The sequence below is a fragment of the Sinohyriopsis cumingii genome, chromosome 7, assembly GCF_028554795.1.
Source record: "Sinohyriopsis cumingii isolate HCF-2022 chromosome 7, ASM2855479v2, whole genome shotgun sequence".
NCBI lineage: Eukaryota > Metazoa > Mollusca > Bivalvia > Unionida > Unionidae > Sinohyriopsis > Sinohyriopsis cumingii.
In genome coordinates this window covers 62460138-62604316 of record NC_142967.1, presented here as the reverse complement: position 1 = coordinate 62604316, position 144179 = coordinate 62460138, and the positions used below count along the sequence as shown (strand labels likewise).

At 35.3% G+C, this 144179-nt stretch overlaps 2 protein-coding genes across 5 annotated transcripts in view; one reads left to right on the top strand and one right to left on the bottom strand.

Annotated features, from left to right (window-relative positions):
- Positions 1-47888, top strand: part of LOC149795382 (uncharacterized) — a 60622-nt gene extending 12734 nt beyond the window's left edge. Inside the window, exons 6-9 of the mRNA XM_089963787.1 lie at positions 1663-1699; positions 33376-33635; positions 36791-37028; positions 46759-47888. Of these exons, the coding sequence (XP_089819913.1) occupies positions 1663-1699; positions 33376-33635; positions 36791-37028; positions 46759-46958 (735 nt within the window). The 3' untranslated portion in view covers positions 46959-47888. The remainder of the gene's footprint in view (positions 1-1662; positions 1700-33375; positions 33636-36790; positions 37029-46758) is intronic.
- Positions 47889-50560: 2672 nt separating this feature from the next.
- On the bottom strand, positions 50561-134745 carry LOC149795381 (putative tRNA(His) guanylyltransferase). 4 transcript variants are annotated; one of them, XM_089965163.1, is made up of 8 exons: positions 134586-134745; positions 104050-104200; positions 101517-101807; positions 96816-96992; positions 59299-59468; positions 57614-57702; positions 53385-53492; positions 50561-52950 (listed from the first exon to the last, which is right to left on the bottom strand). In XM_089965163.1, exons 3-8 carry the CDS (start codon positions 101618-101620, stop codon positions 52771-52773), a joined length of 828 nt encoding a protein of 275 aa, XP_089821289.1. In that variant the 5' UTR covers positions 101621-101807; positions 104050-104200; positions 134586-134745; the 3' UTR covers positions 50561-52770. The 4 variants fall into 4 exon arrangements, with proteins under 4 accessions (XP_089821289.1, XP_089821290.1, XP_089821292.1 ...); XM_089965164.1 differs by having other exon boundaries at positions 104050-104195; XM_089965166.1 differs by lacking the exon at positions 96816-96992.
- Between the last annotated feature and the right edge of the window lie 9434 nt (positions 134746-144179).

The window sequence follows — 144179 nt, the reverse complement described above, 5'->3', positions numbered from 1 at the left end:
GTACTTTGTCACCGAAGAAATCAGCAAACATGTCCGGAAGGTCGACTGGAGAGAAGGTAGTTGGAAGTGGTGTAGATTTGTTCCTTGACATTAGCTTGTTAGTAATCTCAAAGAGCTCTTTGCAGCTGGAACTTTCCATGATCTTAGTGGTGTAGTGGGCTGATTTCGCTGAATGGACTATATTTGTGACATTTTTCTTAGCGGCTTCATAAATTTTCTTATGAATAATGAGTCTGATAGAAAGCCAAAGCCTCTCAGCTTTACGGCGGTCTCATTTAGCAGTTCGAAGCTGGTCCCTAACACTGCTATACCATGGAGAACATTTTTAAATTGATACTCTGCACTTGGTAGCTGGGGCATGTTTGTCAAGCAATGAACGCAGGCAATTATCGAGTTGTTCTGCGGTAGGAGGTAAGCAAGTTGTTAAGATAGCTTGGATGTCCTGCATTAGTTTGGTTCTGTTTATCATACGGAGGTTTCTCTTAGTGGCAGATAAAGGTGGAGGGTTAGGGACTGATACGTCAAGATGGCATATAATGCAGAGGTGATCTGATGCAAGGTCATGGGATACCAGGGAGGACCGTAGAATGTTATCATCAGGTCTATGAAGAATCCAGTCTAAAATGTGACCATGTTTATGGATGGGTTGGTTAACTGACTGTTTCAGGTTAAAAACGTTAATGGAATATATGAACATGACAAGATTATTACTGCACTGACAAGCCATTTTCTAGCAACATCAAAGTTTGGAGTGAAGTTTAAAATGTATCAGCGTCCATGTATTAAATGTTAGCTCTATAATCTGGCTTGTATATTTGATTCTTAAGCAACTTAATCTCCCATGGGCGTCCGCACATAGGGGAAAGGGATGGGACACCTGTCCCCTCCACCCCCATCTCACATCTAAAGATGGCTTGGCCTACATCCGTAAAACTTAATAGCTGACCAGTACATGTTTGGCACCACACCCCCCAAAAGTAAATGTTGTAACCTCCTTTTTGTTATTTGATGTCCGTTGTCTAAAACATGTGCATACAAAAAAAAAAAAAAAAAAAAATAACCAGAAAAGTTCGTTCATCTCTGGTTAAGTGAAACGTCATATTCCCACACATTATTTTAGAGATACAATAACGTAATTTGTATTCACTTGTAAGGTTTGTCATCACTTATTCAAGGATAAAGACGATAATTATATTGCGAGTTTACAATATCATTAAAAACCTACCAGGCTTCATCAATGTTATGGAAGAGAAATAAAATTAGTAGGTATCCCGACATCATGTAGCTTATACAACACTATTGATATGTCTAGAAAACAATTTTTAGAATTGGCAAAAAAACGTATTTTTCCAACTTATTTAATAAAAATGTTACTGTTAAGAATATTTAGTTATTTTTAACCATTGCCTCTTCTTTCTGTTTCTTTCTCGTATCTAATGATGACGTTATTTTTTTAGGTAGGCTCATTTCAATCTTTCTTTGGTTTTATTATCTTTTAATTATATATATATATATATATATATATATATATATATATATATATATATATATATATATATATATATATATGAGAATATAGTTTCCAGAGTGTTTAGGCTGATGAGTAACCTAAAGTGATCTTTGAAGAAGTCGCATAAACAGTCTTATTTCTACTTATGTCAGGTGGAAACAAAGCCAGAACCACCAGAGTCACAAAAAGGTAAATGATGAACATTTTACTTTTGAATAATTACTCTCCGATTTGTAATGAAACGCTTTTCTATGGTTATAATTGACTTGTCGGTGGCATCAAGTTAATTACGTATTCCTTAGTCCCGATTAAATAACCAGTGACTTAATCTCGATTTAAAAACAAAACAAAACAACATATAAATGAAACTTTGCCACTTTTCATGCATTCATAGCTAGGGTTCAACATGGAACCCAAGAATAAGTTGAAACGAGATTCACTCATCCGAATTTGGAGAAACTTAAAGCCAGTAAATATAGGATCAGTTCTATCAACACTTTGGACTGTGAGAGCCCGTGCTCGTTGAAATCTTGCAGCTTCGGATATGCTCCAGCAACACAAATTCGTTCTTGAAATCGTAGTAAAACTTCGCTTGTTCCTTTTTTTTATTTTTCTTTTTCTTCTTTTTTTTTTGTTGAAAACCGATCACTTCTATTTAGGTATTATCGGTTTGCAAACTACAAGCAAGATTTAAATTCCCTCCAAAATGAGGAGCTTTGCAACGTGCAAAATAAAATAAAAAAATAAAAAATTAAAAAATTAAAAAAATAAAAAATAAAAAAAAGAATTACGCTTCTCCGAAAATGAAGATTTGACATGAGGTGCTCCAATAAACATCGGCAATTTTACGCTTTGCAAAACACATATTAACTTTTTTTTAAAGAATTGTGCTTAGTTTAAACTTACCTCCAAGATTAGTATTAGACTAACTTCAGTAAAAATAAAAAAGTAATGGTACTACGTGTTTGGAACTAATTTGTTGCTTTTAACATACAGACATGCATGACCTCAGAGTTGATCGGCGTAGGGATATTATCCAAAATCGGATGGTAAATCGCCAGGTAGAAGAGTCGCTTATTTAGCGACTATGGCGCAGAGTGAAATCGGTGTTTGAACAGAGGGTAGCTATTGCAAGCCAATAGGGAGATTATTCGCCCACATGTGGTCTTGACAATCACACTATTAAAGTATTGGGATTTTGATCCTGTTTAAGACTGGTATATTTTGGGTTCCCTATAAGAAGTATGGGCGAAATTCGTCGAATGGAATCAGCAAAAAAAGGAGGGACATTATGAGTTGGTTACCTATAGCATGCAGAGAGGTCTCCAATGACATGAACAAATTGGACTATGAGATTCCCTTCTGAATATCATATAGCCAGTGACTTTCGCAATATTAAAAAGAAAGGTTGGTCTAGTGGGTTCCAAGAAATATATAAGCTAATCGGAGAATAATTATATAAATCTTATGGACAAACACATAGTATTTCCACATATGAACTATCCGATCCCTTAAATATTGTTTATTTTGACCCTTTGTTTGGGATTTTGGTAGTTTAGTATCTGCTTTGAACCAGAGAATACCGGCTTTCGTAGAGCTGAATACTGAATTCGTTATCAGTATAATAAAAGGACAGAAATGTGGCGTCGATCCACATAACGATAGGGACGATCTTTTATAACTGTGGGGACAGTCTATTATATAAACATTCAGGCTTATTAAAGCCCATGCTGTACCTATTTATGTGTGAACCATTTTCTGGGCATCCGTTGTTTAGGGTCGACAGAGATCTTAAAAATAAGCTGGTAGAAATTCTTTGAGCTGATTTGGAGAAACAGGGGTTCCCTTATGGGCACTGGTATTTAAAGCCGGTACAGAGATATTACCTATGAAGTCCGCATACGGACTGTAAAGTCTTCTTTAAAATTTAATTTTATGTGGACCTCTGTTCTGAATTGATATCTAGGAATTTATTTGAACCAGAAGAAAGTAGATACTTTGTAGTATTACTTACAAAAATTCTCAAAGCATCATTTCGATGAAAATTTAATAAGTTGGTATATGTCAATGTGCTAAAAAAAGAAAGAGATATAAAATATTGAAGGCGTTAAAGTTAATAATTAAAAATGTTTACAGAAGAAAGAGTCGACGATTTTACATACTTTATTGTCGATTAATACATTAAAATTTCATTGGTTATTCTACATTTGAATAATAACTTGAAAATTATAAGGTATTTACATCATTTAGCAGCCACTTTATTTAGTTCAAAGCATGTTTTTTTTTTTATAAAAGCATTCATCTGTGCGTTTAGCGTTTGTTTTATTTATAAGTATACATTTGTGCTTTTGGAAACGTGCATTCTCGTCATCAAAATGAAATATTTATATTACATGTAGCAGGTTATAAGTTGAAACAAGTTAAGAATTTTTCGCCTTAAGAGAAGGTTTAGTCTATGTTTAAGATTCCTGAAGTGTCTTCAGATCTATTTATTATATAGGTTTTTAAAAAAATCTTACACAAAGGAGACTTGCTTTGTTCTAACTCATCACTTACACAAAGGAGGCTCGATGTGTCATAACTCATTAGTTACACAAAGGAGGCATGCTGTTTTATAACTCGTTGCTTACACAATGGATGTTTGCTTTTTTAGAACTGATTACTGATACATAAGCAAAGTCTTAATCATCAGATTATAACAGTTATCAATTGATTGTATTGCATTACTAACACACAATTATAGTAACCGTTTAATTGTACTACATTACTAATATATAAGCAATTATAGTTATCAATTGATTCTATTGCATTACTAATACATAAGCAATTATAGTTATCAATTGATTCTATTGCATTACTAATATATAAGTAATTATAGTAATCAATAAATTGTACTACATTACTAATACATAAGCAGTTATAGTTATCAATTGATTGTACTACATTACTAATACATAAGCAATTATAGTAATCAATTGATGGTACTACATTACTAATATATAAGCAATTATAGTTATCAATTGATTCTATTGCATTACTAATATATAAGTAATTATAGTAATCAATAAATTGTACTACATTACTAATACATAAGCAATTATAGTTATCAATTGATTGTACTACATTACTAATACATAAGCAATTATAGTATCAATTGATTGTACTACATTACTAATACATAAGCAATTATAGTAATCAATTGATTGTACTACATTACTAATACATAAGCAATTATAGTAATCAATTGATGGTACTACATTACTAATACATAAGCAATTATAGTAATCAATTGATTGTACTACATTACTAATACATAAGCAATTATAGTAATCAATTGATTGTACTACATTACTAATACATAAGCAATTATAGTAATCAATTGATGGTACTACATTACTAATACATAAGCAATTATAGTTATCAATTGATTCTATTGCATTACTAATATATAAGTAATTATAGTAATCAATAAATTGTACTACATTACTAATACATAAGCAATTATAGTTATCAATTGATTGTACTACATTACTAATACATAAGCAATTATAGTAATCAATTGATGGTACTACATTACTAATACATAAGCAATTATAGTAATCAATTGATTGTACTACATTACTAATACATAAGCAATTATAGTAATCAATTGATGGTACTACATTACTAATACATAAGCAATTATAGTAATCAATTGATTGTACTACATTACTAATACATAAGCAATTATAGTAATCAATTGATTGTACTACATTACTAATACATAAGCAATTATAGTAATCAATTGATGGTACTACATTACTAATACATAAGCAATTATAGTTATCAATTGATTCTATTGCATTACTAATATATAAGTAATTATAGTAATCAATAAATTGTACTACATTACTAATACATAAGCAATTATAGTTATCAATTGATTGTACTACATTACTAATACATAAGCAATTATAGTAATCAATTTATGGCACTACATTACTAATACATAAGCAATTATAGTTATCAATTGATTCTATTGCATTACTAATATATAAGTAATTATAGTAATCAATAAATTGTACTACATTACTAATACATAAGCAATTATAGTTATCAATTGATTGTACTACATTACTAATACATAAGCAATTATAGTAATCAATTTATGGCACTACATTACTAATACATAAGCAATTATAGTAATCAATAAATTGTACTACATTAATAATACATAAGCAGTTATAGTTATCAATTGATTATATTGCATTACTAATACATAGGTAGTTATAGTAATTAATTAATTTTACTACATTACTAATACATAAGCAATTATAGTAATCAATAAATTGTACTACATTAATAATACATAAGCAGTTATAGTTATCAATTGATTATATTGCATTACTAATACATAGGTAGTTATAGTAATTAATTAATTTTACTACATTACTAATACATAAGCAATTATAGTAATCAATAAATTGTACTACATTAATAATACATAAGCAGTTATAGTTATCAATTGATTATATTGCATTACTAATACATAGGTAGTTATAGTAATTAATTAATTTTACTACATTACTAATACATAAGCAATTATAGTAATCAATTGATTGTACTACATTACTAATACATAAGCAATTATAGTAATCAATTTATGGCACTACATTACTAATACATAAGCAATTATAGTAATCAATGGATTTTACTGCATTACTAATACATAAGCAATTATAGTAATTAATTAATTTTACTACATTACTAATACATAAGCAATTATAGTAATCAATAAATTGTACTACATTAATAATACATAAGCAGTTATAGTTATCAATTGATTATATTGCATTACTAATACATAGGTAGTTATAGTAATTAATTAATTTTACTACATTACTAATACATAAGCAATTATAGTAATCAATAAATTGTACTACATTACTAATACATAAGCAATTATAGTAATCAATTGATGGTACTACATTACTAATACATAAGCAATCATAGTAATCAATTTATTGTATTGCATTACTAATACATAAGCAATTATAGTAGTCAACTGATTGTACTACATTACTAATACATAAGCAATTATAGTAATCAATTGATGGTACTACATTACTAATACATAAGCAATTATAGTAATCAATTGATTGTACTACATTACTAATACATAAGCAATTATAGTAATCAATTGATGGTACTACATTACTAATACATAAGCAATTATAGTAATCAATTGATTGTACTACATTACTAATACATAAGCAATTATAGTAATCAATTGATGGTACTACATTACTAATACATAAGCAATTATAGTAATCAATTGATTGTACTACATTACTAATACATAAGCAATTATAGTAATCAATTGATTGTACTACATTACTAATACATAAGCAATTATAGTAATCAATTGATGGTACTACATTACTAATACATAAGCAATTATAGTTATCAATTGATTGTACTACATTACTAATACATAAGCAATTATAGTAATCAATTGATTGTACTACATTACTAATACATAAGCAATTATAGTAATCAATTGATGGTACTACATTACTAATACATAAGCAATTATAGTTATCAATTGATTGTACTGCGTTACTAATACATAAGCAATTATAGTAATCAATTGATTGTACTACATTACTAATACATAAGCAATTATAGTAATCAATTGATGGTACTACATTACTAATACATAAGCAATTATAGTTATCAATTGATTGTACTGCGTTACTAATACATAAGCAATTATAGTAATCAATTGATTGTACTACATTACTAATACATAAGCAATTATAGTAATCAATTGATTGTATTGCATTACTAATACATAAGTAATTATAGTAATCAATTAATTGTACTACATTGCTAATACATAAGCATTGATAGTAATCAATTGATTGTACTACATTGCTAATACATAAGCAAACCAGTCATCAGGTTGTTGTAGTTATCACTTAATGTATTACTTATACATAAGCAAAGCCAAAGTCACGAGATTATTGCAGTTATCACTTGATTACTTATTCATAAGCAAAGCTTAAGACAAGAGACCATAGTAATCGATTGTAATGCAACCGGACAAAATGGGAGTGGAGAAACCCGACCAAGTAAAATCCGACCCGACAGGGTTCCAAACAAAATAGCAGCATGTGCTGGAAAATCTAATAAATGTAGAATTACATACCTTGGCATAATTTGTTTTAAAATACGACAATTCTCTAAAAGGTATTGAAGACAATTCGTATCACTTTCCCTCTGAACAAATAATAGTTGATTGTGATTATGTAAGTAACAGTAGCCTTTAAAAGTGGTAAAGAAACATAAAAAAAACAGCCGAAACAATAAATATCTGATTTTTAAAAAAATAATCATCCAGATCATTCTTATTAATTGTGTCTCCGACAGTTGAATGGAATGACGGAACCATTAAACTATGTAAATATTTTTAGCATATGTTTTAAAGTTCTAAAAGTGATAGTTGATAATGATAGTATAATAAATGTTTAGTAAATACAATTATATGAATCACTCTGGGAGCTGCAAGGACGAACTCCGGTACTCCGGTAGACCGATAAATCAGCCCCTCACCCGTGATGATGTTGACTTTCGGGTTAGGGATTGATATCACCTATTCACTGAAAGCTGCAATTATTCGCAGCCACTTTTGTCTGCACACATCGGTGTACATTTTATACACTTACCGGTATTTCTCGTGGCTGTGGAGCTACTGTCGGCTGAAGGGTTCTTTTGGTGACATGTACACTATATTTTCGGAGTAAATTCTTTGTTTGGTGACTTGTAAATCCATGTGGAATAGCAAAACCATCTGTCCTGTGACCATTTTAAATTTTGCGCTAGATATGGCTGTTACCAATTACCAGTGTGTGTCTAAAGTGTATGCATGATTGTTCCGGAATGATTTGCATCCAGCGAAATTGCGTATTTTAATGAACAGGTGATATCATACCCACATATCGTCCATCATAAATCAGTACAGATTTTGAGGGATGATTTATCGGACTAGTACTCCGGTACTCAACATGTCCAGAGAGAACCAATACACAGTCACGGATCTCAAAAGATATTATTTAATGTAACAAGAAAGCGAGGAATCTGCTACATTAAGCTTTGCTGTACTTACTAAGTACACACATACACACACACACACACAATATAAATAAAAATTAAAAGTAATAAAAAAAACTAACATTTGATAATTGTTCATAAAAATATGTGAATAACTGACGAAATCAATGTAGATTGTTAATTTGCTCCAGACTTGGCAAATTTGAACAAGGTCATTCCAAGCTGGAAAGAATTATTATCTGTAATACCAGTACAAAAGATGCAGTTATGTGATTTTAAATCTATTAAAAAAGTTAGTAAAATAGAAGATTTCATCAGTTCATTATTTAAAGGAAAGTGGAATCAAATATACTGTCATTTATTGCAACAACCTTGTATGATTTTGGAAAGTCGTGAGAGACCACGCAAATATGTTAAACATTGGCGTTCCTAGTAAGTTTGTTAGACACATACTTGAAACTGATTTTTAGAATTAAAATGTGATGATTTAGTATGGTAACATCTCGGTATTCTTTTTTGGGTATTTACACTATGACTGAGTTACCAGTTAAACCTGGATTCATTACAGTTATTAAATTGTACATTTAACAATAATAATTTGAATTTGAAGTGCATGATTGATCTAAACGTCAATTACCTTATTTTGTGTGTATCAGTGCCCTCATAACAGATACACTAAGGTGACCAGATACAGTGTACAGCGTGCTCGTGTCCTTCCGCCTGTAGACGGAGTAGTTTCCGCAATTACGTTTTAGTCGTCTTCAGCAGACGCAGAAATAAACATTGATTTTAGCGCTGCTTGACCCATGGTCAAGATCATTTGAGGTGACACTGCAAAGTAATTAATAACAAAAGTTTTGCACCATTATCACAAAAACAAAAACTAAAGATTAAATTAAGTGAGGCTTAAATATTATATTTCAATGGCAGTAACAATCTCGACTTTCACGAAGTTTTTAATGACGTCAAACTAAATTTGAAGAAGGGAGAACATCATTAGGAAATTTTTTACCTGACGATCATTCTTTTAAAAGAACCTAATAAAGAAAGTCCGCTGCCCTTATGCGTCTAAGGATTCGTGTTACTAACAGTGATTGTAGTGAAAATAAGTGTTATTTCACGCGCCTCATTCATAACTGCGATATTCATGCGCACATCGGTTGATCAATAAGTAATTCGGTTCATGATTTATGTAGTTCACATCACAAAGGTTGGAATCTTAAGCAATTTATTTTGTTTTGCAGTTAAATATAGTGAATGTGGACTTTTAATTATCTGAAAGTATATAGTTATATTTATTTAAAAAAATATTGTCATAATAATTCCATCCTGATTGCTAGTTTGCGATTTGTTGGCACCATCAGAAATTCCGGATCATGACTCAACGTTGCGTGTCTCGTAATGATCCGGATATTCTGATGCTGACAACACGTGATTTAGCAATCGGGATCGCACTACAATCATAATAATATATCTTTATCTAACTGCTATAATCAGGTCATTATCATACCAGACAAGAAATTATCATTTAGGTTTCAATTTGGTACACATTCAGTTATAACCGAATTTAAGTTTTGAAGAAAAGAAAATCTTCATTTACAGTCAAACGACTTCAAAGACCAGTTTACACCACGCGAAATGTTCTTTATTTCTTCTAGTGACTTGTTATAGCTAAAAGCCTTTCTTCTGATACTCTTTGTTTTTATCGGGTAAAAAATACCAGTTGAGTGCTGCTTGGTTATAATTAATGTCTAATTCAGTCAGATTTAACTGTGCTTGGTCTAGTGAACTTACAATCAATCCACCATCATCTTACATAAAACCTTTTAGCCTAATTTAGATAGAAAAATTGAAACACATTGGTATGTTGATCATATTTGATTTCTTCTTTGATAGAAGGTATCAGCGCCATGACGTTTTGTCTTCTTCAGAACTGGTATTATTACAAATAAATAAGTATCGCACAAATGTATTGGCAAAATCTATATTACAGTCTAGACAACTCGATAGATATAATGCAAGTCAAGTCCTACTAAAAAAACTTCAAGAATGATCATGTAGTCAAAATAGTTCTATGCGACATCATGGTATATCACGTTGGAGCAGATCCCTAGAAAGAAACTTTCAAAGAGAAGGTCAGAAACAAACATATAAAGCAAATGCTCTCGTCGTTCAAGATATGATCGAATCTGTCTTCTTTGTGCCCGCTTTATGCAGCCGGTAACTGGTAGCCATAAGGATTCGCCCATATCTCTTATTCCGTTTTTTGTTGTTGTATCTAACTACAATCTGAGTCGAACACTAGCTACGAATACCCGTAAAATGGTTCGAATAAAAATAGGCACATTGAGGGTCCTGATAAGCCTAATTGTTTGCATTCTATCCATACAGGCTAGATGGATCAACTTCCATAGTATTTGTGTTGGTCCTGTATTATGTTGACTCTATAGGAACTAAGCAGAACCCAAACTAAAGGCCAAAGATGGGGGTCTGTGTCAAAATATCCAAGTAGCGGGTTTCATCATTCATATGTGAAAAGGTCATGTAGCTGCCCATAGGCCCTATTGAATTGATCCATATTTTTTTTAGGGAACCCGTTGGTTGACTTAAGTGTAAATCTTGCTAATGTCTTAGTAGATCCATGACTATGATATAGCCAAAAGGGGTTTAAATCAAAATCCGAGCAGGGATCCCATAGTCATATCACCGGTAATCTCTATGCAGGCTAACGTAACCAACCCATAAAGACCCTCATATTTCTCCGATTCGGCTCATACAATTTCCAGAACACTTCTAGGATTCAACATGGATATATACATACAAATACCCAGATGGGGCTCAAAATCAAATTATATTAAGAACGGGACACTAGGGTCCATACATGGACGAAAAAGATAATCTCCATTTGAGCTGTCTATAACTACCATCATTCAACTCCCTTCTCGAAACCCGTTAAATGAATTTGATTTAATGTTTTCTTTTGTTGAAGCACAGCAGAACGTTCCACTACAAATTCTCAAGGAGAGTTAAAATCCAGTTACTTTAAGTAGTGTTTTTACAGTTGCTACGCATAAGTGTACCCTTATTTCTTCCATTACGCTAGTAGAAGCTGGTCTTATTTAAGTTGTCACGTTCGGTCCATGTCTAATAATGACTAAAAACGGGTATGAAATGAAACAATACAAGATGACCTTTAGTGGAAAATGTAATGTTGAAAACATCTATAGGTTTAACATTATGGAACTCTCTGGGGACAAGGCGTGACATGTAATGCTAACAGGTTTAACAGACTCTTTGATTTACCAACACCGATTTATCTATTATAGTAACCAACATGCAATCTGGCGTGATCGTCATCAAATCATGTGCTATTCATTACATAACATATACGATCCAACACCACATATTTACTATCCAACACATTTTGTGGCGTGACCAACACTCGTTAAAGCACTATTCAGCATCCACACTATACTATCAACATATTGTTTATCTACTATCCAGTACCTCGTAAACTACTATCTAATATTCCACAGTTACTATCCAACACGTCATTTGGAGTGCCCAATACCCAGTTACACGTAGCTATTATCAAATACCCATCTATTTTCTATCCAGTAATCCACATTTACTATTCAGAGCTCCATATTTACCATTCCACAGGCCATTTGGAGTGACTTACACAATCTTAACTACTGACCGCATAGGGTAGGATGTAAAAGGAGTATAAAAAAGATATAAATCCCTTATGAACAAAAATAACTTACCTTTCAACCCCTCACAACTTACCTTGTACCCCTTATAAATAAAAGTAAAACCCCTTATCCCCCTATAACTTATCATCCCCTTATATTCGAAACTAACACCACTATCACCTTTTAATCCCTATCATCCGTTAGTGAAGTGCAAGTAGAGGAAAAAGTGTAGAAATATACAAACTGTACATGCATAGAAATATACTTATAACTATAACTGTCATACAGTGTAAAAGGGTAGGAATACTTGCGTATATATATATATAGCAGCAGGGAAGTTATACAGACCAGGCCGCCAGACCAAAATAAACCTTCCTACGAGAACTTTCTCCGTAGAAGCCTCAGAAAGCAAAAATAAGCCTTCCTACGAGAAATAATTTGCGTAAATTTGACCCAGAGTGCAATTTTTTGTGTGCAAATTCATTGATTTTGGACAAAGATTTGGGGGGGGGGGGTCGGCGAAGTTTGCGAAGATTGTGGCTGCAAGTCTCATGAATAAATTTGATCTAGACCGATTCGATATCTACTACGCGGATCATGAAGATTAATCGTAATAAAACCGTGCGGTATTGCCTGAGCGCGGCTGAAGAAATGTTTGAATTTATTTATGTCCATGTCACCGTTGCACCAAGTTTGATGAATATTTCTCAGCGTGTGAGTATCGACGCCATTGAACACCGATAAGATATTGCAATTGTCCCTAATTACCTTTGGAATTTGCGTATATCGCTGCGTCACGTAAATCACATCGGTGTTCTTGTGTCTGCCACGCGAGAATATCCTAGCCGGATTGGTCTGCTTATCCAGCATAACATCATCGAAAACAACAAGATTATTAACATCACCATCTAAATTTTCCACGGATGGAGCTTCATTGATATCCGTGATAAATTCTATCGTGCCTTCGTCGGTATTGTCGCTGAATTCCTTTAGTACCTGATAACAACGCTGATCATCAACTGACGGTGCAACCAAATACAACTTGTCCCATTTTAGCCATCGCATTATCAAATTTAGCAACAACTGCGTCTTTCCAGAACCAGACGGGGCAATAATTATCATTCTTATAGAATTTGGTAACACCGCGTTGTGTTTCATCTGCTCGCGTTTCTTCGTGGCCGAAAAATCAATTACATTCATGTTACTAAAATACATGGATCTATATTGTGTTAAGTGTCGCACGCGCACAGCTACGATAAATCCAATCGAAATCGTCACACGCAATAACAGGAACGCAATTGCAGGAGAATGCGAAGTTTGTAAGACACGCAAGTTTAAATTTGTAAAAAAAAAAATAGAAGAACCGGAGGAGACATTACCGCCTCCATGAAAAATCTACCTGGGTTGCCCTGGGCGAAATATCCCGGAGAAAAGCATCTGCCAGGGTACAATTACTGCGGACCCGGCACGAGGCTTGATATAAGACTCAATGATAATAATCAACCAAATCCCGGCGAAGATCCAGTAAACGCCATCGATAACGCGTGCTACTATCACGATCTTGCGTATCGTAGCGGGGATTTACAACAAAGGCATCTCGCTGATATTAGGCTAATTCATGCAATAGACGCGATTCCTGACAAAAGTTTCAAAGAAAAATTGGCAACTTGGCTGATAAAAGGCGCGATGAAAGGTAAATTAGTACTCGGCGCTGGTAAATAATAATGGAGCAAATATATTATTCTCCGCGAGGTTTTTGGCGAGGAAAATCAGCAATTGCCAAACTTGCCAAGGCAGCAAAAGTAAAACAATCCACGGCTGAATCGTGGCTATCGAAGCAGGCGGTCTGGCAAATTTATCTTCCTCCGCCTAAAAAAATACCGTATGCAAGTTTCTCCGTCAGCGTACCTAATGAGGTTCATCAGGCTGATCTTATGTTTCTTCCTTACGATACCGTTGACGGAGTCACATACAAATATGTCTTGACGGTTGTTGATATCGCTAGCAGATACAAGGAAGCGGAACCGTTATCGAATAAAACAGCAACGGAGATCGCTAAGGCGTTTAGCGAAATTTATTCACGATCTCCATTAACATGGCCGAAGCTTCTCCAGGTTGATCCAGGTCGAGAATTTCTTGGCGCGGTTACTTCACTGATGAAAAAGAATAATGTTAAAATCCGTCGCGGTATTGTAGGTGTTCATCACAATCAGGCTATCGTTGAAAGATTCAACAAAACACTAGCGGAAAGATTATTCGGATATCAGTACGCGCGCGAATTCATTCAGGATAATCGATCTCACGATTGGGTAATAAGATTGCCTCATGTGATTAACGCGCTAAATAACGAGACGACTCGAATAATATCGATGAAACCCGCAATTGCAATTACAAAACCAAATATACCACTAAAGCGAGATTCCACGATTCCGCCTGTATTAGGTAGCGTCACGGTCCGATATTTATATAAAGAAGGCGAGGCTGAAGGAGGAAGAAAAAGAGCAACCGATCCAAATTGGAGCGTTACGACACATAAAATATCAGCCGTAATAAGATCATCAGGAAGACCGGCAATTTATTTCTTAGATTCACTAGCGCCACAACGCGGATTTACCAAGGAGGAATTACAAATAATACCGAAAGATACTCAACTACCGCCAGCGTCATTAATGTGAAACTGAATTCTACCTAACTGAGATAATTTTCTTACTCTTGACACGGCTAAATAAACTAAATTTGACCAGGAAATTCTATCATCGACGATCCAAACTTGACCATCGACGGTTAATCCCTGCGATGAATGTATCGTTGTTGCGTATCCTAGTTTCCATGGCGATCTTTCTGCGTTTATCGCGTCATTAACAAGATTAATATCAACAAGAATAATATCGTTCAGTACCAAGATCTTTTCCTCTCCGCATGGCAAAGTAACACTGATATTTTGTTTCCTGGTATCAGCGGGTCTATAGCATAACGGTACCTGCAATGTTGGAAATTTCTCACAATGCAGCTTGAATAATATTTCCTGAATAGCATCGCGAACAATTTTTCTGCTAGCAACGATCAAATGATCGGGACGCCACAAATTTAGAAAAATATCCATCGGAGTCTCGTCGATCATTTTTCTCATCACATCGCATTGAAACTTATTCGGTTGTAATCGAATTAATTTCTTAAATTCAGTCAGTAAAATATCATCGGATCTATAATCAGCGTCGATTTCCTCATAATAGTCAACGAAATTCCTGAGCCATTCATGAGGAGATTCGCCATCAATCGGATCAGGCTGGCCATGATCTCCGCACATTATCACAGCGGTATTTTTCTCCTCCAGCCATGCCAGGAATGATTTTAATACAACTAAATTTACTGTGCAAATTTCATCAAATATTATAATTCTGTTGATATATTTATTTCCCATACGAGCCGAATCCCATAATCCACCGCTGTATTTGAAATAACTGTGATAAGTACCAGAATCAACGCCGCGTTGCCTTATTTCTCGCGCTAATCTGTGAGTTGGAGTCAACACTATCATATCAGATTTCGCAAATAAATTTATCGCTCGTGTTGTTTTACCGCTACCACCAGGACCATTTAGGTAAACGAATTTGTTACGTGAAATTGGGTCGAATGCGGATGCAGCCGTCGATATTTTCTCACATTTATCCCGATGAAATTTATCGCAATCTTCGACATCGGCGTCCTCACAGTAATCTAGGATATCCTCGTTTTTTATCCTCCAAGTTCCCCAAGAACCATCGGCGATTAAATTTTCTAGCCTGTATTGATATTTCTTATCGATATAAAACGAGTCCGTTGCGACCCTTACCGCGATATCAGAAAATTTATTTATCATCGACAGTAAATTTATACTCACATAAGCGAGCATCGATGATCTCAAATGCGTATACTGCGCTGATTCTCCGTCGAGATAAGTGATTACGGTACCCAACTTTACTCCGTCAATGATAATATTCTCTCTGTTGCAGAATATTCCTCGCGATACCGTATCGGCAATAATAAAGTCCATCTCGGCATCGTTGATAAATAACCTAGCGTGTCGGTGTTTATGATCAACGGATCCTCCTTGAGTAAATTTGCCAATTATTTTTCTTCCGATATCTTTCGCATTATCGCAATCTGTCGGCAACCACACTTCAGTTTGTTTCCTGTATGATATAATCGCCTCGCTCACCGTCAACGATATTAACATTGACGAATCCAGCATATACCTCAACAACACTATAGGGACCCAACGACGCTGAGAGAAATGCTTGCCAAACCAAATGTAGCAAATTTTATGTAAATTTTCAGCAAACTCGAATGAAGTAACGCAAGCGAATCCGGTCATGACAAAATCAGGTAACGGTCCGTTAATTGCTACCCTTGTCATTTCGTTGGTGGGATGGCCAAATTTAGCAAAATAATCCGCACAATCACCGTATCCAAGGAAACTTCCAGGATAGCACGCGCTCATATCAACGGATATCATATCTTCGAAATAAAATTTGGTATTCCATAATCCGCCATGGCCGTATTCGATACAACTAAGTTGAATATCAGCGAGAAATTCGTTTCTCGTAGGTTTCCACGAATTTCTTTCTCTGGCAGCGTGAGCAGCAACAGACGGAACAGTAAAACAATTTGTCAGTAACTGATCAGGATTTGACGAATATTTCACCGCGATATTTTTCATAGATTCATGTAATTTTTCATCACGGTAAATATCTCCTCGCGGCAATATAAACTGATCATACTTTTCTTCGCTCGAGAATAACCAAACCGATATCGGATCAGATGCGGCTAATATTTTGATATATCTGAACATAGCATCGGAATTGTCCTTTGCACCATCAACGGGATAAAATTTAACAACACGATCTCGCGGGAATATCATTACCGACTGCGACCACGCATGTGAATTATGATCAACAATTTCGATTGGAACTCCTCGAGATCTGTACGGCGACGAATATAATATTTCTCCTGATAGCGTTTTCACGGTAATAGGAAATTTAAGTTTCTTGCTCAACACAGCAACATCGTCAATCGATGCGCCATCAACAACTGTCTTCGCCCATGAGTTAATTTTATCCAACCTCAACTGGGTCAGACCAGATCCACGACGAGCGTTTTTCATGTGCTCGATAACACGCTCAGCCACGCAATTTATCATCGGTGATTCTTTCATCGCAGGTAGATTTTTCATGTCGGGATTATTATTCAGCCGATAAATTCCATAAACAACAGCACTAGATGGATATGCCCTGGCATAATAAGGACCGTCAATTCCCAATAATAATCCTGGCTTCGAATTTTTATCAAGAACGACGTTTTTCTTACCGCCACGCACGGGATCTCGTTTATCGCGAATAATCCAAGTGTCGTCAGGCATTTGTGCAATAAATTTTATCCCAAAGATAAATCGCTCTTCCTTGTGTTCGTTTTTTATATGCTCGATTATCTTCTTGGCCCGCTCCAGATTCATCGTAGCATCAACAGCGTTAGTTTTCCACGTCGACCAAGTGTGAACCGCTCCATCATCGAAAAATTCCTTCTTGGCACGATCAACCTCAGGAATGATATATTCTGCCTCATCAAGATCAAATGCATCCATTATTATATTTTAGACAAATGTTTAAATTATATAATGCAATGCAAATGGATACCAATCGGATCAACAAAATCATGCGACAAATCCTGCAGAGGTGATTATTGTGGTGCTCATATATATGCAATTCGACGAGGCAGCAAGGGGCCACAACGGTGTTTAGTTTGCCAAGTTGGCACTCGAGGAAAAACTCGATTGTGTCTGGCTTGTGGAGGGAAAAATTATCGGGAATTGCGGCGATATTATGAAAAAAGATCCTCGTCGATAATAACATGCGAAGAAGATTATATTAATCGATTCAAGGCAAATTACGATTTAAACAAACAGAATATTGTATATGAAACTAAAATCGACGATTCCTGTAATGAAAATCACACACGAGTTTAGATCGCATCCAACCATCGAGGGTTACGAGGCATCATCTGATGGTGTTGTCAGACATATCAGAACGAAGAAAAATGTTGGTAGGGTTTGCAATTCGGGTTATCTATTGCATAACTTTAGTGGAGTAAGTTATTTATGCCACAGATTTGTTTTCGAGTGTTATCACGGACCTATTAGAGATGGGCTTGTTATCGACCACATTGACGGAAATAAACTTAATAATAAAATATCCAATCTTCGCGCGGTAACTCCAAGTGAAAATTCAAGATTTGGTAATACCGGTGGCGTACGGCGACCAGCTAAAGCGGTTAAATCGATAAATCGAGAAACAGGTGAGGAGATGATATTCGAATCGATGAGCGCAGCTGCAAGATATTTTAGTATTAATAAAGCATCGGTGCAACGTGCGGCAGAAAAAATAATCAATGCAACATTTTCATATAATCTCGGCACTTGGATCGAATTTTCCTATATCCCAATAATATTCGACGAAGAATAATTGAATATTACAAAATTAATATAACATGGATGAACAAACCATAAATAACATCATCGAAGCCATCGATGATCTGAGAAAGAAAAAAATAAATCTTCCATCGGATCTAGACACGAATAAAATTCGATCCGAATTCGAGACGATTGTTCAGGGAAAACTCGAATACAAATACACACTGCCGTCAGAGTACAAATTAATAAAAAAGATCCAAATTGCCATGTATCAATCACTTGCGACTGTCAGCGATGATCAAATCGAGGATTTTGTTAAATTATCTACGCTAGTGGAAAAAGCTAGGTTGATTTTATCGGATGCATATGAATCAAAAAAATTACAAGCTCGCGTGTCAGACAACTGAAAAAACTTGTCGATGAGAGCAAGGCCAAGGAAATTTCTGATCCTTGAATTTTCCTGAAGATTTCCGCAAACAAAAAAAAACAAAAATTAAAAAAATATATTAATTTTGAAAATTTCCCTGGATTTTATTTATTTTTTTGGCCTGTTTTTCCCCCGTGGACAGATTCGAAGATTCAAGAGTCAGAGACTCTCACGATCTTACCAGTAGATTGATACTTATCGTTTCCCCGCGTATATCAAGCAAATTTCCTTTCTGATCCGTTAGTTTGAAATTTATCCTTGACAACAACCGATTATGACATCGCAGGTAAAACGGATTTACTGGCTCCTTTATTATCAAATATCCCGGAGAGGCGCTAGGTGAAAACGAATACAAAATAAATCCCTGCTGCGCCTGATTTGACTCTGATGAATCAACATTGTAGCTGCCCTCGACAACATCCGCGTGAAGATAAATCGCGATAACTTCCGTTATATTAACGATACCTGGCGAGATATGCCGCCCCTGCCCGGCGGGATCATTATTGTGTTTGAGAATCAATTCCGATTGTATTTTTTTAGTCCACGCGGCATGTAATTTCGGAAATAAATCATCGATGGTATCAGTGACGGATTTTCTCATTTTATCAACATCATAATCGGGAAATTTGAAATTTGGTAGCGTTTCCTCGGTTAAACCAAATACTCTCATGAATTTTTGTTTTTCTCCTGAATTTTTGATCAACTCGAATTTGCTAATAGGAAGAACATAATCGGCAATTGATATATCGTCGACTATCGCCTGAATAAACATACCATGATAATATTCAACATCATTCGCGAGTTGATTTAAAATCTTCACGCGTTTGATAATTTCGTTACATGAGCCTGATTTATTTAAGATGCATTCATGAAAGGATTCCCGCAATAAATTTAATTGTAATTTATGTTCTTGATTAAATTCGTCGAGGGTTCTTCTTACCAAGATACCGTCTGTGGGGGCTATTATCTTAATGTGGGTAGCGTCGAAGATTTTCACACCGGGGGGAATTTTAGGAAGAGGCAACCACGAGATAATTCTTTCGTTAATAAAAGTAAAAGCGAATATTACCAGGTTAAATTTGTGGTTATTCATGAGGTTGATGGCGCTATCGATCAGAGGTTTGTGTTTGATATCTCCATACCATCCTTCGTCGGTGGTAAAATCTTCTTTTTTTGGCTCCGGTTGCTCTGGAGGAGCTTCTTCGTGAAAACCTGGAATAAAAACATCTGGTTTTTCTGGTTTTGCCAGAGGTGCGATTTCAGGCCAACCTAATATGGTCCTAATCGATGATTGGTAAATATCTACCATGTATGGTGATTTCACTTCTATCATCGATGATAGTGTTGGATCGTGCGCAGATATCTTTATTCCCGGAGTAGCATCACCGGTTATATTTGATATCCTATTGGTAAATTCCTTATCTATTTGATCAATTTCGTAACTACCTGTTGGTATACCAACGACGATCCAATCGGGTGTTCCATCGGGTTTGTTTTTATTGGCAAAAACAAGCGAATTGTTTGATAATAATCTGCCGAATGATTTCGATCTAACATTGGGCCAGCTATTGTAGACACGCAATTGTGTTAACGCAATTTCTTTGATGCTGATTGGTGTTGGAAAATTGATGCTAAATTCTGGATTGGTTGAGCTTAACGATATTAGTGTTGTTGTCGGCGGTGTCGTGTTTGTCACGATCTGGGCTAGTTCTGACATTATTAATATTCATTTGTTCAATCTCCGAGTAAATACTGATCATTGCCGAAAATTCTGGATCGGAGATAACGCCATCGTTGAGACTCTCAGAAAGAAGCGATGATAATTTCGAATACGCGTCATTGATCTTAGTTAGTTTATTTTTGTACGATGATAATTTCTCACTCGTGCACGAGGATATCTTTTTCGCTACGATATTGAGAACACCAGCGATTGTTGTTGTTGACGAGATTATTATCGTTGCTACGATCGGCGCGATTGTTGTTACCGCGGATAAAATTACCCCAGCACCGGCGACTACCGCAGATACCGCGTACACGGCGACGTCAATGATAACTAATCTACGCTGGTATTTCCTTATTTTTATCTGATACTCGTCGAGGAGTTTTTTTAGCGCATCCTGCCATGATCGCGCCTGATTGTAACGGTAATCCGATGCGGTCATTTATTAGTTAATTTACCTGACTAATTGGATTCAATGTGATAAATATTCGAATATTGCACGATAACGCGTTGGTTCTGTCGTGGTTCTATCTGGTGGTTCCATTGTAAATATTTCCCTGGCATTTTTCTCCATGGAAATAATAAAAAATCCAGGATAATATTCATGAATTTCATGAAATCTGGCTGTTACCTTGAATTTTATCTTGGAAATATATTGTACTCGATATACGCCATCAAACGGCGCGACAAAAATACTAAGATTTGAAAAGGGCGTCCATTTGGCTCCCTTTGCTTCTATCACAAGTGGCATTAAATAACTAGCATCTTCTGTCATTAATTCCATTGGTGTGTAAATACGCGCAAATCTTTCAATATTCGCCGACGATATTTTTGTGTTAATATCGTTAATTTTTGTAGTTGCGTCGAGAATTTTCGCGTTTAAATCTCGAATTTCCCCGCCGTACACTGATGTATCGAATTTTTGTCGCGCTAATTCACGCACCACGTTAATTTCATCGTTGATTTTAGTAACATCTTCGCTGATTTTTTTTGTTTTCTCGTGGAGGTCATCGTGTGATGTTTTATCAACTTTTTCGGTTACGATTTGGCGTACCGCGTTAATATCATCGTTGATGGATTTTGTTTTCTCGTCGTGTGATGTTTTATCAACTTTTTGACTTACTAATTCTCGTACCACGTTAATTTCATCGTTAATTTTAGTAATATCCTCGTCGATTTTTCTTGTTTTCTCGCTGAGGTCGTTATGTGCTGTTCTATCGGTTTTTTGAAATATTAATACGCGTACCGATTCAATATCTTTGTTGATTTGGGCGATATCGTCGTTGAGTTTTTTTATTTTCTCGGTGAAATCGCCGTTGGTACCTTGATTCGCCCCACTAACCGATTCAATATCTTTGTTGATTTTGGCGATATCATCGTTGATGGATTTTATTTTCTCGCTGAGATCGTCATGTGATGTTCTATCGGCTTTTTGAAATATTAATGCACGTGCCGATTCAATATCTTTGTTGATTTGGGCGATATCTTCGTTTATTTTCTTTGTTTTTTCGCTGAGATCGTTATGTGATGTTCTATCAGCTTTTTGAAATATTAATGCACGTGCCGATTCAATCTCTCTGTTGATTTGGGCGATATCTTCGTTTATTTTTTTCGTTTTCTCGCTGAGATCGTTATGTGATGTTCTATCAGCTTTTTGACCCATCGCGGTATTTATTTTGGTAATTTCCTCGTTGATGGATTTTACTTTATCGATGAGATCGTTATGTGATGTTCTATCAGCTTTTTGAAATATTAATGCGCGTACCGATTCAATATCTACACTGATTTGGGCGATATCATCGTTTATTTTCTTTGTTTTCTCGTTGAGATCGTTATGTGTAGTTGAGGAGGTATCGATGAATTTTTTTATATCTTCCTCGAGTTTTTTATTGAGATTTTTTGATGCATCGTCGAGTTTTTTAAGATCGTTAGTTAGCTTGCTAAATCTTTTTGTTACTCTGTCCTGAAGATCGTCGTAGGTTGCCTTATCGACTTTTAGGAGCAACGCCGCTGATAGTTCTTTGTCGGATTTTTCCACATCTGTGATATTAGCCTTCGATGGTAACTCCGTGATGATATCGGTAATATCAGCTATAGATTTTAATACCATCTCCGATTGGCGAGTAAATTGACTAATATGATCGTTATATTCTTCTCGCTTGATTATATCAGTTATTTTCACGTTGCTGGTGTGTAATCGCCCTTCGGTATTTTGAAAAACAGCAACCTCGCCAGGGTCCACCTCTGACAGCGATAGGAGATTGTTAATATCACTCTTGGTTGCGAACTTTGATGTATCGATGTCGCTTATTTCTGCCTTTTCCTTCCTGAAGAGGGATCTACCATAAATGTCAACCATGATATTTATCTACGGCGTATTCAAATACAATTTTGTGATACGGACCGGATGATTTTGAAATTGCATCGAGGACGTTAATTGATTCTGGGCCGCATATCGGTGGATCCGCTAATGTTTGTGTTGGAAGCGTCGAATACCAAACCGGAAGTCTCAGCGAAGACACGTATTTGATAAATTCGTTTGGTGGTGCTAATCCATATGAGTCAAAATAAACGACTTCGCGAGGATTAATCGGGTAGGCAACCCAATGCGTGCCAGGGCCGGTATTTTTATCGAGATTAATTATTCCTGTCTCGGTAGGGTTTGGTTTTTCTGGTAGTTGATCTCGCATAAATACGCCTCTGAAAAATTTTATTTTTTTTTTCTTTGCTTCGTTGATCAGATCTAAATTTGAGGCGGGCGTGCTAATCTTAGACCGGATCCGTATGGGGGGCGTCTTAGATAAAGGCCGGATCCTTTTTGTTGTTTTTGCATCATTTTCGTGATTAAGGGATGGAAGAGGGGAAGTAATCCTCCCTTTTTTTGCGGTATCCACTTCCCGTAATTTTTCTTGTTATTGTGGAACCTATTTGGGAACCTATCCCTCCGAGCGCACCTAATCCTACTGCTTTTCCAACTGTCGGAAGAATCCCAGCTAGCAGTCCCGGAAGAGCAGCTAACAGAGGAAAAACGCCGCCTGTTTTGACCATGTCTCTGATGGCGCCTATGGAAAGGCTCACATGAACGCCGGAATTCGCTGATTTGGCCTTGGAGAAACGTTCACGTTGACCTCTAGTTAGCGATAGTTTGTTAGGTCCACCGTGAATTTGATCGTTTTTCAGGGTTAATTTCATACCGCATCGCTTTGATATCGCTGCTTGGAGTTTTTTTATCTCACCCGGGGTCAGAGTTACGCTGACGTGTTCGTATGGCATATTAATAATCGCTTAGTCTAAATTTGGAATTTATCACATATTCTCGACAGGAGCATCGATGACTCGCATTCTACCACTGATGCCTTCCAGGATCATTGTTCTATCGCTGAGGATTACCGCGATGGCTCTTGCTGCTCCGGCTGTGTTAATTCTGGCCTTGAAATGAATATCGACAACTGATTGTTTTACCAAATCGAGATGTTCCAAGGAAAAGTAATAGATATGATAGCGAGTATTAAAATCCAACTGTGATATTTGTAATCCTGTATCGATATTTTGATCGCGTCCCATGAAACTTAGCAAGCGATGATATGCACGGGCCGTCGAATAGTTGGCAAAATCAATCGATATTTCCTCCGATGGTTCTTGTTGGCCGTTTATTCTCAGTGATACGTTTGTTGCCTCGAATTGATCGAATATCATGTGACTGTGAAGTTGATCGTATCTGTTTGCGTTTTGAAGAGCAACAAAGATGTGCCTAGGTGCCGAAGCGCCCTGTTGTGACGCAATTCGCCAGGTAAATATTCCGTTGATATTAACATCGCAGGAGTCGGTCATTGTTGTCAACCAGGACATGACGGATTTTCCGCCTTGATTCATGAATGATAATAATTTTTCTTCCTCGAGCATCGATGGAACTATCGCTGGCATCCACAAGGTAAATTTGTTTAGAATTACCCTGCCTGCATCACCTGCACCCGCGCCTGCTTCTCGCCAGATGGCTTTGTCATCACCAGTGGCGTCTCGAATGAAAGTTATTGTGTGTTTTGCTCCGTAAATAACTTTTCTGAAATGCCTGCAAAATCCAAAAATGTGAGATAGCGGAATTGCACAGGAAAATCTTTGTTCATTGCCAGTCAACATGACTTTCCGCGTGGCAAATCCAAGGTTGTAATTGGGATTGGTGTTAATTATCATGCCCTCGACGTCAGCGTCAGCGGTATTAGCGAAATTTCTCGGTCTCCTAACGATATACTGGACATGATCAGCGTGATCAGAATTATCCTTGGCGAACATCATACTAGGACCGGCTGACCTGGTAAAATCATCCGAGTATCTCGCTAGGCCTATAATCGTCGTTGCTATATCAACGTTGTCCGTGATTGACTCTATTTCTCTTCCATCGATCATATAAGTGACACTCTTGAATAAAGCCATAATGCCGTTGTTAACGAATCCTACTTTAAAATCTGCTCCATAGGCGATATTATTTGTCCTAACAATTCTCCCAACAACCTCGATATATGCCTCAGATGGAAGAAAATATCTTGTTGTATCGTGAACTTGAATTTCCAAGCGATTAGGTGTATTTGGTTCAACTGCATCGTACGAGAAATACTGGAAATCTCGCACGGATGTGTCTCTGCCTACAGGCTCGTCCATGTCGAACACTTCATTTGACACTTGTGCGAACATTTATTATTAAGAATATCATCTAAAACGAAGACCACTACCTGAAATGAAACTTGTATTAGCAACTTCATTTGCGAGATTTGCGTTAGCAACTTCCTTTGCGAGATCATTTATTTTTTTATTTGCTGCATCGTTTATGGCTTTACTAACTTCGGGTGGCATTTCACTGGTGATAGGTAATTTGACGGGTTGTTTTTTGCGCACTAAATTTAATATTTTACTTTTGACAACATTGAAACCCTTGCTGGCCAAATTACCGATACCAGAAACAGCGGTCTCGCCGATTTTTCCTATTGCTTTTGACGCGAATTGTTTGATCGCGGGTCCAATTTTAGGTATTACTCGCGTAACGAGACTTCCAATGATATCGCCGAATCCATTGCCGTGGATATATTTGTATACGGGCAATCGAGAGTTTACTACGCGGACCTGTTTGGGTCTGCGCTGATGTTTGTGAACAATCATGTTATTTCAATTGTGTTGTTTTAATCGATGAGCTCATCAACAAGTTCCTTGTAAATGTGAGAATTAATGATGCCACCACGGAATAATCGCTGACAAATATCTGAGGCTTCGTTGATTACTTCACGAGAGTTATTTCCGGCTCGTTTTCCTCCGATTAATACCTCAAGGCGAGACACATCGTTGACAACACTGTCAGGGCAAATGGTATATCCGCTTCCTGTCTTTGGTTTTGGAAATTGCGATGGCGATAACGTTTCCTCGAATACTTCTCCTGACGATGTCCCTGATGACGAAGTTAGTGGCGAATATGTTTCTGGTGGAGTTGTGCGTTCACCAAGTGGCCAAGCCTCATCTTTCGGAATATTCCGTTTTCCTGGGGGTGAAAGTTCTTGTGGTTTCCAATTTGTCGATGTTGGGTCTGGAGGTGCGGGGCGGAACCAGGGACGCATTTCAGGCCCCCCCCCCCCCCTTGGATATAATGAAGGAGAAAGGGGTGGGTGGCGAAGATCAAAGGGGGAGGAAGATGTAGGACTATCACTCTTAAATGATGGTTCTGAAGGGAGGTGGAAGGAAGGGGAGGGAAACTGGGGGATTAATGTACCACTCGCCATTGTAGATGATGGACTTTTTTCCGCCGCTTTTGTTAATCTGTATTTATCAACATCCGATATAAATTTTATAAAATTTTCATCAGAATATTTTATTGGTTTTCCTAAAGTACCAAAATAAATTATAGCCAGCCAATCAATATTTTCGACTTTATCAGCAATATCTTTTTTCAATAAAAATCTTTTATTTTCCAGAGAATTATCCGCAGCTATCTGAATTTTTGAATCATAGTTACTGAGTAAATGCAACAAATTCTTGTTCAAATAATTATCAGCGGATATTTTAGGATCAAATACAAACGAATCAATGCCCGCAGATGGTTTGAATTCGGGTACAACTATCGGTTCCAGGTCACTCTGATCTTTTTTCTTTCTTGATTTTCTCTCTTTTTTCTGAGGTGGAGTTCTTTCTTTTGGTCTAGCTCCTAATTCCTCTGGTTGAATTATTGGTTCCTGTGGTTGAATATCTTCCTGTGGTATTACTTTTCTTCTTCGTGTTTTAGCTTTTTCTTCCTTCTCCTGTTGTTTTCTTTCTTTCGCTTGCTGTTTTATATCTTCCGCTAGTTGCTTATTATAATTATATCTATCGTCTGCTGCTTCTAAAAATCTTCTAAAAAATGGATCCCTTTCGCTCGCCTGTGTTTTTTCCGAATAAACTTTATATAGCATACCATACCAATTATTACGGGCTTTATATTTTCCCTTTCCTATTTCAGTCAAATATTCATTTCGAACACTAAACATATCTTCCGCAAATTGACCAATTTGATCTATGGAATACAGTGTCGAGAGCGGTCGTGATATTATTTCCCATCCCTCATCGGTGAAATTCTCTCTTAAATTCTCGATATTAAACCTCCCTTTTTTTACTCTCGGTTTTCCTACTACGGTTTTTCCCTTACTACCTGTTTTATAAGCAATTGCAGGTTGTCGCCCTTGTGCTGCTGCTGCTATTGCTAATCGCTCGGGTAATGTTCGTGATTGTTCCTCAATACCTTTCAACATAGGAAAAATTCCCCTTTTCTTCGTATCCGGATCTTTTTCGTCGCCAAATACAACCTGCTCGATTGTTCCGGTCACTGGCTTCAACCATTTCGATGATGCCTCGGCAATTCCATGTTGCACATCTTCGTAACCACGAACATTTCTCTTAAATAATTGTTTTGTCGGGATAAGCTTCTTTAATGCCGCTAATTGCTCTCGCGCTAATCTGGCAGAATGAGGCTCTCCAACTGTACTAGCTTTCGGACTCATATTATTTTCAACTATATTGTTTTAATGCGAGGTAAAATTAGGATCAGCAGCCACAATCTTCGCAAACTTCGCCGACCCCCCCCCCCCTAAAATCTTTGTCCAAAATCAATGAATTTGCACACAAAAAATTGCACTCTGGGTCAAATTTACGCAAATTATTTCTCGTAGGAAGGCTTATTTTTGCTTTCTGAGGCTTCTACGGAGAAAGTTCTCGTAGGAAGGTTTATTTTGGTCTGGCGGCCTGGTCTGTATAACTTCCCTGCTGCTTATATATATATATATATATATATATATATATATATATATATATATATATATATATATATATATATATATAGTTTTCTATAGACATTAAACAAGATAGAGAGAAGAATAAACACTTAAGGACAGGTATACGCCTACTTTGGCAATTCAAGAAGTGTGTTAAAACATATCTAACACTACCATTAATCCTACATGGCGCCAGGTGGGGGTTAAAATTTTTAATACTGTTTTCGTTTTTTGTGGTCCTAGGTTTAATTCTCTGACTAAATGGTTAACTTTATAAATACTAGCAAAAACTATTGCAATGTCAGTGCTTTATTGGACAGATTTAGTTCCTCTGTTTGTTACAAATTTGTTTTGCCTTCTTAAAACACTGACTGACCTTATCAGTCCATTTGACTACTGTTTTTTTTATATTATTTTAAATTGCACGCTGAGTGAAATGTGACTTATATGAAGAGAGACAAGAGTTAAATTTGTTCAATTGTCAAACTGAATCAGAATTTGGTATAAGCTAAGGGCTTACTGGAGTGCTCACAAATATACACGCACACTTAAAGACTATCATACATGGGTTAAATGAAGGAAAACTAGTAGGAGCACTTACACACATATACAAACATAGCGTTCTATATACGTTAAACATGATAATGGGAGAGGGAAGAACTAACACGCTATTAGCTAACTTTTAAAATTTAAGAAGTGTGTTAAGCCTTAGGGATCGTCAAATGCTGTATGGATCCAAGTGAAGTTTAGAGTTCGTGAGTTGATTTTTATTTTGTAATCAGATTTAAAGCTGTCACTTTTTAAAGTACTGCTTATTGATGCTAAATAAACATCAGCAGAAAGTGGGTTGCAATGTTAAGGAGGTCCTTCAGTTTTTGCACAGTCTGCAACCCAGGATTTACTACACTCGCTGACCTTTCCCTACATAAGATAATTCATTTCATTGTAAATGTTTTTCTTCGACTTTAAATCGCAGGCTGAATGGAAGAAGCAAGAGTTAAATTTGTCAGTCATTCAAAATCAGATCTGGGCAAGAAGATAAATGTTTGTTACAAGGTTGTGACATTGTTTTGTTAAGTGTGCAAAGAAAGAAAAAGAGTTGAATATACACACACACACGCGCGCGCGTGCGCATAGACAAAGATATTTACACACTATCATATATGGAATGAAAAAAAAGAGAAAGGATTAGAAAGAGATGCACACTACAGCATAACAGAGAAAAAGAAAAAGGAATAAGATTATACACACAAACATTCTTATACACTCTGACACATCGAGTGAAAGAATAGTGCTTACATACAAATAAACTTTGCCATATATACTCACTTAGAAGTCGAGTAAAACTGCAAACAACGAAGATCCTGATCTGCTGTAGCACAATGCGCCTGCAGATTAGGGTCTATACTGTTTTTCTACTCCTAACAAACTGCATAGACCCAGATCTGCAGGCGCATTATGCGACGGCAGTTATGGATCTGTGCAACTTGCAGTTGGAATCGTCTTATAAGCGAGCATGTACGGTATACACTATCACACACACACACACACACACACACATATATATATATATATATATATATATATATATATATATATATATATATATATATATATATATATATATATATATATATTATCATGCGTGGAGTGAAAGAAGAGAAAAGAACAGAAGTGCTATGACGCATACACAAACATTGCTATTTGGAGTGACCAACACTCAGTCATATGCTATCTACCCCCACATTTACTTTCCAACACACCATTTGGAGTGACCAACATCCAGTTATCTACTATCCAAACATCCAGTTATCTACTATCCAACACCACACATATACTATCCATTACCCTGCTATCTACTAGTCAGTTATCTGTAAAAATGTGAGGGTAGGAGTGCTTACACACACTTGTTACGTTTTTAGGCGCTTACAAAACGTAACAAAAAAAAAAAGAGTGAAGACAACACACTTTGTAAAATTTAACAAATAATTTATTTCCCTAGAAATACAAGGTAAAATGAGAAAAAGAACTTACTGTTTTGATTCAAATCCCAAAAATATTCCAAGAATAATCCAAGAATTAAAAAGTCCTAACAAAACTGAGCTTGAATCCCAATGAAATCCAAAATGGAAGGCGATGACATGTGCTGTGGTCAGCGTCCTACTAATGTGTCAACAGTTCTTTGTTGAATCACAGAAAATAATATTTCAGTGTCTGAATTCCATGTAAATTTTGATAACTGTCCTTGTCCAATAATTAATTTGGAGCACTAGTATTTCTATGGAAAACAAACCTGAAATCCAAATAATTTGAAGAAAACAAAATAATTAGTCCAAAAATTGGTCACAACATAAAACACATGGACTTCTCCAGTATTATGACAAGAATGATTATTATTTTTCAAAACATCAGCAAAAAATCTAGCTACAATGCAAAACAGATGCCTGAACATGGGTCAGACCTCTTGAAAATCAAGAGTTTTTAACAATTGCTACATGTTATTTGTCACATACTCCAAGTATGGCCTCGATTTCACTTTATGAATCTTACTCTGAGAAAGAATAAAAAAGTTGTTTACTTAAACTCTTACTGGTTCTAAATCAAGGTGAGGAACTTGGTCAGCATAATTATGCTTACACATACTATGCCCACAACATACTTATACATACACACAATATACCCACAACCTATTTATACTTACACACACTATACCCACAACATAATTATACTTATGCACACTATACCCACAACATATGTATACTTACACATACTATACCCACAACCTATTTATACTTACACACACTATACCCACAACATAATTATACTTATGCACACTATACCCACAACATATGTATACTTACACATACTATACCCACAACATATTTATACAAACACACTATACCCACAACCTATTTATACTTACACACACTATACCCAAAATGTACTTATACTTACATACACTACACCCACAACATACTTATAACACACACTATACCTACAACATACTTATACTTTCACAGACTATACCCACAACATACTTATACTTATACACACTATACCCACAACACTTATACTTAGAACATACTATACCCACAACATATGTATACTTACACATACTATACCAGCAACATACTTATACTTACACACACCACACACTGTGGGTATGTGAGAAAGCTTGCCAGTAGCTTCTCGTGGGTCGGTGGTTCTTTCCAGGGTTTTCCTGGGTTCTTCCTCCACCATTAATACTGGCTGCCATGCATAGCCTATCATGTGCTGAAAAATGGTGTTAAACCCTACAACACCAACTACAACACACACTATACCCACAACATACTTATACTTACACACACTATACCCACAACATACTTATACTTACACACACTATACCCACAACATACTTATACTTACACACACTATACCCACAACATACTTATACATACACACACTATACCCACAACATACTTATACTTACACACACTATACCCACAACATACTTATACTTACACACACTATACCCACAACATACTTATACATACACACACTATACCCACAACATACTTATACTTACACACACTATACCCACAACATACTTATACATACACACACTATACCCACAACATCCTTATACTTGCACACACTATACCCACAACATACTTATACTTACACACACTATACCCACAACATACTTATACATACACACACTATACCCACAACATACTTATACTTACACACACTATACCCACAACATACTTATACATACACACACTATACCCACAACATACATACACACACTATACCCACAACATACTTATACATACACACACTATACCCACAACATACTTATACATACACACACTATACCCACAACATACTTATACTTACACACTATACCCACAACATACTTATACTTACACACAATATATCCACAACATACTTATACTTACACACACTATACCCACAACATACTTATTCTTACACACACTATACCAACAAACATACTTATACTTAATCACACTATACTAACAAACATGTTTATACTTAGACTATAACAACAAACATACTTATACTGCCACACAAAATGGTGAAGAGGTTTAAGTTTTAGTTTTGTGGCAGACATAGACATACACAAACATAAAGCACACAAACTGGCAATGATTGAATACTATCCCCATTTTCTTAGAGAATTCGGTGACCCCATAAAGGACCACTGGGTTTTGAAAAAGTCACGATTGGATAACATAAATTGTAACTGCCTCACACTTTTTCCATATCTTAATCCTACTCCTGCTGTGGTATTGGTTACCACTGTTCATGAAGTCTTGCTGGTGGAGGGTTTAGGTGTAAGTGAAGGTCTCTTAAGTTTCTCCAAAAAAGTTTGATACATTCCTCTCAAGAGTTTTAATCTGCCAAAACTTAACAAAGTTTTTTTTTGCTTTCTTCCTTTTCTTCACAGTAAAACTTAGACATGCAAACATGTAGACTTTGAAAATTATTCTTCTACTGTGAAGGCCATATTGGAATTATGAAAATGATGCAAACTGATGCATGTCGGTAAATAATGTACATGGGATGTACATAAGCTCAAAACACGCTAAGTTTGAGTTTTAGTCATGTTTGACAAAGTGCTTTTTATTCAAGACTCTTAGTACATAGGCATTGCTAAAATAATTAGTATACATCAATAAAAAATTATGCAAAAAAGAACAAAAGATGTTCAATTCATAACTTCTTGATAAACCTTCTGACCCCACCCCCCAGTATTATGCTTGCAAATATGGAACCCAGCAAAATAAACATTGAGGATCCTTCAATTAAACACAGGGTATTTTTTAAAATTCCTTTATCTTATTAAAATCCATTAATTCCTATGACCAATGAAACACATTCAGAAAATAAACAAATAATTTCTTTTGCATTATTTGAACTTTTAAAAATGTATATGTCCTCTATTTACTGTATTAATTCTTCTTTAATAAATTCAGGTTTGTGATACAGACCATCACAGTGCAAAAGCAGATCAAGAATGTTTTTTTAAACCAAATTTGTCCATGTAACTTTGTCAAAGATAAGAGATGCAAGTTAATGATTTTATCTGTGTTTTGATGTAAACAATTATTTTGTCTTGATTAATAATTATGTCTCATTGTGAAGCTGTGGACAATGTTTGTACAGAAAGTAATGTTTTATTGTCAATGTTTGCTAGGCAAGAAAACCCCCAAAGAAGAGTCAGAATACATCAGCACAGCCATGGCGGACTTTCGGCGACATGAAAATGTTGAAAGAAGAAAGCCTTGCTACCCGGTCATCAATGACCACTTCTTCCATGACAAGTTTGACTCCCAAACCTCTTACGCTGTTACCTACAGGCCCCACAACATCACCATTCCTGAGAAGCCTCTATGGGGCCGGAAACCTGTATACAAACATCCCCAAGGAGGAATGATTCTGGAGAGTCGATACATGGTGAGAGAGAGAATTAATTCATCATAAACATTGGCATGGGAGCTTCAAATTCCACCTGAAGGTCAAAATTCATAGACGGGAGTATGGCTTTGTGGAATTAAGAACACAAATTCTGACATGGGTGAGGTGGTGGGAGTATGGCTTTGCAGAAGTAAGAACACAAAATTCTGACATGGGTGAGGTGGTGGGAGTATGGCTTTGCAGAATTAAGAACACAAAATTCTGACATGGGTGAGGTGGTGGGAGTATGGCTTTGCAGAATTAAGAACACAAAATTCTGACATGGGTGAGGTGGTGGGAGTATGGCTTTGCAGAATTAAGAACACAAATTCTGACATGGGTGAGGTGGTGGGAGTATGGCTTTGCAGAATTAAGAACACAAAATTCTGACATTGGTGAGGTGGTGGGAGTATGGCTTTGCAGAATTAAGAACACAAAATTCTGACATAGGTGAGGTGGTGGGAGTATGGCTTTGCAGAATTAAGAACACAAATTCTGACATGGGTGAGGTTGTGGGATTTTGCTACCTCTTGCCAATGTGCTTGATGATTTTTATTCTCATATCCTCTATAAGTATTACATAGATTTTTTTAACAGATCCTTTCATTACTTTTCCATGTAAACTTACACAATTGATTTAGCACTTGATTTGGACATTCAGTCAATATTTTTATATTGCAGACGCAGAGTGGAATTATTTTGGTGCTTTCACTGACATTTGATATTCTTAGTTGCACTAAATTGATCTTTTATAAATTCCAATCTGCTTCGGGTCAAACTATATCTTGAAAAATCTTGGGAAGCATACAACAGAGGGTATGTAATAAATACAAAACAAAATTTGTGTTTTGTTTTGAGTTGGGGGAGGGGAGTATACATTCATTTAAAAAAAGGACTGTATTCTTGTGCCAGATCCAACTACATGTAGGTGTTCCTGTTCATCTGGAATAAAACATGTACCAGTATGTAGTTTATATATATCCTATCCCACATGAAGCACTTTATTCTAGCTCACAGATAATCATGACTGATGCAAAGCTATTCTGATTTCTCTTAAGTCACTACATACATGTAAATTTCATCACATCATCTGTTGGTTTGCTTTGGGACTGATTTCAGAATATTTCAGTTATCCTTCTGTGTTTCAAACCCTTTTCTGATTTTACATGAATTTCAAAAGATAAAATAATGTTAATGGAAACACTGTTCTTCTTAATATTTTGCCTGTATCAATTGAGTGCTATTTTTGTTTTTGTTTGAAGACCAAATTTTTGTTTTACCTTGGAATTGAACAAAATAATCACCCATATGCAACTGCAGTAGCCTGGTGCCCTGGGTGGTCAATCACCCATATGCAATTGCAGTATCCAGGGCTTTGGGTGGTAAAGTGGTCTAAGGTGCTCGCCTTTGCAAATTACTGCCATCTCACTTCTTTCTCAGTGGGTTCGGGTCATAGGCTTGGCCTGTGCGGGTATATGAAAAAGCTTGCCAGTAGCTTCCCATGGATCTGTGGTTCTTCCTGGGTTCTTCTTCCACTGGATATACTGGCCACCATGTATAGCCTATCATGTGCTGAAAAATGGCATTGGACCCAGAACAACAGCATTGATGTGGGATAGGACCAACCTGCTCTTCAGATCGTAGTTTGTGGATAGAAACGTGGCAAATCCTTGATCCAGTCCACAAATTACATCCCTCTGGTGGGATTTTCCCGTCCCCACATCAAGACACAAGTTAGATTGTGATCTCTTTCATGTACTATGTAAAATGGTCACATGACTTTATCATTTGGAATCAAACCTGGGTGGTATGATAACACAGACTCAAGGTCAATAAGAGATAATAATGAACAAATACATCCAAAGCAATGAAATTTTCTTATTCTCTAATGATCTGAAATAATGCCAACATGGTTTTATTTCACAACATGATATAGACATTTTTAAATATGCTCAGTTTCTTAATTATTTCACACAGTTCATTGCTATGTTTCATTTTCCATCTCTGCTAAATCCACTGCTATAGTACTCACATGTGACATCAATTTGTCAACTCATGAAAGCCCTAAATAATCCCACACTGGTCAAACTGCATCTTACATTCATAGGAATGAGAGAATTGTATACCAGTCCAAATTATGATGTAGCCCAAGGATAGATCACATTCTGAAAGTGATAAAAATCTTGACTGGTCTGCTTAGTCTTCTTTAATATTTTTGATGCATTTTCCTGATGGAATTTGAACCTGACTAAACAGAATCTCCACATTATCTACTTCAGGCAGAAATGTTTTACGTAAGGTAGAAGTAAGAGTAATTCTGTTAACAATGAAAGTATTACTGTGTGTGCAAGAGGGTGATATGCCAGAAAAAATGGGGGGGGGGGGGCAAAAAGTAATACATTATCATCAATCATTTGATAAAAGTATAGACACATTTGCCAAATACACGTCAGATCCATATGCCTTCATTCAAATTGTGTTATACTAGAAATACATCAACATCCCTTGTCCTTTTGGCTGCAATTGATTGCATGTATATCCATTTGTGTATTGATCTGTTATTTGTCTAGTGCATACCCATCTGCCCACCAGGTCAGGGCAATGTTTAAACAAAAACCTCTTAGTACTATGCAACCAATTTGCTGTGTGGGTGACTTCTGGGCTGATCTTGTCATCAGTCGTAACTGTGATGCATGTGGTGTTCACTTCATATATCTTTGCTGATAAACTGTGAAGAGGTCAATATCTATTGATCAGCATTAGCACAACACTTGCTTTATGGATGCATCTTGAAATAAACTTTAGATAAAGATCACTACAACCTATTTTTCTGCATTCAAGAGATATATATATCTTTTGTGGCCTTTATTCTCAAAATCCATTCACCTGTATCTATCAAACTTCCCATATCAGTGCATTTTGGGGTGAACAGGGATTTTGGAATGGGCTATTATTATCAATTGTTTCATTTGTATAGGGCCTGAATACCATTGCCTATCATATATAACAGCTATTTTTTGAATACTTTTTGCACTTATAGCCAGCAACTTACAGTGTGGGTACATCTTGTGGTGGTCTTGTATCAAAGTTTTTCATTCAACTCCTTTTAGTGTACTGTCTTTCATGATGCCTCACTAATAACAATCTGCTTTCAGAGGGACTACACTGATCCTAAAGTTATCCATCCAGTTACTCCAATCAAACCACTGGATGGTATGAAAAACATTTCAGGGGATGGCGACATCCAAATGCAACCCTACACTACTTACTCTTTAAACTATCAGGAGTGGAAGAATGCACGACCTGCCACCCCCTGCCCTCAAGACTTTAAACTGTATGAACCTCCTACAGAGAAAATGATATGTGAATCCACTCAAAAAGAACACTTCAAAGGTTAGTCTTCTGACCCTTTTACACATGATGCTGGATTGGACATAACACCAATCACATTTGACAATATATATATATATATATATATATATATATATATATATATATATACACACACACATACATACATATACAGAGGTAAGAATTATAACGTGTAAAATACTGAGGATCATACACAAGTCTGAAAGTAATAGCACCCACAGCCTTGTCTGGACCAACCAATCCCCATACCCAATCGAATAAGCACATATCCCCAATAATGGATGGAACCTCATTGTGAATAATGCATAGCAGACGCAATTATGTAGGACTTAAAATAAATCATTTGAATCTCAAAGAAATTCCAAAACAGAAATGAAAAAATAAAGTATAAAAGAAACTTTCTGTGCTAATTGCAGCAATTTGTGTGTTGTTTGTGCCACAATATGCCTAATTGAATGGGCAAAGAATTTTGGTCCTATACAGGTTTTCCACCATATTGCTAAATTTGGTCAAAAACTATCTGATAGCAGCGTCAACTGAGGCAGGTAACTAAATAACACTGGAAACAGAAACAACCCAAGATAAAAGAAACGTGTACCTATAGGGTGAGGAGTACATTTTCACATGTGGATGATTACCTGTCAGGTATGACATAATGCTCAAAGGTAATCTCCATGCTTTTACTCCTTTCAAGTAGAGATACATTGTACATTACGTGTAATATGAGATTTTCTTTACAAACACTGTAATAACTTTAACATGAGTATCATAAACTTTAACATGAGCATCATAAACATTCTACAACAGTAATAATCGCATTGAAAATAACACAAGCCAGAAATCCATCCTCCTGCATTCTGAATTAATTTTGAAACAAATATGTTACACTTTACACTTTTAACTCATCAAAGTTAGGAGTTTATTTTTGTTTTGACTTAAGCTAGGTGTAGAAGAGAAGTTTTCTTGTTATTTCCAACTGAATCCAAGCACGCCTGATTCAGATAGTCTTTCATACTGACACTTACTTGGATATAAACAAATGTGTGAGCAAATGGGTAACATTATTTGGCCAGTGGTTGGGGTTCACTTATTGGACCCTAAGATTTTCAAAGCTCTTTCCGTCCATGTGATGTTTGGTCAGTTAGGTCTAGTCCTGAAATTAGTGACATTTTTAGCAAATTAAATCTGGTCTCAGAAACTGTGATTTTTCATATGTATATTTTGAACTGTTGCGAATGTGTAGATTCCTTGGAATCAGTGTAAAGCAACATCCTTGCTCTCTTCTCTAACACCACCTGCTTGGGTCTATCATACACTGTGATTAAGTCCAGAACATACTGTACTATTTAAATGAGGGAAATCAATATTATTAAAATGTTCTTGGCCATACTAAATAGCACATGCCAGTTATATCCTTCTGCTTTCCAAAAACCTTTTATTATTGGTCAAATATTAACCTATGAGAGCCTTCTTCAGACTTCTCTTCATGGCCGTCTAAATTTTGTGATAGTTTGGAATGAGAAACATTTTTAAAATAAAGAAAATGTTTTAGAAACCAAACTACTGGCAGCACAGAAAGGAAACAAAGTTGGAAAACATTAAAATGTTATCAATTTAAGGTTTATATACCTGTTTTTGTTTTTGGTTACTTCTGCATGCGGCCTATATGATCTGAAATGAGCAATCACAGCAGGAAGTATACATTGCAATTAATTCTTACTGACTGGATTACCTGTATTACATTAATTATAATTACAACTAGGTAACAATATTTAATAAACTGCCCTAGAAGAAGCAATTTTATTTTTTTGTAATTTTTAAAACTTCACAAAAAATGACAGTGTTGTGTGATTTAGTTAAAGTAGTTTTGACATTTTTTAAAAGTTTGCTCTTCATCAATTCAATCACTTTTAAACCACTTTATTATTTCTGTATGGGTGATACAATAATTACACTAGTATTATTAAACTTGACACATACTGAAAAATGTCCTGCTATTTTCTTTCTTGAAAAATTATGCACATTATAAAATTAATTCAAACTGAAGATTTTAATTCAGAATGGGAGTAACAGAAGTTTGGGTCAAAACAACATAGAATCTGATCTGCTGGTGCATTATGTGATGGCAGATCAAGGTCTGTGTTGTTTGTACTTGGACCAAACTTATAAGTGTGTATATATGGTACTAAATACAGGCTAAAAACCATGATGGTAATTTAATAGGTGTACTCCAAAAAGCATTTGATCTGGTACATCAAAAGGCTGTTCCCACTAAGTTAGAGATTTACAGGTTTGGCCCATTAACAGTAAATTAGTTTGGATCTTATCTTATAAACACATGTCAACAACTTGATATATGACATGCTCAATCAGGCACAGAACATGTAACTACTGGTGTGTCTCAAGGATATATTTTATGGCCACTTGTATTTCTACTATTTCTATGGCCTTCCTTTGTACACACCTAATGCTCAACCACTTCTGCAGCTGGCATAACTATTAGTACATCTGGTCCCTGCATGAACCTGATCCAATTAAAATTGAATAATGATTGTGCCAAAGTCTTGATCTGGTGTGAAAACAACAAAATGTCTATTAATAAAAATAAAACCAAATGTATGATAATAGGTACAGAACAAAAAGCTTTGAAACTTAATAATTGGGACCATGACCAAACTGTTCAATGTACCAAAATAAACAATGCTGAATATGAAAAATATATGTACTGTATTGTGTAGATGCAGGTCCTTAAATTAAAAATGTCAATGCAAAGTCACATAAAGATGTAACTGCACCACGACAACAAAGTCTTGATTTTCAACTGCTGCAGGGGTCTCAGATAGTCCAGTGATCGAAAGTGATTGCCTTTATAAATTATTTAGTTTTACACCCACTTGATGAAATATCTGTTATTCACCTGTTTCTAGCAAATATTCTCACTGTACTCTGATTTGTATGAACCGAATTTGCTCCACATTTTTTCCAGTAACACATACAATGTTAATTTCCTTCACATTTTCTCCAACATCTCCAGCAACAAAACACTTTTGTAATGAGGATAAATAAAATGAACTTTATCCCATATATTTCATCATTTACAAGCATAACAGTTTGAAATTTTGCATCTCCAGCCAGTATTTATGGAAGCTACTCATTAAAATAGCTCCCTAATAGGGCAAGTAAGGCAAGTCCTTAATTCTTCTGAACACTATGCCTCATCTAATGAAATTGCATTAATTCTGCCAAACACTATACCTCACCTAAAGATACAGCAATAATTCAGCCAAACACTATACCTCACGAACAGTTACAGCAATAACAGTGCTGAACACTATAACTCACCTTCAGACACAGCAATAACTCTGCCAAACACTATACCTCACCTAAAGACATAGCAATAACTCTGCTGAACACTACACCTCACCTAAAGACACAGCAATAACTCTGCTGAACACTACACCTCAACTAAAGACAAGGCAATAAATTTGCTGAACACTATACCTTACCTAAAGATAGGACTAGTTCTGTTAAACATTATGCCTCACCTAAAGACATGCCATTCATTCTATTAAACACTATTCCTCTCTCATGAACACTGTGCCTCTTATAAAGAAATGACATTCACTCTGCTGAACACTTACTCTCCTCAAAACAAGACATTCATTCTGCTGAACACTATGACTTGCCAGAACACAATGTTAATTCTGCTGAATATTATGCCTCACCTAAGACACAATGTTAATTCTGCTGAACATTATGCCTCACCTAAGACACAATGTTAATTCTGCTGAACAGTATGCCTCACCTAAAACACTAAGTTAATTCTGCTGAACAGTATGCCTCACCTACAACACTAAGTTAATTCTGCTGAACACTATGCCTCATCTAAGACACAATATTAATTCTGCTGAACATTATGCCTTACCTAAAACACAATGTTAATTCTACTGAACACCATGCCTCACCTAAAACACAATGTTAATTCTGCTGAACACTATGCCTCACCCAAGACACAATGTTAATTCTACTGAACACTATGCCTCACCTAAAACACTACGTTAATTCTACTGAACACTATGCCTCACCTAAGACACAATATTAATTCTGCTGAACACTATGCCTCACCTAAGACACAATGTTAATTCTACTGAACATTATGCCTCACCTAAAACACAATGTTAATTCTGCTGAACACTATGCCTCACCTAAAACACAATGTTAATTCTACTGAACACTATGCCTCACCTAAGACACAATGCTAATTCTGCTGAACACTATGCCTCACCCAAGACACAATGTTAATTCTGCTGAACACTATGCCTCACCTAAGACACGATGTTAATTCTACTGAACACTATGCCTCACCTAAAACACGTTAATTCTGCTGAACACTATGCCTCACCTAAAACACAATGTTAATTCTGCTGAACACTATACCTCACCCAAGACACAATGTTAATTCTGCTGAACACTATACCTCACCCAAGACACAATGTTAATTCTACTGAACACTATGCCTCACCTAAAACACAACGTTAATTCGGCTGAATACTATGCCTCACCTAAGACATGATGTCAATTCTACTGAACATTATGCCTCACCTAAAACACAATGTTAATTCTGCTGAACACTATGCCTCACCTAAAACACAATGTTAATTTTGGCTGAACACTATGCCTAACCTAAAACACAATGTTAATTCTGCTGAACACTATGCCTCACCTAAGACATGTTAATTCTACTGAACATTATGCCTCACCTAAGACACAATGTTAATTCTACTGAACACTATGCCTCACCTAAGACACAATGTTAATTCTGCTGAGTATGCCTCATCTAAAACACAGTGTTAATTCTACTGAACACTATGTCTCACCTAAGACACAATGTTAATTTTACTGAACACTATGCCTCATGTTTGACACAATTTAATTTTTGCTGAAAACTATGCCTCACTTAAGATACAATGTTAAATCTGCTGAACACTATGCCTCACCTAAGACACAATGTTAGTTCTACTGAACACTATGCCTCATGTATGACACAATGTTAATTTTTGCTCAAAATTATGCCTCACCTAAGACACAATGTTAATTCTACTGAATACTATGCCTCACCGAAGACACAATGTTAATTCTGCTGGACACTATGCCTCACCTAAAACACAATGTTAATTCTGCTGAACATTATGCCTCACCTAAGACATGATGTTAATTCTACTGAACATTATGCCTCACCTAAAACACAATGTTAATTCTACTGAACACTATGCCTCATGTATGACACAATGTTAATTTTTGCTGAAAATTATGCCTCACCTAAGACACAATGTTAATTCTACTGAACACTATGCCTCACCGAAGACACAATGTTAATTCTGCTGGACACTATGCCTCACCTAAAACACAATGTTAATTCTGCTGAACACTATGCCTCACCTAAAACACAGTTAATTCTACTGAACATTATGCCTCACCTAAGACACAGTTAATTCTACTGAACATTATGTCTCACCTAAGACACAATGTTAATTCTGCTGGACACTATGCCTCACCTAAAACACAATGTTAATTCTGCTGAACATTATGCCTCACCTAAGACATGATGTTAATTCTACTGAACATTATGCCTCACCTAAGACACAATGTTAATTCTGATGAACACTATGCCTCACCTAAGACACAATGTTAATGTTTGCTGAACACTATTCCTCACCTAAGACACAATGTCATTTTTTGCTGAACACTATGTCTCACCTAAAACACAATGTTAATTCTGCTAAATACTATGCCTTGCCTAAAAAACAATGTTAATTCTACTGAACACTATACCTCACCTAAGACACAATGTTAATTCTACTGAACACTATGCCTCATGTATGACACAATGTTAATTTTGCTGAACACTATGCCTCACTTAAGACACAATGTTAATTCTACTGAACACTATGCCTCACCTAAGACACAATGTTAATTCTACTGAACACTATGCCTCACCTAAGACACAATGTTAATTCTACTGAACACTATGCCACACCTAAAACACAATGTTAATTCTCTTGGACACTATGCCTCACTTAAGACACAATGTTAATTCTACTGAACACTATGCCTCACTTAAGACACAATGTTAATTCTACTGAACATTATGCCTCACCTAAGACACAATGTTAATTTTTGCTGAACACTATGCCTCACCTAAAACACAATGTTAATTCTGCTGAACACCATGCCTCACCTAAGACACAATGTTATTTCTGCTGAACACTAAGATTTACCTAAGACACAATGTTAATTCTACTGAACACTATGCCTCACCTAAGACACAATGTTAATTCTGCTAAACACTATGCCTCATGTATGACACAATGTTAATTTTTCCTGAAAACTATGCCTCACTTAAGACACAATGTTAATTCTACTGAAAACTATGCCTCACCTAAGACACAATGTTAAGTTTGCTGGACACTATGCCTCACCTAAAACACAATGTTAATTCTGCTGAACACTATGCCTCACCTAAGACACAATTTTAATTCTGCTGAACACTATGCCTCACCTAAAACACAATGTTAATTCTGCTGAACACTATGCCTCACCTAAAACACTAAGTTAATTCTACTGAACACTATGCCTCACCTAAAACACAATGTTAATTTTGCTGGACACTATGCCTCACCTAAGACACAATGTTAATTCTGCTGAACACTATGCCTCACCTAAGACACAATGTTAATTCTACTGAACACTACGCCTCGCCTAAGACACAATGTTAATTCTACTGAAAACTATGCCTCACCTAAAACACAATGTTAATTCTGCTCGACACTATGCCTCACTTAAGACACAATGTTAATTCTACTGAACACTATGCCTCACTTAAGACACAATATTAATTCTACTGAACATTATGCCTCACCTAAGACACAATGTTAATTTTTGCTGAACACTATGCCTCACCTAAGACACAATGTTCATTCTGCTGAACACTAAGATTTACCTATGACACAATGTTAATTCTACTGAACACTATGCCTCAACTAAGACACAATGTTAATTCTGCTGAACACTATGCCTCATGTATGACACAATGTTAATTTTTCCTGAAAACTATGCCTCACTTAAGAAACAATGTTAATTCTACTGAAAACTATGCCTCACCTAAGACACAATGTTAATTCTGCTGAATACTATGCTTCACAAAAAACACAATGTTAATTCTGCTGAACTATGCCTCACGTAAAAAACAATGTTAATTCTGCTGAAAACTATGCCTCACCTAAGACACAATGTTAATTCTGCTGAACATTATGCCTCACCTAAGACACAATGTTAATTCTACTGAACACTATGCCTCACTTAAGACACAATGTTAATTCTGCTGAACATTATGCCTCACCTAAAACACAAAGTTAATTCTACTGAACACTATGCCTCATCTAAGACACAATGTTAATTCTGCTGAACATTATGCCTCACCTAAAACACTAAGTTAATTCTGCTGAACATTATGCCTCACCTAAGACACAATGTTAATTCTACTGAAAACTATACCTCACCTAAGACATGATGTTAATTCTGCTGAACACTATGCCTCACCTAAAACACAATGTTAATTCTGCTGAACTATGCCTCACGTAAAAAACAATGTTAATTCTGCTGAAAACTATGCCTCACCTAAGACACAATGTTAATTCTACTGAACACTATGCCTCACCTAAGACACAATGTTAATTCTACTGAAAACTATGCCTCACCTAAGACACAATGTTAAGTTTGCTGAACACTATGCCTCACCTAAGACACAATTTTAATTCTGCTGAACACTATGCCTCACCTAAAACACAATGTTAATTCTGCTGAACACTATGCCTCACCTAAAACACTAAGTTAATTCTACTGAACACTATGCCTCACCTAAAACACAATGTTAATTTTGCTGGACACTATGCCTCACCTAAGACACAATGTTAATTCTGCTGAACACTATGCCTCACCTAAGACACAATGTTAATTCTACTGAACACTATGCCTTGCCTAAGACACAATGTTAATTCTACTGAACACTATGCCTCACCTAAAACACAATGTTAATTCTGCTTGACACTATGCCTCACTTAAGACACAATGTTAATTCTACTGAACACTATGCCTCACTTAAGACACAATGTTAATTCTACTGAACATTATGCCTCACCTAAGACACAATGTTAATTTTTGCTGAACACTATGCCTCACCTAAAACACAATGTTAATTTTGCTGAACACTATGTCTCACCTAAGACACAATGTTCATTCTGCTGAACACTAAGATTTACCTATGACACAATGTTAATTCTACTGAACACTATGCCTCACCTAAGACACAATGTTAATTCTGCTGAACACTATGCCTCATGTATGACACAATGTTAATTTTTCCTGAAAACTATGCCTCACTTAAGACACAATGTTAATTCTACTGAAAACTATGCCTCACCTAAGACACAATGTTAATTCTGCTGAATACTATGCCTCACAAAAAACACAATGTCAATTCTGCTGAACTATGCCTCACGTAAAAAACAATGTTAATTCTGCTGAAAACTATGCCTCACCTAAGACACAATGTTAATTCTGCTGAACATTATGCCTCACCTAAGACACAATGTTAATTCTACTGAACACTATGCCTCACTTAAGACACAATATTAATTCTGCTGAACATTATGCCTCACCTAAAACACTAAGTTAATTCTACTGAACACTATGCCTCACTTAAGACACAATGTTAATTCTGCTGAACATTATGCCTCACCTAAAACACTAAGTTAATTCTACTGAACACTATGCCTCACCTAAGACACAATGTTAATTCTGCTGAACATTATGCCTCACCTAAAACACTAAGTTAATTCTACTGAGCACTATGCCTCATCTAAGACACAATGTTAATTCTGCTGAACATTATGCCTCACCTAAAACACTAAGTTAATTCTGCTGAACATTATGCCTCACCTAAGACACAATGTTAATTCTACTGAAAACTATGCCTCACCTAAGACATGATGTTAATTCTGCTGAACACTATGCCTCACCTAAAACACAATGTTAATTCTGCTGAAAACTATGCCTCACCTAAGACACAATGTTAATTCTGCTGAACATTATGCCTCACCTAAAACACTGAGTTAATTCTACTGAACACTATGCCTCACCTAAAACACAATGTTAATTTTGCTGGACACTATGCCTCACCTAAGACACAATGTTAATTCTACTGAACACTATGCCTCACCTAAAACACTAAGTTAATTCTACTGAACACTATGCCTCACCTAAGACACAATGTTAATTCTACTGAACACTATGCCTCACCTAAGACACAATGTTAATTCTACTGAACACTATGCCTCACCTAAAACACAATGTTAATTTTGCTGGACACTATGCTTCACCTAAGACACAATGTTAATTCTACTGAACACTATGCCTCACCTAAGACACAATGAAGACACAATGTTAATTCTACTGAACACTATGCCTCACCTAAAACACTAAGTTAATTCTACTGAACACTATGCCTCACCTAAAACACAATGTTAATTTTGCTGGACACTATGCCTCACCTAAGACACAATGTTAATTCTACTGAACACTATGCCTCACCAAAAACACAATGTTAATTCTGCTGACCACTATGCCTTACCTAAGACACAGCTTTAATAATGCACATTGTGCCTCACCTATTCAAGTGTGAACATTATTTCAGGAGAATATATGATCCCTAGAAAACCATGCCGCCATATTTCTGAGCATCGTCTGGATGACCAAGTTAAACGTCCCATGTACTTCAATACCTCATACCAAGAAAACTTCAAAGTCCCTGAACGACCCAAGAGCGGGCCCACAGCTGCTGAAGAAGGCAGAAAGTTTAGGATTAAATCCAGAGCCTGGCGTGCAAATATGTAACTCAGAAACATAATTTCTTATGATCTTGTCAGTAACCATTATAGTCATGTTCAAATTTGTTAAATTATACTTATCCAAGATATTTTTATGTATTGATACTCTAGAACAAAGTAATTCCTGTTTTTAACAATTATTTATTATGGAGTTATTTACTGCCAGTTTGCCTTGTTTATATAAATATGTTTCTCAAGTCTTAGTCCAAGATATTTCATATAATTTACAACTTTTTCATACAGAATACCATGTTTCATATGTTATGTAAAATCCTTTATTGATCCAATATATTTTATGTGATTTTGAACTTTTCGATATGGAATATCAAGTTTTATATATTATGTTAAATCCTTTATTCATCCAGTATATTTTATGTGATTTTTAACTTTTTCATATGGAATATCAAGTTTTATACATTATGCTAAATTCTTTATTGATCCAGTCTATTTTATGTGATTTGTAGCTTTTTCATATGAAATATCATGTTTTATACATTATGTTAAATCCTTTTCTGATCCAATATATTTTACATAATTTTTAACTTTTTGTATGGAATATCATGTTTTATACATTATGTTAAATCATTTTCAATCTCATATAATTTACATTATTTGTAACCTTTTCATATGGAATACTAATTTTTATACATTGTTCTATCAAATCTATCAACAGTGTCAACAGCTGATACATGTACATTTTTATATCAAATCAATATTGTCAACAGCTGATGCATATACATTTTTATATCAAATCTATCAATAGTGTCAATAGCTTGTATACGTACATTTTTATATTAAATCCATCAATAGTGTCAATAGCTGATGTACCTTTTAAGCAGATGATCTCTGCCTGATGATACTTACAAACAGTAAAATGTTGGAAAATGTTAAGCAGAACATTTATAACATGTAGTTTGAAATAAAATTGTCAATCTTTCTACAGTAGATATTAAATTTGATCTTATGACTTACACACACAGATAGTCTAAGAATAACTTCATGGGTTCAAGTTCTCTCTTTACATAAAGTGAACAAAAGATATGTGACAAAAATCAGTAGAGAGTTATGTCCCCTTAGAGAGGGACACATTAATTTTGTGCTGTCGATCCATCCAATCAGGTTTTCTTGTAATCATGATGGCTCAATACTATTAAATACACACTTAACCAACATTGATATTTAGATACCCTGTATTGGTCCCAATATCTGATTATGTTCTGGTGACTGCAACATTGTTTTACAATGTTGTTTACACATTTGTAACATTTTTGGACTTTTTTGACAAACCTTTGAGAGCATATTTTTGTAAAAATTACTCAAGGTAGACAAATAAAATTTGGTACACATATGTGAATAATGCACAGCTGATCTGACTGGAGTTTCTGGTCTTTTAAGCAGACTACCATTGTTACTATGAATAAATGGTCCCAATGTACAAATGGACTGACCCTTTATATATACAATCTAGACAGAAAATATTTAAAACAGCTTAACCTCTCTACAAATGGCCTTATTTAAGATGCACATTTCCCCCCTCCTGAAGTATAATAGTCCCTGATATAACCCTGTACGGTTACTAACTATAACACAGTCCCTGATATAACCCTGTATGGTTACAAAGAATAACACAGTAATTGATATAACCCTGTATGGTTATATAGTATAACACAGTCCCTGATATAACCCTGTATGGTTACAAAGTATAACACAGTCCCTGATATAACCCTGTATGGTTACAAAGTATAACACAGTAATTGATATAACCCTGTATGGTTATATAGTATAACACAGTCCCTGATATAACCCTGTATGGTTACAAAGTATAACACAGTCCCTGTTATAACCCTGTATGGTTACAACATATAACACAGTCCCTAGTAAATCCATTATGGTTACAAAATATAGCACAGTCCCTTATATAACCCAGTTTGGTTGCCCAAGGATAGCACTGTCCCTAATATAACCTTGTATGGTTACAAAGTATAACACTGTACCTGATATAACCCTGTATGGTGCCCAAGTATAACACTGTCCTAATATAACCCTCCTATGGTTACAAAATATAACTAAGTCCCTTATATAGTCATTTATGGTTCCCAAACATAACAGTTGCTGATATAACCCTGTATGTTCTCAAGAATAACACAGTTGCTGATATGACCCTGTATGGTGTCCAAGTATAACATGGTCCCCAATAAAACCCTGTATAGTTACAATGTATAACACATACTCTTATATAATCCTGTATAGTGCCCAAGTATAACATGGTTCCTAATATAATTGTATGGTTACAAAGTATAACAGTGCCAGATATGCCTATGTATAATGCAGCCCTTGGTGCCAAAGTCCTCTTATATTTGGTAAATTTTATTTCAATGCTCAAACACAAATATGGGCTGAGTATTCAGTGTTTCCTTGTCTGTCTGAACATACATATTCAGTTAACTTTTCTATTTAGGTGCGAGTGCCTTTGAGTCCTATGAACACATACAAATTTGAGAATGGTTCCTGGTTTATTTCATTTTTAATTTAGGAGGATATGAAAATTTTATAAAACAATTATTATCTTATTTATTTATCTTGTTATAACAAAGTATTAGAAAAGCACAATGATGGGTATTTCACATCATTAAGCCTGTGAAGTAGTACCAATTCCCATCCTGAATACGGGTTGCCATGGATCATGGTCATAATTTTAAGATGTCACCCAAGTTTTCCTTACATGCTGGTACAGTCTTAATCCTCAGAAAAACTGCTGATGTCACATCAATCCTAAAACACTCTTCTCAGTAGGGCATGCAATTCTTTCTCATAAGCTTGACAAATTTTCAGTCAGGTGAAACAAAATTTCATGTACTGCTATTGTTGACTAGGAAGCATGATCTGATGTAATGAAGGCAACATTATATTCAAATAAACTGTTTGTAAACTAACACCTTAACATTCATCTCCAGTTCAGTTTTGGAAACTGCAGTTCCAAACCCCATGGTGGTCAACTTGCTTTTGCTAGATCTCTCAACTTCATATAATCTGTTTTTGCTTTGATTTCCTGTGACAGTGGCAATAATTTCTTCCACTGTGAGCTATACTCAGACTGTCATATGTCAGATAATGTAAATGCTGCCTTTACTGCTATTTTCGCAAGCAAGCATTTGTATATTTCTTGTTATATGTATATACTTATTTTCCTTTTGCCTTCGATGTGTTTTCATTCTTGGGATGACATTTCTATATAATGGTACATTGTAAAATCAAAGGCTTGACCACACTGGCATTTTGCATGAAAAACATGGGCAGATCAAAGTGTCTGAGGCACTCTGTTTAGCTAGTCTGGTTCCCTGAGCAACTCCACCTAATCTAAAACCTCTAAAAATACTATAAAAATCTAGTCCAGACCAAAACGTAATGACAACCAGATTTGACCAAAACAGTTGTATTTTTTGCTATTATTCTGCAAGTGTGTAATTTAAGGATCATTTCAGTAAAACTTTTGGTCAGATCAAGAGGGGTAGCTTGTTTGCATCATATCAAAAGCCTAGAATTTTCTCCAAGGAATTATTATCCTGCCTTATTCCCTCCTTCCCTTTAAAAATTTGACAAAAAGTTAAATTCTGTGTAGACTGATTATATACCTTTATTGCTCACACCAATTGTACAAGTCAAGCGGACATAAATTTGTACAAAAGTTTAAATAAATATTTTTTTATACATATTTTGATTAAGAGCAGAAAACAAATTTGCATTGATAGATAATATCATATATCAATTTCCCCCCAAAATCTTTTGACAGCTATTTGCAGATATTGCAAATAACCTTGGGTCCAATAAAAAAAAAAGACAACTCTTGTACTTTCTTTGGTAATAAGGAAGTGACACCCTGGTTCTACAATAAAAACCATCCTAAGACGAGTTATTTATGATCATGCATTACAAACCAAACTGGTATCACACTGTCTTTAAGAAATTCAGTTTCACAATTTTTGACAAGCATAAACAATAACAATCCAATAGTTTGAGGTTCAAATTAATTTCATCACAGCAAACATTTTATTGCCCAAAAATTCACTTATCCGGAGTTTTCCCGGGGTTAGAAAAATCTCCTACCTGATATATACTTGCTTATAAGAGGAGTCCAGCTGCAAACAACACAGAATCTGATCTGCTGTTGCATGGTGTGCAGGCAGATCTGGGTCCATGCTGTTTGTTCTATTGATTACTCCTAACAAATTGCATATACCTAAAACTGCCAGCACTTTATGCAATGGCAGATCTGGGTCCAAGCAATTTGCTGCTGGATGCAACTTGTACATTAGTACATATGGCACAAAAGTTTACATGCAAGGTCTAATGTCAACCGCTTGACATTATCAATATACATATTGTAATGTGCAAATTGCACAAAGACTAAAGTCTTTGAAAAGTTTTATGAAAGATACAATGTATAGGGTAGAACAGAAAAATATTTTTTCAACAAATTAGCAAAATCTAACCTCAGCAAACAAGATTTGCACCAAGCCCTGGGCATGCCTTGTCCCTGACACAAATCTTATCCCTTCAGGTCTGATTTAAATCTCCTACCAGCACAGAAGTGGATGATTCTATTAACCAATGGCTATCCAGTGTATTTTTTCAAATGTGAGCAAAAGATAATTAACATATATCTAGGATTCAGTCTGACAAATGAATCTCTGTAATGAAAACACAACAAGTCTGCCACATTTAGACACACTGTAGTATAGTAACTGGATTGTCTGAGATATATTTTACCTAAATTAACCTGTAAAGATAAGTCTCTGACCTTATATCTGTGAAAGCAATCTCAATTTTCTTTGACATGGTTAAAAAAAGATTATGCTAGATATATCCATTGTCATATTTTATATCTCTAGTTTGGAAGCAACAAAATTGTACAGCATTAAAATATATTTCATCATATGAGATTTTTAGGATTAATTTTATCATGAGAAGAACTGTGACCTCTATTTCAAAGAGAAGAACTGTGACCTCTATATCAAAGAGCATAAATCACAACTTGTGGATTTGTGTGTGTGTGTGTGTGTGTGTGTGTGTGTGTGTATGTGATTGGATTTTTAACATACCTTTAACAATTTTTCAGTCATATCACTACGATGTCTGCAGTGTGGCAGTTTATAGTGATGTCTAGCACTGGGGCATCATCCTGCAGACATGTAGCATGATGCCCCACCCAGTCACATTATCCTGACACCAGGCCAACCAGTCCTATCACTAACCTCTTAATGCTGAGCGCCAAGTGAGGCAGCTGTTAGTACCATTTTTGTAAGTCTTTGGTATGACTTGGCCAGGGATTGAACCCACAACCTCCCACATTTGAGGCAGACGCTCTAACCACTAGGCCACTGGAGCGGTTCACTTGTGGATTTCATTAAATTTTGGTATCACTGTTTGTGCTTAAACAAAAAGTTTTAAAACAATTGATATTGAAACTTGTGGTTATGACTCTAATGTGTAAAGTCCTATTTTCTTTAATGTGTAAGGAAGTCCTATTTTCTTTAATGCATAACAAAGTCCTATTTTCTCAGATTTAAAAAAAAACCAAAAATGTGTGGTTAGAACCAATGAAATTCATGATAACTGGTACCACTACGATAAAAGTGAATTCATAAAATGACCCTGCAGTGAGGAATCTGCCTCTAAATGTTCTTGCACATTGTGAGTATTTAAAACAAAAACTCTGGAAATCGGCAATGCTAGATCCACTTTGATCCATGCTAGAAAAGCTGCCATGTATAATGCATTATCAAATCTACAATTTTCATTTCCTTGATTGTCCTTGTGTCCTATCTTTTTCCTGGATTAAGGATTTCTGGATGATTTTCCCAGAACTGGTTCCCAATCAGGTCCTCATTTAGGGTGATGATGCTGGGGCGGGACCGAGAACTTGGGACACGGTATGAGCCTTGGCTCCCAGAACTGCTAGATCCTGTACTAGATAAAGACTTCTCTAAATCTTGATTCTCCTGAAAAACAGAGGTTCTTACATAAATACTAATTTCAAATGAAATTTCTGAAAAGAGTTTAAAGAGAGTGGTTAAGATAACTAGGCCAGTAACAGGAAGTTTGCTATACAGTTAACTGGAGCTAACTTTAGCTGCCTTTCAATTACTGACCCTTGTACACAGTAATATAAATGCTGGCTCAGTAGGGTGGTTGGTTGTAACATGTCTGCCATGGTGATTGCAGTTAATAAAACCATCTAAAATATAAAACAAAACAAAAGTGTTTTGTTCAAACTTTTAAGTTTAGAGGACACACACACACACACACATACACACGAACACAGAGAAAAACTGGTAAACTATAAAATACAACAGTGGACCTTAGATTATTACTATCTGCTGTTTGACTCTTAAATTATCACCTTATCATCTGAGCTTAAATAACATGATTGTACCTTGTCCCTGATAAGAATGGTCCCTTTTCTGTAGAGCTCTGGAAGGTGGTTGTAGTTTATGTTCAGTTCCGAGAACAGCAACTCATTCTTGTCACTAGACATTGTCCCCTGTGATAAAAAGATAACATCAGCAAGTTATCAAACTTATTTCATTTTTTTTCTCTTTTGGCATGGTGAAAGAAACTGCAAGTATTTAAGCTTGGTCACTCAGGATAAAAAGAATTTCTTTCTCCATTTGGAGTCTATGTTAATGGCATATCACTGATGACATCATCACAGTTGGTCCTTCAGAGAGCAAACGACTGACAAAGCAACTGACCAACAAGCATGTAACACACTGGTGCATTGTGTACTCTATAGTGCAACGTAAATAATACCTGGTGACTGACAGTTTATGCTGTCTGGAACATGGAACAATGTTAGAGCTGTGATAATAATAATAATGATAATAATAATAATAATAATAATAAGATGCTTCAGGACTGAGTTAGAAACTTGCAACTCAGATTTCTGTTATTCAGAATCACTTGAAAACAGCAAACACTTGGATTTTTTAAAAATCTGTGGATTTATTTTGGAAAATGCTGTCTTTAAAGAATCTATATAATGGACTCATCTAAGAGACGATGATTTAAGATACTTAATTTGGTTATAAGGAATATTATTTAGTCATGTCTGACACAAGGTATATTATTTAGTCATCTCTGACACAAGGTATATTATTTAGTCACATCTGACACAAGGTATATTACCGAGTCGTATCTGACACAAGGTATATTATTGAGTCATCTCTGACACAAGGTATATTATTTAGTTATGTCTGACACAAGGTATATTATTTAGTTATGTCTGACACAAGGTATATTATTGAGTTATGTCTGACACAAGGTAAATTACTGAGTCATCTCTGACACAAGCTATATTATTTAGTTATGTCTGACACAAGGTATATTATTTAGTCATCTCTGACACAAGGTATATTAATTTGTCATGTCTAACACAAGGTATATTATTGAGTCAACTCTGACACAAGGTATATTATTTAGTTGTGTCTGACACACGGTATATTACTGAGTCATCTCTGACACAAGGTATATTACTGAGTCATGTCTGATACAAAGTATATTACTGAGTCATCTCTGACACAAGGTGTATTATTTAGTCATGTCTGACACAAGCTATATTAATGAGTCATCTCTGACACAAGGTACATTACTGAGTCGTGTCTGATACAAGGTATATTATTGAGTCATCTCTGACACAAGCTATATTATTTAGTCATATCTGACACAAGGTATATTATTGAGTCATCTCTGACACAAGGTATATTATTTAGTCATGTCTGACACTAAGTTTTCTAACCAAAATAAAATTTCATAAAACATAGACCAACAAAGTTGTTATTTTTTGCATCTATTTATGAGTAAATCTAATTTCAGCCTGCTTATATTTCTCTGATAACTGTAACGAAGGAACGAATGCACACTGGCTTTAGTAGTCTTTAATATTTTTCCTTCTAGTGAAATCACAGTTACACAGCTGCCTTCTATGAAGCTTTTAGTCTCATGCAGCCATTGTAAACATTAATTTTAATACAGAAACATATTCCAACTAATCTGATCTTGACAATGAAATCCTGACTCTGTGACATTGTTTACTAGACTTAAAACAATAAAACAGAACATTCTTTTCCATAATATCAAAACAGATATATTAGTATTAGTTCATAAAAATTACAGACTAGTATTTTAGAAAAATAAATCATTGTTCATAAAATCTGCATCAGAAGGTATCATGATTGTCCACTCTTATAAGCAGGATTTGACAGGTTTTGAGTTGAGGTCTTGTAGTGACAACCATAATTACCATAGTTCATTCATCAGTAATTATTTGACAGGTTTTGAGTTGAGGTCTTGGAGTGACCACGATAATTACCATAGTTCATTCATCAGTAATTATCTGACAGGTTTTGAGTTGAGGTCTTGGAGTGACAACCATAATTACCATAGTTCATTCATCAGTAATTATTTGACAGGTTTTGAGTTGAAGTCTTGGAGTGACAACCATAATTACCATAGTTCATTCATCAGTAATTATTTGACAGGTTTTGAGTTGAGGTCTTGGAGTGACAACCATGATTACCATATTTCATTCATCAGTAATTATGTTCATCAACCACTTCAGCTGAGGCTTCAAATGGTGGCTTGTTGGTTAATGAGCCAGACTTGAAATTGAAATGGAGTAGGTCTGAATCCTACCATTGGTCAGCCTTGTTTGGCATGTCCTTGGGCAAGGCACTTTACTCCAATTACCTAGCACTAAATAATCTACTTGTGTTGATGTGCAATAAAGCCCAAACCAAACCTTCCATGAATGTATGCAGTCCATTCATCTAATTCCTATAATCATTCACTGATTCAATACACAGTTAACCTGTTACAAGTAATGTATCACAATAAACAATCTGTGAAATTAATGAGTGATTTATCAAGGAATAATTCCATTTATTATGAACTGACTGAGATTTCTGCAATATGATCAGATATTAAGGGTCATGCAATGCCGATGTGAAAGATTTTACACATCAGTAAATTCTGGGGACTACTTTCAGTTACTGATAGGTTCCAATATGCTTTAGGACAAGCCTGGTCAATACCAACTCCTAACGACATAATGATAACAACAGAAACACCCTCACCCTCAAAACTTCAGATCAAAAATTTGCAATCCCATTCAAAATCTCTGATTAGAAGTTCAAACAATGTAATCATACAGTATACCAGCTTTCACCTTTGAAACCAAACAATGTAATCACACAGTATACCAGCTTTCACCTTTGAAACCAAACAATGTAATCACACAGTATACCAGCTTTCAACTTTGAAACCAAACAATGTAATCACACAGTATACCAGATTTCACCTTTGAAACCAAACAATGTAATCACACAGTATACCAGATTTCACCTTTGAAACCAAACAATGTAATCACACAGTATACCAGATTTCACCTTTGAAACCAAATGAAGCATATGGAAGGATTTATGAGTAACTCAACAGTAAAAAATTACTGGGTATTCGCTTCAACATATATTTCACAGGCTGTTATTCAAGCTGCAACACAAAAAAGTAAGCAGATGTTAAGTACAGGTTGGTAGGCAACACACTGTAAAGCAGACATAAGTACAAGGTGGCATGCAACACAGTGTAAAGCAGACATAAGTACAAGGTGGTATACAACACACTGTATAGCAGACATAAGCAAAAGGTAGTGTTATGTATATTTGATTTAATTTATATCTGGTTTGTTTTAAAATCTTATTTTTTAATTTCATTATATGTCAAAATAATGTAGTTCTGTTTACTAGGAACTTGATACTTTTTCCAGAAAATAGTTTGACCTTGCCTGTTCATTTTTGTAAACATATAAGGCTGACCTAGTTCCTGACCTTACTTCGTATGAGTAACACTCATGTCAACAATTTTTTAAAAATTTTATTTTTATTGCGGGAATAATAAGACTGAGATCGAGGCAGTGTTGGTTACGTGACCCTTGACCTGTAAATAGTTTTTACTGAAGTAAACAGCTTTTTCTTGGAGTAAAATGATTGGTTTTTATCAAGGTCATACTGAGGCTATGTGATTTTTTATATGTAAACATGGTCACGTGATCCTTATCCGGGTATCTCTTTTGTGCAATATTCAAGTTTTAAACCATTGTTTAGAGAAATAATCTCAGTTGGGCTTCTAAACACTGGGACGTAAAGGTTTTTCTTTTGTTGTGTCATTTTTAGGAATTACATTTTAATGTTTATTCAAATTATTTGGATTCTAAAAGATTAATTCGTTTCTCTGGAAATATTTTGAGTGCCCATGCAGAATGCTTGAACAAAGAAATTTCATTAATTCAAACACCAGATTATTTCTTGTTTTCTACAAAGAACTGTAGACTTCAACACGGTGATATGACTGGAAAATTTTTAAAGCTATGTTAAAAATCTAAATCACACACACCCACACTTAAAGCCTGCTAACTTCGAACCTTGAAAACTGGCCTTTTTGCACAGACCTGTTTTTTAAGAGACCATCTGTCATTAGACACATTTCTGTTAGCAGAATGTGTGAATGAATGTATGAAAAAGTAGTAACAACAGTAATAATTTGCCAAAAACTGAATTTCCTGACCATCTCATCACACTTAACAGGATTACAGGTCAATATAGTCATTACCTTTAACCTGTCTTGAGCCTGGGCAGGGGTCAGTCCTTTGTCCTCAATCAGCTTCCAAAAACACGTATTATACAGGTTGTTAATATGACCTAGGTAGACAAGATTATTTCATTAGGACAATCCAACATTACAAATACAAGTATGTGAATTAATGCATTCTTTAATAATGATTAAAAATGGCTTACAAAAAATGCAAATTATAAGTGAGGAAATTTTGTACTGAGACATGCCTTATCAAAGCTATTATGTATTAGTACCCCAGATTACAAAAACTAGGGCATTCAATATTCTGAAACCACATTATACTTGGTTCTCTGCAGATATGTATTTCAACAAAGTAAAATAAATGTAGTAGCAATTATAAACAAGTCAGCAGTACCACAGACAACACACAATACACCAATCCATATTTAATAGTGATCTGTATTGGAACTAGCATGGAATTGTTGGTCTTAAGGTATGCAGGCTTTGACTAAACTTCCTGTGCAGACACCATTATTTTCTTACTAGACTTATCAAGACAGTTACCTCTGACCTTCAGACCACATATTCTGTGAGTTTCCTTGTTATCAGGTGTGCAAGTCATACATCAAGCATGATCTACAATGAAAGCTATAGTGCAAAACCTTATTTTCTTTGATTCACAAAGTACAGGACATTGATATTTTGACCCCAAAATCAATGGGTCTTATCCAATGCATAAGTACAAGCCCTTGATACACTTAAGTTAAGGTATGTGGTAAAGTATCAAGGTTAACAATGACCTTGACATCTGACCTTCTGAGAACTAAACCAAGTGACTTCTTTCTTAATGCAAAATGTAAGTTGTCCATAAATGTTGGTGAGGGAACAGTTCATTTTCAAAATTGAAATTTCTGTGTAGAAAGTTTTCTTTGTGCTTTTTTCCCAGCCACAATGACCTTGAATTTTGACCCCCAAATCAAAAGGCTGTATCTAACTCTGACAGCAATCTATCCACACAGTCTAGTTTCTGATGCAGAAGTTATTAGATGAAACCATTCTTCTTCTTCCAGTCACAGTGATACTGACCTTTGCCCTTTGACTCCAAGGTCAATTAGTTTCTTCCTTACCCTAAGCGTAAGCCATCCACAGAGTTTGCACCAGTTTTGTTATGTACAAGTGAAATTATTATGCACAAACCATTTTTTAGCTTTCATTTACAGTGACTTGGATCTTATGACCATGATATCAATGCACTTTTCTCCTTAGCCCCTAACATAAACTATTTACAAAGTTTTGTAACAGGAGATGATAGAGAACTTAAGTTATTGTGCAGAAACAAACTATGTATGGACATTATAAGATAATGTGATCCACCATATGGAGGGTGTATAAACAAAATTCTGACCATATTAATTGAATCCATACCTGCTTTATATGAGGACTAGCAATACAATAAGGGGCATTAGAGTGAGGGAGCTCTGTATGAGCTATGTCAATATTGTGAAATTATGTGCATAATGAACAGTCAATCTGATCAGACCATAGAGGGATCAGTTCACATAACGGTCTCTGACTCTAATTTACTGTATATACTCATGCAAAAGATAGAGCCAACTACAAGCTGCATTTACTCTGATCTGCCAACTCATAATATGCCCGCAGATCTGAGACTCTTCAGTCTTCAACTGAACCCAATTTATGTGAGTATGTATGGTACTTACAATCCGCCTGTCGCCAGCTGAGGTAATCTCGTAGGTTTTTGTCTGTTGGGTATAACACTGTGCGAGCATCAAAGGCTGGAGGATACTGCATCATCTGCGTGCCGAAGTAGCGTGGCCAGTAGAAAACATAAGATGAGGCAAACAGACTGGCAATATTCGTCATCATCTTACTGTAAAAAATTATAACATTCATGATATATATTGGGGAAAAAATACTCAAGAATGCACTCATCATCTTCATTTATAGCCATTTCTTCAATTAAAATTATATTCTATATTCTTTTAATATTCATTTTATATGGCAGGAAATCAAGAACAGTACTGTATTTTAAGAAAGAAGTGATATGTGGTTCAGGAGGAGTAATAACAAGGTTTTCAAGATGGCTTCCCTGGTAGCCATACTGTATATCAGATAAGTGCCATTTACATTTAGGACCAAGTAGACATCATAAGAAATTTCTTTTTAGTGATGCCCATCCACTCAGAAGGAGTAGTGATAACATGATTTTCAAAACGGTCACTGTATACTGAATGTCCAGGCAGCATTATTTTAATTTATAACCAACAACATCTAAACAATGGGCTGAATGTGTGTATAAAGATTCATGGGCAAAGCAGTAGTGATAACAAACTTCATGGATTGGTGGATGACGGACTTAAAGATGATGGAGGACAGATCATCTCATATTCTCTTCTGGTCTATGACCAGCAGAGCTAAAACTGATCACACTATCTAACCCAAATGTCACATTCAAGAACATAACCCACCATCAAGATTGGTACATGGTAATAAATATGTTTTATTCCAAATATATTATAAACTCAATATGGCTTGATTTAATAATAATAATAATAATAATAATAATCATCATCATGAAAAAGTATCATGCTTTTTCCCCCATGGCTCCACCCAGGGGCATAAACCTTGGGCAAAAGTGGTATAAGTAGCAGGATGAATGTGGATCATGTTATATTAAAATTATTAATTTAACTGAATGAGGGTTTTTCATATATTAGGAAGAAAAAGTGTCCTATTTCTTTGACTCCTTTGCCCTATTCAATATTCAGAGAAAGGGGAGTCTGGATTACATGTTTCAAATCTGATGTGAATTTAATAAGAAGTTATTTAAATGAGATGGAATCAAAAACTTTTACCCAAAAGGTGTCATGCATACTGACCCCACTGAACCATCTATGGATTTAATGATGGGGTAGGGTAGGAGTTGTGAAATCCAGAAGGTCAGTGTGTCATGGAAAAATATGTAGAGAAAAGAAACCAATCAGAGGTTTTAATCAATAAATTTCCCCCAATGTAATTCTTAACTCCAAGAATCACCCTCAGGCAAACTCATGGGAAAAAGTGGAAATGAGAGAAGGGGAGCACTTGATATCATGTTCCAAAAATAAGAAATAGATTGAATAGAAAACCATTTAACCTTAATTTTCATAAAGTCCAAAAATAGGTGCATATTCACTTACGGCCATTCACAGGCTAGACTATAAGGTTTTTATTTAACATTCAAATTACAATTTGTATGGGAATTTTGACACTTTGTAATACAAAGAGTTATACAAATTCATTTTAAATGTAATCTGCCAGTGTGTGAGTGATAATGGAATAACACCTGCCACTCTAAAACTAATATTCAGACAAGTCCCATTCTTATATGTGACATAAGCTAATAACCAGACAAGTCCCATTCTTATATGTGAGGGACTCCAAATGGCCAAGTGGTCTAAAGCACTCTCTGTTATGGATCACTGCTATCTCACCTCTGTCTGTGTGGGTTTGAGTCTAGGTTTCGGCAAATGTGGGTATGTGAGAATGCTTGCCAGTAGCTTCTCGTGGGTCGGTGGTTCTACCCAGGGTTTTCCTGGGTTCTTCCTCCACCATTAATACTGGCCGCCATGCATAGCCTATCATGTGCTGAAAAATGGAGTTAAACCCCACAACAACAACAACAACAACTTATATGTGACATAAACTAATAACCAGACAAGTCTCATTCTTATATGTGACATAAACTAATAACCAGACAAGTCTCATTCTTATATGCGACATAAACTAATAACCAGACAAGTCCCATTCTTAATTCTGACATAAACTAATAACTAGACAAGTCCCATTCTTATATGTGACATAAACTAATAACCAGACAAGTCCCATTCTTAATTCTGACATAAACTAATAACTAGACGAGTCCCATTCTTATATGTGACCTAAATTCTTACAAATTAATACCAAGTTTTAGGAAGATATCCCAAATGATTGGGTAGATATTACCATATATACTTGCTTCAAAGCTGACAGCAGATATGGATGAAGTTTGCAGTTGGACTAATCTTAAAAGCAAGTATACGCAGTACTGGTAATGAAAACTTATCCAGAACATTCATTAGGATGCCTCCTAGATGTAATGGGCAGCATTAGGATGCCACCTATATGTAATGGAGAGCATTAGGTTGACATCTATATGTAATGGACAGTGTTAGGTTGCCACCTACATGTAATGGACAACATTAGGTTGCCACCAATATGTAATGTACAGTACAGAATTAGGCTGCCACTTATATGTATTAAAAGGACAACATTAGGTTGCCACTTAGATGTAATGGACAGCATTAGGTTGCCACCTAGATGTAATGGACAGCATTAGGTTGCTAATATGTAATGGACAGCATTAGGTTACCACCAATATGTAATGGATAGAATTAGGTTACCACCAATATGTAATGGACTGCATTAAGTTGCCACCTAGATGTAATGGATAGCATTAGACTACCACCTATATGTTATGAACAGAATTAGACTGCCAAAAATATGTAATGGATAGCATTAGACTACCACCTATATGTTATGGACAGAATTAGACTGCCACCTACATGTTATGGACTGAATTAGACTGCCATCTGTATGTTATGGACAGACACCTTTATTTTATGGACAGAAACCTATATGTTATGGACAACACCTATATGTTATGGACAGACACCTATATGTTATGGACAGTATTCGACTGCTATCTATAGTTAATGGATTATAGAAGTAGACTTCTATATGCATGTAACTGACAGCATTAGGTTGTTGTTGTTATAAGATTTAACGCCATTTTTCAGCACAAGATAGGCTATACATGGCGGCCAGTATAATTGGTGGAGGAAGAACCCGAGAAAACTCCGGAAAGAACCACCAACCTACGAGAAGCTACTGGCAAGCTTTCTCACATACCCACATTGAGACTCAAACCCATGCAGACAGAGGTGAGATGGCAGTGATCTGCATAGGTGAGCACTTTAGACCACTCAGCCACTCAGGGCCCCAACAGCATTAGGTTGCCACATATATGTTATGGTCAGAAATGGACTGTTATCTATATGTTATCAACAGAATTAGATTGCTACGGTGCAGCTATATGTAACTGACATAATTAGACCGCTATCGTTATATAATAGAGAGATTGTGCATATAATGGTATGTTTATCATCCTAATTGCTTCTAAGTTATGTTGAAAAACTGAAAACCTTAATGTGACATTTTCATCATCATACTTCTAACATCACCATAACAGCATAAATCTGTCCTGTCCCAAAAATACTCCACTAAAGACAAATCTTTTAAGCACATATTAGATGTCAGAATCAACAGTATTTTTCAAGCACAAACAAACACTTGCAATAAATGTCAACTTCACAAGCACAAATCTGTATTTATGAGAACAGTTTCAAACTTCATGAGTACTTATTTCAGTATATATGAAACGATGTTGTACAATGTTGTAGACATAGATCCAACGTAGTACTGCTTTACTTAAAACAGCAACCAAGTTACCTCATTATACATGTAGCATTCATGAACTTTAACTGGAAACATGAAACTGAATATAAACAAATGCAGACATTTAGCTTGAAAGGTTTTCATAGGTGTGTAACTTTTAAGTACTAATGCATGTACATCTACATCTGAAAAATGTCCACCTAATGAAGGTCCTATCCTTTACATTTAGCTTTGCATAACACAAATCATTAGGAATTTAATATTAAACTAAAAACCGAACACATCATCAAGATCTTATTAAACATTAATCTTTTCCACAAGTAACTGAAAATAGTATCAAATTTTGTTGACCTGTTTACATTCATACAAATTCAAGGTTGATGAGCACCAAATTCATCCCCTTCCGCACTGTTTTCAGTTATAATGATCATATTCCCAGTCACTAAAATGCTTAATACAACACTGTAGAAGAATGGTTAGCACACTGGACTTGCAGACAGAAGGTTATGGGTCCAAATCCTATCATGGGACCAGCCTCGGTCAGCAACCAAGGTGTGTCCCTAGGAAAGACACTTTACTTCAAATGCATCAACACTAAATAAACTTCATGTGTTCCTTAAAAAAAGAGAGAGAGAGAGAGAACAAAAATAACTCAAATGGGGTTTTGGCATTTGCAGCTAGAAAAAATAACAATGAAACAAAACAAAGTGTACAAAATATTTCCCAGTTACAGAGTTGCATAAAATTGTTAAGGTCAATGCTAACACGGACATAAGAAATGCGACTGTTAGTTTACGGATGTAGATGTAGAGTTGTTAGTGCTAGCTTCTGTGTCACAAGATGATTCAGCTTTTGTGACAAAGACAGATGGATTCATCAACAAAGCAATAGAAAAGATAAGATGTTAAAAAATATATAAAATAGATTGTCATGACGTAAGTGGTAAAATGATGTTCTGGTTTATTTTCTGGTCTCCAAGGATTGTTCATTTTGCTGCTTGATAAAATTCTAGCTGCACATTTTGGAGAACTTTCAAATGAGTTTCAAGAAGCTGCATAACTCTAAAATTAGGATTCGGCCAATGTGGGTATGTGAGAAAGCTTGCCAGTAGCTTCTCGTGGATCGGTGGTTCTTCTCAGGGTTTTCCCGGGTTCTTCCTCCACCATTAATACTGGACGCCATGCATAGCCTATCATGTGCTGAAAAATGGTGTTAAACCCCCACAACAACAACAACATCAACTCTAAAAATGATTACTTTAGTTTTTATATGTTGCATAAACATGTTTATAAGTCATGTCAACTGCAAACTGCAAAGACCCAGATCTGCCAGTGCATTAAGCATTGGTAGATCTAGGTTTATGCAGTTTGCCAGGTGTAATCAGTAGAAGAAATAGGATCCTGATCTGCCAATACATTATGCTACAGCAGGTCACAGTCTATTTGTTTGCATTTAGATTTGACTTAGATGGGAGTATATAAGGTTTCCCTCCTACTGAAGCACACCTGTTTGTGGTTTTATTTAGTAAAAGCCTAATCTAAATTTCATGACTCCAAAATGTCATTTCATGGCCATGTTTCAATTTCAGCATATATTATCTTTTGTTATCTGTACCTTTTATTGAACTTTTTGTTGTTGACCTAATAAACGAAATGGGGCATGGATCAATATGGCTACATGTATCAACAGAAGTTCCACAAAATCCTATTTGTTATTTATTGGACTGAGTATTTTATATGCTATGAAACGAGTTAATAATGAATTGCAACAAAACTATAAATCTTTAGCATTCAAACATTTCATGTTTCTCCATGTCCTTTTTGAAGTTTTTATCCCCAGTGTCATAGAGCCCTTTTTTCAACATTTAGAGCCCCTTTTTCTGCTCCTCTGTATTGTACAACATAAACAATAATTAACTACTACTCCTCCAATTACTGCTGCAGCCACTACTACTACTAGCTATATACACTACAATAGTAACTAGAAATAGTAGTGATGGGTGTATAGTAGAGGGCTCCACTCTCTAAATTTGTGTTAAATAGAAGGACTTCTGTTGTAAACCAAAGTTGGGTGAACACCGGCATTCAAGAGCCATAATGCCTGGAAGGATTGAAATTCAATTCAATCAAAGTCTCATTAGTAAGCAGTGCATGAAAACTTTGGCTCAAATCCAATATACTGTAGTAAAACCAGGCTGTGGACAGTAAAATTAAGAGGATGGGAAATCAGGGCCATAACTCTCTAAAATGATAATGAGAAAGACTTCAAATTAAATTCATTCAAGGTCTTATTTAAAATAAAGCTGCATGCTAAATTCGGCTGAAATCCAACAAGGCTTATTAAGTGGTACTGTGGAAACCATTGTCAGGAGGAAGAGCATTCAGGGGCATTAACTCTCATAAATGGTGTCATGAAATAGTGGAAATAACCAAATTTGGCTGAAATGCAACAAAACTTAGTAACATGCTGCTGTGGAAACCAAAGTCAACAAGTCAGGCAATCACAACCATAACTCCTAACCATGGAATGCTGGAAAATAAATTCACTCCAAGCCTAATCAATCTGAAACCACATGACAAATATAGCTGAAATCCCAAGTTTTGCGAAGTTATAAAAGCAAAGTCAGGAGGACAAGCAATCAGGAGGACAAGCAATCAGGGGGTCATAACTCTTCTAGACAAGACCAAATCCATAAAATTTTAATGCATGTCTATTGTTGTTTTTGTTTTTTTATAGGGTTTATAATGCCATTTTTCAGCACAAGATAGGCTATACATGGTGGCCAATATAATAGGTGCAGGTAGAACCAGGGAAAACCCCGGAAAGAACCACCTACCCATGAGAAACTAGTGGCAAGCTTTCTCACATACACACACTGGCCAAGCCCGAGACTAGAACCCACACAGACAAAGGTGAGTTGGCAATGATCTGCAATGGTCAACGCTTTAGACCCCTTGGGGCTCCCTAATATAAGTCCATGAGACAATGTTCAAACTAAACTGCCTAAGAATATGTTCAATGGTTTTTTTAAGTATGCTGGTTACAAGCAACAATCCAAGTTTTGAGAAGTACTTAATTGCCAGGGGCCATAACTCTATCCAAAATGGAATTAACAAGACAAAGCACATTAAGACACATCCAAGTTTAGATAAGTACTTAATTGCCAGGGGCCATAACTCTATCCAAAATGGAATTAACAAGACAAAGCACATTAAGACACATCTATGTCTATATGATAATATATGCAACAATATGTATATAAGTGAACACTAGGAAATATCCTACACATGGACAAGTCTGAGCTACATAGACAGTCCATTTATATGCATATTCTGAACTGTGGCCACATTGGTAGCTAGGAGATGACGTGGGTGAATATGGGCCTGCCAGTCAAATCAGCTCTTGTCACATTGATGGCTGTGATGAGATGATGTGGGTGAATATGGGCAGTCAAATCAGTGCTGGTCACATTGATGGCTGGGATGAGAAAATGTGGGTGAATATGGGCCTGCCAGTCAAATCAGTGCTGGTCACACTGATGGCTGGGATGAGATGATGTGGGTGAAGATGGGCCTGCCAGTCAAATCAGCTCTGGTCACATTGATGGCTGGGATGAGATGTGGGGAAATATGGGTCTGCCAGTCAAATCAGCTCTGGTCGCATTGATGGCTGGGATGAGATGATATAGGTGAATATGAGCAGTCAAGTTCATCGTACCACCTGAAAACTTCACCACCACATTACATTCCCAAAAAATGGCTAGATTATAGATTAATTGTGCATCTTTGTTGGACAATTCAGCCCAAAAGGCTGCCAGACAAGTGATTTGACCCTTTTATTTGACTCCAGCTCATATAAGACTTCAGGCTCAATGTCAATCAGGAGGGATATCATGTGCAATTTACTCAGTGGATACATGTATGTCATTCAGAATTTTTGTTTTCAGACCAAAATAAATTAAGATTGAAGAAAACATTTTAGTTGTATACTACTTATAGAAATACCTGAGATGCAGGTTAATTGACAAATTGTAATATGGCATACATACCACAAGATACATGTGACAATAGTTGGTAGAACATCTGACTCATAATCTACAAGTTCCAGGTTTGATACCTGCCCAGCAAAGTCCAAGTCAGCCACCATGTTGTGTCCTGCAGGGAAAGGTACTTAATTCCCATTTCCTTACCATGATATAGCCATGCACTGAAAGTGCCATTAAAAATTAACTTAACCAAACGACTAATTATTTGAAACAGTTGCAGAGCTATGCTGGTCACAAGAAGTGTGAACAGACAGGTAAGAGAAAATGTGATTGCTATAGGGCTCCCACATCAGGATGCAGGGACCTAATGATAACAAAAAATAACTTTTGATTAAATATGTGCCCTTTTAGGAATAATGATTAGATCCTGAGGGAGACACATAGTCTTATCACCAATTTATCCCCTTCCTTACCATTCCCCTGATTCTCATACTCACAAAAAAACACCCCAGTTACAAAGATGGCCCTCCAGACACCAATACTGTATCAAAATTTCAAGGCGAATGTGATCTCTACAAATCTTTTCAGTAACTTTGAAATCTCTATTTTAAATGAGAGTTCAATAACATTAAACTAAGTGTTTATTTGTAAACATTAATCCCCTCAACAAAATGAATGCATCAAGAATAGCTAAAACTAAACAGACTGGTATGAAGTATCATCACACCACTATTTTACAGCCAGAGAACTGATCTATATGTGTGGGGGGGGGGGGAGTAATAAAAAACACAGAGCACTAAATATTTTGTGATTCATCTATTGGCAAGTAAATGGATTGAGGTTACTTCCTGTATATATTTCAGGATAAAATTTTTAAGACGATATCCTGTATTTAATGTCCAACTGACAAAATAACATGGATTCTAGGCGTGAGGCAATGTTATTAGGTGCAGACCAGGGAGTTCCCCTGTTTAGCAGCACCAGACTTAAGGAAATGTTGCAAAACAACTGCTTTTCAAGGCTGAAAAAATTTCCTAACTCTAATGAGTGGAAGCATGTGTGGTGTGAGTGCCAATCTAATGAAGAATTTATTTCTATTTTTTAATAGATTAAATTCTGTGCTAAATGAATTTAACAATTAGTGGCCAATCCCTAGATCACTGAATAGATGCAGAATAACATGAATTAAGGCCAGGCAAAGAGATAAGCCATTACCACCGCCCCAGGCTTAACTGGACCAGATTTAAATCCATTATCTACTGTCTGTAAGTTTAAGCTGACATTTGAGTCACCATGTGGAGGTATAAAATATTACTGCATTATATTTCTTAAGATGCAGTAAGAAAGTAACAAATAGGTCTCAATGACCTGGGTTTAGTATGGCTGAGTTATGCTTTTTGATATGTATCCACATAAAGCGTTTTATCATTATGTATGAAATATAATCTGTGATATTGAGAGCATGTTGAATGAATAACTGGAAATTCATAAAGTCCCTAAAGCATGACGATTATGCCAAAGTGACCTACTTTAATTATGGTTATGCTACTCTCATTGTCATGCATTCACATATTAATTTTCATTCAAGTACATGGGCCTATTATAGTCCAGGATAACTGTGTTACGTGTATCTGATTTAATTTATATTTATTTTAATTTTATTGTTTGTTTGTCAGCTTTACATTTTTTTATTCTATTACATGCTTATATAATATAATCTTGTTCATGTGATTAAGAAATTTTTTCCAGAAAATAGTTTGACCTTGACTGTTCATTTGTAAACACTTAAAGCTAACCAAGTTCCAGACCTTAATTCAAAGTTAGTAACAGCCACATGAACAAGTTCTATTTTTTTAATTTATTTTTATTGTGGGAATAATAAGGGTGAGATCGAGGCTGTACTGGATATGTCACCCATAACTTGTAAATAGTGTTAGTGAAGTAAACAACTTTTTAACATTTTTATTCTTAGAGTAAAATGATTGATTTTTGTCAGGGCCTTGCTGAGAGTACATGATGTAAACATGATCACGTGACCCTCATATGGGTACCCATTCTCCATCTCAACATTACAGTATAACCAATGTTTTAGAGAAATAATCTCAATCTGGGCTTAAAACACTTGATGTCAAGTCGTTTCTTCTGTTGTAGCTAGTTTTCAAGTTATATGTTAATTTTCTTCAGATTATTGGTATTTTGGATTCTAAAAGAGTAATTCATTTCTCTGGAAATATTTGTGTGCTCATACAGAATTCTTGAACAAAGACATTTCTTTAAAAAATTATTCGCATTTCCAGCACCAGAGTGATATTTCTTGTTTTTATAAGGAACTGAAGACGACAGCACTGTACAGGATACAGCATACGTCATCACCTTCCATCTTAGATTCTTCATCAGAACTTGAACTTGAATTCATTAGAACATTTCATTATTAGGACTTCCAAAATTTTATTCAAGGATTATTCTTGGATTATTTTTCGATTTGATTCTTAAAACTATAAGTTCTTATTTCTTTCATTTTTACAGTATTTTTCCAGGGAAATAAGGTATTTGTTAAATTTTTCAAAGCTTGCTGTTTTCACTCTTTCTTGTGTTAATGTTTATTCGAGCCTAAACAGATAACATATGTCACAACGATGTAAGGAACAAACAGCTTTAAATAAAAAGGTTATTCATGCCTAGAAATTAGGTCATAGTGACCTCACTCAATGGTATACTCTATGAGCCATATATTTGCAGGAATCCCTCAGGTCTATTTCTTCCATTTAAACTGATGAGTGTCCAAGCAATTACAGATAAAAATTCAATTTGTAACCTTTAAATCAATGTCAGGATGCAGACAATCAACCTGTTGATTAAATAATAACAAAATAAAGGTACTGTTAGAATTTATTTGTATATGTACAAGTCACTGTGTTCAAAATTTCAAAAAGTTCAGTGATGTACAAAAGTGTAGGCTATCATCAACAGCCCTATATTGGTGGTCAGATATACATCATTTCATTCATGACCAGTTTCAAACAACAAGAAGTCTTTTAATGAAAACACCTTGTCACTGCCAACTTTCCATAAGAAGAGTTCAACAGTTTGGGGTGGTCACTATAGCTGCTTTATTTGAGGTCTGATCAACATAATTTCTATTCATGGCCAACTACATAATGATATAGTGAAAACTCAATGTCAAGACAACCGTCAATTGAAGAAAAGTATTCATGAAAAGATTTTTTTGATGGCTACCAGTGTATCCATTTTTGTTTGTGAAAATAAGTTAATCTGACTTACAAGTGACATTTGTTTGACTTACAGGTCATTCATAACTTATTTATAATGTGCATAAGTAATGAAGTAAGTGATTTCAGTTGCAGGTACAAGTACAATATAAGTGAAAAAAATATTAATCCATGCTTCATCATATTTCACTTGTGACACTCAAGTCATTTATAAGTGGCATAAACCTTTACCAGTCAAGTTTACATGCAACTGATATCATTTTCTGCTTAACAGTTGAGTGCAAAACAGTATCAGGTCCAATGTTTACGGCAAAATATTAAGTCCCATACATTAGGTCCTACTATGATTTTTTTTCTTCCACAATTCATAACTTCCCACAGGATTTATTGATTTCATTCAGTCACAAGTCAAGGAATATTCATAACATTTTACTTAAAACGATTTAAGTGAGAAAAAAAACTTTTAACATTGGTGGACCTAGGTTTCAGCATCAAAGCTAGATTAGAGCAATGTTTGTGTAAATTGCAAATTAGTGACACTTTATCTAGTGAAAACATACTCTTGAACATTAGGCACACACCTTCAAATGGGGACTTCTTTAGCATACTGCAATAAATTATTTTTTAAGCTTTCACTAAAAACTATTATTTGGCAGTACATGTTACATTAGATACTTTTAATGAAATCACTGGCAAATATCCATTGATCAGTTTTCAGGGATAAACACCATCCTAATTTAGGCATAGCCATGCTTCTCCTTTTTCTGAGAATCTAAACCATGCTTGCTTGCAGATGAAATTATATTATGATTACTTGGTCAATATGGCATTACTCATCTTGAAATTAAAAAATCTGGACCCAATGGTCCCTATCTGGTCAAAAGTATGGTCATTTAAAAGAAGAAAAAAAAGACTAAAAAACCCCACCCAAAAACGGGGCCACAAATATAAATATCCACTTCTTATTGATTTACCCCCAAAATGCATATCTATCACAGTCTCATGTGTCATGGATTTATTAATAGTCCTCTTTGTTGGGACAAAGATATTTGTTATTCTGGAGATTATTGACCAATGAGTCTTTAATGACCTGGAACTATGCAGAAACCATTATTTTCTTACTGTACGAAAATGACCTGTACGCTCTAGATCCTAGAATCAATTGGTTGCTGTATTACCATATGTACGAGCAATCAAAAATGTTTGGCGAAAGAACTTACTCCGAAATAGTTATTCGGCAAATCATTTTTTTTTTAGAGCCACAATACCTTGACCTTTGATGTTTTGACCTCAAGATTAATAGATCTCTTTCAAATGTCAAGGGTGCTTCCTCCACAAACTTAAGTCAAGGTTCATAATCTAAAACTAAAGTTATTGCTAAAATTACATGTAATGTACAGTGTATAATTAAAAATTACTGTGCACAAACCATTTTCCTTCTTTCAGTTAATGTGACCCTGACCTTAACCTTACTCATGTGCAATTCATGCAAAGTTTGATGCCACTCTTCTAATTTCACTTACCTTGACCTCTGATCTTTAGACCCCCAAATCTATTGCCTGTTTTCTCACTCCATGTGCAAGCTGTATATAATGTTTGGTTCAGGTCTGTGATGCAGAACTAATGTTACTATGCAAAAATCATTTTTTTTCTTTTATTTACTGTGATCTTTATCTCTGACCTTTTGACCTTCAAATCCATAAATGTATTCATTATCCAAAATGCAAGCTATCCAGAAGGTTTGGTCCAGGTATCTGATGTAGAATTCATGTTATTTCAATCAGTGACCTTGACCTATCACCATCTGACCCTAAAATCAATTGACTTCTACTTTACCCAAAGCAAAAATTAGAAACAAAATGTAGTTCAGGCCTGTGATACAAAAATAATCTTACTGTTCAGAAACTTTTTTTTTCTGTTCCCTATCGTAAGTGCAAGTAATTCACAATGATTGGTAACTGTAGATGGCAGAGAACTCAAATTATTGTGCAGACACCATTTATTTTTCTTCTTTCAGTTATAGTGACCTTAACCTTTGAGCCCCAAATCGATAGGATTCTTCCGTATCCAACATGAAAGCCATCCATAATATTTGGTACTGTAGAAGTTGGAGAACTTGAGTTGCTGTGCAGAAACCAATTTTTCCCCTTGAGAATGTGATCTTCACTTTTTGACACTGAACTAAAGATAATTCATCCTAGCCCCAAGTTAACCCATCCATAAAGGTTGATAACTGTAGATGGTGGATAAGTGCAAGTTATCCACAAAGTTTGGTGGATGTACAGGCTGTGAAATTGTTATGTGGTGCACTACTCAGCAAGTGAACAAATGAATATTCCTGTAACTTTTTTCTATTCTGGTATTGCAAAAAAGGTTTCAGATTCCAATGTTTGATTATTTGTTTAAACTCAGATAACTGAGTTATTTTCCATGATATGACTCTACATCCCAATTTCTTCAGTTTTGATGAGACAGGATTTAATTTACTGAAGGTGAATTCAAAGCTGAAAAGAATAGTCACTCATGCTTGAAAAATATTACAGCACTAGTTTTGGTGTAGTTAAGGTACTAATGACTTGCTGAGATGAATCCACATACCAATATTCATAAATGCATGTGAAATAGTCCAAGATATTGAAAGCATAATGAAGAAACTGATGCTAAAAAGTCACCAAGTACAAAAATAAGTCACAGTGACTTCATTTCTGCATGGTAGATTTAATCTCCCCGAGATGCATCCACATGCATGTATGAAATTTCATGAGTGAAGGAAAAATAGCGTCCAAGAGAGGGCATACAGAACATATCAACAAACATTTAAATGAACACAAGAATTTATGGCCAAAATGCCATGGCCCCTTCCAACTTCATTTACAACTGGAAATGATGGACACACATTAAGAATAGGATGAAATTATTGTTTTCTTCACAAAGCACTCATGATGGCCATGTTTTAAGAGTCCTCATCAAAGTCAGCTCTCAATTTTGTATGTACTGTCACCAGCTGAAAAATGATCATTTATAATCCTCAAGTTTTCATGCATTGAAAAAATAATAGCTCAAATGTGTAAAAACAATTGCATATGGATAGAAAATGATAAATATCCAGTCTGACAGACAGAAAGATGGATAGACAGGCAAGTGATATAAGGGACTGATCATTTTTAAGTTTTTGGGGTGGTGGTGGTGGTGGTGGTGGTGGTGGTGGGGCTGGCATTAATATATAAAAATAAAGCCTTCAAATAGCTTCACAAAATATTCTGGCTCTAATTTGTTAGACATGGAACCAGTAATAATTTTTATAGCAGACGAAAAAAACAAAATTATCTTGAGAGAAAAGAAAGAGAAATATCCTGGCTGATAAGAAAATTCCAAGCCCCTCCTTTTCCTAATGAAATGGTCAGTCCCTTAAATATCTCAAGGCTGAGTCATAGCTAAGATAGCTAGTAATGGAACTGATAAAGCTGTCCAGGAAACTGACACATTTCTTCACATTAATAGATAAACTATGTACATCAAAACCCATTCAGGATTTGTAAAGCCTCTTGATTAATGCAATCCAGCAGACATGTCAACCACGCTGACCTTCGTCATATTTGGCTAATAGTGATTTTATTATTAAACTGTATCCAACACATACAGAACTTTAACACTTTTTGCATTGATAACACAGATGAAAGCTTTATTAGCAACAAGCTTGGACACAACACAAACTGTACCTACAATAAGGCCTGGTATTTCAAGCAATTTGATATCAGGTTGTAAATCAAACATGTCATTCAGTTTATTTATTACACTTTATCAATTCAGGAATAAAATGTACTTGAATGAAAGTAAGATGAGTATTGTGGAAATAAAATGCTGTTTTATTTACAACAAAATGCTTCTGATAATATCTGCTTGGAACAAAAAGTGGTAATTAATATGATGAAATGGTTTTAGTATGTGCATGTCTAAATGAGACAGAGAGATAGATACCACATGGGAAAATATAACTTTCAAAGGTTTGTGAACTCCCCCATTAGTTTAGAATAAGATGTGGTAATGGACAGTTGGATGGACAGACAGTGACACTGGACAGGCAGTGGGTATCATAATACCCTCAACTATTTTCAAAAAAGCATAGGGGTAACATGGGACAAAACAATCTATGTATTCCAATTAGCAAATACACACTGCATTAAATTAATAATGGAGAATCAAATGGATGGCAAACCTATTCAACCAGAAGGTACCTACCTACATAAAAAGTCCACTCCTTATAACTTTTGACTTTTTCATAAAACTTTTGACTTTTTTTGTCAAAGTTTTTTTTCTTCTTCCAACAACATACTTGTTAGTGTTGTTCAAATTAGTGAGGATTTTTTCGAAAAGGAGAAACATGCTGGATTTAAAAAACTGATAAGCTAATGAGTAGGTTGTTGTTGTTGCTGTTTTTGTTGTGGGGTTTAACACCATTTTTCATGGCGGCCAGTATTAATGGTGGAGGAAGAACCCGGGAAAACCCTGGGAATAACCACCGACCCACAAGAAGCTACTGGCAAGCTTTCTCACATACCCACATTGGCTGAATCCTAGACTCAAACCCACGCAGACAGAGGTGAGATGGCAGTGATCCATAATGGAGAGTGCTTTAGACCACTTGGCCACTCGGGGCCCCCTAATGAGTAGGTAGAATAGACTTCATTTTTCTGTGAAGTGAAATGGTCCACAACAGCAGAATGAGGCTACTATATCAGGCTGGATGTTCAAACATGAAGAACATTTTACAACTTGTGAAATCGAAACTTAGAAATGAAATATGTTTTCACATATAATCAGATCAAATTACAAAGCTGGGAAATTTATGAAAACCAATTTTTAAAGTAAAACATGTTTTTACAATAATACTTACCTGATCATAATACCTGCAGGATACAACCACAACCTGTCAAATCCAGATCTCCCAAACTAGATTTTAACCATAAAAAATTAAAAGTTGTCTACCCACATAAGTGGGAGTCAGACAATAGTACTCTCCCCTTGGGTTGAGGAGGTAGTGACAGATCCTGTCCTGGTTTCAGTTACTACTAGAGTAGAAATGTACACTCAGTCTGTAGGTCTTAACCGCTGGAGGTTGAATAGTGTGTCTTGATTATAATTGGATAAGTAACATAAAAAAATATTTTACTTCAAAAATTGGTTTCTTCTTTAAATATGTTACCCAATCATAATACTTAGGAGAGTAGATAAGAGGTAGAGGGAGTTACATCCAACTAACCCAGAGAAGGCACCATCTTTGATCTGCAAAGGACAATGGGGCAGTTTTGAATCTTGAGCAATAAATGGAACTGAGTAGAGATGACATATGTCTAGACGCTAACAGCAGGAAGGGGCCCTGAGTGACCAAGTGGTCTAAAGCACTCACCATTATGGATCACTGCCATCTCACCTCTGTCTGCGTTGGTTCGAGTCTTGGGCTGAGCCAATGTGGGTATGAGAGAGCTTGCTGGTAACTTCTTGTGGGTTGGTGGTTCTTTCTGGGTCCTCCTGGGTTCTTACTCCACCATTAAAACCGGCTGTCATGTATAGCCTATCTTGTGCTGAAAATAGCATTAAACCCTATAACAACATAACAACTAACAGCAGGACATTGGAAGGCCACATCAATGTAGATGATTAGTGTCCTTAGAAGGTGGCCTACTGTACTGCTGCAATAGTCTCACAGGTTCAACTGAACCCTCTGGAATGAAAGATCTCTGAGGTGAAAGCTAAAGAAAGTTGTCTGACATCCATGCCATTGATTGCATAATGTCTGTTAGGGAACAGTTCCATTTTAATGATATGCTCATGGCACTGCTCTAACCTCTAGAGCTGGAATGCACAACACAATAATTTCGGTATCTATATGCTGAGTGAATAAGCCATCATAAACTGGATGGTCTCTATATGCTGAGTGAATAAGCCATCATAAACAGGATGGTCTATATATGTAGAGTGAATAAGCCATCATAAACAGGATGGTCTATATATGCAGAGTGAATAAGCCATCATAAACTGGATGGTCTCTATAAGTTGAGTGAATAAGCCATCATCAACAGGATGGTCTCTATATGTAGAGTGAATAAGCCATCATAAACAGGATGGTCTCTATATGCAGAGTGAATAAGCCATCATCAAGTGGATGGTCTCTATAACTTGAGTGAATAAGCCATCATAAACAGGATGGTCTATATATGTAGAGTTAATAAGCCATCATAAACTGGATGGTCTCTATATGTAGAGTGAATACGCCATCATAAACAGGATGGTCTCTATATATGTAGAGTGAATACACCATCATAAACTGGATGGTCTCTGTATGCTGAGTGAATAAGCCATCATTAACAGGATGGTCTATATATGTAGAGTGAATAAGCCATCATAAACTGGATGGTCTCTATAAGTTGAATGAATAAGCCATCATCAACAGGACGGTCTCTATATGTAGAGTGAATAAGCCATCATAAACAGGATGGTCTCTGTAAGTTGAGTGAATAAGTCATCATCAACAGGACGGTCTCTATATGTAGAGTGAATAAGCCATCATAAACAGGATGGTCTCTATATGTAGAGTGAATAAGCCATCATAAACAGGATGGTCTCTGTAAGTTGAGTGAATAAGTCATCATCAACAGGACGGTCTCTATATGTAGAGTGAATAAGCCATCATAAACAGGATGGTCTCTATATGCAGAGTGAATAAGCCATCATCAAGTGGATGGTCTCTATAAGTTGAGTGAATAAGTCATCATCAACAGGACGGTCTCTATATGTAGAGTGAATAAACCATCATAAACTGGATGGTCTCTATATGTAGAGTGAATGTGCCATCATAAACAGGATGGTCTCTATATATGTAGAGTGAATATGGTATCATCAACTGGATGGTCTCTATATATGTAGAGTGAATATGCCATCATAAACTGGATGGTCTCTATATGTAGAGTGAATAAGCCATCATCAATGGGATGGACTCTATATGCTGAGTGAATAAGCCATCATGAACTGGATGGCTTCTATACGTAGAGTGAATATGCCATCATAAACGGGATGGTTTCTATATGTAGAGTGAATAAACCATCATAAACTGGATGGACTCTATATGCTGAGTCAATAAGCCATCATCAGATGGATGGTCTCTATACATAGAGTGAATAAGCCATCATAAACTGGATGGTCTCTATATGCTGAGTGAATAAGCCATCATAAACTGGATGGACTCTATATGCTGAGTGAATAAGCCATCATAAACTGGATGGTCTCTATATGCTGAGTGAATAAGCCATCAAAAACAGGATGGTCTCTATATGCTGAGTGAATAAGCCATCAAAAATAGGATGGTCTCTATATGCTGAGTGAATAAGCCATCAAAAACAGGATGGTCTCTATATGCTGAGTGAATAAGCCATCATAAACTGGATGGTCTCTATATGCTGAGTGAATAAGCCATCAAAAACAGGATGGTCTCTATATGCTGAGTGAATAAGCAATCACTACTGCTACTACTTTGGATTAACGTCGTGTGCACCATTTGGTATGTGCGACTGGTTAATTTGTACACCTTTGAGTACTATTTCATTTTTGCGATTCACCGCTATTAGTACAATGCCTCACAAGCAAGCAACTGGAAGCAGAGGAGCCTCAAAGGCCCCGCCAAGGCCCCCGTCACAGCGACATCATCCATCGTTGTCTTCCGGTGGTGGTCTGCATCCACGTCCTCTCTCATTCCAGGCTGTCACCAAGTACACCAGCAGCAGTGGTTTTTAAAATTCATTTTTCAAATCAATGCCTAGTTCCCTATTTGTATTGGGCTGTTCCTATACTATTTTGCCAAACATGTGATTGTCATATTCGATTCATATATGCAGAGTGAATACGCCATCACAAACAGGATGGTCTCTATATGCAGAGTGAATATGCCATTATAAACAGGATGGGCTCTATCTGTAGAGTGAATATGCCATTATAAACAGGATGGTCTCTATATGCAGAGTGAATAAGCCATCACAAACAGGATGGACTCTATAGGCAGAGTGAATAAGCCATCACAAACAGGATGGTCTCTATATGCAGAGTGAATATGCCATTATAAACAAGATGGGCTCTACCTTCTTAACCTCAAAAAACCATATAAGAAAGTTGGCTATCTGTGATTTCAATTCTTTAAGCTGAGTGATGTGTTCTTGCTCACATCACTGGAAGAAAACTCCCATTTCCACTCAAACCCTGTCATAGTGGTGGGCCTTCTGGCCTGAGTGATTCTGTCCACCAGTTGTTCTGAGTAATGTTTAACCCTGAGGGCTTGTTTCAAATGATCCATACATACAGGTTCAACAGTTTTAGGCTCAGATGAAATGCCTACAGTCAAAACCTTTATGGTAGTGTAGAAGGCCCATGATATTCCCTGGAATATCCACTACTACGTTTAAGAAAACATTTATCCATGATTTCTCCCACATGCAACACTCTAATTGTTTCACTTTTCACAAGACATTTGGGTTCAGAGGAATTGGAGGAAAAGTGTATATTCCAGACTGTTCCAATTTATGGAAATACTGCCTGGTCTTCGAATCTGGGCCTGGCAAGAAAAAGGTAGGAAGCTTCACATTTAAGCATGTTGCAAATATATCCAGGAGATATCAACCCCACTAGGAACACATCTTACTGAATACTGACGGGTAAATCAAGCCATTTGATTTAGGTTATCTAATTTAGTTGTAAACGTTATTTTGCCAATACAATGAACCTGCCTGGAATGTGACAGATCTGATACGGACTTGTCACTGAAGACACTATCTGAGAAAATCACAAACCAGAAGGGTAGTCAAGTCCTGGGCAGAGGTCTCGCTAGGATTTTAAAACTAGGAGTCCAGGACTCCAATTTTGGTAAAAATAGGAGTCCCACCATCAAAAGTTGCAGTCCCTTATTTGATACAGAATCAACACAGACGTGAGTGCATCTATTTTTAGATGGAGAGGTTTTTGTAATGTAATCACTCACTATAATATAGTTTCATTACAACAGTCCATTGACAGGATCGCACATTTATGGTTTATTTATTTGTATATGTACTTGTAGTAATTTTAGACAAATAAATAGTATCTGATTTGCTGTTTTTTCACGTATTTTCGCAAATACGTATCAAGTCAGAAAACAGCTTAGACCTTAAAGTGCATCTCGCGAATTCCATAACATAGCATTGTCCCATACATTTCTGACCTACATAATTTGCATTTTAAAGTTAAATCTTTAATAAAATAATAGCTAGGATTTGGTTTCAATGATTTTAAATTTTTTTCTGAATGTATTTGCCCGATGATTTAAGAAAACAGACAATCTAATAAACTGGTACATCCCAGGCTTAGTGAAGTCCACCATTATTTTCCATTAGGCCTATGGTTCACTTACAGTTTCAAACTAATTTTATGACGAAATAGTGTATAAGAGGCAGTTAATATATATATCCAGATCACATAATGCTGATCTTAAAACACAAGTTTGTATGTTTTATCATCAAAGGAGAGCATGCAGGAAATTGATAGTTGCTACCTTACTCGGAAAAGGGTTAATGGTCAATCAGCTATCAAAACATAATGCTTGTGAATGGGCAAGAGTTTGTTTGTCAACGTAATTGATATAAAAACTAGGCCTAGCTACTGATGCCTTGATGAATACATTTCGCTACAACACTAGAACTAACCGGGCTAAGACGAGAGGCATTCAAAAAAATATGGTATGGTCAGTCAATGTACCTCTTAAATAATCACAGGGCGAAGTCGTTTTCGCTTTCCTAACAGAAGAAGGCGAAGTTTACATTTTTAGGCAACTTGTCACCCACTTACGAATGGCATTTTGTCTAATTCTCAACATGTCTTGATTCTGAGGTCACATGCACTGCTTATTCCGTTACACTCGGAAATTAACACAATAATGAAAGCTAAAGTTGTTTATTTGATTTACTTTTATAAATGACCACATGTACATCTCTGAGTCTCTCTGCCTCTGAATTCAATCACTGTAAATATCAGTACATTTTCCCACCTGGCCGCCAATCAAAGCCTTTGAACTTGTGGCCCAGCTATTGCATCATGTTCTTTTTTATGTACTCTTATAAAATGGCAACATGTATGTACATCATGGGGTCTTTCAGTCACTGAATTCTGTCAGTGTAAATATCAGCACAGCTAACTGATCAACACATTTTCCCGCAAAGCAGGTGGCTGAAGCAGGACTGGCAAGTCTTTGAATTTGCCGCACACCTATTACATGTGTATGGAGGACTCCCGCCTCAGTGATTTTCTGTGTCACAGATCAAAAATTGGCGTCCAAATACGCGTAATTCAGCGTTTCCGAGATCTCTGCCTGGGAATTTGGCCCCACCCACCCCAAGCCTCTGACATAACTAATCATAGTTAAATGAAGATGCCCTGAAATGTATTCACAATGGCCATCATCTCTAGTAGAAAGGTTTGCAAGTTCTAAGGAGTCCACAATCCAATGACTTCTTGAAATGAGGGAGGGAGATGTGCATCCCAACCCAGAGTACGAGCAACAGTACAAACCATAACTCCCAGAGGCTGAATCTGCAACGGAACACCTGTTATAAGTGAAGTGAGGTTCTCCCATTAGCGGTGATGTGACTTCATGCAGGCTGTATTGGATTTGGTGTTAACCTTCATTGGTCTAACTCTGATGGCAGGGGCAGAATGGGACCATAGTTTTATTCCTTCTGGTGCCAAGTTCATGATAGCACAACTGGTTATTGGATATAAGATCACTGTAACTTGTCCCTGTCTGAATCAGCTACGGTCATGTCAGAGTCAGTATCAACTGCTGCCAATCTGCCTCTAATGACACTGTAAGTTTACAGGCTGATGTAACTAGTTGGAATTGGTACTAAAGGAAACACTGCAAAGATCTGTTTTATGCAGTTGTGGAGGTCAAGGTAGAGCTGGAGCTGTGTGACACCAGTGCTGTGTTGCAATCATCCATTTGATTTTCTTTTACACTGGTGAACTTGCCACTTTCAAAGTCTCTGCTAGGAGAAGATGATTCACTGAGACAATGATTGTTGCCAATACTGATAGTGTCCTCCTCACAGGTATTGCACTGCTTTGCCTTCCCATTATTCCATGTGCACCATCTGATTAAGACTCAGCCCATAGATTCTCCATCTAATGCATGCGGATGTCACAAGTATGGTTTGAATCTTACACCATACATTCCAAACATGTAGACTGGTTATTGTCATCCAGTTTAATGCAATACACTCGAAGCAACTAGCCCTGCCCGCTGTGTAGACATTGGTAAATACAGTGAGCAGAATCATAGCCTATATTGGTAAAATCAGTCAATGGTCATGCAAACCATAGGACCAGCATAAATGCCTAAAATAATTGCATGCATGACCCTTCTAGTCTATAATATCCAACAAAAATTTGACAGCATATATATCATAGTCAAATGCACATTGCTGAAATGAATGACCAGGACAGATAATGAAAATAACACGTGTATTGCACAACGAAGTTAGGCTAATCAGGTTCGAAACTTTCTGAATAGAAATAGTGAGAATTATACAGAAATATAGATGGAGTTGTTGTTATAGGCTTAATGCCGTTTTTCAGCACATGATGGGCTATATATGGCAGCCAGTATAACTGGTGGAGGAATAACATGTGAAAACACCAATAACATCTGATTGCCAACCCATGGGAGTTACTGGTAATCTTTCTCACATGGGGGTGCTCGACAGATGTTATGAACTTCTGAGAGTGATAGGTGTGAATGCACAATGGAGAGAATGTTGGCATTCCTCTATGTTACTTTCATGACAGCTCCCATGTGCTCAATAAATCAGTCTGAATTAGACTAAAGTACACTATCTTTATCAGTTATTAAAACAGAGAAAACCAATCTGCCAAACTAGACAAAACCAGCATCTGAAGCTTAATGAATTAATTACCAAATATATAAAATGTAAAAAAAAGTTAACTGCTCGTTTTCTTTAAAAAAAAGTTACCCTTTAAGTCCAGGAAGTAAAAATGACCAAGGGAAGCTATTTGGTCGTAAGGCCAAGCTGTATACTGCATAACCTAAAGTACACACATCAATCATACACCAAACTAAAGGGAATTAAAATCCTTTTAACAATATGTAAAAGAAAATACAAGGTCCTTTTTTTTTAAAGCCAGTATAACCCAGTGAGGAAAACGGGGGGGAATTCATTTGCTTTAAAAATCTAACCTTATGTAAATTATGAAACTATTATGAAACTGCACAGTGCCACCATACTCACATTGGTTGAACCCAAGACTCAAACCCACACATACAGAGGTGAGATACCATTCATCAGTACTGGCGAGCACTTTGTACCACTCAGCCACTGGGGCCCCATAGATGGACTATATTTAACTGTGTGAGAAAAAGTCTGAAACTCACTTCCAACATGAAAAAGTACCACTTGACAACAGGTTTGAGAATTCTCTAAAACAGTGTCCTTCTTGGCATAAGCCTAAGTAGTTACTGAAGCATAAACATGATTTTACACCAATCCCTTTATCCAAGGGGACAACACTCTTGCATGACTCCTATATGGGCAGACAACTTTTAAATTGTTTCCTTGCTAAATTTCAGCTTGGGTGGGCTGGATTTGCAAGGTAGTGGTCAAACTACAAAGGTATTTGGGTCGGATGGTATATCTTAAGAAATATACAGTTTACACAGACTAAGACTTTGTTTATGAAAATAAGTAAATTTATGTATAAAGATTAATTAATTTTGTGTATGAAGATATACCCTAACCCTAAACCCATCCCATATTTCTCCTATGATTAGTTTCTGAGGTCAGATTTGGTAACACTTTGAAAATTAGATATGGGCTTAACATCAGGATACTAGTTTCTTAAATGAAAATTAGCCGTAATTTTGTAAAGTGGGAGATGGGATTTTCCAGTAGGATGTGGTATTTATCATGTGAGAATTACTGTATGATGACCATAACTGTAACTGTAAACATGATAAATCAGAAATATTCAATCAACATTTTTTTGTTGCTGTGGGTAACGAATATCCATGAAATCAAGTGTGCAACAAAATTTAGTACCACTGTACATTTAGTCTGATCCAACAAAATGTAGTACCACTGTACATGAAGTCTGATCCAACAAAATTTAGTATCACTGTACATGTAGTCTGAGCCAACAAAATTTAGTACCACTGTACATGTAGTCTGATCCAAAAATATTTAGTACCACTATACATGTAGTCTGATCCAGAAATATTTAGTACCACTGTACATGTATTCTGATCCAACAAAATTTAATACTACTGTACATGTAGTCCGATCCAACAAAATTTAGTACCACTGTACATGTAGTCTGAGCCAACAAAATTTAGTACCACTGTACATGTAGTCTAATCCAACAAAATTTAGTACCACTGTACATGTAGTCTGATCCAACAAAATTTAGAACCACTGTACATGTAGTCTGATCTAGGGTTTCTGGTAACTGTTTAACAGTAACAGTAAAACAGCTGTTTTTCGTCCAAAATCAAAAAACAGTAAACAGCTGTTTTTTTTCTAACTGTTTTACTGTTTCTAACGGACATTGAGACATTGGATTTTGACGCTCTCAAAACTCTTCTGAAGGCAATGGAACCTGTGAAACTTGCTGTTGAGAATCTAAGTCGAGAAGACGCGACGTTGATGAGTGCTGACACAATTTTAGAATTCATGTTCAACAAGCTCTCTAACCTGAATAATGACATTAGTACCAAGCTCATGGAAAATTTGAAGTGTCGCGTTGAAGAGCGATTGAACAATTATGTCATGAACCTCCTGCGCAGTCTCAAAGATCTATCTGTCGCCCCATCAAAAACTATGCTAAATTTCGCAGGAAATCTAGCGTCTCGTCTATTTGAAGTCAACGATGTAGAAGATGTCGTCGAACAGTCATCAAATGATGCTGAAAGTGTGAACTTGTCTCTTGAAGATGAATTGAATTTGTTGCTTCAAAAAGATGGATCATCAATTGCAGTCAGAGGGCAAGGCAGTTTCAAATGGCTCAAGTCCGAATTCACACTCTTTAGGAACTCTGGCCAGCGCACTGAAAATCTCCAGAAATTGTACAACGCAATTCTATCCATTAAACCGACATCAACGTACGTTGAAAGACTTTTTTTCCGTCTGTACGAATTTCTGTACAAAATTAAGATCACGTCTCTCAGACAAGTCGCTTAATGCACACGTCTGTGTTGATTCTGTATCACTTGTATTCTTGAAATATTATTATAAGAAGTAAAAATGTATTGATTTAGAACTTATCACGAAAGATATATAATAAAACGGTGTTCATCATAAAAATAAGCTACTGACTGTAAAATTAGTGAAAATATGGAAAAAACAGTAAAAACAGCTGTTAACAGCTGTTTTTTGAAAATTGAAAACAGCTGTTTTTCAAAAATGACTTTTTCGGAAACCCTAGTCTGATCCAACAAAATTTAGTACCACTGTACATGTAGTCTGATCCAACAAAATTTAGAACCACTGTACATGTAGTCTGATCCAACAAAATTTAGAACCACTGTACATGTAGTCTGATCCAACAAAATTTAGAACCACTGTACACGATTCCTTGCCTAAATTTTTTCTTTAACTGAAATCATTTAAGCTTTTAAAATAGTTGTATCTGTGATTCATTATTTGTTTGTACATTTTTATTAGTGTATATTTTAAAAATATGTGTCAATAATTAATAATATGCATACCTTTCAAGATATAATTACAGCTCATTCTTAAGTAAAGACTTTGCAAAAAGTTTAATAAGAACTAGCTGTTTTGGGAATGATGTCATTATTTTGCCAATGACATCACTGACTAACAGTTAGGAGAGATATTTTACTCATTTTACTCATCTTTACCCAAATGATATGGGCTTGTCAATTTTTGCTGGGACTAGACAATCTTTAAATAAATGACAACCACTCTTCATTATACATGTACGTACATGTACATTTTCACAAGAGGTGTTTGATAAGCATGCTAGTTATTTTTTATTGTAAACTTGCCCAGATTAGAACATATCAAAGGAATACTATCTAATGGAAATTGACTTACGATGTTTAGCACTCTTCATACAGTCCACCATTAGAAATGAATGAAATGTACTTTTGTTAATAAAGACAACGAACATAGGCAACATTGCTTGCTCCAACCATGACAGCAATGTTGTCAGAATCAAACGCTGTCTCAGTCAGGACAAAGTCAGTGCAACCATGCGGAGATGATTTTAAAATCAACATACTCAGGGTCAAGGCAAGGGTATATTGCAACCTAGGAAAACCTTCCGCCTTGTGCTCCCCCTCCTCAGGACATTGTTTATTATAAACTTTCAAAAGCTATAGCTGTAATGTACAAGAGAACAAGTTAAGATGCAAGTTCAACAACACTCTCTTTTCCTTTATTCATTCATTCTTGAGCAACAGTGTCCACACAAAAATTCGGGCACTGCTTTTTGGCACACGCCAATATTGGTACCCTAGGCAGATGCCAAGTTCACCTAGTGGTTAAACTGGCCCTGAAAACACTATAGATGGATACACATGAAGTGATTCTCATTTGCATGTCATTACCTTCTTTTCAAAATGATTCTGACTGCTATCTGAAACAATTTGTCTAAGTAACCCTAAACACTGGCAATGAAAAATGACTGCAGTATACTCAATGGCACAAGAATAAAGCACCTTGAGTAATAAATTTAATTCAATCAAAAAGTCTGAGAAATTCTACAATTATCTACATTAAACATAACTCATTCACAGACTGGCCATCAAAAATTCAAATTTTTCTCAATGTTAAATGGCGAATAGCCTTAAATGTTGGAAGATTGCAGTTAAAAAACTGATAAGAAGATTGCAGTTAAAAAACTGACACAATAATATGCAATTAATTAATAATAGCATGCAATTAATCAATAATTTTTAATGGTAGTGAATTTGCATTTAGTATCATAAACTGCACAATGTAAAATTGCTAAAAACGAAAATATTGTTTCTGTTTCAAAACAATAGAAACCAAGCAAAATACTGGTCCATCAAAACTTGATCTGGCCCAATATGAATCCAAGCCTGAGTGCACACTTAAACTGAAAATTTGATTGCTAAGGATAAATTACGATAATAAAAATATAAGATATCTCAAAATTGCAATATATATATATATATATATATATATATATATATATATATATATATATATATATATATATATATATATATATATGTTTTTTTTGTAACAATTTAACAACTATAAGACTTATAACAATGGCAACCTCAGCTAAAGCGAGCAGTCATAACCTGTTAAAAAATATCAAGGGACCATTGATTCCAAATTCCTGAATCCAAGGTTGAACCCTGTCTATGATGTGTTCTGATGCACTATGTTCAATCAACAATATTGGTTTGAAGTGGGCAAGGCAAACTTGGTTTAGAGTATTTAAAATTGATGACTCTAAACAGTGGGATTCAGTCATGAGCATTGGATGGCCTCTACACAAAAAATGAAAAATAATTTGTTTCATGGTGTAATATGAATTGAAAGTAAAATTATTTTGGCTCTCTATGCATGCAAGTTCTTGGCTAATTTTTTTTTAGATAAGACAAAAAAGCGGCAAGAGTGCAGTGACATCTCAGTAAAAAACCTCAACTATGAGAAAGATGAACTAGTGAATTTGCTCATGTAAATATACCTCCAACTCTCCACAGTCAAAAAAGTGCAAAACTCAACTGATAATAGTGTGACTACGATGATTTGTCAATGTGCATGTCTTCTGATTATGACCATAATATGTATTTCATTTTATAGCCATCAGCTAAACACTGCATTTTATTCAGAGCAGTTGTGTTCACAAAATTCTGTTATACATTGCTGCCAGCCAATAAGGGCAATAACTCTAAAACAAAAAATTATTTGTCAATACATTTTTGTGCATCTTTTGATGATAACTATTCTCAACAATCCATAAAAACCTGCAAGACAAACTGCAGGATTTTGTTGTGCTAAAAATAGTGGCTCATACACAACATTTAGCTACCAGACCAAAAGGGCAATAACTCTACTAAAAACTGCAAGAACAGTTACTTGTCAATATATGCATCATGAGGTGGTGATCATAAAGTTTATTGAGATTCATGGCAATCCATCAAAAATGCAGGACTAGTTGTGCTAATGAGAGCCAATTGGAAGGATGGATGGACAGACATGAAAATTACTATATATCTCCACCCACCTGGATTCAAGGGTATTGGAAAAAAAATAGGCAGGCCAGATGAACTTGGGCAATAATTAGGGTAATCAAAATCATTTCAAGTTTTGACAGTTGGCTATTCAATCACATGTTTTTTAATGTTTTAAAATAGGTTGGTTTACATTCCAAACTGAATTTTTTTCCACTGGCTTCAAAACATTTACTTTGTGTCCAGCAATTTTATGTACAGTTGTACAAATTCTGGAAATATGGTTTCAGGAAAATTGTAGTGTCTAAATATTTGGGTTAATGAATGCAGCAGATCATTGTAAGCCTTAGTGGTTATAAATTTGCCTCTGTGGAGATCACATTTATAGTGGGTCCTATGTAAAACAACTAAAATTTGCCATTTCCTGCAACTCATAATGAAACAAAATCAGCACACTAATGTGACTAATATGGACAAAAAATGCCGTCTGCTCTTTTTACTCTTATATGTCATTTTTCTTATTCAAAAGGATTAATTTAAAATTGTCATACACACCATTTAGTCCATAGAGAATCATCTACATGTAAAGAAAATTTACACTGATTAATACGTATCTCCATTAATATCTCTGATTAAAAATTCACCCATCATGTAGTCTTTGATAATTTTTTATTTAAAGTTTACCCATCATGTAGTCATTGACAATTTTTGATTTGAAGTTCACCCATCATGTAGTCTTTGACAATTTCTGATTTGAAGTTCACCCATCATGTAGTCTTTGACAATTTCTTATTTCAAGTTCACCAATAATGCAGTCTTTGACAATCTCTTGAGAAAAGTTTGCACAATCATGCAGTCCTTACAAAATTCTGATCTAAAGTTTGCTCATCACATAGTCTTTGACAATTTCTGATTTAAAGTTTGCCAATCATTTAGTCTTTAACAATTTCTGATTTAAAGTTTACCCATCACAGTCTTTGACAATTTCTGATTTAAAGTTCACCCATCACAGTCTTTGACAATTTCTGATTTAAAGTTCATTCTGATTTAAAGTTCACCCATCATATGGTCTTTGACAATTTCTGATTTAAAGTTCACCCATCATATGGTCTTTGACAATTTCTAATTTAAAGTTCACCCATCATATGGTCTTTGAAAATCTTCAACAGTAGACATGTAATGATATTAAAAAATAAAATTTGTATCAATGATAAACTTCACTGATTGTACCAAATATCGATTACTTAAATATTCTTTTTGAATTTCACATCCATACAGAAAATACCATATAAATCTGTTGGATTATAAATTGGTGTCAGTACTGTTTATCTGATCATTTACATTAAGCAGGACAGTCATTAGACCTAGATGACATTGTGTGTTCAGCCCATGCAAAGATTATGGGTAAAGCAGGGTAAGGCATGCATGCACTGGTATGCAGTATAGACTGTAATCATTTGGTCTGGGTATTGTTTTCAATCTGGTATGCAGTATGGACTGTAATCATTTGATCAGGGTATTGTTTTTAATCATCTCGTCAGAGACAGGTCTACTGAATCAGTCCTTACAAGATTCCTGATTAAACAGTGGCTTATCATAACTGAGGGATCTGCAGCTTGATGGCAGATATGGCATTATGGCAGAGGCATACCAAAGTACCTAATGTCAATTATCCTATATACCTGCTTATAAGTCCAGTCAAAATGCACAAAATACAGACCCTGATCTACCATTGCATAATGCACTTGCAGACAATGGTCTATATTGTTCGTTCATGTGACTGTTCCTATCAAATTGCATAGACTCAGATTTGCCAGCAAATTATGCAATTACAGATTTGGATCTGTACAGTATTCTTTTAAAGTATTTTCTCAATAGCTGATTTATTTCCGATTCAAAGTGTGCAGTTTAATACTGACAAACCAGGAGCTAATACTATGATATAGCTTGAAAGTTTAATGTGGACCTAGTGACACAATGTAGAGTGGGAGATTGTTGTGGACCAAGCTCCTTGATAGAGTGTGAAAGTTTGCTGAGGACCTATTACTATGATATAATGTGGAAGACTAATGGGAACCTAGTGATATGATATAGTGTTGAAGCTTGTTGAGGACCTAGTGCCTTGATATAGTCAGGATGTTTCCTGAGGACTTAGTACTACAATATAGTGTAGAAGCTTGTTGAAGATATATTGCCTTGACACAGTATGAAAGTTTGCTGAGGACATAGTACTATGAAATAGAGTGGAAGTTTGCTCAGGACAGAGTACAGTATAGTGTCAAGTTTGCTGAGGACCTAGTGCTAGGAGTGTGTGTGTGTAACTTAGATTTTTAACGTAGCTTTAACAATTCTACAGACACATTGCAACGATGTCTGCAGTGTGACAGTTTAAAGTGATGTCTAGCACTGGGGCATCATGCCGCAGACACGTAGCATGATGCCCCACCCAGTCACATTATCCTGACACCAGGCCGACCAGTCCTAACACTAACCTCTTAATGCTGAGCGCCAAACAAGACAGCTGTTAGTAACATTTTTGTAAGTTTTGGTATGACTTGGCCGGGGATCGAACCCATGACCTTCCGCATTCAAGGCAGATGCTCTAACCACTACCTAATGCTATGATATAGTGTGAAAGTTTGCTGAGGAGCAAATATCATCAAAATCATTAGGCTGATTGATACTGATAGTGAACTACTAATGATATTTCTTTGAATGGGAAAAATATCTTTAAATTACTTAGCTGACAAAAAATATCTATACAAAAGAGTTCAAAAGTTACTGGTTGAACCTGAAATTGTGTTTCAATACACATAATCAAATCAACAACAAAAATTAACTTAATGTACAGTGGTGTGGGTAAGCTTTTGGCAGAAGATACAGTAGACTTATTTTACAATACTGCTGAAAATGTTACAAACTATAAATAAATTAGAATTATTTTCTACTAATGTCAGAGGCAGTAGACTCACTTTCAAAATTTTTTTAATATATATCACAATAGGTCTGTTATTGACATTTGAGCACCACTCTTGATCATGATCAATTAGGCATGAAAGAAAATAGATTGAACATTAATGGTTCTCTTGGATGAAGATTGAATCATGATGGGCAAGCACTTTCAATAATGCTGGATCAGAAAAAGCAAGCATCTTCTAGATGTAGGCCAATCTGTGTTGAATGCAAGAAGATGCTAATCTTAAGTGGATGAATTGTCCCTGATGCAATAAATCAATGAATTCTGAAACTTTTACATTGAACTTGTTTGAAATTCCAGAATTGTAGGCTGGGATTTCTTTATAGATAAAGAGTATGTTGTTGTTGTTGTTGTTGTGGGGTTTAATGCCATTTTTCAGCACATGATAAGCTATACATGGCAGCCAGTATTAATGGTGGAGGAAGAACCCAGGAAAGAACCACCGACCCACAAGAAGCTACTGGCAAGCTTTCTCACATACCCACATTGGCCAAACCCAAGACTTGAACCCATGCAGACAGAGGTGAGATGGCAGTGATCCGTAATGGAGAGCGCTTTTGACCACTCTTCCACTCGGGGCTCCCGATAAACAGTATAGTGAAAAATCACCCACAACCAGCTTCTACTGAAATCCCTGAGCAATACAAGTATATGTTTGCGATACAGCTAGTAGTTAATCAGTCCAAAAATTTACAGTCAGTTCCTCTAGTAAACTTTCAAAGCAGTCAGTGGTTGTGTTAATCAATTTGTGCTATATAACTGTCTTGATAATAAATATTCTAAAAGACTGCAAAAAAAATTCTGGCATAATGTCATTTTAATCTATATTCTCCTGTATAATGAACTCTCAAATTAGGACAGCATGATACATATAGGTCAATGCATAATGTGATGGCTGATCATTCTATTTAAGTTCTGACAGTGTATAATGTGACAGCCAATCAGGATCTATGTCCATTCTACTTCAGATCTGTCAATGCATAATATGATGGCCAATCAGGATCAATGTTCATTCTATTTCTGTCAGGGCATAATGTGACAAATGATCAGGGTCAAAGATCATTCAATGTGAGATCTGTTGGTACATAGTTGATGACTGATTGGGATCCATGTCCATTTTACTTCAGATGTGTTGGTGCTTTTGGTGATTTTGATCTTGATCTACAATTTTCACACTTGACTGTAAAATATATATTGGTAAGTACAGTATATAAGCCTGGCTATGTAGGTGTCCATCATCTAATGACTGACAATGTTCCTCCCCACTCCTTCAAGACCACAAAGAAGCCATGATTGGCTATGATAGATTACTACCATCAAGATGCAAGATCTATTCAAGGATAAGTGTGGGCTACATGCTAATTCCTAAAACATCACTGAAAAATCAACCAAATATACTAAAATCACTCATTATTATTGTTTTAAGCCCATCCATTATTTCTTCATTAAATCTTTCCAAATTTATGAACCCTCCCCCACAATAGAGGACCTACACAATTATATACCACATATAACCAGACACATTCTGGAAAACATATTTACTTCAGATCTGTCTGCTATCCTTGACCAAGCATGTCTAGCTAAATGGAACATTAAATTTCAATACTTAACAAGAGACCCAAGTGGACTAACATTGGTCACTGTCTGACATTTGCCTAATGGCCAAATACAAGAGCAGTTGGACAGGAAATATTGGTCAGTATGATGCTTTTTGTTGAAATTTATTCCAGTGCTATTGACTTTATGCAAAGAAAACAACAACTGTTTCAACGGTTCTCTGTCTTCATTTATGTTTGATGGCACATCAGCATCCTTTGTCGAATACTGAAAGATCTGGATGACAAAGCTAATGGTCAAGTGGTTAGATCTGGGTGATCTTGATTTGAGATCAATTTGTTTTAGTGTTTTTCTCTTCTTTGTAATGGCAGCCACATTTGATGGTGGACTGGCATCAATGATAAAACATATCAATAAAAAACATAACTATAATAATATTTTAAACACTGCCCTAATTTCAAATTGTTTGCTTAAAAGAATGTACTTTCATTTCAAGAAGCAATAATTATTTGCAGGTGGGGTGGGGTGAATCATGATAAAAATTTTTATCACTATAAGAATAAACTTAGCTTTCACCCTATAGCTAAATGCAAAAGCTTAACCAAAACCAGTCAAATGTGAAATATAGGTCACTGACCTTTAACTGGTCTGGTACCAAAAAAGATTATATAATCATCTAGTTTACTGATTCAAACATTAAAAGTAAAAACACTAAAAAAAATTACCACTCAGTAAAGTGTGATATATTGATCACAGTAATATACATTTTAAGATGAAGGTCTAGCACTCTACAAGATGAATCATCCCACCAAGTTTCATAATTCAAGTAAAACAGTATTATACAGGAGGTGAAAAAAGGCATCAGTCACATTTGAAATGCAAAAAGATAACATGACTAAGTAAAATGTGAAATGTAGGTCACAGTGACCTTCTTTGGCTGTAAGGGTGTGGAAGTAATAGAGACATACAATCATCTTGTTGGATGATTCTAGCATAAACTGTGCATGAGAATGAACTGTCTGTGAAACAAGAAAAGGGTCACAGTGACCTACTTTTATGATGAAGGTGTTGAACTCATCAAGATGCAACTCTCACCAATATGTGTGCAGGATGCAAAGAACTTATTTGATCATAAGCTAAATACAAAAAACTATGACAGTAAAATATGAAATGTAGGTCACAGTGATATTCTTTCATTGTACAGGTCTGGTATTAATAGAGAAGCATTCAATCATCTAGTTTCATAACTCAGGCATGAACATTAGTTTGTGATTGAACCAAATAAGTAAACCATTAAAAAAATGTCATGGTGACCATATGTATATAGTGACCTTCTTATGTTGTAAGGTGTAATATTTTCTTCAAGATGCATCTCATCAACATGTTTCTTGATTCCTGGTATAACAGAATTTATACAGAAACCTAAGTTAAATGCAAATTAACCAAGAATGTACAATTTAGGTAGTGAGCTCCCTCAGTGCTCTCCCAATGTATTTTTACAGTAGCATGTATGAATTAAGTACATAAATGCATTGCTGATATATATGTGTGTGTGTACATGTGTGTATATGTATGTGCATGTGTATGCATATGTGTGTACATGTGTGCTGTTCTATATAAATTCACCTTTCTGAAAGAACTTGATAAAATGAGCTCAGGAGTTTCTTTACATTGTGAATCTTAGATAGCAAACACTGATGTTTATAAATTTTATCTTAAATAAGAAAAAATAGAAAATTCTGATATGCAGAGCTGCCAACCCTCCAGACTCACAATTAGTGAAAAGAGGGATAAAAATTAGTGAATTTTGAACACAATTAGTGAAAAATTATACCATGGCATTAGCTCCATCCATTCTGATGACTAGTGCTGCATTATATGAAAATCCAGAAATAAAACTAAAACATTACTTACACTGATAACATGTGTATACATTTATTTGCAGCCAAATTTACTGATATAAACATACTACATGCTATTTGTCATGATATGATGCTGTGGCAGACTTGAACTTCCTCAATCAGGCTATGGTAAATTTGTTTTCAAAACAGTTCAGGCTTCTTGCCTGCTGGTTAATCTTGGTGACTAAAACTGTTGCAAATTTTCAGCACCTAAGGAGGCAACAACATTTGTCTAATTTTTCCTTACAAAAGGACATTCTCTTTCATTGCCACTGTTGTTGATCTCCAACTGAGAAAGGCAGGTTATATTCAGCAAGAAAACTCACAAACATTATGCTTCAGCACTGGTAGCTTGCAAGACTTGAGTTGGTGGCTTAAAGTTCTCTAAAGCTGAAATCTGCTGGGTGTGCTCTTCATTGTTTCCAATATCTATTTGCTTTTTGCAAGCTGTGTGCTTTTCACATCGTTTTGCCACACTGGGGTTTGTATCGCTGCTTACAACTTATCTGTCATACATGTACTATATAATAATATTATTATATAGTACATGTATGACAGGTAAACTGTAAGCAATGATATGAGCTTCTGTGCACATTCCAAGTTCTAAAATTCACAGCATAACACTGTACGAAAAGCATAATGTACATCGATGTTTGATGGCTGAATGAAATGTCAATTTTTGGTGTAATCCAATCTATATTTCACTTTTTGTGGAATACACATCTTTTTCCATGGAGGTGAACACATTTTAACTGTTGTGTAGCTTAATTATGAAATGGTATTAAACCACAAGATGAAACGTCAAATGATGAACCATTAGTGGTTTCAGCACCAGCGTGGACAAATAATACATGCTAATCTTTCAATATCTTAAAAATTTCTAGACTCGAAAAGCTGTCTTCATTTGGTGTTTGTTTTAAAAAAATGTCAGTTTCTATGAGTATTTACATGTGCCATGTAAAAAAAAGTTAAAAAAAGTTGGGCCCCGCTTTTCAAAGAGTATTTGCAAAACTTCTGTTCTAAATATAGATTATATACTTTACAATGCTTGCTACAGGGCAAAATGTAATAATTGGATATAGTTTTTCTAACATCGCGACTAGCAATACAGGACCATTATGGGTATGAATGACCACTGCGGCTATTTTGACTTGCACTTAATGGGATAAAATTTATTTTATTCATGATTTAAGCCAATTGAGAATTTGGGAATTCTTGATTTTCTGTGCATGCGGTGTGAATATGTAAATCGCTATCTTGTATTGTGAAATGTAGGGAACTGGCACTGTGGCACATTTGGAATGTCTTATAGATAATGATTTTGCTTTACCCTATGCCAGGGCCCCAAGTGGCCGAGTGGTCTGAAGCGCTCTCCATTATGGATCACTGCCATTTCACCTCTGTCTGCGTGGGTTCAAGTCTCGGTTTCGGCTAATATGGGTATGTGAGAAAGCTTGCCAGTAGCTTCTCGTGGGTCATTGGTTCTTTCCAGGGTTTTCCCAGGTTCTTCCTCCACCATTAATATTGGCTGCCATGTATAGCCTATTGTGTGCTGAAAAATGTCATTAAACCCTACAACAACAACAACTACCCTATGCCATGACATCATTTGTGAAGTCATAAGGTATCATCACATGATTTAGTACCAAAACAATATCAAACCTTGACAACATATCAGTCATGTTAAGCAACTTTTTTGAATAAAATCTCTAATGGTTTTGTTTATTACGAACCTCCAAAAAAGATCAATTTTATAATGTAAAAAATATCTTTTATTCTTCCTTCTTTTGGTCAATGCATCAGCAGAAGATGAAAAAGATACTTTAATACGTTGGCAATTCAGACAGCAAACAAAAAATATTGAATTGCTTCTTTATCAAAATTTCCAGTATTGAGTTATTTTTGGAAATTAGTCATTAAAATATTTTATAACTTTAATAACAGCAGCCTTATTCTATGGCAGATTGACATCATATAGACAAAGTTTAAAGGCCTTATGTGAAAATACTATCAATAAAAATTTGGTAAAAATTTTAAAGGGATTGGTTTAAAGGTATTTGTACTTTTTGTAATGGCAGATACTTTTGATTATGGACTTATATCATTTGTATAAACTTGAATGGACACAATGACAGAAAGCTCCCTGTCAAATTATGATCAGCTATTTCTGAGATGAAGCTGAAAATAGAAAATGCTCACAGGTGCATGATGAATGCAGGACCAAACTAAAGGTTCACTTGGCCTTAAGTCCTGGTTGTTGTTGTTGTTGTAGGGTTTAACGCCATTTATCAGCACATGATAGGCTATACATGGCGGCCAGTATTAATGGTGGAGGAAGAACCCGGGAAAACCCCAGAAAGAACCACCGACCCACGAAACGCTACTGGCAAGCTTTTTCACATACCCATATTGGTCAAATCTCAGACTCGAACCCACGCAGACAGAGGTGAGATGGCAGTGATTCGTAATGGAGAGCGCTTTAGACCAATCGGCCACTAAGGGCCCCCCTTAAGTCCTGATGAGCTTACAACAAGCTGAGCACAAAGATAAAGGTTCCACAGCTGCTAAAATTGTGTTTTGAGAATCAAATAAATTTAACTGATTGATCATCAATTGTTGTTTACTGATCAAAGATCATCTAATAATTCTTTCCTTTAATTTCTTTTTTCTTAAACAAAGACTGATACAAAACTGAATTTTGTCAAAGACAATCACAGAAATTATAAAACGTTTCAGTGAAAATAACGAATGCCATACTAAATAAGAAAAACATTTGCCTGAACTGCCAGAATCATTCTCTTGTCAAGACAACATCTGGCTCAAAGTTTCCCTCACCTTGCTCTCCTATTGTAGACTGTGGTGTTTCTACGGAAAACAAAACTGTACTCATCACTTTGTCCGTAGGCAAGGATAATATCCTTAAACTCCTCCATGACACAATCGGCAGCCTTCGTCATCAGTTTCAGAGACCGGTCATCATTTGGCTTCATAAAATGATGAACCTCCGAAAATCTGACAAATGTAAAAGACAGTCTTAATGTTTTCATTAGGTGCATATTACCAGCATCAAAAAGACATATGCCCAAACGCCTCTCCATCATCTTGCTTCCTAAAACAAATATGGGCCACTGAACACATACCATCTATAAACTATACTATTTTATCCTATTTGTAACATTACATGCCCATGTGTGTCAAAAGACATTTCATTTACAAAGTCAGATTGCATCCCATCATCAGAGTTTTTATAGTTGCATGGACAGTGCTGACCTGCAGGGCATTTAATTGCTCCATAAGCTACCTTCTTCAGTGATTGGGAACAGGGCCTATTTTGTGCGGTCCCTGGGGAGACCAGGTGGGTGTGGGATCAATGCTAATTTATCTCTCAATTATGCTGGATCCTGATTTTCACTGAAATTGATAAATCCCCAATAATTCCACCTGTCTGCCACATATGAGTATATTTTTGTTCCTTTGATATTCCAATGGTGGTTGGCCAATCTTGTCCTGGCCAACAGGTAAAGTATTATATAATGACATCTGTTCTGCAAAGCTAGCCTGCAATGATGTATATCACTTAATATTTAAACACCTGGACAGCATGACACACTAATAGCATGAATAAATTTGATCTGCAATGACCTCATTATTATTAATCTGATGAATATTAAGTTTTCACTATTCTGCTGAGCAGTTGTCATGTAAACATTTTTCTAACGTACGTAATGGCATTCATATTTGATGGCAGATCAGTCTCATTTCTATTAACATTCTTTATAACATAATGCTGTCTTTCGATTTTGGTCAAAGTCTGTTGAGTGGTTTTGGAGAAGTTTTTTTAGTTCAGTAACAGTAACAATATTTTATTGCTAAGCAACATAATTTTCACAGACTATAATGCAAGGTTGCTGCCTGCGAAATTATGTCAAAACCTGCAGAGCAGCTTTCAAGAAGTTGAAAACTGGAAATGTTTACAAATAATGCATATTGGACAATACATGACTCACAGTAAACTAGCATCTGCTCTAGAACTTAAAATTTTGAGGTGAATTCTTGTTGCCTCTGAAAAAGATGAGGGCAGAGATAAAACCAGGATTCAAAAATGGAATGCAAGATTTATGCACATCTGGTTGATTTTTCAGCACAAGTTTTGAGAAAAAGTATGAATCTCATAATCAGACATCCTAAGTATGCATCTCATAATCAGACATCCTAAGTATGAATCTCATAATCAGACATCCTAAGTATGAATCCCATAATCAGACATCCTAAAATTACCCTGCAGGACCATACATGCATAATTCATGTGGACCTGCTGCTAGGTACCTAAATATTTACTGACTCAGTGACTTATGGAGAAGAAAAAAACACATATTTAAGTTTTTCATGTAAACTTTCCTTGCTCATTGTACTTTAAAAAGATTACTAAAATTTTAGTTTTTAATAATTTATCAGAAAACTGATTAAATTACTGAGATTTTTGTAAGGCAACCTCAGGAGCTGAAAATAGGTCCCAGCCATCATATAAATGGTCCCCGTGACCAAGGATAAATGGTCCCAGTGACCAAGGTAAATGGTCTTTAATAACAATGAAAGATATTTAAAAATCATGCAGAATTCCCAGTTGAGCAATTTTCTACTGAACACTTTATTCTCAATGAATCAAAATCTTTTATCCCAAAAGTATGGGTACAGGCTCCTTCACCAATCACCCAAGAAAAATCTCTGGGTTTCTTCTGCACTTTGGGGAAAATCTAAATACATACTACAGGGCAAGTACAAATAAAGCCATATATAACCCTTGGTATATTTAAGGTAGGTGTAACATCTCAGTGACTGCATTTAGCTGATTCACAATTCAACAACTCTAATCTCAATGAGAAATGGCAATTGGTATGGAACAGACAGCCTTTTCCAAAAGTCTCTATTGAAAATATTTTTCTTGTTGGTAACATGCAAGTCATACAAGACTACCACCGTAACCATCAATAGCCTAGTCTGATTGCTGCCCTTTAGATTGTATAGGGTCAGTCCATGGTTATTCACACAATATTCTGTTAACTCTAAAACTCTTTTGTCATTCAACAAAACATGTACCCTGTACTGGCATGGCTTATGCCATTTTTTTGGGACAGGTAAAAATTAATAACACAGATCAAAACCAAGCTATCAATGTATGGTCACTCAAACAACATTTACATTATTTGAATATACAGATTTGTGGGCTGAAATCATCATACAGTATGTCATCAGAAGCAAAATTTGTGGCTGATCCTCCATGATGCCTCACTTGTCACATTAGAATAAAACTTAAATTTTTCTTCCATTACAATGGTAACATTCAAGAAAAACATATCATTTAAAAAAAATTAAACTTCTGTCTCCCTTGAATGCCCCTCCTACATCACAGATCCTGACCTTCGACCTTTGTCCTGTAAATTACCTTGCTAGGTCCCCTAGACAACAATAAAATCACACAAACTGAAGGTTCAGCATTTTCTGAACACCACTGTTACTAAAGTTCTCAGTGAATAGGAGTTCACTATTAAGATATATCCCTTCTCCCTGCCCTCACTGCTTCTGTGGCATGAATCAGTGTCTTTTATGCAGCATTTAATAGAGCCTAGAAAATAGGTTACAGTGACCAACCAAGTCTTTGTGCATTATATACCGTCATCCAGAGACACACCATCAATGCAGGTTTAATAACAATAGGTGAAAAAGTAGTGTAATAAGAGCTTGGTCACCATTTTTGAGCCATGTCCAACAAACCTTAGAAAGCAGGTCACAGTGGCCTTGTCTAATTGTACAACACATCTTCAGTTCGAACTTGTGTAAGTCTGATGTCTAAAAAAGTATATATAAAACAATGATAATCACATATTAATTTTAACCAATTCTGAAGAAGAAGAAATCCTGTAAAGCTAGGAGAGAGAGAGAGAGTTTGTTGTGGGGTTTAACGCCATTTTTCAGCACGATAGGCTATACATGGCGGCCAGTATTAATGGTGGAGGAAGAACCCAGAAAACCCCGGAAAGAACCACCGACCCATGAGAAGCTACTGGCAAGCTTTCTCACATGCCCACATTGGCTGAATCTTAGACTCGAACCACCGCAGACAGAGGTGAGATGGCAGTGATCCGTAACGAAGAGCGCTTTAGACCACTCGGCCACTCGGGGCCCCTAAGAGAGAGAGACAGAGAGAGACAGACAGACAGAGAGAAAGACAGACAGACAGAGAGAGAGACTGACAGAGAAAGAGAGAGAGACTGAAAGACAGACAAAGAAAGAAAGATAGACAGACAGAGAAAGCTAAAATTGTGAGAGATTCTGAAAATGTTTTTATGAACATTGATGAATTTAAATGTCAACAGACAAATATGAATGAACCAGGCATTTGAAATACATCCCAAATATATGTGACCATTATATGTAGACCAACAAGTAGGTCTCTTGGGTTTTTTTTGGCTGTCAGAAGAAGAAAAAATGGAGACCTACTTGTTGGTTTAGGGAATAATAATAATAATAATAATAATAATAACAATGATATTTTTGCAGAGGGTGACTCATTAGTCAAGGACTATTCTCCTTTGAGGCCCTCTAAGGAGAGTATAGCAATGCACATTATATGAAGATAGCAATAATTACTGTTTATTTTAACATGTTTAGTATTAAAATACACGTACTAAATTCTATTATCTATTAGAAGCACATACATGCTCATGATTACTTTAGAGCCATTAAAAATAATTACCTAGAATACTGAAGAAAATATTATTACCATTTTATTATGGTCATGTGATAAAATTTAACACAAATCATGCTTTTGAATTCATTCTTCATAAATTCTCTGTAAATAATACAACTCCTGCATTGATTCTGGGGCAAATCAATGCAAGTTTTACTTGACAAATTGAAAGCAGTATGTATAAAACCTATTCACACTTTTTAAGTGAACAGTGACCTAGTTTTTATATGCATGGTTTTCAATGATGTAGGAAAGATTCTGACAAAGTCATGTGATATCACCATGTCTCACTTTAAAAGCATGTTTTGAATTTTATGGCTAAATTTGGTCTAATAAGATCAAGAGTCATGTACACTTGAAAAGTGAGTTATTGTAACCTACATGTACATGTGTCTAATGTACAGTAGTTAAAGTTGTACAAATTCTGATGAAGTCCAAGGAGAATACCACACATGATCATGAGTCCAACTGCAAACCGCATAGATCCAGATCTGCCATCATATGTTGTGCTGGTAGATCTGGGTCTATGCAGTTTGTAGGTGTAATCAGTGAAACAAACATGACAGACCCTGCTCTGCCAGTGCATGATGCAAGGACAGATCAGGGTCTATGCTGTTTACAGTTTGACATGACTTATAAGCAGGTTTATTTTGCACTCTAAAATCCTATGTGACACTTTAGATGCTGTAAAACAAAACAAGAAACAGAATTTAAACTGTAAAAAAAAAAAATGGTAAAAGTGTTATGTCAAAGTAGCTATAAGTCTGTCACATTAGCTAAAATTTTACCTGTGGAATCCTTTACCATCCACACGAACCACAATCCAGCAGTTTGGGAGACACTTATCTTCCACTTCAAACTGTCTTACATACTCAAACTTACTCTTGGCCATTACTTTCGCTAATCTGTCTCACGCAAAAATTTATGTTTTAAATTTGTGGACTGATTTGAGTTCTGCTAAAATGAACACTTCCTCTATGATCATTTTTCCCATTCAAACATGTCTGAAGCCGAGTTTATCCAGTACTCATAAAATACTCAGTTATGTTGTGCTGTAGTACTCTGAATGCAAGTTAGACCTGAAATAGAAATAAAATGAAAATGACGTCTGCTATTAATGCCCCAAATGACTATCTCTGCCAGTTTAATCCTAAATAAACACTGAAAAATCTAACAAAGAAATGGAGGTAGTGTTTGTGGCAACTTATTAGTGGTGATAATATTCTGTGTACACAATTCAATGCTTGATATTCTGTTCAATGAAAATTTAAACATACATATGTACATGGTCATACATGTGCATGAAAAGGCTATTTCCACCATTAAATGTAAATTTTAACACGTTATACTACTGTATGAACATTCAATTCTATCTGTGATAATACTCAAGGTCATGCCTCCCTATCATTTAGTTTTAACTCTTGATGACCGAGTTACTAAGATCATCCCTAATGTACACAAGGTTTGAAAGAATTCACAAAATAATCAAATGTAGTTAGTGTGGAGTGGGTACCTCATTCATTCATCAATCTATATTTTCTCTGCTCCAGTTGGCAAGGTAAAAAAAAATGTTGAGTACCATGGGTCAAAAGTTGAAGGCAATAAAACAGTAAAAATGCTTGAACCAAATCAAAAGTCAATTTTGTACCAAAGAAAAATATATTTTTCAGTACAAATTCAACCACCTATTTATTATATACTTAAAACCCATCAAGAGTTATACACTGTTGCTTTGTGCAAATTTCATTGAAACATATAGCAGAACATAATATTTACCAGCAATACCTGCTTACAAGTTGGGACCAACTGCCATGCAGATTGTTAGGAATAATCAATAGAACCTAATCTGATGCATTATCTGACAACAGATCAGGGTCTATATTACTTGGAGATGGAATGGATTTATAAGCTAGTACATACAGTGCCTTAGAAAATTCAAAATTCACTTCATACATATAAATTTAAAAGAACCATTCCCATCTTAAATCCTAAAATAAATTAATAAAATTCATTCTTATTTCTGTAGGATGTCACACAATGGTGACGATGTCAACTGTTGTTTTGCAGGTTTTTACAGCAATGTAAATTCTAGTACTCATTCTTGCTTTGTTGATGAAGCATCAAAATTTATGGAAGCATTAGCATTATCTGGACATACTGTTGTGCTTTCAAGTAGCGGATAACAGCATTTTCTTTTAAAATATGTTTAGATTGTACAAAATGTCTGCCTATGTTCTTTCAGATGCAATTCTATTGATTTTGCCTATTTCATTTTCAGGTCCATGAAACTGAAACTCTGATGGTTGCTCAAAAACAATCAAAAGTTCTTGAAGCTATTTGCCATGGCGGCAATAATTTCCACACTGGTATCACATTTAAAAGTTCCTTTAAAATGAATAAAATAATTCTCTTCATCAACATCACTGGACACTGAGTTTTCCATAAACAAAAATAGTCATACATCACATAGCTGATAATGGTACAAGCAAGTAAATGAAAGTACAGAATAACTTTAGTCATGTAAAATGAATGGGTTTTAAAGAATAAGGAAAATGTACTTATCTTGTACCTGGATTTAGAGCAAGGTTTGGCCTGTGGCCAGTTTGTTTTGTGATATTTAATGTCATTTTTCAGCACATGATAGGCTATATATAGTGGTCAATATATTTGATGGAGGTCCTGGGAAGACCCCAGGAAGAACCACCGACACATGGGAAGCTACTAGCAAGCTTTCTCACATACCCATATTGTTCGAGCCAAGACTCGAAGACATGCAGACAGAAGTGAAATGTTTTAGTGATCTATAAAGGCAAGCACTTGAGACTACTTGAATACAGCCACTAATACAGAAGCTATGTCACCTTAACTTTGTTGATGTCTGTCATTTTCGCCATCTCTACTGGAAAAATGATAACTTTGTCAACCATCATAGATGTGTGTGTGTGTTTGTGTGTATGTGTGTGTGTCTGTGTATGTGCATGTGCATGTGCACATGCATTTTTGCATGTATGTATGTATGTATGTATGTATATTGCAAAAATACTTAAAATCCTTCAAATGTAGTGTACTGAGCATTCAAACATTTCTTTTTTCTATCAGATGTTTCAGCAGAGTAAAATAAATATCAAAAGTTTACAGCAAAGATAAAATTAACTCCACACAATTGACTGTTTATGCATTTTTTGGTGTGAAAAATAAAATTTGTACAAATTTTATTTGCTTTGATACCAATGCATTATCATAGTTTTAAAAACTCTCATTACCAAACATTTTTTTATAAGTTTATGACAGTTAAATAACTTACAGAAAAGTAAACTTTACCTGTATAAAATTACAGTATCCAGAATTAATTGCAACCATTTTCCCCCTTAAATTCAACACCCAATTGTTGTGAGTTTGATCCAATTGAGATTTCACAGTTGCTTGGATTCAATGAAGGTCTTCTCTGATCTATCTTGGCTAAGCAACTGATCTGCCAATAAAGGAACATTATCTTGTGAGAGTCAATAATAGTACCTGTAATGACTGACGAGGTCCCAAACAATACATAATGTGACACTGCCAGCTATTTGTATCATGTAATGGTGTTCTACCGTATATATGTACATCAAAGTAGTTCAGCACAAAATCATCAATAACCTTTTCCACTGAGTTTTACGTTACTCAGATAAAAATATTCACAATACGAGTAGTTCAGAACTTTATTTCTCATTTTAGCTGCTAATATTTTTGGAACACATGACAAATTACAAGTGGGAGATTTTTAAAAAGAAGTGTGAATTAATACAAGGTATAAGGTTTAGTTTTGTGGGGTTTATTGCCATTTTTTCAAAACACATGCTAGGGCTATACATCGTAGCCAGTATATTTGTTGGAGGAAAACCCATGGATGAACCACAGAAAGCTACTGGCAAGCTTTCTTGCACTTTGAGGTAGATCATCAGGGATGGTCCTGGCTTTTAAAAAGCTGTCGCCAAAAAAATCGCCAACCTCAATATTTTGTCGCCAATTTTCAAAAAGTGTCGCCAGAACAAGTAGTGTACATTTTTCCAAGTGTTAATTCAGTCTATTAAGGTAACAGGCAATGAAAATTACAAAATATGGGTTAGTTAATTCTTTAATTACAACAAGCATTAACAAAATCTTACAAAGTGTTACATGAAGATCCGTCGCAATTTTAGGGCTGCCCACTTGTTGAATGCAGTTTCAAAGTCTAATTTTTCACATCTGTACATGCTGATTCTCATGAAATTCTCGAGAGATGAGATGCAGAGTTTATTTCTGATGTCAGTTTTTGTGAGGTTCATCTTACTGAATCCACGTTCACAGTCCACAGCACTGACAGGTGACACCAGTAGTCTATCAGCAGTCCCCCCCCCCTTTATGGCTAGCTTCACAAAGCTTGTAGTGAATTGCTTCCTAAATCCCAAGAATGATCACTGAATGCTGTATAAATTTTCTCGACAAACAAAATAGGATCTCCATTCCCACGAATGAAACTTAAACGAGTCAAAACCTGGCAATATTGGACCGTATATATAAGCATAAATTCACACCCCATTTTGAGATTCTTTCACTCTTGTATTTTGAGAAATAAATAATTATTATTAATTATGCAAAACTGGTTGTTGTTTTTTTTTTTTTTGTGCTATTTCTCGTTTCGGAGTTTAAGTGTCAGCAGCCGTAACACGGATTGATAGCAAAAGGAAAAGATCAATGAGTAAAATGCTGCACTGGCGACAGACATAATTGTGATAGAGATTTTTCCATTTCCTTTGTATTTATACACAGTAGTCGGTACTTCAAAGGTTATCAGTTTTCTATGCAGGTTCAGCAAAACTACTGTACTGGTATATGTAAAAAAAAAACAAAAAAACAACAACAACAGATTTAGACATTCAGTTAATTGTATCTGTTCTGTTCGCGTCTTCAGAAGTCGGTCAGTTGTACGTATAGTTCGGTAGCATGATTGACTGTATCACAGCATACAGTACTCGTCCCAGGTGTCAGCATAAGCAGATTATGATGTAACAATGCACTGTAAAGATGGGGTTGTCAATACGACCAAAGGATTGTTTGTGTAACAGATTGATTCCAATGCATTGCTTAGTCAAGTCTGTGGCTTCCTTTCGTTCTCCCTTTTAATTTATCCAGTCCAAATCTATGATTGTATGTACAAATTAAATAACCAAAAAGTCTGTCGCCAAAAAAATCGCCAGATGGGATATTTTTGTCGCCAATAAGGAAAAAAAATCGCAATTTGCGACATTGGCGAAGCCCAGGACGATCCCTGGATCATGGAGAAACTTGAATTCATGTGGATGGATGTGATACGTGTGAGTTATCTGTAGGGTAAGCACATTAGGCCACTCAACAATCCGGAGCCTTAGTCCTAAAATGTAAGATGTCCACCCTTATATGTATGTTGTTTTGGTCAATGCAAACAAAATAAATATCAGGGTGGACATCTTATACAGTGGAACCTGTCTTGAAAGACCACCCCTTCTGCCAAAACATAATGGTCTCTCATGACAGGTTGGTCTCTCATAACAGGTTATAACACTATATAATCTCTAAATCTGTACATGGAGAACCTGGTCTCTCAAGACAGGCGGTCTCTCATAGCAGTGGTCTCTCAAGACAGGTTTTACTGTATTGTAAGACTATTGGGGCCCCACTTCCAGCTAAAAAATTATAACTATCATTTTAAAATTTTAAATTATATAACTTGTATGTTCTCATGATACAATTGGCATTTATTAGATGGACAAGCTAACCAATACAGCTAAGCCATCAAGATGTTTTGCAATTTGTTATTATTTTTTTCTGACATTCTTGGTCATTAGCAGTGAACAACCATACACACAGTTGGAACATCCTCTGCCTTTTCTGTTAAGTCAAGAAAGAAATCTTGGATTTTATTTGCTGCCACTGAGAACTATATTTGGAAATATTTTTGTTCACATGTCACAATATGACAGTGGAATGAAAAATAAGGTCACAGTAACACTGTAGTTCTCTACTATGGCCAGTAATTTCTGAAAATAAAAAAACAACAATTTGTTGGTCTAACCTCCAGTAACCTCACTTTTGTTCTTGTGACCCAAAACTAAAACAGAGATGACCAATTATACCCTAAAGCTCCACTTTAGAATGGTTTGGGACAAGATGCCAGACAAATTTATTATTTTATGCACATTCTTTTTTACCTTTCAACTTCTGAACCCCAGATAAACATCAACCACTCTACTTTTCAACTTCTGATCCCCAGAACAGCATCAACCACTTAACCTTTCAACTTCTTATACCCAGATCAACACTGACCACTATCCTTTTCAACTTCTGATACCCTGATCAACATCGACCACTATGCTTTCCAATTTCTGGTACCCTGATCAACATCAACCACTATCCTTTCCAAATTCTGATATCCAGATCAACATCAACAACTCTCCTTTTCAACTTCTGATACCCTGATCAACATCAACAACTATCCTTTTCAACTTCTGATATCCTGATCAACATCGACCACTATCCTTTCCAAATTCTGATACCCAGATCAACATCAACAACTATCCTTTTCAACTTCTGATACCCTGATCAACATCGACCACTATCCTTTCCAAATTCTGATACCCAGATCAACATCAAACACTCTACTTTTCAACTTCTGAACAACAGATCAACATCAACCACTATCCTTTTCAACTTCTGATACCCAGATCAACATCAACCACTATCTTTTTCAACTTCTGATACCCAAATCAACATCAACCACTCAACCTTTCAACCTCTGATACCCAGATCAACATCAACCACTATCCTTTCAACTTCTGATCCCCAGATCAGCATTAACCACTCTACCTTTCAACTTCTGATACCCAGATCAACATCAACCATGCTTCCTTTCAAGGCACATATGTACATGTACATATGAACTTTGATGAGACAGGAAATTTAAAATGTATATGAAAACAGACAAGAGATCATATTGTTAGTAATTATATGACCATTTTTTTTTACCTTTTAACCATAAATCAATAGATGTATGTCACTGGTGCATTGCATGATGGGAATAAAAGAGGGTAGGGGACTATATCAGTGTCATTCAGCTGGATAACTAAACATTCAAAGAAACTGATTTTCTGATGTTCAGAGGTAAACTAAAATGCACAATGTCCAAATCTGTATAATTTCTAGTACTATTAACGATACGCAAAAAGAAAATCCACTAAAAAATATTACTGTATTCCTGCTGAATCAATGCATGTAATAGAAATTAAGCTATCGACTTGACAGTTAGATTAGTCATCATTTTTCCTACTCAAAATATTGCCATCATAAATTTGACCTGTATTTCAATAATGATGCAAAAACATTGACAGATTATCCTATTATTTTAACTTTTAGTTTCTTACAGAAACCCCCCCTCCACCAACCTGAATGTACTGTCAAAAATTTGGTAGGGGAAGAAACATGTGATAAGTTATTATCTAATTACATTCACCCAACAGGATAAAGATAAAATTTGTACAAGTCATCCCAAAATGTAATTATGATAGCTTTTTCATGACCTAAAAGCCATCCTGGCATCACAAACATTGAGTGCATGGCAGAGACAGACATATAAACATATGTTGTCATTGTTATACCAATCCTAATTGAAAGAGTTTTATTTTTTCAAGAAAGAAAGACTGCAATATATATGTGAAAAATTCAATGTCTAGTCAGTGAACTGCAGTCATAAGGGGTTACATTAAGCATCAATAAAGTTATGTTGACATATGCTTCTTGGTGTGGCACTAGACATGGCAATACTTAATCAAACATCAAAATGCAATAAAGCCAGTCTTGGCTTACAGACAAATACCTGTACCTGCTTAAATTCACAGGTGTTGCCTGTTTTGATAGCTCTGTAAATATCTATAACATAATAGCAAGCCAAATTAGATTGCACTAAAACATGTACACTGTACATGAGAACAACAAACCTAAATGGTGTCACACAAGGTACATTCAGTATTACTTCTATTACCTGTCTTGTTATTAACTACCATGCCCTTGACCTTGACCTAGATCAATGAATCCTGATATCATCAGGCTTCTTTGTCTCATCAGCAATAATAAATCGATGAAGTTTGATCAATGTATATTCAACAGACCTCAAGTTATTAGACAAAAGCTTATTTCTCATTCTCAGATCACAATGACTGTAACCTTTGACTTTAAGACATAAAATTAATCAACAGAGTTCATTAAATCATTGAGGGTAACATATACATCAGTTCTGGTAATGTTACACGCAGTTTTAGCAGAACAGAAACTACTGCACTGCAACCAATGAACCATTTTACTTTCTCAGCTGTCAAGGTGACCTTGATATTTCATCACTGTGTTCCCTTAATCAACAGCCTTCTTGACAGCTTACCAAGAAACCCAATTGCTTGGGCTGATGAAGTATGTATCAAGTTACTGTACAGAAACCATTTTGCTATGGTTGATCAGTGGTCTTGACCTAGACCTTATAAACTTCCATAGATCTGCAAAGTTTGGGGAAGGCATACAAAATGTATTTTTTATTCAGTCATTATTTGTGGAACTATATAATGAAATAAGTCTGACCTTAAAAAGTGATATATTTTCTTCAATTTTAATGTTACATATTCCCTGAAGTAAATTCAAGAAGTTGGGGGAAAATTCAAGGAGTTTATCACCAAAACCAACTTTTTACAAATTTAAGGCATTTTCAAGGCAACCTTTATATTCAAAGATTATTTTTAAGACTGTTTGAGCCACGATACTGTTAGGTTACTTTGCACAGCAATGTATTGCTTGGCCTTGATATCAGCTATTAATTAATTTAACATGGTTGATTTCACCAGAACCCTAAGAAAACTTTCTAAATTTGTAAAAGAAAAATGCCTGCTAAGATATTCAAATTTAAAATACTGATAGAAGATAAAATAAAATTAACATAATTTTGTAAATTTCACACAAACAAAAGTGTATTTAAGGTGGAATACAGAAGCAATGACTAAATTAACTTTCCAAAAAAATTGTAAAAAAAGCTGACTATTAATTAAATCAATACATGTACCCTATTTACTTGCAAGCGTGATCCAACTAGAAAATGCGAAGATCTGCTGTTGCATAGTTCACAGGCAAATCTGGAGCTATGCAGTTTGCTAGAAAAAACAACACTGACACTGATCTTCTGGCACAGTATTCAATGGCAGATAATGGTCTATATTGTTTGCAGTTGGATCTGAATTATGGCACACACACACACACGCACACGGTATACAGATTATAAATATTCATACGAAATAACCTGCCCAAAAATGAATTCAAGAAGCAGGTAGAGTCCTCATTTGAATTCACCATTCAGGAAGCCATGAAAATTAACTGCGATACAGATGATGTCAGCTAATACTATCATACATTATGTATTTGGCAGGTGTAACTTTCTCCAGGGAATGGGCCAAATAGCAATTATTAAAAGCCACACCATATGATGCAAATATAACTGGATAAAGCCTGCTTGCAGACTGGATGTGGACTGAGGGCCATAGGTTGTACATGCCTCTTATACATCACAGAATGGTGCTTAACTATATCGCTATTCACGGGAAAAATTTCTGCAGAGTGCAATATAGTTGCTGTCACCTTATACTATGGTACAGTATACATAATAGTGGTCCCCGATGATGATGACCATTCCAGTGGCCTAGTGGTTAGAGTGCCTGCCTTGGATGTGGAGGTTGTGGGTTCGATCCATGGCCGAGTCATACCAAAGACTTACAAAAATGGTACTAACAGCTGCCTCACTTGGCGCTCAGCATTAAGTGGTTAGTGTTAGGGCTGGTTGGCCTGGTGTCAGGATAATGTGACTGGGTGGGACATCATGCTGCATGTCTGCGGCATGATGCCCCAGTGCTAGACATCACTATAAACTGTCACACTGCAGACATCGTAGTGATATGACTGAAAAATTGATAAAGCTACATTAAAAATCCCAAAACACACTATTTTGCTATACAGGGTAGTATTGAAAGTGTACTGTGATATAGGTGCTGTCACCTTATACTATGGTACATAATACTTATTAGAATGGTTCCTCGCTATTTTGCTATACAGGGTAGCCATGACAGTGTACTGTGATATAGGTACTGCACATACCCAGATCTTCCAACACATAATGAGATGGCAGATCTGAATATATGCAACATGTTAAGAGTAATCTATAGAACACACAACATATACCCTGATCTGCCAGTAGATTATGTGAGGGCAGGTAAAGGTCTATGCTTTTGCAGTTTGACTCAATGTATAAGTAGTATATATGGCAATATGATTCTGAATTTAATTATACTGAAGGAATACTTGCACCCTGTTGATATATGATCAGAAGAGCTCAACAGTGCAGCAGGAAAGTGATTCATTGATGTGCATATTGTTATGACTTTATGACAGAAAGAAGCAAAGCCAACAAGTTTTGTAAAACTTGACAAATAATTTAATCATCAAAGGTATAAATGAAAATGTGAGAGAAACTAACAGTATTATGAAGTGAATCCAAAATAAACCCAAAAGAGATATAATAAAGTAAAAAAAACACGAAAAGTTCAGTATAAACTTCAGAAGCGGAACTATATTGGTACCGCCAAGAATTGTGATATTGTCAAAATGGCATTGTCCAGAACTTCTTTGAATAATTCACAATTGTTCAGAATAATATTATAATTAAAAAAAAACAGCACTTTCTATTTACACAGAACAGACCAATCAACTGTTTTCCACTCACATAATATCAAAACAATACATAAAACAAGTCTCCAGATTTGATGTTACAACAGGAACACAAGAAATAAGAATTATTCCAAAACAGGAATGAAATCTGCTGCTCAATTCTCTCCTTATATACACCATCTATTATGACTACATTTCACAAGATGCCCCCATATGACAGATCATACAATTCATTCTAATGTTTCAAAATACCTATTTATGTGACCTAACTCATCCAATAAGAATTAACTTAATTCTTCTAGAACTGCCTTAATTGATTTGTCCAATAGGAGAAATGCCAAACCTCATAAACATGTTTACTAATAATCCTATTATTAGTAACTGTCAAGAGACATGTAAGCATTGTTTTATTGATACTATGTAATTTTACCCTTTTAATATTCAATAAAACAATGCCTAGTCACACAGGGAAAATCTAAGAAAAGATAATCGACACAATTTACAGCCATGAACAAAAATTACAAAAAAATTAAATAAAATTATGTACCAGGAGTTATAAAAAATGTAGATAGCATATCATTTTAGGTGATGATCCAGTTTCATGGCAATCCATCACAAACTGAGGGACTACTTGTTCTAATGAGATTGTGTCACACACAATGCATTAAGTTACAAGACAAAAAAGACAACAAATCTAACAAAAACTGCAGGAACAAAATGTTGTTGTTGTTGTGGGGTTTAATGCCATTTTTCAGCACACGATAGGCTATACATGGTGGCCAGTATTATTGGTGGAGGAAGAACCCAGGAAGACCCGAAAAGAACCACCGACCCATGAGAAGCTACTGGCAAGCTTTCTCACATACCCACATTGGCTGAATCCGAGACTCGAACCGGCGCAGACAGAGGTGAGATGGCAGTGATCCGTAACGGAGAGCGCTTTAGACCACTCGGGGCCCCCAGGAACAAAATGGTTTGTCGATATGCATATCTTCACGTAATGGAAATAATATTTACCAAATTCAAGATAATCCACCAAATACTGCAGGATTAGTCATGCTACCCAAACTACAATGCATAATAGCTAAGAGACAATGAGGCCAAAAATTCAAACAAATACAACTGGAACAAAGTGATTTGTTGACCTACTTATGCGTATCTACTTATCTACATGTAACCACTATTATCTGGGGTCAGGGCCATGCATAATAAAAAAACAAACACAATTTGTTTAGGATTTTAAAAGGATGGCCTGAGATCATTATTACCGTATATATATATATATATATATATATATATATATATATATATATATATATATATATATATATATATATATACACACACATACATACATATACACACACACACACACACATATATATATATATATATATATATATATATATATATATATATATATCTATATATATGTACATATACATACACACACACATACATATATATATATATAGTCTCCTGTTTGTTGAGACATAAGCATATGAAACTGATCAGTGACTTTCTTACATACCTTGTCCTATTATCAGTAGTGTCACCTCCAGACTGAGGTAATTTTAAAAAGATTGTTCAGATTTCTTGTCCTAACAGCACATACCAATACAAAGATAAAACAGCTTTCAAATAAATAGATAAATCCCAAGGCATGCCATTGACCAACTTTAATGACTGAGGTTTCCAAAATGTTATAAATTGGAAAATTGGCTGGATATGAAGATTAATTACCCGACTCAGTACTAGTAAAGATCAAAACATGAACTAATGCCAACATTTTGCTAGCTATCTAGTCACAATTATCTCAGGCGATGGTACAAATGTATGTACAGTAACTCTTAAATATGTAGTAGTGTTCCTTAAGACATTAACCCCTGGAGGTTTTGTCATTTTTGTCTGAAATTTGAGTAGGAAACACATTTTGAGAGCTATTTCTGAATACATTTGAAAACACCAACTTCCAGGTGATTTTCCAATAACATACTGCCTAGTTGTGTTGGAAACATAATTTTTCATTGGCTATTTGGCTCGTGCATGAGCAGAAGGGTAAAAGTCGGGTTTTTTGTTGTTGTTTTTTTTATTAACAGACCTATTATTTTCGTATCGAGACCACTCTTTATTCCAAATTCCCATCTAATCCTACCTTTTGCAAAGGTTCATCTGTCTGTTTGCAGTTCATACGTGTTTGCCTGAGACCTGAGACCAAAAAGTCTAAAGTTCGGATACAAAATCAGATTCTGACCACAGGCGAATTTTGGGTAGAAAAAAATCGGGACCAAAAATGAGGTTTTTCCCTCTGTATATTGTAGTGCAACTAGATATTCCAGATTATTTTGTATCATTGTAGAGCTACATCTGTCTACCTTTCTATAATACCACCCATCTTAGTGAATCATAGATGACCTTGATGCTACAGAGCTCGGTAGTGGGCTACTACCTCCTGCCACTTAAACTCGTAACATGGGGTTAATATGTTAAATGCATTTATGATCAGAAGAAAAAAAAACGCAAAAGAATGTTGAAAAACAACTTTCATATCTGCAGTCAAGTAAATTCAGTGAATTTTTTTACCTAGCCTACTATGGGGAGTTCACAGCTGTTGAGTTACTAGGCAAATATGAAAAGTCACCAGGTTTGACATTTCCATCTCCAAAGATGTTCAAGTCAATGTTCAGAAAAGAGGAAGAAATTGATCAATGACCCTGACCTTGAAGGTAACACAAGATTCCATAAAATAGAAAGACAAGTGTACTGGTTCATTGCTGAACCTTTACTGTTTGAATTCCTTTTTCTTTGACACTATATAGACAATAGTGTGTTAAATGAGCAATTAATAACCAACTTCATTTAACTTACCTAACTATCAAAAGTTTTTAAGATCTAAGGCAGAAACAAAAAGTAACCTTGAAATATATACCTGTGAACTTTTTTGATCTTGATGATAGGACCCCAAATGTGGAATGCAACATTATCTCAAAGTGACAATAATCAAGTGTACCAAATTTAATTCATTCTTCTTAAAAAGCTCATAAGGTTTTGAGTGGTACCTGGAAAATTAATACATCATAGAAATGCAAGTGAGTTAGATGTATATAGTGATGAGGCAATTGAAGTAAAGTGACTTTCAAAAACCTAAAACACTGATATGTGACCTTGATGATAGGACCCTTCATATGGTTCAAGACAAATACAGCAATCTTCATTCCTCACTCTCAAATGGCACTGTTATACAATGGAAAGTTGAGTATGAACAAAACCTTAAAATAGTGACCCATGACAGGATCTTGAAGAGAGGATCCCAAATGAGGTATGTGACACATACCTGCCAGTAATGATAAAGTATACCAAATTTCATCTCTTAATTTCAAACAAAATTTAAATTATCGAGAATTGACTTCCACTGCACTGCATGAGACACAATTTCTATTGAAAATGTATAAGTATACCAAGTTTCATCCATAAACCTGAAAGGGGTACCAAAATTATTGAGAAGAAATTAAATCGAATGAAAACTTACAATACTGACCAGTGACCTTGACATCAAAGAGAGTACAACCAATGTAGTGCACAACACACCTACTAATAATAATACATAGGTATAGCAAGTTTCATTCTTTGAACTGAATTGGCTGGAATGTTATTACCAGTAAGCAGAAACGAAAGTGTGGCAGAAAACTTAAAATGTTGACCCATGAGGTTGATCCTTTGAAGACAAGACCCCCAGTAAGGTAGGTAACACATCATCTAATGAAGATAATACCTGTAAGGTATGTAACACATCATCTAATAAGATAATACCTGTAAGGTATGTAACACATCATCTAATGAAGATTAATACCTGTAAGGTATGTAACACATCATCTAATGAAGATAATACCTGTAAGGTATGTAACACATCATATAATGAAGATAATACCTGTAAGGTATGTAACACATCATCTAATAAAGATAATACCTGTAAGGTATGTAACACATCATCTAATAAAGATAATACCTGTAAGGTATGTAACACATCATCTAATGAAGATAATACCTGTAAGGTATGTAACACATCATCTAATGAAGATAATACCTGTAAGGTATGTAACACATCATATAATGAAGATAATACCTGTAAGGTATGTAACACATCATCTAATAAAGATAATACCTGTAAGGTATGTAACACATCATCTAATGAAGATAATACCTGTAAGGTATGTAACACATCATCTAATAAGATAATACCTGTAAGGTATGTAACACATCATATAATGAAGATTAATACCTGTAAGGTATGTAACACATCATATAATGAAGATAATACCTGTAAGGTATGTAACACATCATCTAATAAAGATAATACCTGTAAGGTATGTAACACATCATATAATGAAGATAATACCTGTAAGGTATGTAACACATCATCTAATGAAGATAATACCTGTAAGGTATGTAACACATCATCTAATGAAGATAATACCTGTAAGGTATGTAACACATCATATAATGAAGATAATACCTGTAAGGTATGTAACACATCATCTAATAAAGATAATACCTGTAAGGTATGTAACACATCATCTAATGAAGATAATACCTGTAAGGTATGTAACACATCATCTAATAAGATAATACCTGTAAGGTATGTAACACATCATATAATGAAGATTAATACCTGTAAGGTATGTAACACATCATATAATGAAGATTAATACCTGTAAGGTATGTAACACATCATCTAATAAGATAATACCTGTAAGGTATGTAACACATCATCTAATAAAGATAATACCTGTAAGGTATGTAACACATCTTCTAATGAAGATTAATACCTGTAAGGTATGTAACACATCATCTAATAAGATAATACCTGTAAGGTATGTAACACATCATCTAATGAAGATTAATACCTGTAAGGTATGTAACACATCATATAATGAAGATTAATACCTGTAAGGTATGTAACACATCATCTAATAAGATAATACCTGTAAGGTATGTAACACATCATCTAATGAAGATAATACCTGTAAGGTATGTAACACATCATCTAATGAAGATTAATACCTGTAAGGTATGTAACACATCATCTAATGAAGATAATACCTGTAAGGTATGTAACACATCATCTAATGAAGATAATACCTGTAAGGTATGTAACACATCATCTAATGAAGATAATACCTGTAAGGTATGTAACACATCATCTAATAAAGATAATACCTGTAAGGTATGTAACACATCATCTAATGAAGATAATACCTGTAAGGTATGTAACACATCTAATGAAGATAATACCTGTAAGGTATGTAACACATCATATAATGAAGATAATACCTGTAAGGTAGGTAACACATCATCTAATAAGATAATACCTGTAAGGTATGTAACACATCATCTAATGAAGATAATACCTGTAAGGTATGTAACACATCATATAATGAAGATAATACCTGTAAGGTATGTAACACATCATCTAATAAAGATAATACCTGTAAGGTATGTAACACATCATCTAATGAAGATAATACCTGTAAGGTATGTAACACATCATGTAATGAAGATAATACCTGTAAGGTATGTAACACATCATCTAATAAAGATAATACCTGTAAGGTATGTAACAAATCATCTAATGAAGATAATACCTGTAAGGTATGTAACACATCATCTAATGAAGATAATACCTGTAAGGTATGTAACACATCATCTAATAAAGATAATACCTGTAAGGTATGTAACACATCATCTAATAAGATAATACCTGTAAGGTATGTAACACATCATCTAATAAGATAATACCTGTAAGGTATATAACACATCATATAATGAAGATAATACCTGTAAGGTATGTAACACATCATCTAATAAGATAATACCTGTAAGGTATGTAACACATCATCTAATGAAGATAATACCTGTAAGGTATGTAACACATCATATAATAAAGATAATACCTGTAAAGTAGGTAACACATCATCTAATAAAGATAATACCTGTAAGGTATGTAACACATCATCTAATGAAGATAATACCTGTAAGGTATGTAACACATCATCTAATGAAGATAATACCTGTAAGGTATGTAACACATCATCTAATAAAGATAATACCTGTAAGGTATGTAACACATCATCTAATGAAGATAATACCTGTAAGGTATGTAACACATCTAATGAAGATAATACCTGTAAGGTATGTAACACATCATATAATGAAGATAATACCTGTAAGGTAGGTAACACATCATCTAATAAGATAATACCTGTAAGGTATGTAACACATCATCTAATGAAGATAATACCTGTAAGGTATGTAACACATCATATAATGAAGATAATACCTGTAAGGTATGTAACACATCATCTAATAAAGATAATACCTGTAAGGTATGTAACACATCATCTAATGAAGATAATACCTGTAAGGTATGTAACACATCATCTAATGAAGATAATACCTGTAAGGTATGTAACACATCATCTAATAAAGATAATACCTGTAAGGTATGTAACAAATCATCTAATGAAGATAATACCTGTAAGGTATGTAACACATCATCTAATGAAGATAATACCTGTAAGGTATGTAACACATCATCTAATAAAGATAATACCTGTAAGGTATGTAACACATCATCTAATAAGATAATACCTGTAAGGTATGTAACACATCATCTAATAAGATAATACCTGTAAGGTATATAACACATCATATAATGAAGATAATACCTGTAAGGTATGTAACACATCATCTAATAAGATAATACCTGTAAGGTATGTAACACATCATCTAATGAAGATAATACCTGTAAGGTATGTAACACATCATATAATAAAGATAATACCTGTAAAGTAGGTAACACATCATCTAATAAAGATAATACCTGTAAGGTATGTAACACATCATCTAATGAAGATAATACCTGTAAGGTATGTAACACATCATATAATGAAGATAATACCTATAAGGTATGTAACACATCATCTAATGAAGATAATACCTGTAAGGTATGTAACACATCATCTAATAAGATAATACCTGTAAGGTATATAACACATCATATAATGAAGATAATACCTGTAAGGTATGTAACACATCATCTAATGAAGATAATACCTGTAAGGTATGTAACACATCATATAATGAAGATAATACCTGTAAGGTATGTAACACATCATCTAATGAAGATAATACCTGTAAGGTATGTAACACATCATCTAATGAAGATAATACCTGTAAGGTATGTAACACATCATATAATGAAGATAATACCTGTAAGGTATGTAACACATCATCTAATAAAGATAATACCTGTAAGGTATGTAACACATCATCTAATGAAGATAATACCTGTAAGGTATGTAACACATCATCTAATAAGATAATACCTGTAAGGTATGTAACACATCATATAATGAAGATTAATACCTGTAAGGTATGTAACACATCATATAATGAAGATTAATACCTGTAAGGTATGTAACACATCATCTAATAAGATAATACCTGTAAGGTATGTAACACATCATCTAATAAGATAATACCTGTAAGGTATGTAACACATCATATAATGAAGATTAATACCTGTAAGGTATGTAACACATCATCTAATAAGATAATACCTGTAAGGTATGTAACACATCATCTAATGAAGATTAATACCTGTAAGGTATGTAACACATCATATAATGAAGATTAATACCTGTAAGGTATGTAACACATCATCTAATAAGATAATACCTGTAAGGTATGTAACACATCATCTAATGAAGATAATACCTGTAAGGTATGTAACACATCATCTAATGAAGATTAATACCTGTAAGGTATGTAACACATCATCTAATGAAGATAATACCTGTAAGGTATGTAACACATCATCTAATGAAGATAATACCTGTAAGGTATGTAACACATCATATAATGAAGATAATACCTGTAAGGTATGTAACACATCATCTAATAAAGATAATACCTGTAAGGTATGTAACACATCATCTAATGAAGATAATACCTGTAAGGTATGTAACACATCATCTAATGAAGATAATACCTGTAAGGTATGTAACACATCATATAATGAAGATAATACCTGTAAGGTAGGTAACACATCATCTAATAAGATAATACCTGTAAGGTATGTAACACATCATCTAATGAAGATAATACCTGTAAGGTATGTAACACATCATATAATGAAGATAATACCTGTAAGGTATGTAACACATCATCTAATAAAGATAATACCTGTAAGGTATGTAACACATCATCTAATGAAGATAATACCTGTAAGGTATGTAACACATCATCTAATGAAGATAATACCTGTAAGGTATGTAACACATCATCTAATAAAGATAATACCTGTAAGGTATGTAACAAATCATCTAATGAAGATAATACCTGTAAGGTATGTAACACATCATCTAATGAAGATAATACCTGTAAGGTATGTAACACATCATCTAATAAAGATAATACCTGTAAGGTATGTAACACATCATCTAATAAGATAATACCTGTAAGGTATGTAACACATCATCTAATAAGATAATACCTGTAAGGTATATAACACATCATATAATGAAGATAATACCTGTAAGGTATGTAACACATCATCTAATAAGATAATACCTGTAAGGTATGTAACACATCATCTAATGAAGATAATACCTGTAAGGTATGTAACACATCATATAATAAAGATAATACCTGTAAAGTAGGTAACACATCATCTAATAAAGAAAATACCTGTAAGGTATGTAACACATCATCTAATGAAGATAATACCTGTAAGGTATGTAACACATCATATAATGAAGATAATACCTATAAGGTATGTAACACATCATCTAATGAAGATAATACCTGTAAGGTATGTAACACATCATCTAATAAGATAATACCTGTAAGGTATATAACACATCATATAATGAAGATAATACCTGTAAGGTATGTAACACATCATCTAATGAAGATAATACCTGTAAGGTATGTAACACATCATATAATGAAGATAATACCTGTAAGGTATGTAACACATCATCTAATGAAGATAATACCTGTAAGGTATGTAACACATCATCTAATAAGATAATACCTGTAAGGTATGTAACACATCATCTAATGAAGATAATACCAAGTTTCATCTCTTAATCTAAAAATCATGGCTTTAAAGTACTAGAGAGGGGGTGGGGTGAAATTGTGAAAGATAGAATTGCCAATTATGTTACCCCCTTTTCATGAAAAGGCAGGGTGGGGTGGACAGACAGGGATGATCAGTGATAAGAAAAAACAGGTAGATGGAAACTAAAGCAAATATCTGAACTGGTTTTTCACCTCATCACTACTACTACCAGGCTACATTCAGGATTGAAGAACTTTTGTACCAACTGATCCTTCTAAAACAGCACTTGAAATATTTATTTTAGACATTTATTTTAGACTTGTATTCCCTAGTTTTGCACATGGTTAAGATGTCAGCAGGTCAGGGAACATTTTTTTTATTCTCTTGGGGCGGCAGAATGTCCCCTGGGCACGCTTAAGGTGCAACAATGGTTCCTCACATAATAAGCATCATCAAAGTTGGAAAGCCTTGGGATCATCATCTAACAAACATATACATATAGCTGTATCTCAAAACTAGCATAGGAACACAAAAATATTAATGATTAATAGCTATTATAAATTTTAAGGCATACAAATTCATAACATCTGGAAGGCGAAGAGCATTTGTGGGGACTGTGACACAAGGATTATATATATTGATCCAAATTATGGGGGCGCAGGGGATAGTTGGGTAGGGGTAAAACTAATTTTAATTATGCAATACTTACCCATCCCTACAGTACTGGAAAGCTTGGACTTTAACTAAAAAACTCTATTCAGTGTGAATATATCCTCCCTCAGAATGGACGATGGTCAATAATACACAGTCCACCGATGCTCCTCACATGCCCATGTACAGAACAGTCAGCTGTTTTATTGGCAAAGATTGAGTCAGGACAGGAGATTACTCCATCAGCACCATTTTTCCTGACCTGGACAGACTGTCCACTAGTAAGTTGTTTCACACCAGAATGTGACAAACTCAAATGGTGACGTTGTCCAAAGCAGTCTAGTGGAGAAGTTCCAAACTTCCATCCAAAAAGAGATTAGGAAGTATGCCTTCCTTGACAATGGCGGTAAGTACAACGGATGTGTTGTTTGAGCAGACCATGACATACTTACCACTTTCTCTGTTGATGTGGAGGGTCAATTCACTGTGTCCAATGACTCTGGAGAATGAAGCCCTCCAGCTCTCAGTGAGTGCCCCAACTGGAATCTGATGTGTTGGTGAACAGAGAGGAGTTGGAGTCAGGTGCAAGCATTGGAACTCCAGCAAGGAATCCATCCATATTCATCCACCAGCACAAATGGAGATGAAGATCTGGCCCGAAATGAATCTGAGTTGATAGAGAATTTCTGTGCTGTTTCCACATATGTAAAGGATGCATATGGAGATGTTTTAAGGAAACAGATATGCAGCAGTGTTCAAGGTTCCCAACAGGGATCTGTAAAGGTGTGCAGACAACTTTGTCTTTGCATGTAGTTCCTCTAGAAAATCCAGGATTCAATCTATACCCAATCCTGTGGGACCCAGACTAAGTTCTGGTTCATGATTAAGTTCATCTCCATGCATACATGTCCAGTGATGGAATGAGCTCTGACTTCTCAAGATTGGACCCAATCAAGCTGCTGTGGACCAAAAATGGAGTAGAATCTGATCACCTTAATACCGGTACTTAAGAATTGGGATTCCCAGTAATTATTGTAGATATGCCACTATTACTCCCATAACTTGGATGAAGACTCTGGGTGGGGAAGAAATTCCAAATGGCAGAACCAAGAACTGAAAGGTATTTGCAATGTGGAGGAACTATTGGGATGTGTAAATAGGCAATGGAAACTTCCCAATCTGACAGACAAGTTGCATTCTAGCCTGAGAAGGTGGTTTGCATCTTGAATGGTTCCTCCAGAGGAAACCAGTTTCAAGGGGATACATTGATTATGACACAAAACTTCCAGCTTTTCTTGATGATCAGGAATAGCTTGGAATAGAATCATTCAGAACTATCTTGACTGCACCTTTCTGCAAAAAAGGGTATCTACTTCTTTAGTTAATTTAACCAGATTGGACAGGTGAAAGAACACGGGAGACTCTAACAGAGAGGGTTGTTCCTGAAAATTAAATCAGTAACCATTGTTCACAATAGAAAGGACCCACCCATTGTTTGTGATGCTGACCAAGAATCTCAAAAGAGGCTTAGATGGGTACCTACAGGGACATTTAGGAGAGGAATGCACAACAGGAGGGGTTGTGAGTCCCTAGTGCTGTCCCCCACACACACACTTTCTTTAGGAAAGGAAGGTAGATTATAAAACTTAATCCTAGCAGATTTGTCAGCAACTTGCCTTGAATCTGACTGTTAAGGAGGTCTAATCTTGGTTGCAGATTGATCTGAGGATGCACCTATTAAAAAAAAAATTAGTGGCTGGTCCCTGGGGGTGATTTGCAAAAATATTTATTCAATCCCCATCCCTAATCTGAATCTGCCAGGCAGACTCTCAATCCTGCACAGAGTGTAATGGCAGTGTGAAGGGGGGGGGGGGGGGCACAGCCCAATCTGAATCCCCATGTGAAAGGGGGAGGGGACACAGCCCAGTCTGAATCCCCATACAATGAGACCTCTGAGTAATGACCACCGAAAGATTGGCAGCCAGTATGAATGACTGGACACCCACATGAACTGACTGATGACTAGACCAGTGACTAGTCAGATGAAATAGATATGTCAAAGCTTAGTTCAGCCTGCTGATTCATCAATAAGGTGTGATGCTGCTCATCCCACTTGGGAGGGAGAAATGTGCTACCCTACTGTTGGGTGCACTGCAGCTCCTCCCTCACAGAAGAGAGCAACACCCTGCCCAGGGTGTGAGAAAAGTAATGCATCTCCTCCACTGCACAAGGGAGTGACACACTACTGTGAACGTGAGGAGTGATCTACTCCTCAAATGTTCTTACACTTCAACGGTAGGGGCCCCACCTTCCTCCAAAGAGACTGGTGCCATAAGCTCCTGAGACTTGGGAGTGTTCTTCTGGACTGAAAAACTAGTTATCTTCCAGTGAGCCCCTTGGTGCTCTGCATGAGAGAAACATGAAAAATCAGAACAGAGATTTATGTTTCTTCCACCCACTATAAGTGTGTCTGGAATTGGCCATACTCCAGTTTTCATTGGACCAAATTCTGCAAAATACAAAATGATTCCTTCATGTCCACTCTAAGCATGTGAGGTAGTTTTGGTGAGTGTCCCAAGGACCTTTCTTGTGGCCACTTTTCCACTGTCCTGACATTGCTCTCCAATATAAAAAAATTAATCTGAAAGAGCATACACACATTTAATTCAGATAAGACTGAATCAGCCATGACTAACATCACAAAAATGGAACCATAACCAGTCCACTATGCTTATTATACAAGGCCAAAACATACATCAGGTTACTCAGCACAACCATTTGGGTTTTATCTTTGGCAGTGATGTATTAAATATATTTTTTATAAAGTCTGGGAGAAATTACACTGCTTAAAAATTTCAACTCCCATCTGGATTGTCTTCACAAAAAAATATATACAAATCTTGTGCCAGCATTTTAAATTTTTTTTATTATAATGACTACATTCAGTATAATGGCATGATGCAGGAGAAAGAGCGCATAGAAAATAAATATATCACCATGGCAATGAAAATGATAACAAAAATCATCAAAAGAGCATTCCCTGCATAATTGTACCATGAAACCATATGGGGAAATCCCAGCTTCTCACTCCTATCAGCACATACTGAGGTTTTTTAAATTAATGATGAACTGGCTCCTGTGTATGTTCAAGATTTAATTTAACGATATAGAACATAAAACTATTCCACTCAAACAACCAACAACAGTCACTCTCCAATGCAGTGGATTAAGTAGTAAGAAATTCTGTGCCTCCCCTCCATCAAAAGATAATTCTGATGTCCCCTCCCAATAAAAAAGTAGTTGTTTGATGGGAATTTTTGGTCTGCACTGGGCCCAGGACTCCTCCGGTTGCAGGGCTTGCATAGGTGGCTGCTACAACACCGTTCCATTTAATAATTCCTTTTTGCTGTATTCAAGTCAAACAAAGAGAAGTAGGAAACAAACGTTCAATGCATAATTTCAAAGCCTACCATCACTCTTATTTACTACTACACTGATTTCAGAATGACACAAGTCACAGATGCTTGATAAAGAACAAAGTGTAGTAATTTAAATTATGACTGATAGTCAAATCATGTATCTAACAAAAAACATTGTTCTTCTGTTGAAATAGAGATGGCAAAACACTTCCTTTTTGACTGTTCAAAATGTCCACATTTGAGAGATCACATCTTATCCTGTAACACTCCATTTTGCTCTCCCAACTGAAACTTTATTATCTGGCAATCATACTCTGTCAGTACTCAAAGAAAATAACACAACTATTCTTGAGAGTGCAATGTTCATAAGAATCAGATGCAATGTTCATAAGAATCAGATGCAATGTTCATAAGAATCAGATGCAATGTTCATAAGAATCAGATGCAATGTTCATAAGAATCAGATGCATTGTTCATAAGAATCAGATGCAATGTTCATAAGAATCAGATGCATTGTTCATAAGAATCAGATGCAATGTTCATAAGAATCAGACGCAATGTTCATAAGAATCAGATGCATTGTTCATAAGAATCAGATGCATTGTTCATAAGAATCAGATGCAATGTTCATAAGAATCAGATGCAATGTTCATAAGAATCAGATGCAATGTTCATAAGAATCAGATGCAATGTTCATAAGAATCAGATGCAATGTTCATAAGAATCAGAGTCTGACATGCAATAAAGTAAGGGCCATTTCCTTTCAGCTCGTGATAATTTTGGTCTCACATTCAGTATCAAGAAGACTGGCACCAGGAAATCATTATGTAAAGTCTAATATTACAGCCAAACCCTCATGGCAGTGGACAAGTTCATCTATCTTTGTAAAGCACTGTCACATTTCATCCACACTGATGAAGGAACACATACCAGAATTGCTCAAGTAAGTGTGGCCTTTGGCATACCAAGTGCAAATATGCACAAATGTATCAGTCTATAAACAAAACTTGGCATTTACAAAGCCATTATATTGCCAACTGTAACGTATCCTTGCAAAACCTGGACAGTGTACAGAGACGATGCCAAGACGCTGAACCATTGTCACATGGTCTGCCTTAGGAAACTGATGAGAATAAGATGGCAGGACAGGGTCCCAGACACAGAGGTTCTCATGAACAGGCATCCACACTCTGCTGATGAAATCATAATTGATATGGTCAGGTCACGTCACCAGGATGTCAGAAGTATGACTATCAAAGATCTACTATGGAGAACTGAATGCAGGAAAGTGTTCTCAGGGTGGTCAGAAGATTTCCTAAGTCATCCTTAAACACTTCAACACTGACACTCAGTCTTGGGAGGATCTCAGACAAGATCACTCCATCTGGCAGAGTTTGATTCCGTACTAGAATTACAGATTCTGAATGGAAGAAATCTGCAGAGACAGTGCATAAGCAAGAGCATCATAAATCTCTGAGAAGCAGTACATCCTATATCGATCAAACCAACCCAAGAAGCATCTCTTGTCAAGTGTGCCTTAGACAGTTCCAAGTACAAATTATCCTGATTGGAAAAACACATACCCACAGAAACCAAACCAGTCAGTGATATCATGGTCATTTTCGAAATTGGAGAATAAAAAACAACAATAAGAATGTCTAAATGACTTAAATAGTCCATAAGAATGCTTGCATCATATTTGTTTTATCAAAACTATTCCATATATATATATATATATATATATATATATATATATATATATATATATATATATATATATATATATATATATATATATGTTGTTACTTTTACTTTTAAACCACTTGTACCAGCATCTGATTTATTATTTGTTAATGCTTTCCAATGAATCATTGAATTCTTATGTTGGCACTTGCCCAGGACTTAAGAAGAAAGAATGAGATGCAGTTATGCAGTACATACTGTATGGATATGCTTTTATCTGTGTATGTGAACACAGAAATTGGCAGTAATACAATATGCTTTTATCTGTGTGTGAACACAGATGCTGGCAGTAATACAATAAGCTTTTATCTGTGGGTGTGAACAAACATATTGGCAATAATACAATATGCTTTTATCTGTGGGTGTGAACACAGATAATGGCAGTAATACAATATGCTTTTATCTGTGGGTGTGAACACAGATATTGACAGTAATACAATATGCTTTTATCTGTGGGTGTGAACACAGATATTGACAGTAATACAATATGCTTTTATCTGTGGGTGTGAACACAGATACAGGCAGTAATACAATATACTTTTATCTGTGGGTGTGAACACAGATACAGGCAGCAATACAATATGCATTTATCTGTGAATGTGAACACAGATATTAGAAGTAATACAATATGCTTTTATCTGTGGGTGTGAACACAGATATTGGCAGTAATACAATATGCTTTTATCTGTATGAGAACAAATATTGGCAGTAATACAATATACCTTTATATGTGGATGTGAACACTGATACAGGCAGTAATACAATATACCTTTATCTGTGGGTGTGAATACAGATATTGGCAGTAATACAATATACCTTTATCTGTGGGTGTGAATACATATATTGGCAGTAATACCATATACCTTTATATGTGGGTGTGAACACTGATACAGGCAGTAATACAATATACCTTTATATGTGGGTGTGAATACAGATATTTGTAGTAATGCAACAGCTCTCCAATACTTCAGAGGTGAGCTAAAGCTGAATCTAACATGTGCTTTATTCAGCATGACCACAGTGGGACTGGCAGTGCATCTACAAAATGAGCTCCAAACACAGTCAATGGGAGCTAACTCTTCCAGTATGTATATATTGATAATCACGATAAGGATATTATAATGAACTTCAACACTTACCATACATACTCGCTTATAAGATGAGCCCAAATGCAAACTGCAAAGAACCTGATCTGCCACTACATAATGCTAAAGTTTGTTAGGAACAGTCAGCAGAACAAACAACAACAGACCCTGATCTGCAGGCACATTATGCTACAGCAGATCAGGATCTTTGATGTTTGCAGTTAGACCTGACTTATAAGAAAGCACATATGGTACATTAACCCAATTAATAATTGTAAGTACACATTGCAGATATTACACAGAGAAGTTAACTCAAGTAATATTTGTGTAAGTACACATTGCAGATATTATAAAGTGAAGTTAACTCGAGTAATATTTGTGTAAGTACACAATGCAGATATTTGGTCAAATGCTGAAATCAGAACATCAGCTGGAATATGGGTTACATTCAACATTTCTGTGACTATGATTCAAAGTTCTCAGCAGACCTCAATTGCATCGCATTTTCAACAAATTTTCTCTCAAATTTTCCATCAAACTGTAATTGTGCTCCAACAGTACCCAAAATTTCTCTTTGAACATGTAGCTTAGCAACCATATAAAGTAGTTTATAAACATACAAAAAATTGTTGAAGGGAAATTAAACTGAAACAGGGATTTGGTGCAGCCTATCAACCCACAACTGGGACTGTTCCAGGATCCAAGTTTCTTGTTCTAGACCCCTGGTCATTAATTTGTGGAAGAGTTTTCTACATAATTTTCCTCCCATTCTGAAATAAATGGCTAAGGACTTCCAATTTCAATATCCTCCAGATGGTTCCAAAATTAACAGACACATGCAAAATGGAAGCAACGTTAGAAACATAAGGGTGTGTATGTAATTATATTTCAGTTGCGAGATTCACACATTAAGCCTAAATGAAATTCTATAGCCAATCAAATGTAAATTATGACTCTGACTGCAAGTAAAGTTAAAAAAGTTTATTGGCATTTTATATTTCATTCAGTAAAAATAGCGCATATTTGAATATTTTTATTAAGTGCTATGAATATTTCTTTTTGTTGTTATATTACTTGACTCAAACGTTGAGTCAAACTGCAGTTTTTAATGACAAGGGACTTTCAGTAGATTTCAAAACTGAAGAGTCATTTGACCCTTGACCTCATAATCTCAGAGGTACAAAGTATAAAATCAAGAGTCAAACTGAAATCTCAGTAGTCATTAGTTTTTGACAGTCATGAGCTAATACCTGGAATTATTTATTATTAGTAGAGTAAACTGATGTTTAAGATATCATGTCTCATAGTGAATAAAGATATATACTTGTATAGTATTTTGTAAGAAACAGGCAAGCAGCGAGCAAGACAGACGTGGCCATTTACTGACTTCTGCACAAGTTTCTCTAATTTAGATGATTGTGTCTATATCTGGCATATTAAACAGAAAATGGATTATTTTATACTTATTATACTGTATTTTGAACTTCTCAACATATTCTATTTTTAATTCCTCAAATCATTTTAAATGCAAAATTGTTACCTAAATCTATAGCATTTGCTTGACCTTGAGTAAGTGTAGAGGACTACTGTCATGTTTCTTTTTTTTACAATATTTACGAAAGACTGAGTTCAAGGACTAACTGGTTGACAATATTTTGGAATTTTCCATTAGTTTTTTGTAGAGAATGTTATTGTGACATAGGTCATGTGGGGATGTAAATAATAATCCAAATATATAGAAAGTTTTGTAAACAAAGTCTTCATTCCTAACTTAAGTTCAGACCATGGAATCATTTACTGTTCTATTCAGTTATAATTTGCAAGGAATTATTTACTCAAATATTTATTCACTGGAATTACAAAGTGCTCATTGACTTTTGGTTTTAAAGACTCTATTTTGGGATATTGAAAACTTACTAAAAGACAATGTGGATCATATCATTGTAATATATCAACATATTCAAGATCATTTGTACATCAGCACATTCAAGACTACTGGAATTAATTCAGAACATTTTCTACTTTGGACTTGTGATAGAATTTTTAGGTTGATTTGGAATTAATTCACAATATTGTAAATGTCTTGAATTTTCCACTTCGTATTCTAGGGAAATAAATTATTTTATTAAATTTGTTGGCTGATTTTGCTTCTTTCTCATCAAATCATCAATGTATTACCATCTTTCACAACATTTTTGACCCATGGAAATTCTCTTTTTCACGTTTCCTAAATTTTTATTATGAACTTTAGGAGATTTATTATCCTTCTCAGAATTGTTACAAACTTTCTGTTTATTTGTTGTCTGAGGGTCAGAATGATCATCACTGCCAGGAGATGAGACTGAGACAAAAAAAAAAAAAAATTTTTTGAGCCATAGTGATTTAACAACTTATAAAGGATCTAATATAACAAAATTAAACCATCTTGTTATTCAACCTCGATTATTCCAAAGTTGTTGTTGTTGTGGGGTTTAACGCCATTTTTCAGCACACGATAGACTATACATGGCGGCCAGTATTAATAGTGGAGGAAGAATCCGGGAAAACCTCGGAAAGAACCACCGACCCACGAGAAGCTACTGGCAAGCTTTCTCACATACCAACACTGGCTGAATCTGAGCCTTGAATTCCAAAGTACAAAATAAATCAGTGAGTATAAAGTCTTACTGAATTATACATTAACACATGAATTTTTAAATGTTTTGTGACTGAAGCAAATTAATCACCAATAAAACATAGTTCAAGTTTGTCCATTTACTTTTGACAACTGGCCTTGTGAGCTGCCATATTTCCTAATTGATTATAATTTGATGGGCAATCAAGCAAAAATTGACATTTGAGCAAAAAGTTAATCCAATCAAGTCATAACTGATTCTGAACTTTTAAATCTTTTACCAGTTGAAGCAAATTAATTGACAATAAAACACAAGAGCTTGTTCAATTACCTTTGACAAATGGCTTTGCAAGCTGCCATATTTACCAGTTTTGTCTAACTGATTATTATTTGATGGGCAATCAAACAAACACCAACATCTGATCCATAGTTAATCCAATCAAGTCATAATTGATTCTCTCTTCCTCTATCATAAACATAAAAAAATGATCTCAAAACAATTGAACCTGGACACGAGTATGTACTCCAAAGTATGACATCAGTGACCTGTTAGCCCTGCCCAGCACAAACTGATTTTACACAAGTGCAATATTACTGGATGATATTATTATTATATAATATTATGGTGTAAACACTAGTCTAGCTAGTAATGTCCTTCACTGGCACATACAGTAAATTTGTTATGGATAGCACACACACACACTAGGAAATAATGGCGGAGGCAAATCAAGGGTAATTAGGACTAGTGCTCCAGCCCAAATCAATGTGTGTCAATAAAATGTAAAATTTGGAATTTCCATGCATCAGAAATGGGTCATATTTAAATTCCAAGTGTCAAAACCCAAGAGTATACATCTACTGAGAACCTTGTGACTGTCTTGAATATTGTAAACTTTGACTGCTCTACACTCAGTGATCTGTTTTTCCACCATCCTAATCTATCAGGGGATGAAAAGTCGTGTTGCTCTAAAAATTTACTCCAGCACTGATCCTACTGTGAACATGATTCATTGCCCTCTACTAGGTAGACCACACTTGAATTGTCTGAGTTGTGTGCGGTATCATACAGCTCTTTCTTATTGTACACATAATTTTCTGCAAAATACAACCTTCTGTGTTCATAAAGCTTTAATCTATAATTTTGGTACTTGCAGTTAGTCCAGATAGGAAATCTTACTCTAAATGTACTTATGCTTCCTTCTTTCCTTCAAAAATTTTCTAGCAGGATTTGAAGTCAAGTTAAGCTTTATTATGGAGTTTTTTGTGGGATCATGAAAGTGAAAGTCCACGCCTAAATTCTTTAAAACAAGAGTCCAATGATGAGACTGACACTCTCCAAAAGAAACTTCCAGTAATCGAAGAGAAGTTTGTTTCTTCCCTCCTTTTACTATGTCTTGATTACCATCTATACATAGGTCTAACTGCAAACTGGATAGAGAGCAATGGTCTCAAACTAGACCAACAAGTTTTTCTCCACCTTTTTTTCCTTCTAACTTCTGCCACTAGTCATGACAAAACAAGCATGGTGGAGAACTTGTTGGTCTAGCCTCAGATCACAATTGGTTCCCCTTCCAAAAAAAATAGTACTAAGTTCAATGGTGTACACCATAGCCGACTTGTCTTTGAAATGTTACAAGCTGTGTTGATAATAAATGGCTAGACTTTAAAATTTACCAAACTGTATACACTGTTAATTGCCTACTGTGTAATGAAGACTGTGATATGTCACCTAATTGCAGGTCAGTCATGCACTTTTTACTACTTCCCTTGTGTCAGTCTGTTTACTGTCTTGATACACAAATATAAGCTGGTCAACCCATCATGAAACATTTTAGATTTTCTAAGTACTTAGGTGACTTAGTATGTAAAGGAAGTTACAAAAGTCTTTCAGGAAAAAAATAATAATGAATAGTTATACATCAAAGAAAGACAATATTTGCAGTCTGAGGCGCCGGTAAATCTGGGTCAATGAAGTTTATTAGGCTTAATTAGTAAAACAAACAACATTGATTCTGATCTGCTGGTGAATTATGCAATGACAGATTAGGGTCCATGTTGTTTGCAGTTGGTTCTGACTTGTATGTGAGTACATATGATATATTGCTTTCACTTTTAGATAGCTTCTCATCTCCGAGATGTATATGCAAGAGGCTGCAACATGCCTCTGCACCTCATCATCTACATTAGATTGCTCTGTCTCCCCAAAATGGCTCCTGATCATCTACATTAGATTGCTCTGTCTCCCCAAAATGGCTCCTGATCATCTACATTAGATTGCTCTGTCTCCCCAAAATGGCTCCTGATCATCTACATTAGATTGCTCTGTCTCCCCAAAATGGCTCCTGATCATCTACATTAGATTGCTCTGTCTCCCCAAAATGGCTCCTGATCATCTACATTAGATTGCTCTGTCTCCCCAAAATGGCTCCTGATCATCTACATTAGATTGCTCTGTCTCCCCAAAATGGCTCCTGATCATCTACATTTGATTGCTCTGTCTCCCCAAAATGGCTCCTGATCATCTACATTTGATTGCTCTGTCTCCCCAAAATGGCTCCTGATCATCTATATTAGATTGCTCTGTCTCCCCAAAATGGCTCCTGATCATCTACATTAGATTGCTCTGTCTCCCCAAAATGGCTCCTGATCATCTACATTTGATTGCTCTGTCTCCCCAAAATGGCTCCTGATCATCTACATTAGATTGCTCTGTCTCCCCAAAATGGCTCCTGATCATCTACATTAGATTGCTCTGTCTCCCCAAAATGGCTCCTGATCATCTACATTAGATTGCTCTGTCTCCCCAAAATGGCTCCTGATCATCTACATTAGATTGCTCTGTCTCCCCAAAATGGCTCCTGATCATCTACATTAGATTGCTCTGTCTCCCCAAAATGGCTCCTGATCATCTACATTAGATTGCTCTGTCTCCCCAAAATGGCTCCTGATCATCTACATTTGATTGCTCTGTCTCCCCAAAATGGCTCCTGATCATCTACATTTGATTGCTCTGTCTCCCCAAAATGGCTCCTGATCATCTATATTAGATTGCTCTGTCTCCCCAAAATGGCTCCTGATCATCTACATTAGATTGCTCTGTCTCCCCAAAATGGCTCCTGATCATCTACATTTGATTGCTCTGTCTCCCCAAAATGGCTCCTGATCATCTACATTTGATTGCTCTGTCTCCCCAAAATGGCTCCTGATCATCTACATTAGATTGCTCTGTCTCCCAAAAATGGCTCCTGATCATCTACATTTGATTGCTCACATGCACATGCTAGATGAAATATTTTTCTATTCATCAAGCGATTATTGACTTTTCTGCTTTGTACCAAACTGAAGTTACGGGCTCTGAAACATGTGATTTTCGAGAATTTTTACTGCAGAGACAAGTGCGTGCACATGTAAAAACTGGTGAAAAGAGCTACATGTACCATGTTTATGACTCTACGATGCATCCCTTCTTGACTCACAGAACAGTGGAAGATGCAAAAGTAAGTTTTTACTTACCATTAACTCGATTCAACTTTAGGAATCCTGTTCCATGCAAGAATTAGACATTGTCTTCTTCACAGCACAGTCATCGTATACATGTGACTCTATTTTCAAAATAGGTAAACTATGCGGCACACACATCAACACCAAAATATGATTGGCTCAAAAGGTTATACTTATTATCACATGAGCTTGGACTTGTCTCAGAGTAAAAATTCGTGAAAATCGCACATTTCAGAGCCCGTAACTTCAGTTTGGTACAACGCAGAAAAGTCAATAATGGCTTGATGAATAGAAAAATATCTCAGGAGTAAAACATGCCATATAGTATGGCCATGTGCCTTTAAAAACAGAAATAGCAGAAGGAAATCGAGGGTCATGGGTGGAACAAAGTATTTGAAGTTCCGTAGCTTCTCTCATATATATATATTATGATAGAGAGGGTCCTGTGTCAGAACGGGTCATGGGGGTAATCTAAGGTATTTTTGTCACTGTCACTGTATGATTTTTTCCTTTAGATTATTGGTTTTTTCTCTCAACATCAAGCTCGCGTCGAGCACCTGTGGTGGGGTGTGTGCTCAAGTGCGAGTTTAACAGTCTAAGCTTTGATTTAGGAGCAATTTTGCCGTATAATAATAAAAAAAAAATCTGTTCATTTTTTTATAAATATAGATGTAATTCATCTTGTTGTAAAAAAAAACATACATTTTAACTCGTGACTGTACCAATCGGTAATAGCATATTTTTTTTATCACAATATTAAAAATATATCCCATAATAATGCAGGAAAGGAAAATATTCTCTTGGGCTCACATAGTAAATATATTATTTATAGGGATGCAATACATTAGCTGAACATTGAACGAACCCATGTGTTCAGGGTACAGAAACCTAGTCAGTTTGCCACAGCGCGTATGATGATACGAGAAGAAAAAAAATCCGTAACAAGGAAAACTTATTTTCTGTGCACTTACATTTTGTTTTGTCGGTCTATCGTTCATACATTTCCTAAGTTTGTATCTACTAATTTCTGCTGTCGCTTGTTTCTTAGTAGACCATTTTCGATACTACGTTTTCTTTTATTAATCCAATTATATTTCGTAACATGTGTATGTAAAACAAATAGCTTATAAATCCACTATATTCCGATTGATTACTAAGATCATTTGGATTAGCTTTGCTATTTCTGCAGTAATAAATGTATCAGTGACCTAGGCTGGTCCCTTACCTTAGTTATGTGTAATGGTTTTGATGGACCTATAAGGTTTCGTATTTTGACCCCTCCCCCCATTTTTAAGGTAGCAGACATGAACCTAATTATCACAAGCCTAGCATTTATAAATTCACACATAACCTAAATCTGTAAAGTGGTTTAGATTTACTTTGAGTTAGGGTTGGAAATGGGTTGGCTTGTTGGTGACTGCCTGTCACAGTCAGACGAGCATTGGAGATCAAATGCGTAACTCGAGCTGCAAATGAGCAGCCAACTTGGCTTACGTATTTACGTGTGTCTGCTATAGAGGTAAATATCTAAAAATTTAGATGGCTGAGGGGTGATGAAAAGTATGCTAATTTTTTTATAGTAATAGTGAACTTTATTCATGCATAAGGCACATGCTGATTCTTTTAGCTGCCTTATCACAGGAAAATATTCAAAATAGCTATTTCCTGTCAAAAATGAATGTAAACTTTAGGGGTTGGTGGCAGTGTTCAGCATAAAAATCACCAGTTGCATTGGGAATTAACCTGATTGCTGCAGTCAAAATCTTACATGTATGCTTTCTACAAAAATCATTAGTTTTTTATTTGTATCTTCAGTGTAAAATTATTCTTATTTTTCTGCAATAGGTCATTGTTGGATGAAAATTCACAGAAAAACTGTCCAGTGCGACCTAAGTTTAATATTGTTCTCCAATGGCTCACCAATCGTTACTTTTCGTTATCAGGAAGAGTAACAAAGTTTAGAAAGGTCGGGGAACCAGACTATGATCTGGGTATGACTAAAGTGCGTAAAGTTACGAACAGTTACGAAAAGTGCGAAAAGTTACGAAAAGTTGAGAACAGTTACAAAACTTACAAAAAATTACAAAAAAGATGGGAAAAATACAGAAAATTAATGTCAGTTAAGACGAGAAAAGTTGCCTTGAATTGAGTATTTAAGCTTATTTCTTCACAAATTTCGGCCGCTCAAAGTGACAACAAAGTCATTTTCTCTACATTTTTTGGGTTTGAACAAGTAAGTAATAGCAAAGGTTTTCGCTATCTTCATTTGCAGGGAACTTTGCTCTTTGTTATCTGATGTATACAAAGACGGTTTAAACTGTAAACCGGTCAGTATCACGTGGGTTACATTTGACACTAAATGCGTTATTTCTTACTTTAAAAAAATGGTTGTGTTGATGATATTTTATTGATAAGTCCTTTTTTAACAGGTTTAAGGAAATTATTAAAGATATGTGAACAATAGAATGCGAATAATATAATCTAGGATACACAAAAATCTGAATGCATGTTCTTTCGTTCAATTGCTTTCAAATTACCATCTCCTCCCTCGGTACATCTTAACGACCAAAATGTACATGTATTTGCGTAATATTTTAAATCCAGTCGGTCAGATGATGAAGATATATGAGACATTAGAGTTCTTTGTGTATTCGAACAGACAGACTTTTACCGAAATTGTCATATTGGTATCTGAACATCAAAATTAGATTATTCAAATGTTATTGCTGTACAGTGTATCATGCTCCTCTGTGGACAATCTTTCGTGAATGTATGAAATCAAAACTAGTTGTTACGTGGTGGTGGTGGTGGTGGTTATCGTAATCTAAAGGATGATCGACTCGGTGTTATTGCCCAGATCGAGTGGATAATAAAAATATAAACTAACAGGTGGAATAAATGGAGATCTGAGCAGAGATATAAAATAGAACAACACGAACCCCCGTGTATAAAATATAACAACTTAATCAATTAAATAAACTGATTAAAATTGTACAAGACACTTGAAGGATACATGTCTGTTTAAAAATAATTACCTAGATGTATTAAAAATTAAATTAGCGGTTCCGTTTACACGGGTATGACAAATTTCGTCATAAAATCTAGTGAGCGTTCGAACTCAAATGTCCAGTATGACTGCATAATCTGATGACTTGGTTGAGGTCACTCTAGACTCAACATCGGTAGTAGGCTGGGGTTGATTTATCCCTCTGGCGACCTTGCTGCTGTCTACAATGACCTCTCCTTGTCTCATTCAGCTTCTTACAGGTCATTAACTGCATTGTTGGTCGTATTACTTCTACGTCTCCCTTTGCTGGAGCTATCTCCTTGCTCTCGTTTTTTCCTTTTTATAGATTCGTCTATTACGACTTTCAATACACATCCTTTGGACTTTCTTCATCGGAGTCGCGGACTGAACTGGACTTACTAACTTTTCGGCGTCAGGCATTTATAAAACAAAAAACTTCTCCTGAGAAACACTTACCAAGCCATTTCGTATCCAGTCAGGTTTATTTAACCACCGAAATTAACACACGCCTACAGAGGTGTGGACATTTCCACATAGTTCGTTCTTCCCTTAATAAACCTGTTTTTCAACTTATGACAACTATTTTAGCAAGGACAAATGTTGTTTATGCAAAATCGCCTCTCTTGGCATTTTTCTATACTGTAAAAAATTCACCTCGTCTTGACCAATTCATCTTGGGGAATGAGGTACGGAATCGCTGTAAGGAACAATTATCGGACGGACCTCATTAAGAATAATTCATGTCTCCATATTAGTCCACATTAGTCTATGCCATGAATTTTATTCAGTGACAATCATATCCATCAGCTTAGAATGGGTATGTGTCACGTGGACACCTGTACATAGCAAGCATCTGCAAAATTCTTACTGTTACACTAGCTATTGATTATAATAATAGCCTTCGTTTTCTGTCAAACCTTCCAAGATGGAATGGTACTTCTATCATGTTTGCACGCTCTGAAGTATTTAGTTTTGATGAAGTAATGAGAAACTATATGTTCTCAAGGATGCCAAGACTATCTCATAGTAAGAATTTTATCTTGAAATCTCCGCGGAACCTTGAGATTCATTTAAATTCTCAAACTTTGGATAGATGGATCAGACTAGTCTTTACATGTCTTACTCAAGTTCATTCATAACAATTCTTTACAAATTCCCTGTGCAGATACACATGCGAACTTGGTCACAGCCGAGATTAAAGTGAAAGTCATACAAGTCACGTGCACATTCTGAACCGACACTTTCAGTAAGGGTGGTCTTTTTTTAGAATTTGACTGCACATACCTTTAAATTGCAGATATTAGATTTGTTTGGATCTTCATGCTTCCATATTCATTTGAAAGGCCATTACTTAAAATGCTCTGAGAAACATACGTCAACGTCAACGTTGAATTACGTGGATGTGTTTGGAAGAGATCAACCCAGTGGTGTGATCCAGTACAAAACAGATTAAATGTCGTGCGCTGTGATGTCAAAAGAAAGCAGCGCATGGTAAAAACAAATTTGTACTTCTGTTATTTGTTATGACAGTTTGATACCTGGCCACCATTGTAAAAGACTACAGTGATCAATAAATTTCGTCTGGAAGGTTTTGATTACATTTAAGGTGCAGAGCATTGATGTTGTTGTTGTTGTTCTAGGGTTTAATGCCATTTTTCAGCACAAGATAGGCTATACATGGCAACCAGTATAACTGGTGGAGGAAGAACCCTTGAAAACCCAGGGAAGAACCAACAACCCACGAGAAGCTACTGACAGGCTTTCCCTCGTACCCACGCTAGCCGATCCTTGGACTCGAGCCCACACAGATAGAGGTGAGATGGCAGTGATACGGAATGGTGAGTGCTTTAGCCCACTCGGCTACTCAGGGCCCTGCAGAGCATTGAACAATCAAGGTTGAATGGACTTTGTTTGAACTATTTTAGTATTAAATTTTACACTAACAATTAATATTTAATGTAAGTTGAGTAATCCAAAGAAGATTGCCCAACTAAGGTTGTATTCTGTCGCTAATAGTTTTCGTTTGCACAGAAAAAGTGATTGAATATATTGTCATAAATGTAACTTTGAGATGAAAGTTATGGTATTTATTGATATTATTATATACAATTTTGATGTATGTTTAAATCACATTGTTTGTTATTTTTTTTATAAAAAATTTAATTCTATGCTATGGAAAATTGTATTTTATAGCTAAACATGTCCAATATCAAGTTCATTTTCTACCTGATTAGAATCGTTGACTTTTGTTTTGTAAACATTTTTACCTCAATATGAGTTCAGAACATTGGAAATTCCCTATGAAATGCTGGGCCTACCTGATGTTTACCACATTCTATATTAAGGGCTTTATAATCTTGTCTACCTAGAAATTACTAATTCGTACTGTAAAATCTTGAAGTAGAATCGGTCTTATTGTTGTGTTAAATATTTAATCTGGACTGGAATTTATTAATTCAAAATATTTTTTCACTGGAAATACAAAGTGCTCGTCTATAATATTCTTGGATAGGGACATTAATTTGGAATTACACTGAATTCAGACATAAGGATATCTTGGATTATATTATTGTTTTGCATATATCTGATTTAATTCATAATTATTTTAATTTAATTGTTTGTTATTTTTAATTTTGTAAATTTCTTTTATATGCTATTATAAAGTAAATTTATTCACTGGAGATGATATTTTTCCAGAAAATAAGTTAACCTGAATCATTCTTTCGCAAACACCAGATGTTGATCTAATTCCTGACTTTGTTTAAGAATTTGTAGCAACCTTCGTAAACAATTTTTAAAAAAAATGATTGGTTTTCATCAGGGTCATTTTTGGTGTATGTGACATAAACACGATCACGTGACCCCCTTTCGATTTTGCAATTCTGGTTTTTCCATTACTGCGCATTTGTTAGTTTTTAATAGACATGCGTAGAGTGAGATTTCTCATTTTTGGGCTTTTACACTGATGTTAAGTTATTTTGTTGCAGCCAGATTTTGATTTATAATTTTCTTCAGATCAGTTGGATTACAAAAGGATTAATTCTTTTTTCTCTGGAAATATTTTGAGGAGTGCTCACACAGAAATTTTGGAATGACATTGCTTACAAATTTAATTTGGATTTCCAACACCGGAGTGTCATTATTTGTATTTCTACAAGGAACTGTAGATAAGCACAGTACTGACTACAGCATATGTCATCGTCATCCATCTTGGATTTTCCATCAGGGTTCGAACTTGAAATTATTAGAACATTTATTACTAGGACTTCTGCAATTTAATTCGTGGATTATTCTTAGATTATTTTTGGATTTGATTCTTGATACCGTAGGTTCCTCTCATTTTTTCATTTTTACAGAATTTTTCCAGGAAAATAAGTTATTTGTTAAATTCTAAAAAGCTTGTTGTTTTCACTCTTTTTGTGTTACTGTTTATTCGAGCTCAAACACATAACAACTGTATTTCAACAAAAGAATGTTGGCACGTCATTAACAAGTCAAGACATGTGTACATTATTATTTTAGAAACTAAAGGCCACTAGAGGCACATCAACACCTTCAGCGTTGGAATTTATGTGGAATATCACTAATATCGCTAAAGTTTATTCAGAACTTTATGCATTAGGACTTGTTTTAGTAATTCTAGGATTATTTGGGATTTAATTCGCAATACCGTAAGTTCGGTTTACATTTTCACTTTTATTTCAATGGAAATAAATTATTTGTTGAATTTTACAAAGCTTGTTACTTGTCACTCTTTTCATATACTTTATTTAACACAATAAAATGTATACTTTATTCTCATTTCTATATGCAGATTATTAAAAGCCTTAAAAATAATGCCATTTTATACCTTTTGAATCAGCAACAACATAAAAAATCATAGTTAAACTGTACACATTATACTTCTGTTTTGCGATTTAATACTATCTTGATCTTGGAATCTCATAAACGCCATATACACTCACTTTGTATGTTTGATGAATTATTTGTTTCGTTTTATTTTTGTGGCTGAATAACCTATACTATCCACAATAGTTCCATGTTGGCTGCTTAACAATGCCAATTAAGAACACTAAAAAAATGTATTGACTACATATTAATACTCTCGAATTAAACAAATGCCTTCTATAAAATTATATTGATTGGATTTGGCTCAAAACCTATTCAGTTACTTGGTTTTAGCCTATGACAATTTAGAATGTAATGCCCATAACGCAACTTTGAAATGAAAAAATTAAATAATAACAAATGAACCAATAAAAAACAAAACAAAAAATTACATCCCCCCCAAAACGGTCTATTCATGGCACTTTCGTATAGTTGTCCGTATCAGAAAGCTTCCATACTATGTATAACCAGCCATAACCAGAGAACGAGCACTGGGTGCCTCATTTCAATATATATATATATATATATATATATATATATATATATATATATATATATATATATATATATATATATATATATATATAGAGAGAGAGAGAGAGAGAGAGAGAGAGAGATGATGATGATGATATTCTTTTATTCCTCCATTTTCTGAAGATTTTAAGACAAAAAAGAAATGCATTTAAATACATAGAATCACAAAAATAGTGGATTTGTTACTTATTGAATTATTTCCGATAGCAAACGAATAAATAAATTAAAATCACTACTAAAACTAGATAGAGATATATATACGATAGAACATTTGAAAATGTATCCTCACAACAAAAATAGTTAGTTTCCTAATCCAGTACAAGTATTTCTTTCCTTATATTCTGAGCAAGTTCTGTATTGAATCGAATATATAATATCCTTTATCTTAATGAAATACTTGGTAGATAGTCTGATCATATTTATCCATGCCTCAAATTCTAAACGTTCTGATATATCATTTAAACCACCAGGTAGTATAATCAGTATAACATCATCGATCTGATCACAGAAATCACGATAAATCACTGGAGGCATATACGAAAATAGACTTTCCATCAAGTGGTTTCTGTCGTCTGAGGTTAAGGCACAATTCATCGAAATGTGCAAAATGCGGTCATGACTCATTTTGCCACATAGGGGACACAGTCCAGGTCTTGCTTGTATTCCTCCAATACGAATTAATGTCCCACATTCCATTTTTCTGCTTGAGTCAGTGTAAGCTATTTTCCATAGATGATGCATTTTTAGTCCTGGATTAATTTTTAAAAATCTACCGAATCCCTCTGATGGATTTCTGATACTCATTTCATGTTTTCTCTCCTCAAATATCTGTATTCTTGTCCCAATTAAGGTTTTCCATGTTATTTTGTTTTGGAAATTTTCCAGTGAAAATAAAGTCGTTGAGATAGTCTTCTAAATCATACTTTTTGAGTACAGTATTTATATCATATATAAAAGAGTTATAGCTATGTTGGGGGTCAAAAATCAAATTTCCAACAACCCAGAGGAAAACCATTTTAGCAGTTAAGTTCGCTGATGTTCTACACATGCGACCAAGGAATACGAGTTTTTGCTTATCTATGCGAGCTTCCACTGATATCATCCCCAAGCATGATGTTGTAGATCCAATAGGCGATCTTTGAGGGAAACCTTGTACTCTCCGGGCGAAATATCGTTGTATTTTCTCCATTGATTCAATGCCCTGATATGACATATTAAACCAGAGTTCTGAGCCATACAAAGCAGATGGCAATATAACTCTTTCCCAGACTTTCCCAGAAACTATTGGATTCATCCCATTTGCATGTAATCCAATTGAGTATAGTGAGTTTGTTACACGTTTAGCTTTATCGTAGGAATAGACTATACGATCATTAGTTTTCATTGATTTTGAAAAGGTAACTCCTGCATATTTCACTTTTTTTGCTCTAGGAATATTCTGTGATCCCAGAGTAATTCCATTTGATGAGACTACACTTCATTTTTTTTTACTAAATATCATCCAATTACTCTTATTAGAGTTATATTTCAATTTCCACTTCTGTGCGTACTGATAAGCTGTATTCACGAGTATTTGCAATCCATTCAGTGTAGAGCTTAGTAGAGTAGTGTCGTCTGCCAAAAGCATGCCAGGTATGTTCATCTGATTCACTGTTATCCCGCAATTAGTCATTACTAGTTCATTCAATAGGTCATTTATGTACACAAGAAATAAAAAAGCCGACATTACACACCCTTGACCAACGCCTCTCCGTAATGGAAATGTGTTCGATACACATCCTCTACACGCTACACAGGCACTTGACTGTGTGTAGGAATGGGCGATTATTCTCCATATTTTTGCATTAATTCCTAATAGTTTTAGTTTTTTTAGTAGTCCACAATGCCACAGTCTATCAAATGCCTTTTCGTTATCCAGAAAAACAGCATATTCATTAGAGTTATGATTATTAAAGTACATCAAACATTCTTGAAGAGTAAATGCATCGGAGATAGCTCCAGCCTCCTTATGAAATCCAAATTGATAAGGATGTGGAAAGCTTATTTTGTCTAAATACTTTTGAATTCTGGTCATCAATATTTTTTCAAACAATTTTCCCAGACAAGATGTCAATGTTATACCACGATAATTCACTGGATCCTTTTTATCTTTACCATTTTGTTTGTATATCGGTATAATCATCCCACATCTATATACATTAGGTAAATACTCATACTGGATCATGTAATTAAAATGGGCAGTTAAATGTCTGATTAAATATTTTCCACCATACTTTAAGTGCTCATTCAATACGCAATCAATGCCTGGTGATTTTTTTGTTTTTAGACACTTGATCTGCTGCAACACTTCTTCCTCTGTAATATTATTACATTTTATGTTATCAGTCTCTAGTTTGCTTTCTTCGTACATATTCTTCATTTTGACACAATCATGTTCCTCATCTGTTGTACCACTTAATTCAGAAAAATATAGTTTCCATAGATTGACACATTCATCCAAAGTATTAGATTCTACTCCTCAAAATGCAATATTACCAATGTCCGATTTATCTTTTCTATTTTCCCATATGACTGCATAGAATTCATCTATTCCCATTTCTGCACTCTTTTCTATCTCTTCAAATATGCACTCTTTATATACCTTTTTCTCTAGCCTATGTTTCTTTCTAAACTTTCTTTTCACGTCCTTGTATCTTCTTTTGATGTTACACTCTGTGCTTCTATTTTTTCCTGCTTTGATCCATTCTCCGCGCGCTTTTCTCATATTCTGATGTAATTTTTCAAGCCCACTTTTCTTCCAATATAGTTTCAAGTGCGATTTGAATTTGGACTTTGGAATATATCGGTCTGATGCAGTTATTACACTCTTAGTTATCAATTCATTATACTTCTCTCTATCTTCTACCTTTTTACACTCATAGGTGAAATTCAAGAATGCACTAACATCAGATTTATGCATGCTCATTTCTAATGGATTTGCCAAGTTCCATTTCATTCTTGGAGATACACGTCTTTTTATTTTCCTTCAATATATCTTTTGCAAGTGCCGCTGTAATAGGTAGGTGATCCGATATTGAGAAATCAATTTTGTCATTTACTATGTGTCTTTTTACAG

Excerpts from the sequence above, each read along its gene's own strand:
- LOC149795381 (XM_089965163.1), bottom strand. The coding sequence starts at position 101,620 with ATGGCCAAGAGTAAGTTTGAGTATGTAAGACAGTTTGAAGTGGAAGAT. Across the intron at positions 59,469-96,815 it reads GTCTACAATAGGAGAGCAAG|TAAGATGATGACGAATATTG; the intron begins GTGAGGGAAACT and ends AATTTTTTACAG. Across the intron at positions 57,703-59,298 it reads CAGCTGGCGACAGGCGGATT|GTCATATTAACAACCTGTAT; the intron begins GTAAGTACCATA and ends TTGTCTACCTAG.